The sequence below is a fragment of the Paroedura picta genome, chromosome 10 (assembly GCF_049243985.1).
Source record: "Paroedura picta isolate Pp20150507F chromosome 10, Ppicta_v3.0, whole genome shotgun sequence".
Taxonomy (NCBI): domain Eukaryota; kingdom Metazoa; phylum Chordata; class Lepidosauria; order Squamata; family Gekkonidae; genus Paroedura; species Paroedura picta.
In genome coordinates, this window is record NC_135378.1 from 37,227,320 (window position 1) to 37,356,807 (window position 129,488).

The 129,488-nt window shown below is 42.2% G+C and overlaps 5 protein-coding genes across 9 annotated transcripts; 2 read left to right on the forward strand and 3 right to left on the reverse strand.

Annotated features, from left to right (window-relative positions):
• Positions 1–1,417: 1,417 nt before the first annotated feature.
• TRAPPC11 (trafficking protein particle complex subunit 11) lies at positions 1,418–31,904 on the reverse strand. Of its 2 annotated transcripts, none has more exons than XM_077302305.1 (30): positions 31,724–31,904; positions 30,556–30,768; positions 29,629–29,798; positions 29,375–29,445; positions 27,768–27,882; positions 26,655–26,754; positions 25,799–25,872; positions 24,954–25,050; positions 24,084–24,217; positions 23,100–23,247; positions 22,333–22,426; positions 21,115–21,194; positions 20,945–21,023; positions 20,806–20,860; positions 20,393–20,538; positions 18,017–18,078; positions 17,786–17,918; positions 16,898–17,028; positions 15,993–16,139; positions 14,789–14,976; positions 14,330–14,478; positions 13,513–13,634; positions 12,962–13,081; positions 11,238–11,303; positions 10,987–11,143; positions 10,611–10,722; positions 8,820–8,911; positions 6,983–7,116; positions 4,996–5,163; positions 1,418–2,640 (listed from the first exon to the last, which is right to left on the reverse strand). In XM_077302305.1, the coding sequence occupies exons 2-30, from the start codon at positions 30,757–30,759 to the stop codon at positions 2,596–2,598; spliced, it is 3,393 nt and encodes a 1,130-aa protein (XP_077158420.1). In that variant the 5' UTR covers positions 30,760–30,768; positions 31,724–31,904; the 3' UTR covers positions 1,418–2,595. The 2 variants fall into 2 exon arrangements, with proteins under 2 accessions (XP_077158420.1, XP_077158419.1); XM_077302304.1 differs by having other exon boundaries at positions 31,620–31,904.
• A 274-nt stretch (positions 31,905–32,178) lies between these two features.
• RWDD4 (RWD domain containing 4) lies at positions 32,179–40,665 on the forward strand. Its single transcript, XM_077302306.1, has 7 exons — positions 32,179–32,334; positions 33,779–33,859; positions 34,765–34,874; positions 34,966–35,110; positions 36,259–36,376; positions 36,513–36,726; positions 37,722–40,665. Exons 1-6 carry the CDS (start codon positions 32,311–32,313, stop codon positions 36,569–36,571), a joined length of 537 nt encoding a protein of 178 aa, XP_077158421.1. The 5' UTR covers positions 32,179–32,310; the 3' UTR covers positions 36,572–36,726; positions 37,722–40,665.
• A 2,379-nt stretch (positions 40,666–43,044) lies between these two features.
• LOC143819984 (uncharacterized) lies at positions 43,045–93,641 on the forward strand. Of its 3 annotated transcripts, XM_077302307.1 has the most exons (32): positions 43,045–43,084; positions 47,459–48,032; positions 48,402–48,464; positions 50,383–50,460; positions 50,542–50,637; positions 51,627–52,146; positions 54,809–55,008; positions 55,454–55,869; positions 57,117–57,271; positions 57,579–57,787; positions 59,382–59,521; positions 60,117–60,224; positions 61,700–61,858; positions 62,613–62,736; positions 63,312–63,521; positions 64,916–65,796; positions 67,065–67,204; positions 68,471–68,599; positions 70,090–70,421; positions 71,712–71,845; positions 74,578–74,706; positions 76,903–77,150; positions 78,365–78,533; positions 80,033–80,234; positions 80,365–80,495; positions 82,613–82,773; positions 84,392–84,546; positions 85,442–85,648; positions 86,212–86,306; positions 87,489–87,610; positions 90,727–90,998; positions 91,205–93,641. In XM_077302307.1, exons 2-31 carry the CDS (start codon positions 47,982–47,984, stop codon positions 90,963–90,965), a joined length of 6,003 nt encoding a protein of 2,000 aa, XP_077158422.1. In that variant the 5' UTR covers positions 43,045–43,084; positions 47,459–47,981; the 3' UTR covers positions 90,966–90,998; positions 91,205–93,641. The 3 variants fall into 3 exon arrangements, with proteins under 3 accessions (XP_077158422.1, XP_077158423.1, XP_077158424.1); XM_077302308.1 differs by having other exon boundaries at positions 43,046–43,084; positions 50,542–50,622; positions 90,727–93,640; XM_077302309.1 differs by lacking the exons at positions 43,045–43,084; positions 47,459–48,032; positions 48,402–48,464 and having other exon boundaries at positions 49,825–50,460; positions 90,727–93,640.
• Positions 93,642–94,725: 1,084 nt separating this feature from the next.
• On the reverse strand, positions 94,726–99,091 carry ING2 (inhibitor of growth family member 2). Of its 2 annotated transcripts, none has more exons than XM_077302312.1 (2): positions 98,677–99,091; positions 94,726–97,560 (listed from the first exon to the last, which is right to left on the reverse strand). In XM_077302312.1, the coding sequence occupies exons 1-2, from the start codon at positions 98,912–98,914 to the stop codon at positions 96,893–96,895; spliced, it is 906 nt and encodes a 301-aa protein (XP_077158427.1). In that variant the 5' UTR covers positions 98,915–99,091; the 3' UTR covers positions 94,726–96,892. The 2 variants fall into 2 exon arrangements, with proteins under 2 accessions (XP_077158427.1, XP_077158426.1); XM_077302311.1 differs by having other exon boundaries at positions 94,726–97,563; positions 98,677–99,087.
• Positions 99,092–106,217: 7,126 nt separating this feature from the next.
• CDKN2AIP (CDKN2A interacting protein) lies at positions 106,218–112,077 on the reverse strand. Its single transcript, XM_077302313.1, has 3 exons — positions 111,386–112,077; positions 109,739–109,866; positions 106,218–109,387 (listed from the first exon to the last, which is right to left on the reverse strand). The coding sequence occupies exons 1-3, from the start codon at positions 112,021–112,023 to the stop codon at positions 108,171–108,173; spliced, it is 1,983 nt and encodes a 660-aa protein (XP_077158428.1). The 5' UTR covers positions 112,024–112,077; the 3' UTR covers positions 106,218–108,170.
• Between the last annotated feature and the right edge of the window lie 17,411 nt (positions 112,078–129,488).

The following is a 129,488-nucleotide window of genomic DNA, read 5'->3' on the forward strand; positions in this document are numbered from 1 at the left end:
GCTCCAGCATCCAATCACCTTTCATAATGGGATGGGGATGTTAGAGGAAGTGCAGCAGTTTAGTTCACGTCTGCTTCAAGGAGAGTGCAGAGATCTGTTCAGGTCTGGTTCAGCAACACAGCAGACTGAGTGAAGGATTGCTCTGCTTGGCAGTGTGGCAGAGTGATTTGGCTCTACCTCCAAGTGCCTGAGTTTCCCCACTGATCTTTCTCCATAGGTGATGCTTCCTGTTCTTGCAGTTTGTCCTCCTACCCTGTGAAGTAGGTGGGGCTGACAGAGCTCTGAAAGAACTGCTCTGCAAGAACAGCCCTAAGAGAACTGAGACTAGCCCAATGTCACTCAGCTGGCTGCACACCGCCGCTCTTAACCACTGCCCCACACTGGCTCGCTTTTATAGGTAAATCACGTGATAAAATCAAGATCTGATCACAGATCCATAGTGCCAGTGTAGCTTTGCTCCTAAAGCAGATGACCTGACTTGCAAGTTTGTACAGGAACTCTGTGGCTCCTGCAAACCTGACTGGCCTGCTCACAAAGCTCTCCCTAGCCAGAGCACAGGCCAAGTCTCTGCTTGACATCTGTCAAGTTTCATATTGCAAAAAAGGCTTTGCTTTTGCCATAGATAGGGGTGGGTTGAGGTGGCTGACTCTGTTTGGGCAAGGATATATTGAGCCTTTTGAGGCGCAGGGTGGTAAGGCAGCCGACATGCTGACTGAAGCTCTGCCCATGAGGCTGGGAGTTCAATCCCAGCAGCCGGCTCAAGGTTGACTCAGCCTTCCATCCTTCCGAGGTTGGTAAAATGAGTACCCAGCTTGCTGGGGGGTAAAATGGTAATGACTGGGGAAGGCACTGGCAAACCACCCCATATTGAGTCTGCCATGAAAACGCTAGAGGGCATCTGACCCGGTGCTTGCACAGGGGATACCTTTACCTTTTATTGTCAAAAAAATATTTAAGCTTGCCTTTTACTGCTCCCCCCCTTTAATACTGGTTGTTAATTTATCTCCCTGTACTATTTGCTGAAACCTCCATTTACAGAATTTATAGAGCCACCTTCCCCGAGTTCTTCTGGAGGCAGCTGACAAGTAAAACAACAAAAAACAAAACCATAAAAACATAAATTATTACTATAAGGCAAACTATTAATAAAGCCAGGGGCATGAAAACAAAACCACCTCTGAACATCCTAAAAGAATATCCATAAAGCAGACATCAGACCCAAAACTTTAAAAAAAATCAACTATTTATTTAAAAGCTGAGCTCTGAGCTGAAAAGAGATCTGAAGCAGGTACTTACTTATTCACAGGACACAGCTACTGTGGTACTTTGGCTCTAACACTTTCAACCTCAAAAAGAGATACCCCTTGAGAATAGGAAACTGCAGGATAATTTATTTTTTAAAAATCTCACGAAACAGTTTTTACTTACATGATTTTATTTGCAAATATTCACATAGACGTTGATAGGATTGATTTCTCTAGATTGACTTCGATGATATGCAGTCATCATGAAAAACTTTATTTAAAAAACAAACCCAACCACTTTTGTTTAAGAGTGGCTATTGCAGGGTAAGTGGCCCTTTCCCCCATTATTTCCAGGTAAAGTTCAGAACTGCGGCTTACGGTAGCAAGTATTATCGGAGCGAGTCACTGAGCTGCAAGTATGCAGTTCCACACATGTGATGATTAACCACCTTATCTTAAAGACCTACCCATTCTGTGGGAGCGGAATCTAATAGTATCCAATGACAATGGGAATATTTACGATGCACAAGGGGACCAGCAGACAAATAGTGCCTTGACAACATAACCTGTGCCACACTACCAACTAAGCATTATAAGCAGGAATCTCCCAGGTCAAGGAAACTACAACTATTAAGAACTGGTGAGCCCAAGCAAGTCCGGATTTGCCTCTTGGGATGTGCCATTATAAAGTATCATTATTATGGGATTCCCCCCACTCCAGTATCGTTGCCTCTTTCTGCTGTAGGGTGGAGAGGGGTGTGTGTGTGTGGACACCTTGGGAAATAGCTTAACAATAACTAGTACAGCGATACTAGTAGCCCGTAACTCCCTAAGCACCATCAGATCATTGATTACAATTGTTCATTCAAAACATCAATGGAATTGGGGCTACCCAAAGTCAATAGGGATTTGACTGTGTCTTGTTCCTTATGCAGAATGGCACTAAACTGAAGTTCTACAAGTAACAGTAATTTTACAACAAAGAAACACAAACCATTATATCACAGGACAATACAAATGAACAAAATGAGATTTTTTTTTCTTTTTGGCCAAGTTATCCATACTGTCAAAATATTCCATATATCCATAATAAATAATACTTCCATTTAACCTTCAGGAAAGGCAAAAGAAAACATTTAATTCTTTTAAACTGAGCACTGACTTCTTGCCTGCATATTTATTAGCATCACAATTAAGACTTACGCTCCATCAGTTCTCCAATAATAGCTGTTTCCAATGTTAAAATAAAAGCCCTTTTAAATTTATACCTAGAGCAAAGCTAGAATTTGAAAAAAGCAGAGTTCTATATATTCTGTGCAAAATTCTGTTTTCCTGAAGTGTGCCTCCTCAGCTACGCAGCTGCAATTGAAGCGTCATCTACTTGGCGACCTTGTGGCTTTAGAAAAAGGGGAGGAAAAAATTAAACAATTTAAGGTTTAAGTAGCTTCAGCTATTTTATAATTCACCTAAGCCTGCAGCTGAAAATCCAATGTAGACTCTTGTTTGAATATTCTATCTCTTTAATATATTTTAATGGAAGTAATCCCCCACCACTCTCAAGCATAAACAAATATTATTAAGTTCAGGAGACAATGAAGAAGCAATTCAGACTATCATACTAATCCTGTAAAATAAACCAGATAGTTTCAAAGGGTAGCCGTGTTGGTATGTTGGCCTGCAGTAGATCAGCTAAATTCAAATCCAGTTGCACACTGGAGACAGTCATGCCTGCATCCGCCAGCAGGTTTTCTGGTGCCAGACCCACCCAGGGAATCTGGGATCACTCCACTGGCCCAGCCACATGGGGTGTGGAGCCAGGGGCAGAGGCACGGGCAGATGATTGGGGGCAATTGGCCCCATGGGATGATGCACTCCCAGGTCTGAGTCAGGAGCAGGCTGTTTGAGTTCTTCCCTGATGGTCCCATATAGTTCAGAGGGGTCGCTGGAGTGGTGCAGACGGCAAGCTGATTTGACAGTGGCAGCTCACTGTCAGGTGAGAGGTTCCCTGACAGTCCACCCAGACTTCTGCTGCCTGTGACACTTCAGTGATGCTCTGCTGGACTGAACTCTTGGGCCTCGACCTCAGACTGCTCCTTGGATTCTCATCTCCTCTCTCCAACCTGTTGGTTCTTGAACCCTTGGCTCCACGACCCATCTCAGCACAGCTCCAGATGTAGCCTGCCTTCCCTCCTCCAGAACACTCACTCAGTAACAACTTCTGGCTTGCTACTTGGATTCTGGCAGTGTTTACTGGCTTTACTTGCTAGCTCTTGGCTCACCTGTGTAGAGTGTGGCCCAGCAAGGAAACACAAAGGCTAACAACAAGCGGATGTGATGATCAAAAGCTTATTTGAGGTGTTACCAGACTGAAACATAATTATAATAAATCTTTGAGTTAGAACAGACTGAGAAATTCTGACGAAGTTCATGGCTTCACAGCAAAAGTGTCACCAGCTTGGTAAAAGGTAAAGGTATCCCCTGTGCAAGCACGGGGTCATGTCTGACCCTTGGGGTGATGCCCTCATGGCAGACTCAATACGGGGTGGTTTGCCAGTGCCTTCCCCAGTCACTCTCGTTTACCCCCCAGCAAGCTGGGTCCTCATTTTAAAGACCTCGGCTGAGTTCAATCCCAGCAGCCAGCTCAAGGTTGACTCAGCCTTCCATCCTTCCGAGGTCGGTCTAATGAGTACCCAGCTTGCTGGGGGGGGGGGGGGTGTAAATGGTAATGACTGGGGAAAGCACTGGCAAACCACCCCGTATTGAGTCTGCCATGAAAACGCTAGAGGGCATCACCCCAAGGGTCAGACATGACCCCGTGCTTGCACAGGGGATACCTTTACCTATGATTCTGAGGAAGTGTTCCTTCACACAAAAGCTCATGCCTTGAATAAATCTTTGTTGGTCTTAAAGGTGCTATTGGACTCAACTTTGGCTTTTTCTCTGATTGTAGTTCTCTGAACTTCATTTCCTTTACAGCCAAAGAATGAATGGAATAGGGTCCCTGACAGAAAAGGGCTTGTTTTTTGTTCTGTAAAGAAATTTAGGCTGCATATAGCCACTGAGGGATTAGGATTTAATTGCTAGGTAAACTCATAGTTTCTTTCCCCTAGAGGCAGCAGGATTATGCCTCTCTCTGGTAGCAAGTGTAGCTGACAAGCTGAATAAAATGTATATTAATTGTCAAAAGTTTATGAGCAACACCCACCCATGTTGGCTGTGCTGCAATTAAGTACAATGCAAATGCTTCCAATGAAGGGAGGATTAGTTTGGTTTTTACTACATAGTTCACAAAAGAAACATCACATTTTTCAGGACTTAAGTAACACTGTCTGGACAGATCTCTTCTGAGGCCACTGACATGCCCCTTCTTCACCAGTAAAGGCATGCACGAAGGTTTAAAATAAAAGGGAATTCCTTTCTTGCCATAAAATCAAGGATAGGGGGGAAAAGATATTGATTCACTAATTCCGTTGTCCAAGATCGAATGCATGTTGAGTCTTCCAGCAAAACAACAATTTTACCCTTAATACAACGAGTTGCCTTAGAAACCAAAGTTTAAAATGCTCCTGTCAACAAAATCTCCATCTAATGGAATGCTTAGACAAGTTGTCAGTTTGGCTGTTAAATTCCATAACTCTCAGCTAGCTGTTTCACTGTCTTTTAAAAATCTAAATTAGACGTTTTCAGTATTTAAGACTGATGCATAGCTGGAAGAGCTTTGAATGGTCTTGCCGTCATTATTACGCCTTACCTTCACAAAAATGTGTGTCGGGATAAATCGTCTAAGCAGCTGGTTAGTGAAGTGTGGAAACCGTAACAGGTTGATGTTGAGTGATGGTAATTGCTGATAACCAGCCATGAGAGGGTAAAAGTTGTACAACATTTCTTGTTCAGTGCCAGGAAGTATTCGCAACCTTATCTAAAAATGCCAAAAACAGAAGATCAAGGGCTTTGATTAGAGTTATTTCTTAGCATGAATATAAGACATGAATCCAGAAAGCCCATTTTATACATTTTAGTATAAGCATAATCAAAGTGTGCGTGAAGTGTGGTTACTATGGGAGATACGTAATTTACACTCGCAGTTCCCTATCCTCTCCCCCATCTATTCAATATTGTTGTCACAATATCAACCTTATAACTAGGTGGAAAATTAATGTGTGAAGGCTTATATGTATCCAGGGAATAACTAATGAACTATTAACAGCCACCTATACAGAACTCAAAATTGCTTTTTTATACTGTAGCACACATATACGATTTTGGTTTTCTGAGTATCTTCCTTTCCTTTGGCATCCCAAATTTAATCAGGAGCAGCCAAAATTCCAGTTCCCTCAAGGTGGTCAGATACATACATAGAACACAACATGGTTAGTGCTGCAGATGCACATTTTATCCTCTAACTTTTCAATCTGGTATACACTCTCACAATGCTCTAAACATCTTTTTGCAAACCATAAATGCATAGCTGGGTTCATGATGTATGTCGGAAAAAGAGCCTGGCAAACTGCAAGCTCCTTTGCCCACATATTACACACATAACTGATGGTGCACAAGAATTTTAAACTCAATTTTTAAAAAGATGTTTTTTTATCTCCTGCTTTTCACTATTGGAAGCAGCTTATTATCGCCTTCCCTTCCTCTCCCCACAACCGATACCCTCTGACGTAGGTGGGGCTGAGAGAGCACGAAGAGAATTGTTATATGAGAACAGCTCTATGAGCACTGTGATGGGCCTGAGGTCATGCTGGGCCCGAGGCTGAATGAACTGCTCTTGTAGCCCTTTCTTGCATGCCCAGGAAAATGCCAATTGCCACTCTGGGAGTTGGAGGTGAATTTCTTTCCAGGTCAGACTGGCCAGGGATTCTGGTTTTGGGGGAGGGGGTATGGAGTTAGGGTCACTGTGGGTGGGTAGATAGCTGTGAATATCCTGCATTCTGCAGGGGGCTGGACTAGATTTATTTATTTACATTTATATACCGCCCTCCCTTGTGGCTCATGGCAATTTATAGGGAAATTCATGGTGCAATACAGGGAACAATTGAAAACATATTTCTAACAGTGGAAACTCATAACAATAAATTGTTGAACATTTAATTATAACATTATAATTTTATAATTCACAATTTCGTATTTCAGTGCTGTAGTTTGCTTTTAAGGTATAGTTGGTGATAAGAGAAGTCTCTAGGCTCTGACTGATGCCGTTGTTTCACTAGCCTCAACCGAAGGCCTGGTGGAAGAGTTCCATTTTGTAGGCCTTGTGGAATTGTTTGAGAACCGACAGGCCCCTGATCTCTTCTGGGAACTCATTCCACCAGGTGGGGGTCAAGACAGAGAAGGCCCTGGCCCTGGTCGAGGCCAAACAAACGTCCCTTCCAATTCTATGGCTCTATCATTCTTTGAATGTGGAGGAGTGTGGAATCAAACCCAATTCTCCAGGGTAGAGTATGCTGCTCTTTAACCACTACACTACACTGGCTCCCAGCTTTTGCGGCCAATGTCAATTACAGCCATACAATTATGTTGCCTTAATGCGTTGGACTAACAAAAAAGACTCCATGGATTTCGAACAGGGAGTGTTTCTTGCAGTTTTTCATAGTGTTTCACAGGGAATGCAGACGCAGATTTGTTAAGACACATGAATTAGCAACACGATTCTTTTTACACTGTCCATATGCACTAGTCACAACATCCAAAAATTTCTAATGCAGGCTTTCAACGTTCTACATTAATCCTACCTGCTTAAGACCCGAAAACATGAAGGCATCGCTGGGCTCCACTGAGACTTCCAAGTCCTGGACTATATTGGTCTTATTCTGCAGGTGATATTTTACAGGTAAGGATTCTCTGACTCGACCAAACGAGGGCAGATCTTTGGGAAAGGAGGCACACAGAGAGTTCACACTACTGTTTCAGTTGTTTGGAGCTCAAGTTAGCAAGAATCTATTAACACTGTCTGTCTTGCAAACCAAGTAAATGGCGTTAATGTTTTTAAAACAACACTGGAGGAAAAATAATGAAAACAGAAGTAACCATGCAAGCACTGTGCTTTAAGGTGGGGATGAAGAAAAACACAAATCAGTTCTCTCCTCCAACAGAGACTTGCTGAAGTGCTGCAAGGCAAATTCTGCCTGTCATTCATGTGTCACCTACTAGCATTAAGATTTTTTAAAAGCATCACAGTGTGGATTAGAGAAAATGGGACAGCTGAATTCAGCATTCTGTTCTCTTAAATGTAAGGAGCACTTTAGACACTTCACTGCAGCAGGTCAATGGACACGAGGAGCCAGGCTGATCAACCTACCCGTCACTGTGACACCATCAAGCTTAACTGCGCTGTGTTACACTTACACAGGCATCCTTATATACACAACTTCCTTTAAAAAACCACACAATGGTTGATATACAAGGCTAGAAGTAGAACCATGAACTGTCCCAAGATCAGCAAGTTCCACTTTTCCACCTCTGCTTATCTGCCAAATCTCCATGCCATTTAAAAATATGCCTTCTGAAGCCATTTGAAACAACGTGGATATCTCAGACCCCTTCCTTGCCACGGGTAAAAAAAAAGAGACGCAAACTTCAATGACTTGCCAGAAGCATATACTGGCAGTAATACAAGGCCTTTGTTTTGGGGCTGCTGTTCAGACTTAAAATAGTAAGGGCTGACTTGCAAAAAGCAGGGATGGTGTGTAATGGATAGCGTGCAAAGCCCTTGCTAAGGCATCAAAGCTTGCTGGGTAATTTCTCCCTTTTTGCCATCAAGTTGCAGCTAACTTACGGTGACCCCAGGCACAGCAACCCCGGACTTCCCTGGTGGTCTTCTGTCCAAGTACTAACTGAGGCTGGCCCTGCTTAGCTTCTGAGATACAAAGAGATCAGGCTAGCCTCCCCTTGCTGCAATCCAAATAGCTCCTACTGCCTGCCCCCATAAGAATAACTATAATGGGGACGTCACCAACTGCTTGGTCAATTGTTTGGTTTTAAATTATTTTAGTGATTTTAATTGTGATTTTATCTATTAATGTAAACTGCCCCGAGACAACAGGCCAATAGAGTCAGTCTAAAAATCTGATAATAAATACAATAATCTTGGACCAATCGTTTTCACTCAGTCTATCATTAGCTCCTGGGACAAAGGTTATGTTTTCTTTTTTAAAAGAAAGGAAATACTCCAGAAAGTTCTTGTGCATTTTATTCCTGTGAGAGTCACTGCAACTGAACAATTGGGGTGTCTATTTGTGAAAATGCTAAATATGGTGGGAGCACAATGCGCAAGGCAGAATCATCGTCCATTTAAGAGGAGTGTAAATTGTGGAGTAAAAGTACCTGGTTCATCTCCTCCTATTACTTTTGAGACAAGGGAGTGACAGGTGAGAGTACTTCAGAGCCTTTAAGAGTATAATGGGAAATGTTGTGGGAAGGGCAAAGGGAGAAAGCTTTGTGCTTTGTCCCCAAGCTGTGGTAATAAAGAATGTATTCATGAGGCCTTCTGAGAATCGAAGTGTTACCCTGCTATGACCTTTCAGGGACTCCGTCTCATAAACAGAGTAAAACATTACACATTTACATTACCTGCATTAACATGGAGTGGGATGCTTTCTGCAATCACGTGGGGGAGTGTGATCACAGTCCTAACAACAGGTATGCTCTTCACAGCTGAGCTCCTTAAAAAAATAATAAAGTACAAAAAATATGTAAGAAATCTAAGTATCAGCTGTAGGTAGACAGCAAGCTCATTCTAGCAGCTTAAATGAAAATCAGCGTGTGAGGTGAAACGAGTGAGGCAGAAAACGCACACAGAGCCAAGCCTAGAGGACAGACAGGACTGGATCGACAACCCTATAAACATTTAATCTAAAAGAGATCAAGGAGACAAAAATAAATAGGGGCGGGGGGTGGTTGTCAGGGAACACTGCTCTTTCTTTTTCTTCAGCTTTAATATTCAAAATAACTTTTTCCTACTCTGTTCCGATGACACATTATTTGCCTGGAACATGGGCTTAGTGGAAGTCAGAAGGTCCCTGGACGCTCCACCAGATTTTCCCCACAAATTCTGAATAAATGCATCAGTGTGCCTCACTCTGACTGTAGTCTCCTCATGGCCCTTAAGGAGACCTTACACTATGTTCAGGCAACAATAGGCATGTATAGTCACATACCAGTGTCTGAAATATATCTGTGAGAAAGTCTGCACTTCTGGGTAGATGGCTCCTATGACAGATCTCCAGATACTATCTGTGGCTTCTAGCCATGGTGACTCAAGCGAGCCTCCACATTCAGCAGCAGTAAACTTCTGAATACCAGTGCCAGGAGGCAATACTGGGGGGGAGGCCTCAGCCTCCACACCCTCCTATTAGCCTACTAGAGGTTTGCCACTGTGTGAGGCAGAATGCTGGACTAGATGGACCACTAGATGGACCAGATGACCCAGTAGGGCTCTTATGTTCTCACCACTTCTGCTCGAATGTGAAGGCTGGGCACAAAAGGGAAATTTCCAAGCTATATTGCACAGACTGAAACGTTGCCCCTGGGCAAAAGTGACCCCCCTTAGAAGCCACACACAACCTCGTGAAGAACTTGATGGGTCTCTTTCCCTGCCCATATAATTACACACTGTGAATTCTGTCAAAATCCAGTCAGAATTCCACCCAATGGCAATTCTACTCTTCAGCAGTATGTGATATATATTATTGACATTATTCCTACTGCCTTCTGCTAAGACCATCTTTTTCAAAGGGCATTGCTGTGCCTTCTAAGAAAAAGCAGTTGCACATATTCCTTGGTCAAATATGAGCATGACTTGGACAAAGATGGCCCCCTAACCTGCCTAGTCTGAACACCAGTTTGGTGTAGTGGTTAGGAGTGCAGACTTCTAATCTGGCATGCCAGGTTCGATTCTGCGCTCCCCCCACATGCATCCAGCTGGGTGACCTTGGGCTCGCCACGGCACTGATAAAATTGTTCTGACCGGGCAGTGATATCAGCGCTCTCTCAGCCTCACCCACCCCACAGGGTGTCTGTTGTGGGGAGAGGAAAGGGAAGGCGAATGTAAGCCGCTTTGAGCCTCCTTCGGGTAGGGAAAAGCGGCATATAAGAACCAACTCTTCTTCTTCTTCTTCTTCATCTGGAAATTACCTACAAATTATCTTGTAATGACTGTGACAGGAAAGTATAGTAGCTTCCCTGATTGGGCTGTTTGTGTGACTGGGAGGAAAAGTACACATAACGGGAGATCTAGTTGAAAGTCTAAGGCCACAAGGCCAAGCCTTCCTTGTTTTGAGTAAACGGGCAGATGAATTCTAGGATGCTTCTGTACTGCTCAATAATGAAAAAAATTCATGATCACCCACAGAGAATATTTACCTCTTCCAGGAGATTACGTAACTTCCAGTAGCCACTCCACTCTGTCCACTGGTGACCGGTGGACATCGAAGGCAGAAACATTCACTAGCACTCTCTCCGGTCTGTAAAACAACTAACAGAAACATCAGTTCAGACAAAAGTTAAAGAAATTTGCTCAGACAACTCCATTTCATACGCACATATTGGCTTGGGCCCAGTGCAAAATTTCTGCTTGTGCCAGAGCTCTTGGGCAAGCAGAAACACAAGAAAATACTGCAATGGCCACTAGTACTAAGTCAATCTTATTGTGCTTTGCTCTGTTGAATGCCTTAATATAAAATGAGTTTCTTTCCAGTGCCACCTGAGAAGTGTGTTCTTTACGCAGTTTGCTCCTCACCATTCTCCACATAAGATTCCAGCTGGTCCACTGCCATCATAGAAGGAGAAAGCTGCAGTTGGCTGGTTACAATCATAAGGGCCCAAGGCGAAGCACTGAGGATGTCGGTCATCAATAAAAATGGTATGTCTGAAAAGACTTTATCTAAATGTTCAAACTACCAAGAGGAGAAACAAAGGTGAGGTTATTATCTTAGCTGCTCTGACGCTGACTTCTAGAGCTATGTTTTCAAGCAGGTTTCTATTCCATACCTTAGTCGAGACGAACTTAACAGCAACATCAAATGGAAACACGGTCTCTATGGTAACAGTCTCATCCTGCACGGAGAAGAATACAATTATGCTCCGTTCCTTGCTTTATAGCCCAATACTGAGCATACAAAAACATCCTTCTCCAGAACTCCTCCCTCTTCCTAAAAGTCACATAGAGATGACAAGAAGTTTCACAGACAAATGCTCATCTACCTCTTTCCCATTTAAAGCTTACATCAGAGTAAGACTCGCCCTTGGGGTTACCTGATCAAAACTGCTATTCAATTTACTCCATTCCCCAAAGCAAATTTTCTTTCTCAATGGAGAACATGACTCGTAAACCCTGATCAGCCATAATCACGATAACAATAACAAGAGCCAGTGTGGTGCAGAGGTTAGAGTGCTGGATTAGGATCTGGGAAACCCAAGTTTGAATCCTCACTCTGCCATGGAAGCTTGCTGGGTGACTTTGGACCAGCCATACACACTCTCAGTCTAAGCGGCTTCACTGGGTTGAGAGGATAAAACGGAGAAGACCACAGTAAGCTGCCTTAAAAGGTCCCCCACTGGAGAGAAGGGTAAGGTATAAATGAAGTAAGTAAATAAATAATTCACTTCATCCACCTGCCCCAGCTTGGACCACTCCGGTTTTCCAGAATCAGGTCCAACGCTGCAGGTGGTTTGTCAGACTTGTACAACTCATGCCCCCTTCAACTGAACTTGCTTAACCAGCAACTGATGGCAATGCAACCCATCCCTTGCTTTGCTGGCTGCCAGACGGTAAACACAGAAGGGCAACTGAATAAGAATGAGCACGAACCAGAAAAATCCGTTTTGGGGTGTTCTCTAATCAAACACCAGATCGAATCTAGCCCAAAGCCCTGAAACAAACCAGCCGGTTCAAGCCGATCCATTTTGCTCTCCGTCTTCCAGTCAAGAGGAAGTAAAAGGAATCACTTTCCTTGGGAAAATCCGGCTCATTCCCATCCCTCCTGCTGGACAGCTGCTAGGCTGCATTCAGGTAGATGGATCACAAATTCTGAAGATCAGGGGTAGTCAAAACTGCGGCCCTCCAGATGTCCATGGACTACAATTCCCAGGAGCTCATGGGAATTGTAGTCCATGGACATCTGGAAGGCTGCAGTTTGACTACCCCTGATATAGACACACACTTCCAGGAACTGGAATCTCCATTTGTAAATGCTCAGAAACATCATCTATCCTAGATACTTTCGGTGCTTTTTAAACTTTGTCAGTGTACCATATTTATTTTATTTTTATTTATTATTTGGATTTATTGGCTGCCCCTATCTGAGAACAGGTTTGGGGCAGCTAACAAATGTATCAATTCATCAATCAATCTAGAGGGCAAAGAGGAAGATACTTAGCCCTATAGAAATGTTTTTGCCTCATTAAGAGCAATTAGAGAGGGTGATAATTGCCTAAAAGTCTTCAAATGAAAATCACTCTTGTCGTGTAAGAATTCCTTCCTTGGTATTCTAAGCTAAGCCACCCATTTTTACCCAGCATCCAGATCTGAACCCATTGACAGCCCCGGACATCAACAGGAGTCACATATACATGCCTGGGAACTGATTATGTTTATTAGATCCTGATGAAGGATTATCAAACACTGTATTATTAGCTTACTTAAGCTCACCATACTCATTAGTACATTCTGAGAGCCCTCTTAAACACATGTGGTCCCAATGAATCTGACATACCCTATGACACTTGCAGAGGATCTCTTTTCCTTCAATGTTCGTACTCACTAAATAGGAAACGTACACAAGAAACATTCGGGTGCCGACTGTTCCACAGTGAATGTACACAGTCTTTTCCAGCTTCAAAAGAAAGAGAAAAGCAGCAATGGTGAGGCCACAATGCAAAAAAAATGCCTTTAAACAGCAAGAACTTAAAACCAGAAACATTTGTGGGTCTTTCTAGACTCCTTACACAAACTAACCCGTTTTCTATAGCGGTTTTTGAAGGGAAAAAAATGAAACAAAACTGATATCTCAGCCACTGACAAATATAATTGTGGAGAAAAATATTGTAGAACAGTTCTGTATTTTGTTGCCCTTGATTATTCTTGCCACAATTAAGAAAATGCTAGTTGTGTTAGGTGCCCTCAAATCTTAAAATAATTTATATGCAGTCAAGTAGAGTATTAAAATAAACACATGCTGAGTAGTTCTGTTACTATATTTCTATACATGTTAAGCAAAACATCATAGACAGGCTGTTACATTAACAACAAACAAGGTTAGCTGACCTTTTCGCCTGGCTGCAAGTCTCCTACAGGGATATCAGGAAGTAAAGCAGGAAATGTATCATCACAGATTTCTGTTCCATTTAGTGTCACATGAGTTTTTTGAGTTAGATTTGCATCTTGGCCTAGAATGAAGAACTTTCTAATTATTTTTTTCGGTGGTCACCAGTAATATTTATGAAGCATTTATACTTGACACTAGGAAATATTTCATGCAGTCTGCATTACCCAAATGCAGTTTCCAAGCATCAACACAGGTAACATGTCCAACTTGAAATATGGCTTATATGAGCTTAAGTTCTGCAAAATTACATTGCTGTACAGAGTTCTCCTTCCTTTGCTGCCTGTCTAAAATGAACATATTTATTGCTTATTTTATGTATACCAAACCTTCCCCCCCTCCACAGGCTGACGCCACTCTCCTCCCCTCCATTTTATCTTTGCAACAGCCCTATGAGACAGGTTAGGCTGAGTATGTGTGACTGTCACAAGGTCACCCAGGAGGCTTCCATGGCAGAGTGGGGATTCAAACCTTTGAATTATACATACCTTGCTTCTCCATATAAATACCCAAGAGTCAGCTAGGAAGTCAGCACTACTGAGTTAACAATAATGCCAGTGGTAAACCAAGTGGGACACAATTTTTACCATCCTTGGATGCATTTTATTTCTTCTTCAATGGCTAGTCCTGTCTAATTGTCATGCCTTAAAATATAGAGAAGGGAGTAGCTTCCTCCACCACCACCCCCTTCTCCTTTACACAATAAGACCTTTTATCCTTATGCAGATTCTGAGCCAACAGCACATCAATAACAAATACCTGGTTTTAAGCCAGCTGTGAGCTTCACATCTTTGGCAACGGTCTTCTCATGTGACTGAATTGTGACAATCAAACAGTACATTTCATTCATAAGGGCAGGAGGCTCATGTCTGAGCTGAACAGAAACATTTGGAACTCTGGGAATGACCCTTCAATAAAAAAAGAGAGAGAGGTCAACTACTGGCTACTGCTTAATACTCTTACATCCTGGTCCTATCTGCTGCTGTGGCTCTTGCAGCACCTGTCTCTGCTTGCGTGACACGGCGTGGGACAGACACTTTTTCTCCCATAGGCCTTTCAGGATCCCTCCTTCCACGCCTTTGCAGTGATAAAAACTGCAGTACTGCTAGGTAGATCACATGACGCCATGGACCTCAGGATGCTGACCGCTGGACTGCAGGATGCCATGCCACTTTGTTCCCACTCTCTGCTCACTCCACAATGGTGGCTTCCACTTACATAGTGCTCGTCTGAACAGTTAGACTTTCCCAATGCGTATCCCCCTCTGGGAATCTGGGCCGCCGTTTGAAGGATCGAGCTGCCAGCAGGGCCTCTTGAGAAGAAGCCGCATCCCCTCCTCCTCCACGCCAGTTCAAGATCACACACCTGCCAGTCTCACTACCCAGAATCAAATCCACTGAGGTGATCTGAAAGACAGACATGTATTAGCTGGGATTTTCTCCTGCAAGTCATTTCAACATAGGCATCCCAGAGACACACAGAATCTCCTCCTACATCGGGATTTGTTTAAGAGAGAGGCCACTATCCTGCATCTGAAGTTCTTTTGAAACACAGCTGAAGTGTGTGCATGAGAGCCTCGTCTGGATCTCAGAAATAAAAATCCAGGTGTTTCAGAGTTTAAGGAATAAACTTTAAAAACCATTCCAAACTTTCAGTATCTTTTGCTTAAGGAACTTTGATAGAAGACTCTCAAATAGACACAGAGAGGTGGCGCTCTCTGTCTCTCTCTGTCTCTCTCTCTATGAGTGTGTGAGTGCATGAGCGTGTGTGTGTAGATGCTCAGAACCCGTTTTTTTCTGTTTCCTATCGACAGCGAATAGACACAAATCCTTGTACTAGTTCAATTACACGTTGTATTTTGCTATACTGGTACAGTATTGCCATGATGCAAAGGCCCTCCATACCTGACCTTATCTGTTCCACTTAATATTTCTGGTAAGGCCTTAGAGGAGGAGTTGGTCTCATGGCTTAAATCCCACTCAGCACTTAGCACCCACTCAGGGCAGTTGTCCCACCCGAGTGCCTCCTCCTCCAACCAGCTTGACTGTCTGTCCTGTGGCCAGCCAATCGCCCTTTGTCCCCCACCCAACCACCCCCTCCTCTTTCCACTTCCCTCTGAGGCTTGGAGGCTGCAGGTCCCTGCTGCGTGAGAGCTGCTCCTGCTGGTGAGTTCCCTAACAGCTGCCTGCAGCCTTTCCAGGTCCTGGGGGGATGCGGAGGCCATCCGCAGAGCTCTTCCACTCCACCCCCCTAATCTAGCGCCCACTGTATTCCTGAATACAACTGGCTTGGTCCCTAGTCTACCTTATAATACAGGGAATATATCATCTGATCAGTCTGTCAGGATTAACTCATTCCTGAATGATCATAATCATCTAAGTACTTTTTAAAGATAAATTTCAAACAGTGGTTAGGAGCTTACCTCAATTTTCTTTCCTACATCTTCAGTTTTAGCCACAAATTTGAAAACAAACTTCTTAGTTTTACCAGGGGTAAGACACAGCATCCCCTGTGTAAATAGTTCATTTTTTTGATACACTTCTTCCACCGTACAATACTGATTGTATTCCTACAGCAAGACAGAAGGTGGAAAATTATACATTACTTTCCCCGGAAATCTGGTATTAGTACAGCAAAATCTGCATCACTATATATACTGTGAAAACTGATCATGCTATCTAGGAATTATGTTATTCAGAATACAAATTTTAAAACAGAAGTTTTGCTAAATAGATAAATTATACAGAACAAGCTTTCTTCTAAGTGTATATAGCCTACAATTCATTAGAACCATAAACAAACCTCAAATAGGAAACACATGAACAGTTTACAAATTAAGAAGTGGCTTATAGGAAGTTACAATATATGCATACAATAACAAGCTTTGTGAAAATGTACTGAAAATATGTCTGTGCTTAGTGATACAGTTGCTAAACACTAAAATGGAAATAAACTGAAAATCATTCAAATGTTCAAAGCAATGAACTTTCTTGATTCCATATCAGGCAAGGACCAGTTTGTTGTCTAAGGAAAGATAGAAGGAAGAAACCTCTCTTCCACTCTGGCTCCAGAGCTCCACCCACCCTTTCAAGGAGCAAAAAGCATCAAAATAGGCTCCTGAGGGAAGGGCTATGGGTCCAGGTGACCCCCATCGGTTCCACTCTCTCTATACAAGACATCACAAAACACACCCACTTTATAGAGGGATGCTGGCTTCTGACACGTGGCAGTATTAAAATGGTTGGGAATATGCAATGAACTCATCAGTCTTACTGAAGAGGTGACTATCCCTTAAAGAAATAAAGTATCTTTTAAAAATAAATTTACCTGATTGTTGAAACCAACACATAGTTTAGAAAACCGGAGAGGATGAGGACAATCAGCTTTCAAGAATATGTCAAACTGAACTGGGGTGTCAACGTGGAAACTTGGAGCAAGGAACCTCGCTTTGCACTGTACTAAAATTTGGAACAGAAACATGCCATGTTATTGAACTTAACTAAAACCACCATGTTTCACACTAGGTCCCTTATATCAATTAGTAAATATGTCAGTTCTAGACATACCAAATACAACACATTACATTTGTGCAAAGTCAGGTAAGCTTTGCACAGATATACAATTAAGAAGAGATTATGGGCTGTTTTGTCATTTCTTCCTAGCTGAGGATGCAGACCATGTAAAATGTGATCTGATTCCTGTAACCCAATTCTTGATCTTTTCATATAGACTGGAGAGGGGCTGTGGCTCAGTGGAAGAATACCTGCTCTCCTTGCAAAAGTTCTCAGGTTCAGTCCCCAGCATTTCCAAATACGTCAGGTAGGAGGGGATGTGGAACACCTCACCCTGAGAACCTGGAGAGCAGCTGCCAGCCAAAACCTAAATTTAGATGCAATTTCATTATGTATTTTAAACCTTTCTATAAGCCTTTGGGAAAGGGTGGGATATAATTTCAAAAATACATAAAATAAATACAGTAGACAGCACTAACAAAATGGCCGCACACAAAGTATAGTAGCTTCATGCATTCAAAAATGCCAGTATACTGTATAAAGTTAAATCTATCAGGACTTGCACCACTTTTGCTTTAATTATCCCTCAAAAATTTAACTAATATTTTAATTCTATAGCAATCCAGCTATGTAATTCTGCATTTTGCCATTCACTATGGAAACAGTGCATTTAGGGAAGAATAAAAAAAACTTTGATACATACCAAATGGAACAAAGTCCTGCACTTCTATTGTAAAGATATTATTGCCAGCCAGAGAAACTCTGTCCGCCCACAACTTCTGTGAACTTTTCACAGAAGCAGCATCACAGTCTGGTTCTGGATCTGGGTTCTCATTCTGGATTTAAAAGAATAAGATTTTACTCAACTGTTTTAGCTGAAAAACTTGTAGGTCATTGAGAATTATGGGAAAGAAGGTAAAATTTGCCTACTTACCATAAGAACTTTAATCAAATTCTTTTCTATGCGAGATTTTTGGTCCTCTTTCAAATTAGATGCTAAAAAATCAAGAACAGAGAAAGCAAGCTAGAAAAAACATGGTCATCTTCTAATCTTATCCCTTTATAATGTACATTAGCTGCCACTAACCAGGTTCAAATAATCTGCAGATTATCTAACAATTTCTACTACATTCTCAGCTGAAACCCTGCTCTGGTTCCCACATAAAGCACATGTGGTAGCACTGACAGTACTGATGAGTTCTATTAGTTCAAAAAATCCTATATGCCGAATGCCAAAAAAGGCTAAATCCTTGTTGGAATATGCAAAATCTGTAGTGTGCAAGATTCAAGAACATATGAAGGTTATCCTATCAAGGACATTGGGGGAGATGTACAGTTTGCATATTTTGTTCAGGAACTTCTTGACATTTTTCAAATAATCTCCTCCAGCATCCCGATTGGTTCAGCCGGAGACCTCATGCTCCTTTTGAGTACACTTCCTCCCTTCTTGCCTCCACAACAGACAGAATGAACAGGACAGAGAGACAGTAGAACTTTCTCTCCTCTCTCTTTTTATACAAAGTTGTTTCTCTTTTTTAAATAAAATTATTTTATTCTCTTAAGCAGCTTTGTGCTCGACTCCTCTCTAGCATATTTAAACTTGGCCAGCAGTCCTGACATGCTAGCTTTCTTCAGAAATTGCCTCACAGGGACCGTTTATGCACTGGGCACTTCACTGCCCTGGTTCTCGTGCAGGAGCACAAATCGTGGGCAGATGAGGTGTACTGGGCCAAATGCTCCCCCATGTGGGTACAGGAAGAGGTGGGGCAACCTGCCATGACTAAAACTCCAGCCTGCAGCCCAGCATGAAACCTCCAGTGCATAAACGGTCAGGGTGACTCAGTCCATCACTTGACCCTCTGCTAGCTGTGGTACTGAGACAATGCATGCTTACTTTCTCAACTGCAGTTTAAGAACTAGGCTAAAAGGAAGTAGTCCACGCATCAGTGAAAACTGGCATCTAATTACTTCCAGGAATAGTTTTATGGAACAAGAATCTTCAATTAAAGTATGAAACAATCCAAGATTTCAAAGCTACAATCCAGGGGGAGTTTTTGAACAACTATAAGTGAAGCAAAGAAAAGGCCAAGTCATACAAGGAACAAATTAAAGTGCCTGAATACCTACTGTGAATTTCACTTAATGTGTATATTCCGGCTCTATAAATTACCATAAATAAGGAACCAAACCTGCTTTCTTACAGAACAAGCTCCCAAAAGGAGGCCTGGTTTAAAAAAATAATTCCCTGCATTTTTATTCCATGCTGCCTCCAACTCAGGATACTACATATGTTCTTCTACCTCTCTTTTCTACTCACAGCGCATCCCCTCTTGGGAAGCAAGTGAAACTAAGAGGAAATGAAAGGCCCACAAGGGAGTATCATGGGCAAGTGGCAACTGGAGCCCAGGAATTCTCAGTTCTAATCCAGCATTTGGCTTGATATACCACTTCATGCCCTATATCGGTATAGCTCAGTTCTCTGCTTTGACTGGCTTAGACCTTGAAGGTCCCAGGCAGAGACCCTCCCAGCACCTTCAACCCAAGAGCTTTTAACTGGCAGATGATCTTCTGGAATGTTTATTAATAGACCCAATACCTTTATAGTGCTGTATTAGGAGGAGGGAAAGGTACCAGGTTACTGCACTGAAAGGGGCATTGCTTTTACTACTTATACTAAAGTATTATGAGCTTATATACCTGTGATGCACACATCAGCAGTTTTCTCTCTGCATTTTGCCCATTGGCAGAGGGGCTCACATTTAGGAAATCAGATAGTCCACTGACTAGAAGCCTATTGATCAAATAAGGATGTGCCCTTTACCTCATGATTTAGGCAACATTTTAAAAAAACATGTTACATAAATGCATAAATTGCTGATAGTCACAGGGCAACTTTCCCACTCACTGGAAAGACCACCTCTAAAATGATCCATTATCACAAAATCTATGACCTTTTCTTCAAAATGTTTATTCATATGCAATGCAGCTGATAAAATCAACTCAATAATAAATGATTAATCAATTTGGATTTATTTATGCAGATGACAGCAGTATCTGCAGAGTTCTTCAAGCTTTGCAAAGTGCATATGAATGCCGTTATCGTCTTCTTCAGCCTCACACTTTAAGACACCATTTAAGAGATTGGGAACCTTCATATATTGGATATATGGGACTAACTTCAGATAAAGTGCAGGACTCTCATCTGTTTCAAGATACCCTCCTTTGCATAAAGAAGAATCCTACCCAGATGATGCCTCTCAGAAGAAAGACGTGAACCAACTTAACAGCAAACTGAAATGAACTTCCTCACCTCTTCCCAACAGTTCCAAGGAGTATGTAATGTAATCTTTTATCTGAGCCATGAGATAGGAACATTTTAGGGCTGTGGTCAGTATAGACGTAAGAAGAGTCCACCATCCTTCACTGCGGTAATCACACAAGACATAATCTAGGAGCCTGGAAGAAGATTGAGGAAAAGAGAGAGTTTGTTAAAATAAGCCAAATAGATCAAACAGCTATTATAGCGAAACCAAATAAAAAGTCCCATGATGAGTTAGTGTCTCCTTCAGAGTCCAAAACAAAACAGGTTTAAGAACAAAAATATGTAGCTCATCTGCATAATGTCTGAAGCAAAGCAAACTGCAAAGAGACACTATTCTTGACTATTCACCTACTTGCCAAAGTGTCCGAATTCAATTTTAAAAATGCAGAAATGATACTCACTTCAAAGCTTTGGTGTAATCTTTGGCATAGTAATACTCTTCACCCATCTGCACCACTGCAAGAACAATGGCAGATTATTTCCAATAGTAAAAATAAATTACTAATGTATATAATTAACAATCTGACATTTTCAGCTTACTTAAGTGGCTTTTCATTCGTGGACATTTGTACTTCTTGAACTGGGCTACTGCATTACTCAGCAAGGTGATGATTAATTCCTAATAAATAAAAAGCATTGAAAATATTTTGCAGTTTCAGTGCAGATTTGTACTTTTGGTGAAACAACATTATTGCTTAAGTCTGGCTTACAGAGTGAAGAACCTTCTTTTCCTTCAGCTGCAGGGCCAAAATCCCCACTTTCTCCTTTTCAGGGTCATTTGGATCAAAACCTGCAAATGACAATGAAAAATCCATTCTAAGGAGTTTTGCCTGATCCCTGAATAAACTGTACTCATCCTGTTCATGGAAACACACTAGAACTAAGTCTACTTTAAAACTTCTAAGGATTCTAAACAATGCTGTCTCTTAGGTGAAAGAATGTTTTAGAATTCAGTCAACATTCTTTGTTCTTGTAAGAGGATTGCTTTTTAAAAGGCAGGGGGGGCTCCTTTAAATAACCACACTAGAATTTGAAATCCCATCTGAAGTCTGGGCATTAGGCAAGCTTACTAGGAAAGTTACTGCTCTTAGCAACAAAGACAAAGCTCCACAGTTCAGCGTTTCCATAACTGCAGTCGTTTCAGAAAGGCATCCATTTGTTCAGTTTTTGCAACAATAAAGGTTACCAACAAAAGTGTTACCCACTGGCAATGTTTGGAATGCAGGTACCCAGTAAATGAGACCTAAAATTCCACTTTTGTGAATTTTAACAATTCAATCACTCCAGTCTAGATCCCCGCAAGTAGTCCAAAACATAAATGGAGCTTCTTCAATACAGCTGTCCTATTCTTCTCAACAGGGGGGACAGAACTCCATGTGCAAAAGCATAAACACGTGGATCTCTTTCCATCATCAAAATGAACAGGGCGAGGAATTAGAGGCATAGGACCTGCATATAAAAGATGGAAGCCCTTCACTTGTATAAAGTAAGTTTACTGGAACCAGAAGGATTAATTCAACCGGGATTTCATCAGTTAGAATAGTGGTGTTTACACTAAGGGAATATTGAGAGACGTAGCTGCTGATAAACACCAGCATGTTTTGCATCACAGAAGATGCCGGGTCATATTCTAGCACACTGTCTACCTACAGCACTGGTCAGGTCTTTTAGGCCTCGCTAAACTATGCATGAGAGTGCACTCAAGAACACACTAATAGTCCCTTACAGCAGAATATCAGAAGCAATGTGCAAGCTGTCTTCAGAAAAAATTCTCCACCATTACCAATCTTCTCAATGAGGTAGTCCTGATCAATCTTGGGAGATTATATCAGGATTCCTTGGACTGTTCACTGCAACTCAATTTGACAATATAGGCATAATCTGATTTTGTTTCTAATGTTTACATAGAAAACCAAAAGGTACTTTACTTAGTATGCCTTGCCGCCACGGTCTTTGTCCATAGAAGTCAAGCATTCCAGTTTGTGTTTCTATTGGATCAGGATTCGGATACATCACAGAAGGCTGTGAAATGAGCAAATTTATTCATCCGTTAAAATAAAAGGAGGGCCCAAGACAGCTTACATAATGGAAACACCGAAGAAATATGAATGTGCTGAAGAACAATTAAAAACAACTAAATAGATCTCAACTTCCTATATATCCTTAGCCACCTCCAAATGCCACCCTAAGTAGCACAGCTTTACAAAGCTTGCTAAAAATTAATAAAATGGCTGTTTTCCCAGTGTTCTCAGAAAGGCTACTCCACATAATCAGGGCCACAGCTGAAAGAGCTGTGACCAGACAGAGGCAGATTGACTCAGTCTTGTTGAATCAAGAAATTGCTGAGAAAAGCAATGTTTCAGTGCAGGTTTATACAGAAGAGAAATGCCTTAAATATTTGGGATCCAAAAATGAAGGGCTTTAAAAGTTAACCAGCACCTTGAACTGAATCCAGAAACAAGTAACCAAAGATGTTTAAAAACACCTATACTATGATCATACCATCTAACTGTTTGTTTTGGGGGGCAAACAATTGATAATTGAAACAAGTATTCATGGTGAAAGGAAAACTGATCAATGCTGCATTAAGGCATGGCACCTGCATTTGCTCCACCAGCAGCACAAGAAATCAGCATAGGCAGGGTGAAAATTGCCATTGCATGGTGCAGAAGGCCTTGTAAAAACAAGTACTCACCTCATGATTACAGAGCACGTTTGCCAGTTGCTTCCTTTCTTGGGCATAGTACGCTGCTTGCTGATAATAGAACCCTGGGTTCTGAGTTTGAATAGCTGTCAGTCCTAATTTGATAGCTTCATCAAACAAGTCCCCAAAAGCCTGAAATCTGTATTTTAAACAAGAATATATTTAAATCATTTGTTTATTATCTGTCGCTTTCTCCAAGGATCTCAAAGCCAAACACTACTTTGCTCTAACAAAACTGCAATGCAAATGAGAAATACTGGCCCAAGGTCACCTTGTGAGCTTTATGACAGAGGGGAGATTGAACCCTGAATGTCTCCCTGCTTCTCATTCTATTCTCTAGCAACTGCATCACACCATCATATAGTTAAATTCCCAGACTTTGTATTCCACTGATCTTTCTGGAAAATCTCCAATTTAAAGCAACTATAACTTGCAGAAACTGACAGCACACACAGTGACCCTTTGCCAGAATCCCAAATTTAATGGGGGCATGGGAAGCTTTCACTTCTTATGGTTATGGGAGTAAGGATCAAACTAGATGAGATATCTGGCCATGAATCAGGTCAGAACAAAATTTAATGCTATACAAAGACTTATTTCAGCTTGGGACTGTGGCATAGTGAGAACAGTCTCTACTTCCCACCCCTGGCACCATTTTTCCAGAGCCAAAACAAACCCTGGCATACTTGCAAACTTTATTTCCCTTACCTGACATCTGGTGGTATAAGAAGAATCAACTCTCCCCTGCCCGCCCCTCCAAGTCCTAAAATTTGTTTTGCCCCATAAGCTTGGATTTACTTTGATTTTACATCCTAATTAATTCACTGTCTTTAGGTGTATTAGTTCACTGCATAACTACATCTGCGCCTAATGCTGGAAGCAATACAGATTATACAATACACTGCCAACAAATAATTTCAGCTGGAATCAGCATACTCATTCACTAATCACAGTATTATTTGTAAAACAACGTACTGTTTGGACATCCAGGCAGCGTGCTCAAAAGCCAGCTCTGCGCTGCCAATTTTTTTCTTGCACACATCAATGTGTTTTCTAAACTGTGCAATTGCATCCAGCGGTGTGTTATGCTGAAAACACAGTCGGCAAATCTGAAACGATTCAAGGTCAGAACACTTGGATTAAAACCGCATTGAAGAAATTGTGAGAACACAATTGGGGTAGGCAGAAGAACAAAACACAGAAGAATGTAAAGTTAGTTTGGTGTTTTCTGTTTCTTTCTATCACTCCTCCCTCCATAATTTAAAAGCATTAAACAGGAACAGGACTGGACTCAGTTTTTTTTCCTGCATATAGTAAAAATGTTTATACTTCCCAAGTCAAAGCTCCCTTACCCTCAAAATCTACAGTCCGGATCTATGCTACAAAACATCATAACAAGTGTTAGAAGGCACCCAAATGCTCAGGTGGTGGTATTATCAGCAGTCCTCCAATAGAATGTCTGTCATATTTTTGACCATTCTGTCCTTCATGGGGTTGCATGTGGTTCTTCAGCCTCTATTTCATCCCTCCAGATTAAAAGAGGTAGGTTAGGCTTTGAGAGGGACTGACTATACTCATCAGTTTCATGGTTGAGTGGGAATTTGAAACTGGTCTTCCCAGTCCTGTCCATGGAGGGCTCTTCAAAGAACACAGATCTACAGAAAATATCTTTTTAATTCTACAGAAACGCAGTTTATCAAATGTAACGTCACTCTGCAGGAAAACCCAACAGGGCAACCTACTAAATTAGCAGTACTCAACACATCCACAAGTGTAGTCCTCAAGTTTTTCTTCTCTAGTTTCGAATATTATTATGAATAAAGATCAAAAGTCAAACTTGGTTACCTTGTAATTTATAAATCCTGCAATGGTCTTGATTTCTAGCATATTTGTTTCATGAGCTCTCAATTCATGTACCAGATTGTATGCAGTTCTGTAGTTTCTGAACAAGACAGGTTGCTGATTTTAGTTTGCCCATTCATTGTAGAAAAATAAATCCACTGAGACAAACACCACAAATTAAAAGAGTCCAAAATTGATGTACCAAATGCTAGTACCACCCTTTTTACTCCTCAGCACAAATAATTTATCCCTTAACACACAGGCACCTCCTATGGCAGCAAGCCAATGCCTCACTTGGACCTTTCAGTTTGTTCACTGCTGAGGCTCCTTTCAAGTAATGACACAAGGAAAGAAGCAACAGTATTTCAACAGGAGACATATGGATCCATCTACCATGCTGGAATTAGCAGATACAGTGCAATTCCTCCACCAGTTACTAGGGTAACGGCCACCATGGGCTATTATGGTACTTAAATCTAGTGTTGCAGTCCATACTTCTCCCATAACCAGTTCCTTTGAGAAACTCAACAGTCACCATTTAAGGAACTGCCATGGACAGGTGCTCTCCCATCCCACCCTTCCCACACATGGAGGACCCCCTCCCCTTTCCTTTGTTGGGAAGGAACACAGTGAAATCTCCTGTGCAAGAGAACAAATGAAGCCATCTCATACTGAATACTGATCTATCATAGTCAGTATTGTCTATCCTGCTTGGCTGCTATTCTCCAGGGTCTCAAACTAAGGTTCTTCACCTGATTTTGATGCTCCTGTATAGAGATGCTAAGGATTGAACCAGGGACCTTCTTAATGCAAAGCAGATGCTCTTTCACTGTGCCAAGAGTACTTACTTCAGTGCATTCTGCGTATCCTGCTTTAGCTCACTGAAGAACGCTATTTTGAACTGATGTCTGACAAACAGAAGCTGTAACACAACCAGTGGGTAAGATTTCAGAATTGCAATCACCAGTCTTAACATGAAGATGTACTTATGCAAATATTACTAAAGGTCAGACACATGGCATTGTTAAGCATCATGGGTGCTTTCATTCCCTCCCACCTTCTAAATATAATGGTTTTCAGTACTCGCAGAATAACAGAAAACTTCAGCATCAGATGCCTAGACCAGCCTTTCTCAACATTTTTACCCTTGAGAAACCCCTAAAACATTCTGCAGGCTTTGAGAAACCCCAGGAGTGGTGTGATCTTGTAGAACATGATTGGAAAGCACAGCTGTGTCCATGCCCACCCAGGGCCCTTCCCACCCCTCCAGGCCCATTGTTGGCCATTTTGGAAGGGAGAGGAACAAGTCAACATGACCATATATGGCCATATAACCCAATCAATGTTTAACAAATTCAAAAATATATTTATAATGTATTAACTCCCACCCATTTGGGAAACCCTCACAGGGCCATCAAGGAACTCCAAGGTTTCATGAAACCATGGTTGAGAAAGCATGGCCCAGACTGAGGCAATATCATCTAATCTTATCAGAAATTAATAAACTTCTGAGCTGAAACAATACCAAAAAGACTCAATGTGTAGGAGTTTCCCATTTCATGCTTAAAGTTGATTAATATACAGATTTAGCCTTGAAATATGAATGATGGGGAGGTTATTCTTAGCTTAAACTCATTCTATCATGATCAGAAACATAATACAGTGAGAGGTATGGAGAGTTTTGTTCTAATATCACAATCATACCTGATGTGTTGTTTTGTTGAGGAACTCTTTATGGGATTTCACCCTTCGTATTTCTGTATAGTAATAGGTCTGTGCATGTTCATAAAAAGCATTCTCTAACCTGTAAGAGATTTGCAAAAGTAAATGAAGAAATGGTGCTTTCAGCACAAACATTTTCAGAGTACGACTTGGAATATGGTTTGAATCCTGTCATCTGACTATAAATCTGGCAAAATAATAAATTAAGCAACTGGAATGGAGCATTGGTGAGGGAACAGGATTTGTCACACTACAACTCACAATAATATCTTTAACTTCTGTATAAAGTCCTCCAAGTTGCTTGCATGATCATATGCCCCCCCCCCCCCCGAACCCTCTCCCACCAGATATGCCCAGTGGATACATCACAAGGCAATCTCCAGCTGGGCCAATCTGTTAAATCATGGTTATATTTTAAATAGCTAAGCGGAATGGGAGAAAGGAGCAAAACATGGTTGTCAGATAAATGGGATGGGAGAAAGGGGGGATAGGGGGAAGTTGATTGACAGAAAGGATGGAGGCAAAGGAGATGGGGATAAGTTGACAGATAAAGGGAAGGAATGAAAGAGGGGGATATTGTTAGAGATGAAGGAAACAAAGAGGGGGAAGGGATGCATCCTGTCTGCAAGTTTCTTGCAGGCCCTCCTTGTATTTTCTTATTTCTTAAACACATCTGTTTTCTCTCCAAATACCCATAATTCTTCTCTTAAAGCAATATTTATATTCAGTTCATTCAGAAGAAAATCTGGCTTCAATGGGGCTTACTCTCATATAGTATGATTCAAGTGGATAGCCGTCTTGGTCTGAAGTAGTAAACAAAATTTGAGTTCAATGGCACCTTTAAGACCAACAAATATTTATTCATGGCATGAGCATTAGTGTATATGCACACTGCAACAGAAATCTTAAGAGCACAGATCCCTGTTCCATTGTCTGAGGAAATGTGCACACACATGAAAGCTCATGCCTTGAATAAATCTTTGTCTTAAAGGTGCCACTGGATTAAAATATTGTTGTTTTTCTCATATAGAATGCATAGGATTGCAGTTTGGGTGGAGAACCATCACAGAAATACCTCTTGCTCGCATAATTTACCTTATAATGTAGCCTACAAGGTGGTCAGTGTGTGGTAAAACAAACAAGGATTTTCCTGAGAGGTCACACGCATTACACAAAGCTGCTGCCCTTTCTGAAGCAATAACATCTTCCCCTATGGAAACAAAGAATATAAATACCTCGAACTTGTGGCTGCCTTAAATTTTATTCAGATATACCAACAATGGATTACCACCTATTTGGTATCAAACGTTAAGCTGCTGTTGACTAATACTACAGAAAGACTATTGTTGTTGTTGTTGTTAGGTGCGAAGTCATGTCCGACCCATCGCGACCCCATGGACAATGATCCTCCAGGCCTTTCTGTCCTCTACCATTCCCCGGAGTGCATTTAAGTTTGCAACAGAAAGACTATAGAAAGCAGCAAACTCCAATCCTTGCATAATTTACTACCACTGTATCAGCTTCAGTGCTTCATTCTCTTTGGAATGACTTTAGAAATGTCAAATTGATGGAAAAGGAGTATAGATACTTCAAAAATAAATACTGAAGAAGAAGAAGAGTTGGTTCTTATATGCCGCTTTTCCAAAGGAGGCTCAAAGCGGCTTACAGTCGCCTTCCCTTTCCTCTCCCCACAACAGACACCCTCTAAGGTAGGTGAGGCTGAGAGAGCGCTGATATCACTGCTCGGTCAGAACAATTTTATCAGTGCCGTGGCGAGCCCAAGGTCACCAAGCTGGCTGCATGTGGGGGAGTGCAGAATCGAACCTGGCATGCCGGATTAGAAGTCCGCACCCCTAACCACAACAAACTTCCAGCACTACTGGAATCACTTGGAGCAAGGCATAGACAGCAAGGAGGGTTGTAACTTTTCTCTCAATGCACTCTGCATCAGTAGCTTGATGTTTTTATCCAGACTGCAGTATATAACCTGTACTGATAGCAGCACTTCTGTTCCCAAATAAAGTGTGTGTTTCTGATAAGGGAGGGATGATGTCTCATGGCCCTCCAACTGCAGAACCCAACTCAGTCCATATCCTTCATATATCACTTTGAACATGTTTCTTTGTCAAAACGAAAATAATAAATGAACCACAGAGGGAAATATATGCCTTTTCAACTGAAGCACTAAATAAATATGGCACAAAAGGTCAAGGAAGGTATTCACTGTGGCAAATATTTACAATTACCAACTTGAATGGGTGGACAGTATCTTTTGCTGATGGAAAGCAACATTGCTTTGCCAAAAATTACTAGTCCTTGCTTACAGAAAGTTCTTAGGCCACAAACCAGCAAAGATGTCAACAAATATAAACTACTGATTTCAATCAATGAACAATTCTTTACTGGATTTGTTACTGCACTTATTTGAGATTAGATGGCTTCATCTTTAAAATCAACTTCAAACAAAGCAAAGCTCCTTCACACTGTCAAAATGTTTGTTCTTATGTTACCTTTATGGAACAGTAGCCCCCCCCCACACCCCGGTAGTACAAAAAACTTAAGTTGCTTATGCCTTATTCTGTCAAGGTTTGAAGCAAAAGTGATCTTGTCCTTTAAAAGTTTTTCTTTAATAGCCTCTTTTGTTGACTGTCAGCGGGTAAATGTCAAAATCATAAATAAAAAGTTAAATATATATGAAGTACCTGGAGGCAGTGGTGTTTTCTTTTGGATCAAAACTACAGCAACTTTTGTGTTTCTTCCTTGCAAACTCTGCCTGCAAGAATAATGTGTAATACCAAGCAAGATGAAATTTACTAAAATATTATGCAACATAAGAAGCTAATCAATTAGATGTGTTTTTTTTAAATAAACAAATATTGGAATTGTGACTTCGTCCTCCACGTACAAGGTTGTGTCAAGCAGTGAAAAACTGAGGACTCCTCAGCAGAAAGCATACCTGACAATTTCAACTCTAGTAGCACACTCTGACTGTTTTTCTTTCCACTGCGGTTCATCCCAGTCCAGCTCATAGAACACGACAACAAGCGCAGGCACCAAATTCAGATGCTTGTTCATCCAGCCAGTCTTCAAAATACCTTTTGGAATGTGCCATTCATACGATGTTCTCTATAACCATTGACAAATGAGGTAAGCAGTTCATTCTTGAATATTCACTGCTTTGTCTTTTTTGAATCATGGCTACTCCCTTTGACTTCCCTTATCAAAACTAGGAAAGAGCAATCTAAACACATGTAAGAGATAGAGGGTATTACTGAACTCAGTGGAGTATGCCTGATGCCATATCTACTCTGCATCTCATTTCTTTCCTAAGTGTGCACAACTCTCTAACACAAGCAGTCTGCCTGAAAATCATAGCCTGGAGCAACTTTATTGAGGGAAGTTTCCAGCTCTTGAAATAACTTGTTTTTTTAGACTCAAGGCACATTTTAACATTTGTTTTTGAAAGTTACGCCAATGTTTAAATAACCTTCAAGTGGAAAACCAATTAATCAAATGCTGCAAACAATGAACACTACAAGCAATAGATTGGATCCAGCCAGCTTTTTCACTGTCTCACCCAATTCCGTTCTTTAATACAGCCCTCACCTTGTATGGCTTTTGAATATTCTAGTTCCATGATACCCACACCATAGCCTCCCTGGTGGCCATCTTCCCCTTGTTAACATGGAATAGCTGGTTAGATCCAATCCGATAAGTAATTTCCATTCATGGGGACATTCTATGGGCAGCTACACTCTTCTGAACCCATTTAATTTAATGGATTTAGACACATGCAACAATTGCTTCAGTTGGCACTGGAATGTAATACGTTTTACAACTAGAACACATCCTTTGAACTTCTCAAAAAGATTTAGAATAATACCTTATTTCTACATTTAGGATACTCATGATCACCAGGGAGTACTTTAAAGGAAATTGGTACTCGATCTGCTCTCCTGTTTGCACAAAAGGCATCCCATACTGCCCGATGAACAGCATTGTAGATCACATCCAAGCCAGTGAGGGCTACAAAGGCCATAGGTCGACAACATAATTCCACTGGAAAGTCCCACTGTGAAGGGCTCATCTTGACAAACTGTGAAACATAAAATATGTAAAGTAATTTTCCAACAAATGGTTCATTTTTTTTCAAATACAGTAAGCCGAAAACAATCCTGAATAAGGTTCAGTACAGTGTCTGCCATCTCTCATGGAAAGAAGCACAACTGGCAACATATGCTTTTCTGCAGAATTATTTGGAAACAGTTTAGCTTCAACTGGAAGAATATTAAAATATTATTCCATTTATGCATCAAGTCACCCAAGTAAGCTGTGAAGTTGTGAACTAGAACTGCAAGGATCTTGTCAAGAGTTGATCCTTATTGCCAGGAGACCAGGTTGCCTACCTTACCACAATGGTTGACCCCAACCCATTAGTCATTGCTTAAATGATTCACCTGTCATGCATAGATCTAATACGTGCTGACAGTTGCTTGGTAAGACCTTTCCAAGGAAGGAAGGTGTACAAGCACAGACATTGATGTCTATACCTGGCAGACAACCTGCTTTGATGAATGTGCTACAAACCCAAACACTTTCCAGGGGAGGAAGGTGCACAACCATGGAAAAGGGCTCCTTCATTCTAGCAGATAGTGCAACACATTTAATGTGGATATGCCTCTTATCAGCCACACAGAGCAGTGTGCCCTCTACCCAGGAGACCAACTTCACCCCCAAGACAAACAAAACTTTCTTCAAACAGCATTGCCCCGTGATAAACAGCAACATTCAGGACTCCTAGTTTACCCTGCTATTACTACAGACTAACACAGCTCCCCCTCTGTCCTTAAGACCCTGAGAATGGTGCCCGAACAAAACTGGGCCTGGCAACCGCGCCGGGGCTTACTCACGGGCTGCCCGGGGCGCATTTCCACCTGAAGCACTGACCTGGGCGCCCCTTCACACGGCCCACAATAAGGGTTTTCGGCTCCAGGGCTCAGAGTGCGGCTGCCAGCCCTTCCCGCATAAGAACCTCCGCCCCGCCCAGTCACCTGAGCAGCCAGCGCCCGAGACAGCAGGGGAGAAGGCAGCCCGCTCAGTTCCCAGGGCCGCAGCCCGTGCACAGGCCAAGCGGGCCGAAGGAAGGGAAGGGAAGCAAGCAGCAGCAGCAGCAGCCCAGGAATTCTGCCAAGGCCTGGCCCGGCCTGACTCAGGAGGCCTCCGGGAAGTGTCAGCGCCGGCTGACCAATCACTTCCGAGCCTGCTCGGAAACCGAACGTTGGTAGGCGGAGTAGCCGAAGAAACCCGAGTCTAGGGGGACACAGGGGCCAATAGGAGCGTGAAGAAGCGGGACTAGGCACGCATCGCTTTGGGGAAGCCTAGGGTTGACCGTAGCAGGGCGGAGCCTGACATGGAAAAAAACACTGAGGGCCAATAGGAAGCAGTAGGGGGAGGAACGAGTGGTGGGCGCCTTGTCCAATAGGAAGGGGGCAGCAGACGCATCCCGGGGCCTGTCACTTTTGGCGCCTGCGCTCAGGGTCAGCGGCGCGAGGGTCTGTCTTCGTACCGGCCCCGCGATTCCTTCAGAGGGCGGCGGGAGGGCGGCAGGGAGGGGGTGCTTTTGTGGCGGTGACGCGCCATGACGGCGAACGAGGACCAAGAGGTGAGGCGCTCCCAGGCGGGGCTGCAGGGGAATGGGGCATGCCGGCAGCTCGAAGAGTGGAGGGTTTTCGGAAGGGGAGGGCGTAGAGAAGAAATCGGGCGGCCTTCCAGTATGATCTAGGCATGTGGCTGTCCCAGAAAGAGTGTGGGGCTGGGGTAAAGCTGTTTCTTAAATGGCGGGGACAGGGGCAGCCGCTTTACATAGGGAAGAAGTTGAGAAGTTAGTCTGCTGCCTGCACGAGGACCATGTGCTTCACCTGTTGAATTACTGCGTGCCCTGTCGCTCTTGCAAGCACGACCCGTCAAGGGGCGAAAGAAAGACAAGGAAGTGCTGCTGATATTGATTAAGTCGCTATAAAGTATACACTTCAGTTGGGTTTTAGTCCGGGAAGATTATGTTGGGATAGAAACTTGGCCACAAGATTTTAGTTGATTTTTCAGGCTACTTTCTGGGTCTGTATGAATTAAAGCTGCATCCAGGATAGAACTACAGATTATGACAAAGCTCAATATTATTGCATTGAGGGAACAAAGTTTAGCCTAATTTTATTTTGTTGATTTTCCATAAGAGTATACGAGTATTGTGAGAACAACAGCCTTGATATTATTACTTTTGTTGTGTAAGAGATGGTTCTAAAATTACATATTGAATATATGTTCAGTTATAGCAAGAAGAGAACTTCTGTTATGTCTTCTGCTCCCAATAAGATGCCTAAGGGAGAATTATTTTCTTGTTAGTTTTTACTTTCTACATGTGCTAAACAACAATGATGGGGACTTAAAGGGGCATTGAACTTCTGTTTCTTTGAATGGTGATTCTCCATGTTGGATAGTAAATAGTTTCTGAAATGAGAAGGGTGTAGGACTCTGACACTGTGGCATAGCATTGGAGCATATGCTGTAAAAAGTTTTAAAAGGCAACTGTGATCTGTTATGGGGAGAAGCAAGTATACATCCATGGCAGCTTATATGTGTACAATAAGACCTAGTATGACTTAGACTGAAAATGATACTCTTTAGCATAACTGGATTTTAAAATACATCTTTGAAAAAAGCAGCAACATTATCATACAACCTAGGGTCTCTCACTGCAGGGGTATGTGGATTACTTCCCTAAATGATAATAACCAGTGTGTTGTTTGCTTGTAGTAGTTATAATTTTATGTGTAATGTACTACTACTCGTTGCCTTGTTTGCTTATATACTTCAATATTCTCTATAGAGAGATTCACAAACACCTTAAATATGAATGTGAAAAAGAGGAAACTAATACATATGAACAGTGAAATGGATGGCCAAAGTACCAGCTGCCTAAGGGACTGCCATCACTGACTGGCTATCCCTGAATTTCTAGTATTTTTATGCCCGCTTCTTGGCCTTAAAAGAAGGTATGAAGTTTTAGTTTAGATTAAAAATATTAACAACTTTATTGTTCTTTCTTTCAGATGGAGCTAGAAGCATTACGTTCTATTTATGAAGGCGATGTGTGTTTTAAGGAACTTAGCCCTGTTTCCTTTCAATATAGGGTGAGATTGCATGAAGACCTGTTCACAAAAGAATAATGTATATTAACTTGAAATATTAGATCTTGATTTTTACCAAGTAGTATGTATGGTTTAATTAAGAGTATTTTTCAGTTTATTTCTATAAGATGATAATATTTGTAATGGGCAAAGTTTATGGGGAAAGGTTATCATAACTTTGAGAGAAATATAGCAGCTGTAAATTGATGAGTAGGAGTACAGACCTCAGTTTGGCACTGCTATTATAGTAGCTGTGTCCAACAAAAAATATTGTGAGTACGAGGAGCCGTCATGTTTGCTTTTGTTGCCACTGTGCTGGCTTATAAAATAATTTCTGAACATGAAGTAATTTCTGATCCAGCACAGTACAATTCATCTATACATGGGAATGTAGAGCAAGCTAGGAGTGATCCTGGGTTATTGTGCTACGTTGTTGTTTTTTCTAACAGACATGGGGGGGTACAAGAGTCTCTGTGAACTTGAGAACTTCATGAAATCTCTTAATTGGTTCAGAAATTAGTTATACTGGGTCTTCAGCATGGTGTTCTAATACTATTGTGTAAATGCTGAGTACATGAGAAGTGTGTTTAGATTTAGGCCCTGATTCTCAAAATTTTTGAAACTGGCCCCTTCTGTTTTCATAGAACTGGCTGTGAAATACAGCATGTGGGCCCTAGAGGTATATTCTAGGGTAATGATGTACCCAGAATTAAGCAACCACATCTTTAAACTGGTATGAAAAGTTGCCTACAGTATGCCCTTTTGTAATTTTATGGATTACTGTAAATAAATAGTAGATTTTTACGGATGAAACAATCTCTGATTACAAAAGCTTTCAGCATTTGTCCTATTGATAACAGAAATCTATTGAGATTCCTATACAATCATGATTATTAAATGTTCTTTAGATAGGTGATAATGGAGATCCAAAAGCCTTCTTAATAGAAATATCATGGCCAGAAGCATACCCACAGACAGCTCCAGTCATATCTATGGATGCATTCTTTAACAATGCCATGTAAGTATTCCAGTATTTCACAGATGATATTCTTTTTGATTAACACTGTTTTCTACTTCACCCTATAAGGGAGTTCTGTATTCTTTCCTAGATCCTCAGTCGTAAAACAAAGTATATTGAATAAATTAATGAAAGAAGTTGAAGTTAACCTTGGAACCTCAATGACCTATACAATTTTTGAATATGCCAAAGATAACAGAGAGTTGTTAATGGAAGATCAACCTATTAATAATGTGGTAAGCTTACAGCTTTTTTCAATCTGTCTCAAAATGCTAATAATCTGAAGAAGTACAAATAATCTGAAGAAGTACATTGCAAGAAGTACAGATACTGACAAATACTTCATATTCTTTTGATAAATTAGATATAAACAGAGTACTCTTGAATCATGTTGCCAAAAACTGCTGAATAATCATATCTGCAATTAAATGGCATATTGATCTCTGATTAGGATAGTTTGGCAGCTTCATGCAGAAACAGTTTAAAACTTAGATCAATGATGAACATTAGTTAAAATACTACTTAGCCACATATGTAAGTTGTTAACAAGCATGTCAGTATAATACAAATGAGTTTATTCAGTAACTTTTACTCAGTAAATGGAGAGTTTCCAAAACACATATCACTAAGAATGGTTTGATTAAAAATCTAAAGGAGAAAAGAAAATAGGGCTACTCCTAGCAACATGCCAGCAAGCTGAATAAGGAAGAGATGCCAGGTGATAACTTTATTATTATGAAAAGCCTCTAAGCATTTAATTGTAAAAGCTTTGTCTGGACATCCTTATCCATTGTTCCTCTTTATATATTTGTGAAACAGGCCTGGGAATGGAGACTGTCCTGGCAGTCTGAGATGCAATAGGGCCAATCAGGGTGCGGCCAGAAGCTGGCCGCACCCTGGTTGGCCCTCCCTCTCCACCTGCCAGCCTCCCTCCTTGCCCGCTCACAGGGGGGAAGATTCCCTTCCCTGTGGCCCACAAAGCACTGTCTGTGAGGTGGCAAGAGCACTTTGCGGGCCCCAGGTAAGCGCCCGCAGTGCCGGGGTGCTGAGGGGGCCTTTCAAGGCCTGTTCTCATGAATGGGCTTTGCAGCTAGTCTATAAAATAATTCACATTAGAGACAAATAATAGAAGGATCCTGCAATAAATTTATCTTGTTTTTTAAATTCCAAAGTAATTTTAATAGTGTGTAATACATTTTATTGTAGGGTCCTTCTATTATTTGTCTGAAATGTAAAATTCTGTTTTACATTACCTTGTTGGCTTGATTGAAACTCTGAAACAGATCTTTACTTACCTGAAAAAAGGGAAAACTAAGAATAAAAGAGAAATTCATTTAAATGCCAATAAATGACAGTATCAACCTGCTAGCAATTACTTTTTTAGACAATATTAAACAACTGCATCTCAGCTGGACATCCTGATACAGCCCAACCAAGTAAGAAAAAAGAGAAAAAGGAACAATTGTCCAAAACACAAAAACGGAAGCTAGCAGACAAAACAGGTTTGTATAATACCCATCATGTTTTCTTTCAGATTTTTAAATAAAATATATATTGATATTTCAAGTCTTATATAACTTGCAGATAGACTTTAAATTGAAAGTGAGCAACTTCTGGATGCTGTTTTGTCTTGGATAGATCACAAAGGAGAACTGCCTCGAGGTTGGAATTGGGTTGATGTAATCAAGGTAACATGACTGGGAGTTAAATATGTTTGAATGTTTCAGCATCTGATGACTTTGGCAGTAGCTGACTTTCTCTTTCTCTCTTTTTCCATCTTCCCCCTCTGATCCTTTGTAACCATTTTGGACGTGAATGATGTTTGGATTCACTTTTTGTCTTTGACTAGCATGTAAGTATTTCAGTCTTTCTGAAATGTTTTTGTGCCAATGGTGAAAGCTTTTTGATTCCAACCCAGGATGTTTTTTCTTTGACCAGTTTTTAAGGCATCTTACACCCTATTCCAAAACCTATTTGCTTTAAACCTATCCTATTGATTATAGCCAAATGGGCTTAACAAGTTGTGGTCACCCTGGCAGCCTTCCACACACTGCCCTGAATTTCAAGGAGTGTAATAGAGCTATTGTGAACTAAATCTGCTAGCCTTGTGCCCTGGATTCATCAACCTACATAGTCAACAAAGTGGCTTCCATAGTCCTGTCCCCTAAGACAGGCCAACACAGTCCTCCCAATCTCATGGGCAGAGGCAATAGGGAGAAATTGACATGATAAACATAATTGGCATATGTAATAGAGGACTCTGTATGTTTGGGGGAGGGGGAAGAAATCTGTTTCTGTTTTGGGGGAGTTTTGGGGGAGGGGGAAAGGCGCAATAGTCTTTGCAGTGTTGTCCCACCCTCGCACCTGCCCTCCCTCTCCATTTCCTCCTCCAAGTAATTTTTTTAATGGTGTAGTCTGCATTGCAGCGTGGCTGCAATATGACATTGTCAAAGGTAAAACAAAATCTTCTGCAAAGTATTCACGGTCTTTTTGGGATCAGGCAGGCAAAACACAGCCCTGTTTGTGTTTTCTGGAGGTGGGAAATGAGTTGGGAAAGTGGACAAGCCAAGTAAGTGACAAGCCAAGGAGCAGGGAGAGAAGTTCGGCTTGTTTTCCCTTGCAGCCTCGTTGGGATGCAAAAAGCCACGATGGAGCAGAGGGAAAACACGGGAGGGGTCTCCTGTGAGGAGGTCTGCAAATATGAGGTTGACCATCCCATGTTTGAAAGCAGGAGGCCATGCGTGTTTTACCCCTCCATGCAGAAACAGTCTCAATATCCCTGGACTGAAACCTACACGACTAATAAACACAAAACATTTGTTTGTTTGTTTGTTTGTTTTCTTACAGCTCAGCAAAACAGGCTTTAAGGATGATGAATAAGAAGACTCTGGTATTGGAAATTATCAAGTTTATGACAGCATGAACTGGAGACTATTTCCCTAATTGTTTTCCCTACTGGTATTTTATAAAACGACAGTTTGTTCCAGAATTTAAATATGCTAAGGCGTGCTCAGCCAGAAGGACATTTTTTTCTGGTATTCATCACTTTCTTCACATCACAGTTTGCCTTTAAAGAGGATACACTGAAGCTGGTGTAGTTCTCTTTTTGGTTAGAACTATCATGACTTTAAACCTAACAATATTTAATTCATACTGTTTCATGCTGTACTAAAAGAATCATGAAAACGTCTGGTACTTATGTGCTAGCTAGATCGTTAGATGATTCTAAGAGGATAGTTTGTGTAGAACTCCTAGCTGCTTAAAATAAATCAGACTTTTTAACATAAGTTTTATTTTTATTAACTCCTAGGGTTTGTCTGAAGGGGGACTGACAGCTTTGTTTTACTTGATAATTAATTCCTGCACAGTTACTTTAACACAGTGGCAGCTGCCAGATATGCTGGTCCAGAACTAGGACTAAAATGTACAAATGTGGGAGTTATTATGCTTAGGAAAAATTACAACAGAAAGAAATTTTAGATATATATTTTTGAATGTTTGTAGCCCTATTGCAGGGTACTGTTGGCAAAGGTCTTGCTATCACCCTTGCTGGTGCTCCTCTGGCATGATTTGGGCCCTCAGTTGTTGCGGGGAAACCCCTCATCCTCTCCATCATGAAAATAGCTGAGAAGGATAACTGAGGATTATAGGGGGAACTTAAGCATAGACACAGCTCAGCCCATCTCAGCTTTTATCAAAGAGCATCACAAAAGAATAAGACTACCAACATTTTGGGTTTACGCAAGATTCCTGAGCCTTTGAAACTTCAATGATAGAGAACAGCAGCACCTATTATGCTACTATCTGTCCAGCTCTCTTCCGGGACATCAGAGACATGATGGAACATAAAAGGGTGCCAACGTCACAAGGAGGCAATTGGACATTTGCTACGATTTGGTGCTGCTTATGGGTTGGTAAGCAAGTGATTTGAGAGTACATGGAGGTGGCCGTCCATTTCTCATGGGCCAGTCACACCCTCCAGGATAACCCTGATGGCCACGTTTGGTGGCCAGCCTGTTGGTGGTGGATAACTATAGCCATTCAGAATAGTATTCACCCTTCTCTTTTAGGACGTTTCAGTGGAATTGTGTGTCCAGCTACAGTATTTCCCTGGTTTTCAGTCCTGAAAGAAAGAATATCTCACAACTGTTTGTTTGGCCAGCAGTACAAATGGCTGGTACATAGTGGACTTCTCTGAGCCATCATTTGTATGTGGTCAGAATTTGAACATCCGCTCCCATCAGTCCAATGCAAGTTTGCTCTGTAAAAGACACTACTATAACCTGTCGAATGAGGGGGGATAGTTAAATGTTAAATTACCACATATTACAGGATGTGGGAGGCATCCTGAGGCTAGTGTTGGTCGAGTGCTATGCATGCCTCTTGATAGGCTGTTCAGAGCAGGGAGATGTTTGGAATTCATAAACTTGTGGGATGCAGTTCCCATAAATTCCTTATTGCTACAAAGAATTTGATATGCCTCGTGGTGTTCCCTTGGGGCCTTTTGTGACATTGCCAGGGCTACAATCACCAGGTTCCCATTTTTATGTCCATGGTTTTCTGCATGCAGAGGCAAAATGATACTATGTGTCAGGATAGACAAGATCTGTGTTTTCTGGCTGGGGCTTTTATATTAATTCATAGTATACTCTAATCAGCTATAGAAAAAGTGGAAATCCTGTTCTCTAATCTAATGTAGCTGTAGGGGCAGGGGACACGTATGTGTGTGCTGGATGGTTCTTAGGGATTTTCTATTGACTCCAGAGTAAGAGTTTTATATCTATTCCACCTCTTTTGCTGAAGTAAAGTTATGCTTATTTCTATGACCATATCAGTCAGACTGCGAAAGATTCCTACTAAGGCCTGTGCCTCCCTTGCCATCCTGCCATCTCCTTCCATATTTACCCCGTATTGTTGGTCAATGTGCCACCATAATTCCACTATATTAGTGTATCTTTGAGTCTTGCTGGCAGAAATGGATTAATACCCCACGAAGCAATCATATTTGGTTATTAGATTGCTCCATTAATGGTCCTTAAAAAAAACCTATCCTTTTATTCTTGAGTCTTTCAGCATCCCTCCACAGATTTGTGAGTATATAGCTGTTACCTTTTGACAATGGTTAGGTGCAGACTTTGCATTTCACTCTATATAGTATTGAAAGGGTGGGGCTCTTGTAGGACACGGGATCATACCTCTAGTGTAAGACACAGCTAGTACAAGGCTAAGGAGGGGATCCATGTGGTCTGGATGCCCTTGTAGGTTGCGTTTACTAATGTACATCTGCATCCACCCTGTATGATGTTAGATGACAATGAATAGTCCAACCAGTATCTCAGAAAGGGTGGTAATCTGCACACTATAGGGTATTTGCTCATTCACAAAATCTAGTCTTAAATGTACACTTGCCTGAACTGTCACATAACAGTAAATTGTGAAACTCTGAAGAAAAACAATTAGTAGGAATAAGTTTTCAGTTGAGAAAATGTAAAGCTGAAGTTCCTGTCAGGGGCACTGCACCAAATCCTAAGTGATCTCCTGACATTTCCTGAACATCCTGCTTGTTTGTTTTTTTTCCCCCTTGGGAAAATAGGACTGGACACTGGCTTTCTTTTAATTGTCAATGAGTAAGCAATCACAGTACCGCACAGGTGGATTGGGTATAGATGTGCTGTATTGATTCTGAAAGTTCTCTATTGTACAAATAGTATCAGAGCACAAGATGCCTTAATGCCATCTGTTTTTACTGTGTGTATGGAGGAGGGTATTAAATAAATATATATTTACCAGCTGTGTTGGTATTTATTTGCATTGAGGGCTTACATACAAACTGAGAATGCAATCAATCCAACAGAATAGCTAAGCATGCATTTAAAACAGGGCTCAACAATTCTCAGATACCAAATTGCCCCGGTGTCTAGAAATGTCATTGTTATATCTAGTATTCTCAGTGATGATTTTATCATAGTACCTCTTGAATGTATTTTATCTTTTTCACACTGTACTCAAGATGGATCAGTGGTAGAAAGTGCTGTCAAGTCGCAGCTGGCTTACCTGTGGGCTTTTCAAGACAGATGTTCTGAGGTGGTTTGCCATTGCTTGCCTCTGTGTAGTGACTGACCCTGGGCTTCCTTGTGGGTCTCCCATCCAAATACTAACCAGAGTTGACCCTGCTTATCTTCTGAGATCTTACAAGATCAGGCTTGCCTGGTCCCAAGGTAGATAACAAGTTTGATCAAAGTTTTGAGTTGGTCTGAAAGTAGCCTACAAAATATGGTCACATCGGGCAATCAGTGAGCAGATTACAAGGCATGATAACATTCGAATCTAACTAAGATTCCCAATAAGACAAATGTGTGTAGTTGTGCTGACCTTGAACTGTGGATAGAAGGTGACACAATGACTGCTGAGTTCTCTGTTTAAGGTAATGAAAACAATCAGTATAAGAAAGACTGTTCCTTATAAAAGTCACATCCTGGGCCATGCCACAGCTTTGCTCTTTCTACAAGAAAGCCCTCCTGAATGAGGCAGAGTCAAAATAAGCAATAATCTTGTAACTTTGTTTATATGTAAACTTAATCGTCTAATGATCTGCTTTCTGCACTAGCTCCAGTATTCAAATAAATGTAGCTTTTTAAAACAGTAATGAAATTATGAAAAACAGGAAGGAGGGATGGAGTAAGAAGTTAGCTTTTTGTTGAGGTGATATCAACCAGGGATATGCCATATTATACATGACAACATTTTTGTCATCATAGTTTAATAAAATTACAACCAACTCTGAAGAGCTTGGGAATTAGGCTTTGTGGCATCGATAATTAGAGTCTGTGGTCATTGCAATATGAAACACTGAAGTTTGGTTCCTAAATTTTTGGGATGGCTACTAGCGTCAAAGCAAAATTTAAAACCACACCTATTAAAATAAATCATAATTTTAAATGCTGATGTGTCTGTCTTGTGTTAAATATGGACATATCAATATAATAGACACAAACTTTTAATATTTTTGATAATTAAAAGAGTTAGCAATGACAGTTGTGATATAGTTTGTGTAAACAATACAAAAGGGTAGATTATGGGGGTTAGAGGGAAGGATTGGGTTTAAGTTTCCTGAAGAGATCATTAGAGGAGACCTGGGAGTGTGAATAAATAAGTTTTTTAAAAGTAGCTTTTTATTTATACAGAAGAGAAGGAGGAGAAAGTTTGGCAGTGCTGCTCCAGCCGTAAGTAGCAATGTACCAGAAGTCACCAATTGGAAAACGGATGAAGAAGAGGAAACAGTATCAGCAGATGGACTGCCATGTAGTAGAAAGAATAAGAAAGAAACAGAGACTGTAGGGGAGGTGTTAAAGCTGTTATGGAGGACAACAGGAAATCCTTGAAAAGATTTTCAAGGGAGTAATTTATCAAGTGGTAGGGCAGGAAGAAGCCTACAGCTTAACTCCTGTTCTTAAAAATCTGGAAGCTGCCACACTATAGTTGGTCCTGTGACTAGCTGTGTGATCTTAAGAACTCTCTTAGAGTTCCCATTGAGTAGACCAGTAGGATTCTAAGCAGACATACTTGAGATTGCACTGTAAATCAATTGTACACTTGGTTTTTCTGGAAAACCAGGAGACAGAATTGTATTCATTTTGTTCCTGTATTGAACCACCATAAACAGATGGAGAATGGGTTACAATATTTGTGGACCAACTTGTGTTGGAATTTAAGTGGAAAGTATCTCTACAGGAAATGTAAGTTGAAGGCTATTTTTAAAGGCACCTGCAAGTTTAAGATGTGAGCCATATCAGTACCATTTTCTCTTCTAAACTGGAAAAATCCATTATGTCAAAAAAACCTAGTAATAGTTCCATGAGTCCATAAACATTGTGCTTTTTAAAAACTAAAATAAGTCCATACCTACACTGCAATAATATCTTCAGAAACATATCTCGGATGTGTTGCTGTACTTTGCAAACAGTCTCATGAGAAGCTCTAATGTCTACCAACAACAGAGGAAATTTTGTGCTTTCATTCAGTGGCCTCCCAAGCGAGAGGAAGCTTGTTACTCGCTTCTGTCGAGTATAAGTTTAGTTACCATGACAATTTATCTGAATAGGCCAATTGTGGAAGAAAAAACAAACAGGGCTTGTCCCCCCCCCCCCCCTTTCTTGATACAGCTTCACGTGAAGTTGAATTTACTAAGCTCTTGCAGGACTGCTTGAAAGGTAAGTGACCTGCAGCATGTAGCAGCTTATAGATAGTAAACTGCTCTTACACAATGTCGGTTTTATCTGGATGTGGTTTTATAGCACAGCCTTCTATCTTCCAGCTGTGTTCCTTTTGTTTAATAAAGAAGTAATCTCAAAATGTCAGTTTCAATGCAGGTGCCTGAATTGAATCATATTTTTATCTCAGGGAAGGAAGCAGAGATAGTCACTCCACAGCTCATGGAGAGACCCATTCAAAATTAAAATCAACCACAAGAGCACTTTTACTTCCTGGCATGAGGCTTGTAAATTGCTCATTCCCCTGGAGGCAGCAGTTTCAAGCTGGGAAACACTTGCCAACTACAAGCCCCAGCAGGCAAGGGCCGTGCCCACCCCCCTGAAATGTGGGCCAGTTGCCACATTGGGGAATAGTGTTCAGAGTATTGCTGATATATGAGGGTTCCCACTTCACCACTTTATCTTAACAACTTTGTGGTGAGGATTAGGGTAAGAAGTAATGACTGATGCAAGGTTACTGGGTGAGCTTTGTAGTTGAGCATATATTTGAACTCAGGTCTCTCCAATCCAAGGTGTATCACTCTTAACCAGCCTTTCTTTTTTACCATTGAGAACCCCCTGAAACATTCCTCAGTGTTCGAGAAACCCCAGAAGTGGCACAATCATGCAGAGAATATGGCTGGAAAGCACAATACATGCCCATCCAGGGCCCCTCCCCAGACCAGCCTAACCCATCATTGGCCATTGGGGGGGGAACAGGTTGGCACGACCATGTATGGTCATATCATCAGATAAATCTTGAACAAATGTTTAAAATATTTTTTTAATTAATTAACTCCCATCTATTTGGGAAACCCCTCTAGGGCTCTCAAGAAGGCTCAGGGTTTCATGAAACCCCGGCTGAAAAAGCCAGTTCTAACCATTATACTATTCTGTTGTGGTTCTAGCCCTGTGAGAAGTAGGTTAGTGATTCAGACTGCAGTTCTAAGCACACTTCCCCAGGACTAAGTCCCATTTTATTAATTTTAGGCCAACTATATTGCACACATCTGCATGGTTAGCTCCTGATTGTACCAATGTCACCTATAGAGAGGTACTTTGTGCAATAGATTAATACTTCCTACGACAATCTTCTCTTTGAGGACTGGAAGTTCTGAAATGAGAAATAACCACATCATAACGTGTTCCAAATTGTTTTTCTATGCAAATATTACTATTGTCCTGAGGCTATCAACAGCACTAAAGCAGTAAATATCCTTTGAAAAAGTCTCTAGGTGGGGATGGCTTCATGACCAGAGAATGCTGGTGAATGACCACCTCTCAGAGGTGTTAAAGGTAAAGGTATCCCCTGTGCAAGCACTGGGTCATGTCTGACCCTTGGGGTGATGCCCTCTAGCGTTTTTATGGCAGACTCAGTACGGGGTGGTTTGCCAATGCCTTCCCCAGTCATTACCGTTTACCTCCCAGCAATCTGGGTACTCGTTTTATCGACCTCGGAAGGATGGAAGGCTGAGTCAATCTTGAGCCAGCTGCTGGGATTGAACTCCCAGCCTCATGGGCAGAGCTTTCAGACTGCATGTCTGCTGCCTTACCACTCTGCGCCACAAGAGCCTCTCTCAGAGCTGTTACTATGATCTTATTTTCAAAAAAGTGATCTTCACAAAGCAAATAGTTGCCTGAATACATTTTGGGGCTTAGACCATAGTAGATTGTTGAATCACTAACAGCTAAACTTCATGACAGCACTGAGGGTCTTTCAGGCAAGAGAGGGAATTGAACTTGTATTCATTTGGGAGAAGGTTTGAATACTCTTATAAATATTTCTATTATTATAATAGTGACAAGAAAATTAAGACTTGTGACATTTTTCAAAGAGGAAAATCCGGGTAAATATGACATCAGGACAGTTTTATAGCTGTGGAGACACTAGGGGGCTTTCCGCACCGGGATCTTTGTAGCAAATTGGTTGCTGAATGAAAAATCGCCATTTAAAATAGTGGAATTCGTCGTTATGCATACCTGCCTTTGTAGTGGAATCCAGTTGCGTTTTGTAGCGTTTCCCACAGACTTCCGGTCTCGGCAAAAATCGCTAGAAAGGAAGCGCTCTTGCCAAGCTCGTCCCGCCCCTGGCCGTCAAGCAGCCAATGGGCAGCCGTTAGCATGCTCCCAAACAGCCCCTTTCCCTTTAGGAAAGTTTAAAAAAAAAAAAAACACCCATTGCAACGAATCTGTGTTGATTCGTTGCAACAGAGACCCATCAGCTGGCAGGTGTGTTTGAGCTGTCGTTTGATCGTTGCCACACTCCCTCCAAGTGAAAAAAAAAATCCCCCCCCCTCTCACGGGCCCGATTTTCGTGTAAAAAATAAAGGGAAAATACATCAGCAAACGGGCTTCTCTGTTGTTTGTGTCCAAAGTGTTGTTTGTGCTTAGTGACTCTGGGGAGGGACTGAAGCCGGGGAAGCCTCTAAACAGAAAGAGGCTCGCTGGTGCGTTTATCCCCGCTTGCTCGGAGAAAAAAAAAATGGCGATCGCTTCGCCGGAAGATCAGAGGAGAGAGCCAGGGGGAGGGACTTTGTAGAAACCGCAACAATGTTAACGCACAGGTCTTTTTCGCTACTGTTGCAGATTGGTTGCAGGAGTGTATCGCTTTCCGGAGGGTGAATCCACTTTTGGGGATTTCCCTGAAAGCGCTACAAGGAAGCGCTTTTTGCGGATCGGTTTCAGGTGTGTGGCAGATTGTCAACGACGTTGTGCATAACGGCAAATCAATAGCGTTTTCAATTGGCAACCATTGTGCGATTTTGAAGGCGTGCGAAAAGCCCCTAGGAATGGGTATGACTCACCTTATTTAGATTGTCATTTTGACCCCACAGAACCATTTAGACTTTCAATGGAAAGGCTATTGTTCAATTCAGTTTTCTGATATTAATTTATTGGTGAAAATGACCATTTAAAATTCAAATAGCAGCTTCTTTTTAAATATCACCCTATATGTTCAGTTCACCCTATATGATCCTGGGGAGGAAAGCTATGGCAAATCTAGATAGCATCCTAAAAAGCAGAGACATCACCCTGCCAACAAAAGTGCGTTTAGTCAGGGCTATGGTATTTCCAGTTGCAATGTATGGCTGCGAAAGTTGGACCATAAGGAAGGCCGAGTGTCAAAGAACTGAGGCTTTTGAACTCCGGTGCTGGAGAAGACTCTTGCGAGTACCTTGGACTGCAAGGCGAACAAACTGGTCAGTCCTAGAGGAGATCAGCCCTGACTGCTCCTTAGAAGGCCTGATCCTGAAGATGAAACTCAAATACTTTGGCCATGAGAAGGAAGGACTCCCTGGAGAAGAGCCTAATGCTGGGAGCGGTCGAGGGCAAAAGAAGAAGGGGATGACAGAGAGTGGCTGGATGGAGTCACTGAAGCAGTAGGTGCAAACTTAAATGGAATCCGGGGAATGGTAGAGGACAGGAAGGCCTGGAGGATCATTGTCCATGGGGTCGCGATGGGTTGGACCCAACTTCGCACCTAACAACAGCAAATATGTCCAGTTAAACCTTTCATGATTATGGCTTGGATTCAGTCAACTTGAACACCCAATCTGTCCTAAACCGCTCCTCACTGCACCCCACATTTAGGGTTGCCAACTCCATGGGAAATTCTTGGTCATTTGGGAACAGTGCTCGGGAAAGGCAGAGTTTGAGGAGGAAACAGAGCTCACTTGGGATAAGATGCCATAGAGTCCACCAAAGCTGCCATTTCTTCCAAGTGAACTGATCTCTGTAATTTGGAGATCCATTATAATTCCAGGAGAACTTCAGGCCCTGCTTGGAAGTTGAAAGTCTTACTTCATTTCACATGGCTTTTGTAGATCCAGGTTCCATGATTCCTAGCCAAATGTTCTTTGGTGCAATGGTTAGGAGTGCGGACTTCTAATCTGGCAAGCTGGGTTTGATCCTCTGCTCCCCCATATGTAGCTAGGTGAGTGACCTTGGGCTCACTACAGCACTGAGAAAGCTGTTCTTACCGAGCAGTAAGATCAGGGCTCTCTCAGCTTCACCTACCTCACAGGGTGTCTGTTGTGGGGAGAGGAAAGGGAAGGCGACTGTAAGCCACTTTGAGACTCCTTTGGGTAGAGAAAAGTGGCATATAAGAACCAACCAAAATGGACCTGTCCTCCTTTTGTTACCAACAAAAGAGCTGGTTAGTTCCAATCCTATAATTTGAAGGCTAATTTCTGCCCCAACTGGCAAAAGGGGATAAATATTGCACCTCTTATCAGAATTTATTTTCTAATATTGTGAACATCTTACTGTGGGACCAAACAGCTAGTGAAATCCATAGTTATATATGACTAACTCTCTGTTCATTTGCTTCTTCAGCATTTGCTTCTTCAGTTCATTTGCTTCTTCTTCTACAGACTGAGGCTGTAGTCAACAACTCTTCAAACAAGGCTAAAACTTGTATAGCAATCCAAACAGGTTTTACTACTGGACGTTGCTATGGGTTAATGCTGCCTGGGAGTCAGTAAACTCATCACTTCTATAAGGCAAGAGGAGGTGAAGAAGGAAAAGAGAAAGGAAGAAAAGATAACTTGGGTAGGGGAGTTATGATGTGGAAGTATCTGAGATACTTCAAGGTTATCATGTGACTATGTCAGGGCTGAAGGCAAACCTTATGCAAATATAAATAACAGATGCCTGTGATCTGCTGGTAAGTTATTTAAGTAAGAATACTGGTAACAAAGATTGGTGATCATCGTCTGAGCATGTTCTTATTATGAAAGCTGTTCTCTTGGAAGAAATTGTATGAAGATGTTCTGAAAAGCAAAAATAATTCCAGCAGTACTGAAGAAACCAGACACAAAATTATTGGGTTTGTGTATTAGATTGTTATGTGAAAACCATGTGGACAGCTAATACAAAAAGGAATTTGCCACAGAAGACTTTGCATACAGTAAGTGCATATTGAGACTTTTAACCTATTAAAACAGAATTTAAGATTTTGTTTCTACATCATTGTTTAATAATATGTATTATTAGAAGGAATTGGTGATAGTGGGAGGAATGATCCAAAATTTATGCATGATAATCATGAAGGAAACCAGTCAGCCTGAGTGAGAAAATTGGCAGGATCCAACCTGATATCACAATGTAAAGTAGATGAAGACCGAATGCAACAAAATCAAAGAAGAAAGATTATATCTTCAGGAATATGTTAATTTATGCATTCTCTACCACTATAAAAATGGAGGAAATTATTACCTTTATTGATCTCAGGTGAATGTAAAATTGCAAACCTTTTACACTGTATTTTTTTCTGCAGGATTATAAAGGAACAAGTGCTTTACCACCAATACACAACCTGTCATTGAATAATAGGATGTCTGTATGTATTTGAATAATAACATTACTAATTATACTGCATGATTTCATTATAGTACACTGAAAAGAACGTAGATAATTATGAGGATACTGAAGTAGTTAATACGAGACTTTAAGTTGACAATAAGCCCATGGGATACAAAGGTGAGCTCATGCTCCTCTTTTAAAAAGAAGAGGAATTGAGTTACTTGGACACTAGTCAGAGTGGTAGCAGAGAAGGGATGGAAGATGTGTGTAGTAGGAATTGCTACTAGAAGAAGGCTCCACTGCTAAAAGGATGGGTAAGATACAACCTAAGAGCAATAACGCCCAGTTTAGACAACTAAACAGGTTTTTTGATTTAATCTCTGAGTGTTATAAAAGTGATAGTTCCTTTAATGGCATAATATTACATAATGTGATCATTTAGGTTTCGGATGAGGGGATTTATTTTTCTACCACACATTTCTCTTTGTTGTTAGCCATTCAGTTACTTAAACAGGTAAAAGATTTAAAAACCTTTTCAGTGATATTTTTTTAACTTTCCAAGCCTCCCTTTTTCATCCTAATAACAATAACATCACCATTTAGCAATCTGTATTTATCTAAGTAGTGATGTTTTGAACAGCAAACCAAGAGCAAGCTTGGTGTAGCAGTTAAGATTGGCAACCTCTGATTTAGAGAACTGGGCTTGATTCCTCACTCCTCCACATACAGACAGCTGGGTGACATTGGGCCAGTCACAGTTCTCTCAGAGCTTTCTCAGCTTCACCTACCTCACAGGGTGTCTGTGGTGAGGAGAGAAAGGGTAGGTGAAGTCACTTTGAGATGCCTTTGGTTAGTAAAAAGTGGAGTACAAAAAAAACAGTTTTTCTTCTGAGTGAGGGCAATCAGACAATATTCCTCTTGCTGTGAACAAATTTTCCTCAGTGTTCTTGTCACATAGTCACATCTTGAATGAGTATGTAATTACTTCACTGTTGCTAGGAAGTAGGAGGACAAAGTGAAAGGGGAAAAAACCCAGAAGTTGATTGATTGATTAGACCAGTGGTCCCCAACCTGCGGGCCGCGGCCCAGCGCCGGGCCGCAAAGGCCATGGCGCCGGGCCGTGGCTCCCTCTCCCCGCCCCCCCGCAGTAAAAAACTTCCCAGGCCGCAAGCTTGCGGCCCGGGAAGCTTCTTACTGCGGGGAGGGCGGGGAGAGGGAATCAGGGCCGGGCCGCGCCCGCGCGGCCTGATCCACAGGTGCGGCCCGTGGGCGCCGCCGGGCGCAGCTCGCGGGCGCGGCCCGATTCGCGGGTGCGGCCCGCAAGCGCGGCCGGGCGCGGCTCGCGGGCGCGGCTCGCGGGTGCGGCCCGCGCAGTCCCTGCGGGCGCGGCCCGATGCCCTGCCGGTCCCCAGCCTAATAAAGGTTGGGGACCACTGGATTAGACCTCTTATCCGCCACTCCCAAGCAGCTCGTGGCGGGTTACAAATGTCTGTATAAAACCCCCAATAAAATACCCCTTAAAACCACAGACAAAAAATACATCAGATAAGAACAACAAGATGCGGCAAAACCATTGAATTCCCAATTCTGTCCCCATAGAGAGGGCAGCATTATGAGCTTTTTGAGCCACTTTTTAAATGCCAGGTTTGGGCAGAGACCTGGCCAGTCTGAGGGCTGGATCCAAACAGCTTTCTGACAGGTGAAAAAGGGAGGACCAAGTCCTCCTAGACCACAGAGGATGCTGTTCTCTGGACCATGGGATGGACAACAGCCATGTGGGATGAGGGCTGTCATAAGAGGAAGAACTGGGTGAGCTTGAACAAAAGAAGGTGGTTGGATCCAGTTCCAGGTATGCACCAAGGAAACTTTCTCTTCACAGCAGCCAATTACAATTTATTTAAAAATAGCTTACTGATGAAGAGTTGCTTTTAATTCATTTATCCAATTACCTCTAGAAACAAAGATGTCATTGGCAGATACCACATATGAATGTAAGTGAAGAGACAGACTTGCAAGTGAAGACACACTTAAAAGTAGGTGATTCTTTGTCTTTCCTCGTTTTCAGAAGGGTTGGAAAACACTGCTCCTAACCACCTGCCTTGCTTTGCCCATAGCGCCACATGCACCTTCACCTCACAAAGAGTTTCAACCATGAATCAGACGGGAACAGTCAATCGCATCTGAGAAATTCAGAGGTATGTCATCTAAAGGTAAGATACAAAGAAAGCAGTCTTCTATAGACTGATGCTTGATCCCCTGCAGACCTGTGCCTTGACTGTACAACATCATAAGGCAGGTGAGAGCTTCCATGATTATATGTTTCTTCCCCCAAAAAAACATGACTCTCACAGTGAGAAAACAAGCACACCCAGGAAAGATCTGGATTAGAACTCTTCTCCCTGACTGCCTGTTTTTGTGTTCAGGGTTTTTTTCTGAATATATTTTGGAATATATTTAGTCATGTGAATCCCCATCTACAGTGCAAAGATACAGGTTTATCACCTCATTTGTAAGAAATGGCCAGAGAAACTGGGATACAAGGGTTGTGATTTTAATTCACAAGGCATGTTCTGTTCCAAGATGCTTTCTAGACAAGGGTTGAAGCATCATCTCAGTGCTCTGTATACCATCTAGCAATGTCTTGGTAGAGTAAGGGCAAGATCTATCTACCCATGTTTCATATTTTGGCTTGGATCCAGGCCAGCAGTAATTTCTGCTGACGGAAGGGAATTTCATCAGTAGAATGGAGCTTTCTTGCTTCCCCTATTTTCTTGCAGCCAGAAATGCTCCCCCAAATGCACGTGATCGGGACACGTGTTCTCAAACTGATGAGAAATCAGGAATGCTTAAGAACAGGCATGGCTCTTGCAGCTGGATGATACAGAGTCATCAGATGCAAAGACCATACTTTGCACTATCAATACCTGTCATTATGCAGGGTTCCTGATCCTTGCCTTATGCAGATATTGCACTATTTGCGTTCCTTGCAGATGATGACTGTGCATCAAGAATTCACCAAAGTATGATTTAAGCCATCTTCTCTGATCTTGTCACCCTTATATTTGCTACATCTACTGGAAGCGATGGACAGTTGACATTGTTCAGGTTACGGGAATGCATGATCATCGGTTCCTATTAACAATTAATTTAATTAATTAGTTAATTTAGAAAGGGTATTGTGTTTTATTCTGTTATTTAGCCTGAAGTAAAAACTACAGAGCAGGTTGAACAACACTATGCAACCTACAGTGGCTACACAGATGAATCTCTGGGGAGGGATGAAGCTGCTGCATTGACCGAAAAAGAATTAATTTCCATACCCAAGATAGCAGAAAAACATAAACGGATGCTTGCAAACGGCAGGCTCCTCCAAGCACAAGCATGCGATGAAATCCATCACTTTGAAAAGGATGGGACTGCTGATGAAAAGAAAATCTACAGATTATCAGATGTAAATAACTCAACAGCTGGAGAAGATAATGCTGTTCATCACAGTCCTTCGTCTTTAACTACACCTCATCAGCAACCTCAGACTGAAAAACAAAACTCCTTCAGTGCTCCATGGCTGAAAAACCAAGAAATGTCTGATAATATGAGGTGTTATCCCCACCGCCCTCCGGACAGCAATACCAACCGAGCTGCAATTAGAGGATTAATCAATTTGCCATGTTTCTCCAAAAAGCAAATCTTTATGGTCTATATTTGCGGAGGATATCAAGGTACAAGTTCTGAAACCAAAACATTTGTGTATGGGGATTGCAATAAAATTTCAGTAGTACAAGAGAGTTATTTATGCAGTTATTTTATTTTATTCCAGTTGTTTTATCAATGACTTTAAAAACCAGGTAGAAATCCATGTAACTGGAGGCAGCAAGTTCAGGGGCTCAAATATTGAGTTTAAAGACACATTATTAGTTCTTAAAAGGTAAAGGTAAAGGTATCCCCTGTGCAAGCACTGGATCATGTCTGACCCTTGGGGTGACGCCCTCTAGCGTTTTCATGGCAGACTCAATACGGGGTGGCTTGCCAGTGCCTTCCCCAGTCATTACCGTTTACCCCCCAGCAAGCTGGGTACTCATTTTACCGACCTCGGAAGGATGGAAGGCTGAGTCAACCTTGAGCCAGCTGCTGGGATTGAACTCCCAGCCTCATGGGCAGAGCTTTCAGACAGCATTTCTGCTGCCTTACCACCCTGCACCACAAGAGGCTCCTATTAGTTCTTAAGAGAAGTGAAATTGGACTGTGAGAAGTCCAGGGATGGACTGGCCACTTAACTTACAGGGAAGGTTCCAGTAGCCCACTGCCCTGCATGGCTAGCACAGCCAAACTCCAGCAGTTGTTCTTCCAGCACCTCAGGAGCATCTCAGGTGCATCTCAGAATCCTCAGTTCCAAGAATGGTTGGTGTCAGTTGCCTCTGCCATTGTTGGATGTAATAATGAAGGTGCCATTCTGCTTGGCTTGTTTTTGAACTATGGTAACTTTCTAGTCCAGCCCAGTCCCCACACATGTAGCACATTTCTCATGTCTTCCTACTCACTTCTAGTTAAATAGATGCTTGCGAGCTTTGGTATAGTGTACAAAGTTTCCAAATGTTTTCCTCAGAGGAATTGTGAGAGCTCTTTCAAACAGGCTTTAACTAGGAAAACCTGAAAACCTCTTCTCTGGCATGTAAAATATTCTGACAGATTAAATATAGTACTGACTAGGAAGCCCCATTCCGAACCCCACTGGTTTGTGAAGTTCTACCTATATAAGCCCACTTGCCTAAAGGTTTCCACAAAGAGACAATAATGAGGATACTCGTTCTCACAACGTAATCAGTTTTCTGGGGTTCCATAGTGTCTACCAGCAGATTTTCTGAGATAGAGCCAGCCATTTTTGCCTTGCTGAAAAAGTAAGAACCGGATCTTTTTTGACTACCAAAAACATTATGCTGGAGATTCTGGGATATGTATAGACAAAAAGCCATGCAGGAATCCAGTGAGACTGAGTGTCAAACCCTTGATATATTATGTAAATCCAGAATATCTGCATGCATCTCTTGTTTACTTACGTTATTTGGCTCCTGTAGTATTGTTGTTCACCAGTTCCCCTTACAAGGTAGTGCTGAAGCCCTTTACATGGCAACAGATTGGCACTCAAAGCCCCTTCTACCTTCAGAGATTCCATGATACATTTCAGCCCTATTTTTGCAGCCTTAGTAGCTAGAAAATCAGGGTCTTTCGAAAAAGCAATCCAAGGTTCAGAGATAGTTGGCGGCAGGACTTACCCCAGCCGCCCGTTGGCCGGGAAAGGGTGGTGTGCAGGGAGCAACGCGCTCCTGCGGCCCCGGCGGCATGCTCGCGCTGTGTGCAGCAGCGCGAGCGGTGTGATGGGGTGGGCGGTTTGGCCTAATCAGGCACTGCCCTCCTGCTTCCCGCCACTCGCAGCTGGGCAGGCAAGCGTCCCACCCTCCCTCCCTGGTTTCTTATGTTTTAAGTTTTCTTGTGTTATTTCGTCATGGCGGGTATGCATACAGGAATGAGCCTGTTAAGGGGAGCCAGTGTGTGATCGGTCTCCCCGAGGGGTTCGGGGCCCCCATAAATGGGGGCGGTCAGTAACAAGCTAGGGCATGCCCAGCGGGGTAGGCCTCCATAGCTTGTTTAATGACCAGATGGTTCTGGGGGTACCCAAGGAGGTTCGTGTCCTTTGGCCCCCCATCCAGGCCATCTCCCTATTAAGAGTCCAATAAAAGGAGTTACGTAATCCCAGCGGGGAAGTGTTGGCGAACTCTGATGGGTGTGGACTCTGGGTAGGCAGTGCGTTCACTGCTTAGGTCAGACTCATCCTGATGCTGCACCAACCCTCCAGCGGGAGATGTTTGAATAAATGCCATGGCCTGTTATTTGCCAAAGCCACTGGAGTCGCGTATTATTCACGCCAATATAGCCTTATACCAGCCAATTACATTTGGACCCAAGTACAAAATACCATGCTTGGAAAGGCTACATGCAATGAATATATGCTGTTTGTATTTCAGTATTTGAGCTTATCCTTACATGACTAATAAATCCTATTTATACAGATATAGGAATTTATATTTTTGTGTATTAAATATGTATTCCCACAGCTATTTCCAGTGTTTCTAACACAGTTATAAATATATTTCTGCCAAAGTTGTGAAACTCAAATGGTCTTTGTTGTATTTCAGCTCATAATGGACGATTAAATGTTGTGATGCTCCTAAAAAATCTGGACAACATTGACATTTCATTCTCTTTCACCTAGATTTGAAGTCTAAAAACCATATAGTGAAAGTATACTAACCACACCTGTATCTATAGATGTTTCTGAGAATTTCTGTTAATAACGGTGTTGACATGCTTTGTTATTTGAACCAGATTCTGAGGTTGAGCGAAATGCATTATTGGAAAAGTCCTTTCCTGGATTGTATAGCTATTGTAAAAAGAGAGGTTATGAATTCCACATGCTAGACCTGAGGTGGGGAATAAAAGACGGAATCGCTAATGATCACCATGTTGCTTCCTTGCATATAAAGACATTGAGGAAGTGCCAGGAGTTAGGATGCCAAACTTTTGTGGTAAGTTGCAATTAGTTAATTTGTGTTGAAAAATAGAGTCTCGTTTTTCCTACTTGATGAGCCTACTTCACACTACAAATCAAGTGTATAGAAGATTAAGATGAAATTAGGTGACATGGCTGCTTCCACACAGAGGTTTTTTGGTGTACTTTCAGCACGAAGCTGGAGCACCTTTTTTTTGGGGGGTGGGAAGAACATTCTCAAAATGTCATGCTATAATTATGATGCAATTGCCCATTCCCCGGTATGCTGTTTTCCAAAGACCATAGGAAAGACCATAGAAAACTTGCAAAGTGGAAGCTGTATTGCCAATGCACATGTCTGGGCATTCACAACAAGAGTGAATGCCAAACAGAGCATCTTTAGCATGTAGATTCTCTGGTAACTGACTCAGTATGGAACATCACTGGCTTCATAGAACAACTTACGGCCTGTTGTGTTTTAGGTTTTCGTTGGGCAAAAACATGATGATCCCTGCCTCCCAGGAAGAATAAGCAAGGAGAATTTTGAGGCAGTCACAGACACTATTGAACGTATGAAGCTGAGTATGCAAAAAGCAAGCCAGCCCTTGTATGATAGTTTGAAGACAGATGTGCTTTTAGGAAGAATAGATGAAATCCAAGGTGAAGTTCGCCTAGACGTCCTGAGCCTTGACCGATCATCACCCACAGAGCTTGAAGCTGAGCGCCCCACCAAGGAGGAACATAAAGCAGTCAATTCAAATGGGCAGGATTTTGCTGCTGCTTCTCCAACCGCGGAGAAGACCGAAGCTGAATATGAGGAGGAACTTCAGCTTCTAAATAAGTGGTATCGTTTGGATGAAAACTGCATCCCTGCAAATTACAGGCTGCAGCCTATTAGGTTGGTTTGTTTTTCAAATTTACCCATTATACAGTTTCCTACCATTTATGAATCCTGATATTTAGATGCTCTCTTTCTCGATGCAAAATTTAATCGCACACAGTGAGATTAAAATTCTCTTTGTTCCAAAGAAGCTCCCAGTGCTTCTGAGAATGACCTCACTCCAGTGCATCACTACCAAGCAGCGGTCACAATGCATCCTGGTTAGGCAAAGGTTAGGTTAGATTATTATCTGGTAGTGGACCGGGAGCACCAATAGATTATTCCCATGATGCACAGAGAGGGACCTAGTCAAATGGGGGGGGGGTAGGTTTTTGCCACCGGGGTAGATTTTTAAAGGGGGATTGATGATATTTATATACTCTACTAGGGGCCAAGCCTGTTGCATTCAGGAATACAACAGGACCTAGATTGGGGTGGGCGGGTATGTGGAAGAACCCTGTGGATGGCCTCCCTCCCCCAGGAACTGGAAAGGCTGCAAGCTGGAGGCCTCCAGGAAGGGAACTCACCGGCAGGGGCAGCTCTCACACGGCAGGGATCTGCAGCCTCTGAGCCTCGGAGGAAAGTGGAAGATGGAGGGGGTGGAAGGTGATTGGTTGGTTGCTGGACAGACAGGCAAGCTGGTTGGAGGAGGAGGCACTCAGGGGTGGGACAGCTGCCCTGCGTGGGTGTTAAGCGCTGAGTGGCACTTAAGCCATGAGACACACTCCTGCTCCAAGGCCTTACCAGAAATACATTATGTGGAACAGATGTGGGGTTTTACTATTATGTAACCTGCTGCAAGATGTCTTTGCTGACAGCGGCAGGCAACAACAACAACAACAACAACAACAATAATAATTTTTGTGTTCTTGATCCAAAGCCTTACCTTCCTTCCATCTATTTACAAGTATTTGGGAGTGGGCCCTGTCTCAAACGTAATTTCACTGGGCCCAGTACAATTTTTTGTAACATTAACCCCCCATCCCATGCCACACATTACAATCTCATGAGTTATAAAAGAAAGCAACCCTATTTTATTGCTTAAATATATATTATGGTAATGGGGTTTGTGTGTGGGCCAAGTTTCCACAGACCCAAGAAAAACACTTCAGTTCTCCCCCACCATGCTTAGGCCCTCGTGGTAACACTGCCAAGAGCAGCCCCTCGGCATAACAAGGCATTGACTGAGGTGCACGTTTTGAGGTTAGTGGAGCATCTTTCTTGTCCATTTCTCACTTTTTGTGCATTTCATGTTGTCTACGCAGTGCAGTGTACACAGACCTCTTTAGCAAGGATTATCCTCGCAGGCAACAAGCTAAGAACAAGTGGCTGCTATCTTTTCAGAAACTATGTAAGATATTTCAGGACTATGTTCCAGGTGCTCTTGACCGCGAAGCTGCCACCACGCTGCTCAAAACAGGTGAAGAAGAAACATTTTCAAAATACTCCACCGTGAAATCTATTGACTTCTGTAGACCTTGTTGTCTAGGGTTGGGCGCTTCGGCATCCGAAGCGGCCATTTGTACCCGAAGCAGCCAGCACCGCACCGTGGGGGGGGAGGCAACCACGCTGGTGCCTGCACCACCTCTCCTACGCTGTGCTGTGGCATGAACAGCCGCTTCGGACACCGAAGTGCCCAACCCTAGAACTACCATATTGTTGGTGGGCTGGGCTGGGAGAATTGGTTTGTTCCTGGAGCTTAAGAAAACTTATTTCTGTTTTGCAAGTATTGCAACAAGAAGTGGACCAAGGATTCCAGATCCAAGGATCTTGCGAGGATCACTGCCACTGTTTCAAAAGAAACATCACCGACCTTGAGTGCAACCTGTCAAGCCGTCAGGCATTCAAATACATTGACATTCACCCACAGAAACCACAAATTGACAAAACAAAGCAGGATGCACATCAGGACTTTGTGGAAAGCATTCATTCCAGGGTAGGTCAGAGTAGAATTGGTTCTCTTCCAAGGAGCTCAGGATATAGCACATAGAGCATCCTTTCCAAAATGATAAAGGACGTGTCTTTTGGGACATATTTGGCTTGTATGGAATAGCTGCTTAGGGCAATGTTTCTTGGGCATTGTGTTGGAAGTATTCTTTACCTAATCTGCTCCAAACCACAACACATTTGTCACTGTGCTTTTAAATAATAGGCTTCCAGCATATAGAGAAATTCACTTTCTGATTGTAATCTGACAGTTGTTTTCCCCCAAAATATATTTTCAATGTGTTATTATATAGACCTGTTTCCCACCCCCTCATTTTCTGGCCTTCGTTTTAATTCTTTTAATTTCAGTGCTTTCAGTCTTGTTCTTTAAATCTGCATACTTTCACAAACAACCGATGGTATACTTTCTGTACTTTGAAAGCTAAGCAGAGTTGCACCTTTCTAAACCTACTGAGTTCAATGAACTTCAAAGATATAAATCTTTGGATTGTGCTGCTGGTCTTCTTATTCCCATCTTTACCACCACTTCTCTACCCTACTCAGACTTCCTTGAGCCATGTATAATTCTTGTCTTTTAGACTTAGAAATGAATAAAAAACCAATTAAAGCAAACTTTCAGGAAGATGTAATGAGTAGATAGCTCACAAAGTGTGTGTGTGTACGCGCGTGTATGCCTTCATCTCTTTATTCCTTCATCTCTTTTTCCGTTCAGCTATAAGCTAAACACTGGGGAAATATTCCTTTCCTTTCCTTCTGGTATCTTCCTCACAGTGTATCAGGGGATTCCAGCTATGCTAGAGACAGCCAAGGTATTTTTGTATTTTTTAAAAAGTTCCTCCATTTCTTTATTGCTGCAACATGTCTCTGTACGCTAGCAGAAATAATATCACGTAGCAAAATTATAACCTAAGTAAACTTGCAAGAAATAGCTCCATTTATTATTTTAGGTAGTCTACAATAAGGTCTCCCCCCAGCTCCCCGAACAAGATGGCAAAAGTGGAGGTTGATGCAATGCAAACATTAAAATACTGCATAGTAAATTCTGGGTGATCCTAATATGAGGATTTTAAAAGGAACTTATTTTTGAGGTGTGGGGGGGAGAAGTTTAGGAATATATCCTAAATGTCAGTGTGGTATAGTGGTTAAGAGCAATGGACTGTAATCTGGAGAACTGGGTTTGATTCCCCTCTCCTCCACATGCATCTGGCTGGGTGACCTTGGGCTCGTTACAGTTCTCCTAGAGCTGTTCTCACAAAGCAGTTCTTAGAGTTCTCTCTGCCCCACCTACCTTACAGGGTGTCTCTTGTGGGGAGAAGAAGGGAAATGTGTTCATAAGCCACTTTGGAACTCCTTTGAGTAGTGGAGTATGGCATAAAATAACAGCTCCTTTTCTTCTTCTAAAGATCTGGGGGATTTGAAAGTGCAGAACATCCAAAACGTGTAAGTCAGTTCTTGGTGGAACAACTCAGTCTGGTATACCAAATGTTTTTGAGGAGTATGGTTTTACTCAACAGGTAACCTGTTCAATGAACTGTCTGCTTGCTTTAGTGGTTGATGTGAATAGCAGGGTTTGTTCTCTACAGCTTCGTCACACAAATATCTATACAAAGAATGTTGGCTGGGGAAGAGATGGAATCAGTCCTGCCAGCAACAGAGCCCATGCTTACTACCTGGAGCGCCTCTGCAATGACTTTCAGAAAATTGTTATCAATCAGTTCAACAGGTCAGCCACATTAATTGTCCTTTGAGCAGATAATAAAGACATCCCAAATTCCAATAAATCTCTTTAAAAAGGAAGCCATTTCTACATTCTACATTCATTCTTGGCCATTTTGCAAGATGATGGAACTTGGCATAGCACTTCCCACGTTACTTTCCGTGTGTAGGGCACCACTGATGCTAAATCCTCAGACAGGCTCTACCCCAGGGCAGTTCTTCTGTAAAACTTTGACACGGAGAAGGAAGTGATGCATGTTAGTATCTTATTATATATTAAAGGTTAATAGAATATGAATGACAGGAATGTTGTGATTGCTGGCACTCCCACAGGGATGCTGACAATCTGAAACACTTTTTGTGAATGTTCTAAAATAATATTCATTTTCCCCATGTTTCGAAGATGTACTTGTGAATATTGTCAATCACAGTTGGGCAACGATCAATATATGCCTAGATAAACCTCCATTAAATGCATCTGATGTTGTCACCATGGTCATTTGGCTGTCAATCACGTAATTCCTCACATAGGAAAAACTACTGTAAGATGTTGGCAGATGTTGGTAACATTTCTTCTAATTCCTCTCCTCCTATTTCACCAGAATGAGTAGTTCAAAGGACTTTCAGAAAAGGTTACATACCAGAAGACAAGCATTTGGAGCTCACCATGATGATGAGATTTTGGAACATATCCAGCACTGTCAGGCCTTGTAAGTCTGATGATGTGCTGTGTTACTCAATTTGCATTAGTCATGCTTTGTCACCTCCTAGAACATGCTATAGAGGAAAGTTTTTCCCACCTGAGCACTGCAGACCTGCTCCTAAGACCCATAAAAAAAATTAAGTCTGTCCTTTCCTTTGCTGGGAGTAAGGACTAATGAGAAGAGTTTTATCTGATATTTGGCAGAAACATAAAGAAAATGTTAAAAAACAGCCTGATTGACTGAATAATAGCCTTATTATTCTAAGCAAGTGCAGGACAGACCTGCCTTTTCATTCAGGAAAGAACAAGCATATACTAAGGAGTATTTATATACCAGGAGATAGGCATATAAGGAGAGATTGTGTCCATTACACACAATTTCTTCAGTGCTGCCAGAATAATAGAATTAGGCACTATTTAGAGGATATTAAGCAAAACTCCCCAGTGTCGATTCTAAATTAGACATGGCCAGGCAAGCCACCTTAGGTGGCAGATTTTGGAAAACTATTAAAGGGCAGCCAATTGTCAATTAGTTATTGTTGTTGTTTATACCACCACAGGTTTGACATTCCTGCTTCAGGTACCAAATTGTGTTGGATGAGGTCTCCAGTCTTGCTAAGCCTATGGACACTTGGAATGTTGAGGGTGGCTGACCCCGGGGTGCTGGACCCAAGTAAAAATGTTAGGGAGTTGCAGACCAAGCATTCTCCTTTGAGACAGACCCCTGCAAGTTCTCTCATTCTATAGCATACTCATAGGATGTGCATATGGCTACCACTCACTACATTCATCTTGGCTTTCTGCACAAGGACCACTACCACAGCGTGCTGGTAGCCAACTGGGCTAAATGCAGCATGTCCTGGCAGCAGGCACTTGACTGCTTGGCCACTGGCTGGGAAATTCATGGGATGACTTAAAAACAGTGTTGAAATGCTAACGTGACTGCAACCTGTTGAGTTGCTAGCTCTATGGAGTTACAACGCAGTGATAGATCAGGCATATGGAGAAACAGACAACAAAATACAGCATTCTCCTGTATGCTCCAAAAGCAAGAATGTTGGGATTTCAGAGTGAACGTCTCTCCTCTGTTAGTATACCAGAGTCCTGTGAAATAGATCAGGTTGACAGACAGCCTAGACCAAGGGAGCTGCAAGACTGAGCAGGGACTGGGATTCGAAACTTCTCTGTCCACATGCGACATTGCATGGCAATGATTCTCAGAGGTCATATTTAAATATATTGTAGTGAGTCCTTTGAAAGGGTCTCTTCAGGAAGTCATGTGGTAGAAGACTTCTATCACAGATTTCTAATAACTGTACTTCTTCATAAACCTTCTGAATGAAACTTCATCTACTGATTAGTAGGGTTTGCATGCCGAAGATTTGGACCAGGCCCACTTTCTTAGTCAACTATGCTGCAATTTAAACTAATAACTAAAAGTTTACAACTTAGTACTTGTTTTGTTTTTCACGTCTCAAATAGGGTTAAATGTATGGTAGGTAGAGAAATGGTTTTGCGTGAGCTGAAGACTCTTGTTACATCTTCAAACAGAAGACTGACAGTAATCTGTGGAGAAGCTGGATGTGGGAAAAGCACCCTCACAGCAAAGACAGCTTCCTTAGCTTCTAATTGGATCTCTGGGTAAGGGTCACTCATGGTCATTGTCAGCAAACGGGAGGTGGAAATCAGACACAATGCTTAAAACGAACGGAGTCCCTGCCGTTGAAAGAATGCAGCAGCATCTTCTTATTTCCTAAGTTTGTGGTTTTCTAACTGTCAGGATCCGTGTTAGCATCAGAATCCTGCTATGGGTTTTTCTGTATGCATTTATTGCATACAGTAATATGCAATTACTGTAATATGCAGTATACTGTACAGTATACTGTACTGTAATATGCAATTACCCTTGCAATTACCCTCTCTGAGGGAGAGGGACGTAGTGAGACTGGGAATGTTTGAAATCTGGGGTTGTTTATAGTTTCACTTTGATCTCTGTGTTATGTGTTATGTGTTAACTTTATGTTGCTTTGGTGTTGTCTGCATTGCAATGTCCTTGCAGTTGGAATTCATACCTGGGTTTGACAAATGTGCCTGGGAAAGTTACTTTCTGATGCGGGGTGACCTGCTGTGATAGATCCAATAGGGAAAATATCTGTATGTATATTGCAAATCAGTCTTAGTAAGAAGTATCATGAACTTAGTTCATTTTCTTTTCAATAAATCGCTTTTCCTGAACATGCCAGGCCTATTTATTTGAGAAGCCAGCTGAGAAACTGACGCTAACAGCTAGTGAGGATTTCTTTAGCCATTACCAGGATCAAGAAAGCAGCAAGATGTATCTTCTGGTAGCTAAACAGACCTCTTCCAGAGTTTGTTTTCTCCCCCTTTTATGCAGGAACCTCAGAGTAGTAATTCGATTTATTGGTCTCACTGGAGAAAGCAGAAATATCCGACTAATTCTCTTGAGTCTTTGCTGTCAGATAGCAGATATTTACAGCATTTCTGTCACTTTATCCAAGGTAACCAGTTAAGCTTTGCTTCTTACTAAACCTCAGGAATATTACAATGCATTTTTACAGTGCTCTCCCCTTCCCATTGTATTTTTCTCCAGACATAGTTAATTAATAAAGTTTCTGTAAATTCAAAATAAGTTAAATACAGAACTAACCTTTCTGATCAAATAATGCTGGCACAGAATTCAGACATCACCTTTCTCTTGTTATGTCCTAGGAGGTGATTGGAGGAATTGGGGTGGGGGTGGTGAATCCCCAGGTGCATCATGATCATGATCAAGCAATTGCTAAAGACAGAGCAGGATATCTGTTTTTGAGCAATGAAATATAGCCCATCTTTGAAATGGTCAGGGAGATCTTAGAAAACTCTCATCTTCTCGAGTGCTTATGTATTGTTTTGTATATTCAGCAAGCCATTAGAAGTCCCCTGTTGTCTGCAGTTTCTGCTGAGCTGACATTCTGCATTTGTATCTTATCCCTAGATCATTTAATAATAGCTATTTATCACCCAGCATAAAGCCCACAATGCCTACTGGTTTGGCATTGGGTAAAAAGGTTTGCTGTGTTTTTTCTCAAAAAAGGATTTCAAAGGACTGGTGGAAGAGTTTGCTTCTTTACTGGAATTTGCCACACCAGACAAACCACTTCTAATATGCCTGGATGGGATAGATGAATTATTGGAGGAGAACAGTGCTGCTCTGTCTTGGATACCTACTGAACTACCAAAGAACGTGTATTTTATTGCTTCCACATGCACTCAATCAGGTTTTTCCTGTTTGCAGGAACTGGAGGTGAAACTATATTTTACTGGGTTTTTTTTTTGGGGGGGGGGGTGTTTATTCCACGTTTCCCAAAGAAGTAAAATAGTCCAGAGAAGTCTGATATGTTCAGGTCAGATTGCCATGTTCTCCAGATCAGAAGCTGCTGTTCATAACCACTACATCAAGCTAGCTCTCATTTGTCCTGAGATCTTTTTTACATAGAGTTGGAAAAGCACAAGGGATAGAATTGCACCCTGTGAAACTTCATAGGATAGGTCCCATACTGATGATAATATTGTTTCCAATAGCAACCTAAGTCCTATCACTCAAAGGTCATCAGGTAAAGCTAGCAGAGCTATCTCTGGTCTAAAGCCAGAATGAAAAAGCGTCAGGACAGATGAATTCTCAGGTGGTTTATTAGGCCTTTCTTCTGGTACACCTGTGTTAAATCTGACATCCCAATCAGCACATAGTCTTGATAATTTATCAGTAAAATACTTGGCAAAAGTATCTCAGATTTTCTGTTTCTGGAACAGTAAAGGTTCATATTTAGGTGTCAGCAGATGTTGAACAATTGGGATGGCTGTGAAGCAATAGTAGCAGAAAAGTAACCTTATTTACCACCATCACTGCCATTTTGTAGGACTTACAATGAGCTCTGTAGCACGATCTGTCTGATTCAGTAAGAGTTTTCTGCCAGTGCCTTTTCAGATGACCCAGTTCTGTGGTAAATGAGGGGGCTGGTTTTTGTCCCAAAGGTGGGAGAGGTCAAAGAGGAAAACCTTGTAGTTCAATGAGCTTCAAAATAACATATTTTTTGGAATCCTAAAATCTCTTATTCTGGGATCCAGTAGTGATCTTTAAGCAGCTGGACAGATACTTATCATGGATGCTTTAGGCTGATCCTGCGTTGAGCAGGAGGTTGGACTTAATGGCCTGTATGATCCCTTCCAACTCTATGATTCTATGAGTGAGGGTAGACCATTTTGACTAGGCACCCTATCATTTGTGGTCTTGAAGCCACATTCACATTGGCATTGAGTAGGTAGTAGTTATTAGTTAAGACTAATGGTGATTATTAAACCATCTTCAAACCACAGCTTTAGATCCCAGGGTAGATCCGGCCTGAAGTTTTGGCATGCAAAAGGTAAGGGGGAGAACTTCCATTCTCAGGCAGCAGATTTCCTGTCCCCCTGAAGCTATTCTTGGAGTAATGTTTCAGGAGGCCTTTAGGGCTACAACAGGAGGAGGCAGGAAAGTTGTTATTCCACAGACATGAATTCTTCTTTCCACAGAAATTTGAGGCAGAATTCAAGCCCATTAATAATTGTACCCAGAGTTAAATTCAATCATAATGTTGTGCAGTGTCTGAACTGAACTGATTTGGTTTTAAAGGCTAAATGAAATATGTTTCTTTTCTTCAGAAAATGACAATCAAAGAGAACATTCTACAAATACCACCTTTAACATCTGGAGAAATCAATGAGATAATAAATTCCCGGTTTGAACAGGATTGCCGAAGACTCTCTGGTCACCAACATGCTGTTTTAATTGAGGCATGTATAGCCTGCCCACTGCCACTTTATGTATCCTGTGCTTATAAGGAGTCCTGTGCATGGGCATCTTTCAGTCCAGAAACCGAGATGTGTCTTCCTCAAAATATACCTGACCTGTACACACGAATGCTGAGCAGAATGGAAAAATCCCATGGGGAACAAGTTATGAAAAAGATGGCTGCTTATGTGACACTTTCAAGAAATGGCATAACACAGGAAGAGCTGTTGGATCTTATGTCAATGGATGAGGCAGTAATTCAAGAAATAGCTAAATTCCAAAATGTGGCTGTTTCAGCATTCCCTCTTGTCCTGTGGATGAAGCTTTTGGATGATCTTGGAGAGCACCTAAAAGAGCAAAGAAGCGACAACACTTATGTTTTCAGCTGGGCCCATACATCTCTGAAATGGGTCTGCCTAGAAAGGTACCTCAAAACACAGGATGCCCAGATTTCACTACATGCTATCTTTGCAGACTACTACCTAGGCAGAATGTCACATGATCTCAGAAAACACTACGATGCGTCTACATTTCAGCCTTTAGCATGGGTTTTGAAAAAAGAATCCAAAATTAGCTATGTATTCAACATGAGGAAACTCCTTGGGACTCCATATCACCTCATCAAAGCAAAGAATATTACTGTTCTAATAAAAGAATGTCTGTTTAATTATGAGTTTCTTTTGCACAAATCCCAGGCTTTGTCGATTTTTAGCATAGAAGAGGATCTCAGAGCAGCCATCAGCACAGAAAGGTGGGTTCACAACAATAGAAGAAAGCCTTAATCTATGCATCATGGCATAGCAATTAGAGGGCTGGCCTACAACCAGGGAAACCCATGTTTTAATGCCCACTTTGCCATGGAATTTCACTGGGTAACCTAGGATCAGTCACTGTCTCAGTCTAACCTCATTCTCAGGGTGGTGGTGGTGAGGTTAAAATGAAGGAAAGGAAAATTATGTTATAAGACACTTTGGAGTCCTACTGGAGAGAAAAGTAGAATATAAATGTATTTCTTATCTACTCAGCTTCTAATTTAACATTCAACTGTGCTGTTTAACAATCCACTATAAACCAAAGTTACATTGAAACGAATCTCCCATTTACATTCCATTCAAGCAGCTCTGAATTTAATTTCCATCCTTTTCTTCATATTGCCTTTAAAAAAATTAATTAATTAAGCACCATATCTTTTCTATATGTAAGCACATGATACCCACCCTGGCAGGGGCGCAACTTACAACCATGCCCAAAGTCAGGAATCTGGGTGTGACCATCAGTGTCTCACTTACCATGGAGGCGCAGGTCAAGAAGGTAGCTGGCTAGGCGTTTTTGGCCACAGTGATCCATGTGACGGTCACCTCCAGAACAGATTTCTGTAACTCACTCTATGCGGGCCTGCCTTTGTCCTTGATCTGGAGACTTCAGCTGATGCAAAATGCAGCTGCTAGGGTCCTCACTGGTACACCTTGGAGGGCCCATATCCAGCCTGTGCTGAGGCAGCTGCATTGGTTGCCAATTGCTGACCGGGTATGGTTCAAGGTTCTGTTTTTGACCTTTAAGGTGTTATGCGGGTTGGGACCTACATACCTGCGGGTGAGCAATGGGCCCTGCGGGAGCTTATGGCATTACAGAGGGCCTGTAAAATGGAGCTCTTCTGCCAGGTTTACGGTTGAGGCTGGGATTGGGAAGGTAGATCTATGCCCCCCCTCCAGGTATGAGTATTGCACATACTTCCTTCCCCCCCTCTAATAGCGGGAGGTGGGGAAGAGCTTCCGCCATGTTGGGGATTATGTTTCAATTGGGGTTTTTAACGGGAGTTTTATGACTTTTAATCCGCCATGAGCCAGCTTGGGAGTGGCGGGAAATAAATCTAATAGTAATAGTAATAGTAATAGTAATAGTAATAGTAATAGTAATAGTAATAGTAATAGTAATAGTAATAGTAATAGTAATAGTAATAGTAATAGTAATAATATGAATATTTTTTTTAAAAAAGTATGATGAATCTTTCTTCGACAGAACTGTTCCTGATTTAACTTTATTAAGTGAAGTTCTAAATCTATCAAGGAAAGTTTTAGTTCAAGACCCATGTCAGATGGCTTCCCAGTTGATAGGTCGTCTCCATCAGATTGTGGCTGCAGATAAGCCAGTCGCCCCAGGTACTGCAAAATATGAAATTTGGATTTGTTGTGGTTTTGTTTTCTAAACTCCTGCCTTTACTGTTTTGATTCTTTTTTTTTTGTCACAGCTGCTGTTTGTTAGCACTGCAAAATGTTGTTTATAGGCTTGTAGGATTGTGGACCAGCAGTATCAAATCATAGAATGATAGAATTATAGAGTTGTATGTAAGGCGTCCTACAGGCCATCTGTTCACCCCACCCCCACCCCTCACCTCCTTCAATGCAGGATCAGCCTAAAGCATCCATGAAAAGTATCTATCCAGTTTCTGCTTAAAGACTGCCAGTGAAGGAGAACTCACCATCTCCTTAGGCAGCCTATTCCGCTTCTGAATTACTCTGACTGTAAAAAAATTTCCCCTGATATCTAGCCCGGTACCATTCTACATGTAGTTTAAACCCATTACTGCTGGTCCTATCCTCTGCCTCCAACAGGGATTGCTCTTTGCCCTCCTCCAAATGACAACCTTTCAAAGACAGCAATGATGTCCCCTCTCCACCTCCTCTTCTCCAGGCTGAACATTCCCAGGTCCCTCAGCCTTTCCTCATAGGGCTTGGTCCCCAGGATCATTCTCTTCACTCTCCTCTGAACCCTCTCAAATCTGTCCACATCCTTTCTGAAGTGAGACCTCCAGAACTGCACAAAGGTGTGGTCTGAGCAATGCAGTATACAGTGGGACTATGACATCTTGTGATCTTGATGTGTAGCCTCTGTGGATACAGCCCAAGAGTGCATTTGCCTCTTTACCATCACACTGTCTGCTCAAATTTTGCTTACGTCCAAAGAGTTCAAAACCCAAGGCATCAGGAACAGCAGAGAATCTGCTAGTACTCCACAATGTGGAAAATATGTCTTCACATTCCCCCCCCCCCCTTTGCCTGTGGTCCTTTCTGTTCCCTTTCATTCAGCTAACTAAAAATTCAATCACAACACCTGAACCACAAGGATTTAAATGGAAAGTGCTTGCTGGACACTACTGAGGCTAATCCAGCCTTGAGCAGAGGGTTGGACTAGATGGCCTATGATTCTGTGATTCTAGCTGTGATAGGGGAATTGCACATTTTTTTAAAACTTTGGGCACCGCCCTTCACATGTCACAAGTGACCTCCCATCCCAATTTAGCAAAGTGTTGTTGTTGTTGTTTTTTAATTGTAGCTGCAGAATAAATACACCAGAGGAAAAAAAACTGCATCATTTGACATTTCTCATCTGCTTAATAACTGGTACACCTTATTCTGTTGATTCAGGTGATCCCAAAAAATATCTTTACCTGCCAGCCCTTTTGTCTCAATGCCTGATGTCTTCCATTCCTGTCCTTGTACCTTCAACAACTTGTTTGATACCACCTGGTAGACTTCTTTGTGACCTTTTGACAGGTGAGAATGTTAAACTTTTAGGAGCCATTGATGGATACTCTTTGCAGTTCTTCTAAGCAGCCTGATTTTCCATAGGATTTAAAAGTTTAAAAGTTTCTGTTACCCTTTATGTTCATTCTGACAAGTATATAGTTTTATTATACTTCAATTTGAATCTTCACCATTTAAATTTCTTTTCTGTACTATTAGAAACCCAGCTGGTCATTTTTACACGGAGTGAAAATCTCCATATTTTTCCTACAATTCAATAAGAATGTCAATGTCCATGTCAATGAGTTGTTATGGGCACTGATATCTTATATTTTTAGATAGATCTAATATGTATATATCAGCATATATATGCTGACCTGGCAGTCTTTATGACTGGATCATAAACAATATAACCATCTGCATTTCACTTCTGAACATTTTCTTTATTGAAGCACATATTTTAAAAATATCACTACTCTTACATCTGTCAGTGACTGGTGTTAATGCCAGGTTAACACCATGCTGGGAGATGTACTGAAAAGTAACATGTACCATGCTGAGTACTAAAGAGCCATTTACAGAAGAAACTGTAGTATGGGATTCCATCTGGGGAAGTGGCACCCATGCTTGTCTTGAAGCATATGTGCTTATGTCCATTATAGAATGAGCCACTGAACATTAAAATAATGTATGTGCTGTATTGGAGCCATGCTTGAAGGCTGTCCAGATATGTCAGCTTCCTATCTATTCTTTGTTTATTATACCATTGCCCTGTGACCTGCATTATTACTTTTACCCATATGTTTCTCAGAACAATTCAAGGTGTTGGTTTTGACTTTTAAAGCTCAAGTTGTTTTGGTCCAATTTATCTAAGGATATGCCTTCTCCCTTATTAAGCTTCCTGTTCTTTTTGATCTGCCAGAGAGCCATGCTCAAGATTCTGTCTCAGATAGATACATAGTTGGCATCTACCAGAAGTAAGGCATTTTCAATACTAACCCCAGTGTTTTCAAATGCAATTAAAGTTTTACCCCCCGGATTAGAAATAGTTGCTCAAGGATCTAGGGCAAATCATCTCAAAGCACCCATTCTGTCAATTGAAAATAAAAGAACTGACAGCAATAAAGAAAATAAAGAAAATAAAAGAACTGACAGCACACCTTTAAAAGTGACCTTTTTATCTGTGCTAGAAGGAAGGTCAACAATAGGGGGGAGCAGGAGTGGTTCAAGGATCCATGGGACCTATAGCATCAGAGCCAGTTTAAGGATTTCCAGGGCAATTGCAGCAGGAGCAGTCAGACTGAGGGCGGGGGGCAAAGTGAAAAGAGGTCCTTAAAGAGGGAAAAGGGGATAGAAGAGGGGCTACGGTCCTTATCCATGGAGGAACGCATCATGCAGGGTCCCTGGAGGCACGGAGTCCATAGCACATGCTACATGTTCTACAGGTATAAACCGGCCAAGGGGAGGAGTAGCTCAACTAATGAGACTGTTTTGAACATTGTGCTGCCATGATTCTCTAGGTCACCTTGACAAGATTACAGCAGTTGGAGAAACCCAAAAAGAATTCATTGTTGCAACAGCTTCCTGTGATGGGACTTTGAAACTATGGGATTTGCGTCTTGGTAAAGCTACTTTCACTCTGCGTGGTGTTGGAAAGAATATCAGTGCTATTGTGGTGTGCTTGGAGAACAGGTTGGTGGCTGTATCTGACAAGACCACCATTAAAATCTGGGATCTTTCTTCAGAAAGAATAATATATGCAGCCGGTGAGTTTTTAGATACTCCAATATTAACATCTGCAATGAGTGGGCAGCTCCTGCTGGTTTTCTTTAATGGCAGCCACATGGTTCAGGTGAGTTATTTTCCCTTAATCATACAAATATTTGCATTTCAGCAATTGTTAGGCAATTAAGAGCCTTAAAATGTATAAAAATATTTTTTTATAAAATCTCAAATATTGTCAAGGATGGGGCAGCCAGCTGGGTTATCTTGGGCTCACTGCTGCACTGAAAAAGCTGTTCTGACCAAGCAGTAAGATCAGGGCTCTTTCAGTCTCGCCTATCTCACATAGTCTCTGTTCTGGGGAGAGGAAAGGGAAGGAGATTGTAAGCCGCTTTGAGACTCCTGGGCTGGTTCTGTACTCACTTCCCCCCCCCCCCATTGCTGTTCTTGCTGTATTCAGATTGACCTGAACCCAGATCTTCCACCTTCCTTTTTACTGAATTGAAACAGCCATTGCCTTTTACACTGAATTGTCTGGCTGCTCTGACCTTCCCACTTGATTGGGGAAGCTAAAAGGGGGGAGGGGAACGGTGGTTATGTGAAGCTCCAGCTGGCGTTGAAGGAGCACAAGACTGGAGAGGGGTTTGTTTCCTGCCTTTTGCCTCCTATACAACCAAAGCAAGTGGAGGGGGGGTGGAAATGAACCCGAGACTGCTTATTTTTATTTTCTTGAGTGAGTGAGGGGGAAGAACGAGGGGGGGAACAATCCAAAAGGCAAATCTTGGCACATGGGCTTTTGGAGCACAGGCGTTTAAAAAATGAGGGCAAAAATAAATCTTGTGAGGGAATGGGAACTAGGAACCAGTTTTCCTGCAGTCCTTGAATTGACACCCTGACCAATCAGTGACAGACTACCGAGCCAGTGTTGGAGGTGCAAAGAAGGGGAAGAAAGTTAATCCAGCAGAATGCTGACATCTACATTTGAAATACTGGGGCTTTCAGAGGGCTTTTCTCAGATGTAGTGAGTTATATCCTGGATATCGCAGGGAAAAATAGTGTCACCATGGATCAATCATAGATGTTGCACGGGGAAAATTTAAAGCGCTAAATATCAAAATGGAAAACAAATAAGGTGTAGATGAGTTTTATTAATATTTGGGGTCACAGGGGATAAAAAGCCCAGTGCAGAAAAGGCCCTGGTAGAGAAAAGCAGCATATAAGAACCAACTCTTCTTCTTCTATAGTTGAGGAGAGAAATCTCCGACACGTGGTGTATGTGTTTATGTTCCTTTGACTTCCCATCCATTCCTTCCATGATTTGGGCTGATAGTGTAAGGAAAAAGGGCACACACTATAACTTTGCGTATGAAATGGTGAGCAGCAAGTTGACTCAACTCATTTTCATTCCATATTATTAAAGGTTTTTGATCTAACACGTTCATGCCAACTGGTCCATCAAGGATTCCTTTCAACAGAAGAAGTACCTATGCACAAGAACCGTTCTATAGTGGTATCAAGGAATTCGGTGAAAGAATATGTTCTCTGTGCCTATAGGTTAGTAAGAAATTCACAGTATGAAAGGGAATTATTAAAATCCTCTGCACAGGAAAATCCTGTGGATTCAGGTGTGCTGAGCTACATAGTTCATTAAGAACAAATTTAGAGTCCAGGGTCACCTTTAAGACCCACAAAGTTTTATTCACACACACTTTCTTGTGCGTATACACAAAAGCTCATACCTTGAATAAAACTTTGTGGGTCTTAAAGGTGCCCCTGGAATCTAAATTTGTTCTGCAGTTTCAGACCAACACAACTTCTCACTTAATTCATTAAGAAAAGTTAGGCAATTGGGGCTAATCCATCTTTAGGACCACGCAGTTTACAGGCCTGACTGATCCTTCACTCTCTACAAGATTGTATTTTTTCTGTTTCTGCCTATCATTGACTCCATATTTTACAGTTTCAGTCTCGCCCCATCCATTTCTGGCCCGAAACAATCCCACATTGCAAATTACATAAGAAAACATAACTGCAGCCCCAAATCCAGTTAATGTAAAATATTCAGAAATTTGAAGAATGTGTTCTGAAATGTGGCATGTGGGAAATAAAATGCAAAACTCTTTGAGCCTTCCTATCAAGTGATACAGTTGGCAGCCTATCAAAGAAATATAGTTATCTGTGGGCAAGGGGAAAAAATCAATTTATGGAAAGCTTTCCCTTGGCAACATTCGTGCAGAAACACCAATGAACAGACCTTTTTAAAACTAACACTTTAAACAAATAGTTTCCTTAAAAATAAATAGTAGCCTGCCTCAGGGGTTATTTCTGCATGGATTTTCCCCTCCCACTTGGCTTCTTAACTATATCATTCGTCCCCCACATCTCTCAGTATTGTTTGTCAGCCATTGATCTACTGATTTCCTCCTAGCTTTTTTTTTCAGACCGCCTGTGCATCAATGTCTCTGGAAGGAATGCACCTGAAGCATTTTTTTTCTTTGAGTGCTGCACTTTTTAAAGTGTTGTTCACATCCACCATCTTCCTAGGACATAGTGATATATAGTTGTAGCAGATATAGAGATTTGGGTGGTGTAGGATGTTGTCTTCGTTCCGAAGTTTTTAATGTGCTAAAGATCAGCTCTCAACTGAACAAAGAAGGGAAACTCGTCTTCACACTTGTCTGTCTTTTTGAGAACTAGCATGATGTAGTGGTTAAGAGTGATGGATTCTAATATGGAGAGCAGGGTTTGATTCCCCACTCCTCCACATGCAGCCAGCTGGGTGACCTTGGGCTAGTCACAGTACTGATAGTTATGTTTGCACATAGATGTCTTAGAGCTCTCTCAGCTCCACCTACCTCGCAGAGTGTCTGTTGTGGAAAGAGGAAGGGAAAGGTGTTTGTTAGCTGCTTGAGGACACTTCAGGTAAACACCACCACCACCTGTACTCCTACTTTCACTCACCCATGAAAAAGTTTTCAGTTCTCTGTGATACCAGAGCTGGAAAGGAGTATGGAGTAACACAAGATCCCAGCTCCTGGAACACAGGGGGCCATTCCGCACTCGTTCAAAATTGCACAATGGTTGCAAATTGAAATCGCTACGAATTTGCGGTTATGCACAACGTCGTTGACAATCTGCAACACTCCTGAAACCGATCCGCAAAAAGCGCTTCGTTGTAGCGCTTTCAGGGGAATCAGCCCCATGGGCTAGGGAGAAGGGTTTTCCCCAGAACCAGGGTTTAAGGGCTTGGAAAGTGAGACAGCAGTGTGTATGGGGTGTAAGTGTGTGGAGCCAGGTCCCCGTCCTGTTTTAACAAGTCCTGCACAGATTTACTTGTTTCTTGGGGATGGGCTGTTTAAAAATGCAGCCACAGGTTTAGAAAAGGTGAAACTCTCTGTTGTCCTGGAGCACTATTTGGCATTATCCTGCTGTGTCAGTACAGAACATGTTCAAAAGAACACAAAAGAACACGTACAAAAGAAAAAAGATAAAAAAAGGAGTGGCATATCACTCAATGGGGATAAAGGCACAGATGGAGCTAAAATGTGATCCTTCATCATATCCAGTGTGAAGAGGAAAGTCCAGTTGGCTAGTGTAGAAACAATAGAGAAAAAGTGGAGGAAACCAACCAGGATAGAAGCAACTTTTGAAAGCTCTTCAGATGGATGCATAATAGCAACAGAAGAAAACCTAGAACAAGTATTTAGTGGGAGGTAGCCAGGACCCCTGTTCACATGATACCAAATAGTGGTTTGGTGCCACAAGAAACAATCCTTGTGACCAGGTGTGTCTGCCTTTCTTCTCCTCCTCTTATCTCCTCATCTACTCCCGTTCATTGAGTACCTGTTTAGAGGCAGTTATAGTTTTCTGTTTGATTCAAACCCAGTTCTGGTTTAGAGTCCTGCTTTGGAGAGCATGTGCAAACTGTAGTTACCCATGGCTGGTTGCAAAAGTAAATGGTGGAACATACTCATTAATTAAACATTTAATTCACTTGGAGCACAGGTGGAGAAGAGCAAAAGCACCAGACTTTTAGTGTAAGGACAAACTACGAACTGGTGTTACATAGCAACTAGCTCTCTAGGTCTTGCTCTGCTTCTTTTCTGCCATCTGATCTGCAGACTCAGACCAATACATTCTCATTTCCATTCCGCCCTGCACCATTTCTAGAAGCTTCCAGATTTGCAAGCAAAATGGAGCTTCGCTTGAAGCTTGCAAGCACTGTCTGTGCTCTTCTTTTGCAACACAATGGTGTCCATAAATATTTTCTCTGTTTTCTTTTATAGAAGTGGAAATGAAGCAATGGTCTTCAGTGGCAAAAAGGGGAAAGTAGTTGCTAAGTTGAAAAGCCAAGAGCCAATGGCAGCTGTCGAGGATGTGGCTGTAACGAAGGAATACTTCCTGGTAATATTCAGGTACTATTTGAAATAGTATCAGAATAAGGAGGCAGCATAGTTTCAAACAGGTGCACCGTTCAATAAGTCAGCCTTTTTTCTCTGTGTGCAGCCTCAGTGACAACTTTCAGTGAACTCCAGCAGTCAAAAACGCTGGCCCAGATTAAAGGAACAAAATTTTCAAATGCACATCAGCACTCATATGTGAGAAGACAACTCTTGCCTTTTGTATTCTCTTCCAATTAGATCTCTACATGTTGTGTTTATAAGAAGAGTTCTTTATTCCCTGGGGCCTGGAAATAGGTCACTGTGCTTGGACGGCAAAATAGGCCTTTAACAGAAAGTCCATTGACCAAAAAAAAAGAGTATGATGCTCTGAAACTTGACTGCCTAATTTTTACCTTCATCCCATAAGATACGCCCCCTGCATGTGCAGAGAGCTTTAAATGAGACCTTTTGTGTCTTGTGGTTGAGGCTGTTAATCTCTCAGTGTGTATTAGCCTCCCAGTTGGAAGCAACAAGGAAATCTAGTTTTGAAGCTATTAGTGTCTCATGGGTGATGGCAACACCGAACAGCCTACAAGTTACATTTTCTAATGAGCTGGGTCTGGATTCTCTGATTCCCAAGCACATCTTGGCTTGGGATCATAGTATGGTAGGAAAGCAGCAGGATCCCCATATCATAATTCTGAACCAAATTGGGCCCCTATGAACCTTCAAAATGTAGTCCCATGCTTTGTGGTTGCAAGGAAAATAAGGTGGATCTGAGAAAATGCAATGCATAGTTTTACCCTGTAGGAAGAACTGAAAAAGAATAGGAAAACTCACTGGTATTCATTATGGTATGTTGAACAGCATTAGTTTCAAGTACTGAAGTAAAAATAACAAGTGAATGAAGGGTTAAAAATCTTCACTAGGCAGAGATAGCCAGAATGAGGCTGCTCTGAATGCTCTACCTTGCCAGCAACATCTGAGAGGGAGCTGATCAGACTCTGATTCTGATGCTGATTCAGAGAGCAGTCTGATAGATTCTTAGTTGACCACCCACTTTGAAGAGAAACTTTAGTTAGAGGACTGAGTTTTTACTGATAACTAATCCACACAGAACCTAGACAGGCGGGGCAGATATTTGGCAGTGGGAATTTGGTCAGCAAGGTGATACTACCAATTCAGACCAAATTAGAAGGAGAATTCTTCTAAGGAGAAAAGGAGGATCACTGCCCAATTAAAAGGAGGAAATTAGATGTTGGGATTTCCTCAGACTCATGTATAAGAAAGTGCTTCAGACTCTTCAGTAAACAGTGGGATACATGTTCTTCTATCAAGGGAGAAAGTGGTGGTACTAGCCAAGAGTACCCACCTTATAGAAGCCAAGGAAGTTCAATGGAACTCACAAAGATCAAAGAAAAAAAGATTTTAGGATGAACACAGGAACAAAACTTCTCAGTTTAAGAGAAAATGTAAAATTTAAGAATAAGCCTATGAACTAATTTAAAGTTTGTAACTAAGACCTTTTAAATAATATCTGATTTATATAGAAAAGCTTGATTCCTCTTTCCAACTACTATTCCTCTTTGTAAAATAAAATCCTTCGTTTGTTGTTAAAGGAGCCTCAGTGCCATTTCTGACAAATGAACCATCCTGCTGACCTAAATAAGGACATGGTGGTGAAGGGGAGGAATCAGAGGCTGAGGAGAATACTAGCCAGGAGTTAGATGCAATGAGGATGAAAAGTGAACTGGCATAAATATTAGCAGAACAGGAGAAAGAAAAAGTCAGAATATGGAAAATGTTGAGAAAGCTCAAATTGAAGCGGAAAACAACAAAACAACAAATACAGTTAGCCAGAATTCAGGGAGATAAAGAAAGGGCTGATATTGGAAAAGAACAATTAGAATTAGCTAGACTTGAGAAAGAAAAGACTATTATGGCAGAACAATAGAGAGAAGCAGAGAGGGAACACAAAAAGTTAATGTATAATAGGAAGATGCAGGATATTCAGCCACAGGCAGAATATCCATAGAGATATTTGCATAGAGAGGTGGGGAAATTACCAGTGGAAAAACAATTTTTACTATATGCCTTTCCCCTGAACCGAAATTGAACACTACAGATGTACCTTTTCAAGGCTACCTTTGACTAGCCTTGAAAAGTTTTTTCTTGACTCAGGCATGGCGATTCTAATGTCTATTCACATAACATCTGCTGTCATTACAGGTGTCCCTTTATGCGACAGCATGAGATTGTGCATATAGAACTCTACAGTGTCCACAACTTTGCGTATGCTCACAGTCTGAAGGGCTGTTGCAATGATTACATTCACATTTTTGCTGTAACTCATCTGGGCTCTCACCTGGTAGCATTCAGCCCCATCCCAAACACCAATACCACTGAGATATTAACGTGGAATCTGGAGTCTGAAGACCATAAACATTTGGCTACATTTCCTTCACTCCCAGCTGGTGGTGAGTAGTTTTTCCTTACAAGGTTTACAAAATATATGTTTATAGGTATTCAGAAGCTGGAATCAACAAAGAAAATGAGAAAAAATATTTTAAGATAGATCACTATGGGTTTCCAGAAGTTATTCAAATTAGATCACTGGGAAATGAAATGATAATATGAAAGTTACATATTCATAGTTGCACATTCAAATTAATATAAAATGTATGTAATATTGACAGATTAATTCAAACATTAATGTGATTCAAATATAGGACAGTTGTTTCAATGAGAGATGAATGAGACAAGGAACAAAAGATGTGAAGATGGTTATTCAAACAGCCAGTAGTTATACATTTTAGATTATTTATTTAATTACCTAATTAATACTCTGCCTTTCTCCCCAGTAAGAGGACCCAAAGCAACTTAGGTTATTCTCCTTTCCTCCGTTTTAACCTCACAACAATCCCGTGATGTGGGCTAGATTGAGATTGTGTGACTGAACCATGGTCACCCAATAGCCTTCCCTGGTAGACTGTGGGATTTCAACCTGAGTCTCTGAAATACTAGTCTGATACTCTAACCTCTACACCACACTGGCTCTCAATTAGTATGGCTACTAGGCTTGTCAGGTCCCTCCTGGCAACCAGTGGGTAATGGGGAGACTTATGAGGAGAAAGAGAAAGACCTTGGCCTCCTTGCCAGTACCACACAGGAAATTGATATCATCATGCCAGTGACATCCAGGAGACGCTTTGGGCAAAACTTCTGTGGTAAAACTGACTTCTAACAGAATTTTTGCCCAAATACTCTTGTTGTTGTTGTTGTTAGTTACAAAGTCATGTCTGACCCATTGTTACCCCATGGACAATGATCCTCCAGGCCTTCCTGTCCTCTACCATTCCCCGGAGTCCATTTAAGTTCGCACCTACTGCTTCAGTGACTCCATCCAGCCACCTTCTTCTTCTTCTTCATTCTCTCTCTCTCTCTCACACACACACACACACACACATGCGCGCGCGCGCGCGCACGGACGCACACCTACCTCTTTGGAAAAAGCAGTAGATTCTGTTATACTCACGTGAAAGGCAGCTATTCAAATAAATAAATAGATATTCAAAAAACAGACAACCCCACTGATTTATAAAATTGATCAACACTGTTCAATGCAGTGTTGGGATATGATGAATAAGAGCACAAACTGTTAATTGTTTTAAAATTTGTCACCCACATGCAGGTGTATGTTCTGATCTTCGATATTGTTTAGCATTTTGTGATGGAGAAAATTATCTTCAGTTATGGAACTTGGCTTCAAAGCTCAATGACCCCTCCTTGGCAGTCACAGCAAGCAAAGGAAAGAAATCAAATGGCATCCAGAATATCGTGACCATGGAGAACTATTCGAGGTAAGAAAAAACAAAAAGACCCTCTATTTTAAGTAATGAAGGCAAGAAATAACATTTAAGAAATCCTGGTTCTACACTTCTTAAAGCAGATTCTACTACATTCCATACAGTCTGAATAATTCAGAGGACAGCTTGACATCATGGATTGGAATGGCAATGTTTCCTTGAGAACAAACATCTAATTCCTTCCTGGATCTATCAACTGCCCTCCCATCCCTTGCTGGTAGTTTGGGGGGACTTGGCGACCCTACACCTGAGCTTTACCCCCATGACATAGGGCCAAGGAACTCTGTGCTGCTTCTCACTACTCTCTGGACTCCTGCCACCCCTGCCTGTTTGGTTATTTACTGAATTACACTTCCCCTTTCAGACTGGATCATATCTTCAAGGCAGCATTATAGAAGAAGTTCTCATTTCCAGTAATATTTCTACAAACATTTTTCTGGGGTAAAGTAACTGCCCTTGGGGGTTATAGTGACCACAAAGGGAGCACAGAAGGAGTGAGCACTCCAACTTTTGTAGCTCCTCTCTCTCATGACCGCCCAAGTTCCCATCCCCAAACCTCTTTCTTGGGGGTTGCTTCTCACGATTTCAGGCAGCTATGGTTGGGGCAGGCCACAGAAGTTGTCTTTCATTGGAGGAAGTCCTTCCATGCATATAGAGACTTTGCTCTGGATCCTTTGGGGCAGGGGTAGTCAACCTGTGGTCCTCCAGATGTTCATGGACTACAATTCCCAGCAAATGCTGGCAGGGGCTCATGGGAATTGTAGTCCATGAACATCTGGAGGACCACAGGTTGACTACCCCTACTTTGGAGGGTTTCTCAGGCTTCACTGTGGTCTCTGATATTTCACCAGACATGGGCCAAACAATTTCCAGCCTGTCACTATCAGGCCTAGACGTCTCATTGTTAAACTTGAAGTCAGCCTGCTGAATCCTGTGCAATGACACACTTTGCTCTCCTAATACTCAGGTATTTCACATGGTGCCATTCCACAGAGTTAATGTATATTGACACTGCAGGTCGCTGAGTTTTCCACGAAGAGGTGTTGTGGCTCAGAGCAGGTGCAGTGCAGTGGAGCAGTGGGCTGATGGTGACATCTGTGATCACACTACTGGCTTCTCACTGAAGGAAGAACAATTTTAGCCTAGGCTGAAATAGTCTCTTCTCATTCATCTGCAGGACTGAGTGAGCACTGCTAGACAGGCAGAGAATGCCTACAAAAGGATAGGTGCAATTTACAAGTGCACGGAGAGGCGAGTGTAAGGCATCAACGAACTGCAGAGATTTATTTTGCAATTCTAAACTTAATTTAAACTCACAGCACAATGTATCTTTGTCGAACTGACACCCATCTTGTATTATCAAAATTAACAGAAACTTGTCTGGAAGCAGTGGGCGACTGAGTGCTAGAAATTCTTCTCCCAAACCACCCATTAGTTCAGAAATAATGTTTGCAGAACCTTTGCCGTTTCTGTTCATTTAAATCTTTTCTAAGGTATGCTGTGTGCCAAAATATGAGTCCAGGAGCCATAACAGTGTGGAACATTGTGAAATCAAAATGTAAACACAACGCTGTCAGAGTGGAGAGAGGGCTGGTAGAGAACACAGACGTCGTGCTGGTGAGAGACATGAAACTTTTTGTCCTGACAGACAAAGGAATGGCCTCCTTTGCAGACCCACCAAGGCCCATTTTCCAGGTACCAAATATAGTTCAACAAATACTGTCTGCTTTTCAATTTTTGGCATCGAACCTTAGGCTGGTTAAGAAAAAGTCAATATTTGCTTTATTTCTTACTAAAAGCAGAAATATGTTTTATGGCTTTCTAGACCCTGTTAGTTTATGATCTCCTGAAAAAGAAGTTTATAAAGAAGCAGACAGGCCTTTACATCATTCCTTGCCAAAACAATGAATACAGAATCCTTGAAGGAGGCCTTCTTCTTGGTCTCTCAGAGAACAGGTAATGTCTCTGCAGTAATGAGATTCTTATTTCCCCATTGATACCAGTGTGCACTATTGATATGTGTTAACGTAACTTGATTGGCTCTAAGATTCAAAGATCAGGTGAATCATCCTTACCATAGTTCCTCTATATATTATGGAAATGGCCATCTGGGCAGTCCTGTCCGGGCGCTATCTGAGACAGGAACCTCCTGTCTTCCCGTCCAGTGGGCCACTGGTCACATCCGGATTGGGCCGACCCCTAGAGCGCCCGCCTTTTTCAGCCATGTGCCCAGCCTCACTGCCAGAAGCTTCCTGGCTGGTGAGGAGGGCACATCCATGGCTCCCAGGTACCTCTGTCCTGGGGGGGGGGAGCTTTCCCTAGCTGCTTGCCCAGTGAAGGCCTCTCGGGAATGGTGGCTTGCCACGGGGAGGGCCTTTCTGTTTTCCCTTGCTTGGCCTGTGAGCTGCCAGGGAGGGCCGCGGAAAGCCCTTCCCAGAGCCCATTTTTTAAAATGGGCTTTCCTCCTAGTTATTTTTTAAAAAATAACATTTAAGAAGTATTCATCCCATGTTGTCCTCTAAGCTTTCTTCTTCCTTGGTATGGGCTGGATCCAGACTAAGTTTTCCAGTGGCACAATGGAACTTTTCTGCCTCCCCACTCCCATCGCAGTCCATCTATCTCTGGAAATTGCTGTCCAGGGAAGATAGGGGAAGAAGAGTTAGTTCTTAATTGCTACTTTTCTCTACCCGAAGGAGTCTCAAAGTGGCTTACAGTCGCCTTCCCTTTCCTCTCCCCACAACAGACACCCTGTGAGGTGGGTGAGGCTGAGAGAGCCCTGATATCACTGCTCGGTCAGAACAGCTTTTTCAGTGTTGTGGCAAACCCAAGGTCACCCAGGTGAGGGAGTGCAGAATCAAACCTGGCTCAGCCAGGTTAGAAGTCCGCGTTCCTAACCATTACACCAAGCTGGACCCTAAGGAATGCCAAGAGGAGGGTTAGCATCAAGAAGGGGAAATTGATGCTCTCCTTACCTGAGCTCCCACAGCCACCGTTTGTCTCCCCCATGTCACTGGAACACTTTTTTCAGGCTTAAAAAAGCAAACAACCATAATTGCAGTTGCACAGTTAGCCACCATCGATTCTTCTGAAGCTCCCAGCTTTCATTCTCTAGTCTAGCCCTTTTCATTGACTGTTTGGGAAGGTGACAATGACCTGAACTCCTGGTGCTATCAGATTACTGGACTAATTCAGACTATCAAAAAGGACACCAGCCAGTTGCAAGATCAGAAATTGTGACGGCAGTTTGTGTTGTTCATGGCCATCCCATGTGATCAGAAGAGAAACCAGACTATACTGGACCAATTCAATGTTGGGATGAGGACAAAATTCAAAGCCAAACTAAGACACCAATTCCCAAATCGAGATATATAGTTGGTTCCTATATTAGCATCACAACAGAGCACATTTTTAAAAGCTATTTTCTGGACTGAACATCCTCAATATTATATAGGTCTTTTTTCTCTCTGAGATGCCAAGCCACCTCCAGGGATGGAACACACGTGAAGATTATCTGTCCATATATACTTCCACTGTGGAAATCTGTTAAGCTATTAGTAGTTCTACTGAACCAAGATTTAACATTTTCTGTAGTTGCAAGAAATTTAAAGCTAAGCATATTGAAATATGTATATATTTAAGAATTTGGAGCCTTTTAGTATCCCATCTACCTTGCTTTAATTTGGGTCACAGTTTTACTTTGTATTTTACTTATTGTACTCCGAAGAACCCTTTCCTGGGAAAAAGCCTTATTGAGTCAGCCTCAGTAGAATCCTGAGTAGGCTTATTTGGGATTGCACTGTGAATGTAGCAAACCGATCTTCCGTAATAACCTAACTGGTTGATTAATGGTGGCTTGACTAACTCAAAATTGTTTATAAATAAATAGAAGTACTTCTTTAGCCAAGGAGAGAGGCGGAGAGATTTCCAGTTACAGAGAAGGATTGACTAAAAGATTTTATTCCATCTCCTTCCACATCTTTAGGTGAAAACCAAGACTGACTGTTCTAGATTTAGGAAGTCATTTTGATTTTAAAAAACCTGTTTATCTTTTCTTATTTCTACTGTATTTTCAGAGACCATTTTATCACTTGGAATTTGGAAACTGGATTCATTAAAGATCGAGTAAGACCGGATTACAAAGACAAGTTCTCCTTCCAAGCTGCCCAACCTAACTATGCCTTGTCCAAAGAAAACATGAAACTGTACAAAGAAGGCTTGTCTAAAGGAACCGCAGGTTTCCTAGATTTCATTATAATTTAAGACTACTGTGCTTCAACTGAAAATGATCATTATCACAATGAACTATAGGAGTTAAATAACAGAGTATTAAAGTAATTCATGAGTACATGAAAGCTGGTGACCTTGAATTTATCCTGAACAGTCTAAGTTTAAATCACAAATTTAATAAAACTGGTTTTAAGTATGTAGCAGAGATGAGGATGTGAAAGAATGTACCAAAGTTTTAAACTAAAAGTGCCACTTTGTTCTTGAACTGGGTAATTTGAAAGTCTAGATGAATCTATTTCATACCTAGAAAATATATGTTCTCAAGACCATTGGAAAGCACTGCAAGCTTGGAGAAGTACAAAAGGTTGGCAGTGGAGGAAACAGAAGAGCGCTAAGCATAAGTAAGATAAATAATTTTTGTAGCCTTTCCCCTACAGCTCTAAGAGTGCCTGGCCACAGTGATCCATGAGATGGTCACCTCCAGGCTTGATCACTGTAACTTGCTCTACAAGGGCCTTCCCTTGTCCCTGCCCTGGAAACTGCAACTGGTCCAGAACATGGCGCCATGGGTCATCACTCAAACATCTTGGAGTGCCCACATAAGGCCAGTCCTCCTGCAGCTCCAGTTGAATTCCGGATCTGGTTCAAGATTTTGATATTAACCATCAAGGCCATAAGCCATCCAGGCCCTGTGTATCTGAGGGACCGACTATTGGAATACGTCCCTCAGAGAGCACTTCAATCAGAGAGTGCCAACTGGTTGGAAGTCCCTGGCCCCAGAGAAGTAAACTTGGCCTCAACCAGAGCCGAAAAGGCCCTGGCTCCCACTTGGTGGAATGAGCTCCCCAGGGAGATCAGGGTCCTAATGGAACTCACAAAGTTCCATAGTGCCTGCAAGATGGAGCTCTTCTACCAAGCCTATGGTTGAGACCAGTGGAAATACAGTCAGAACATCTGATCTGGCCCTCCCTTCCCCATTATGGAGCCAGTGCTTTTAAACTGTTTTATAGTGTTGAAATTTTAACTGTGCTTCTATTGGTTATTTATAGATTTTGCTTTTATACCATATGTTTTGTACTACATTTATAATGAGTAATGCTTTGAAATGACCTTGTCATGAGGGACAGTATAAAAGCTCTAAAATAAATTGAATAAAAACCTGCTTTATTTCAGAAGCCTTTCTTGATTTGACAGTAGAAGTGATCAGCTCCAAGGGATAAATTCTACTGAGTTCATGTAAGCCCTTGGTTGAACTCTGGATTCACCATAGACTGCTGCCCATGGATCCCCTCTTCCTTCCTGTTGCATCCCCAAATGCCCCGTGTAATATTGCTCCTAGAGGAGAGGTGGCCTCTCAGGAATGTCATTTTGGAGATCATTTTGGGCTGCAGCATGAGGAGAGAAGGGAGGAAATTGCACTGCACAAAAATACATCCTTCTACTTGTGAAAGTGCTCCAGTGAAACTAACCCTCTGGGTCCTCTCCTAATAACTCTGGACTCCGACTTTTGCTGATATCCAATCTTAACACAATACTCAGTGTGGCTTATAACTTCCACAGCTATCAACATCATCATGACTATTCTTTTTTTAATACACGCACATCTACTGTTGCTTACCTAATAGTGTTATATCCTCCATGGGAAAGGCGAAATGAAACAAAAAGTGGAAAGAGAAGGCGATGGGAAAAGGAAGTGAAAGTGGAGATGGAGAAGCTGCAGATGCTTGTGAATGAGAAGAGCAATGCTATTGACCAATATCTGCTGAGTGGAGACCAAAAGGTGAGACAAAATGTCCCCATGTATGGTTTAATGCCCCAACAGTAATAATCTGCTTTTAATGCTTTAGATCAGTGGTCCCCAACCCCCGGTCCAGGGACCGGTACCAGTCCATGGATCAGTCGGTACCAGGCCGCGGCTCCTTCTCGTCCTCCACCCCAGCTGCTGCCTTGGGGGCTGCCCTGCCATTCTGCTGCTGGCTCACCTTTGGTGCTCTTCAGTGGCCATCGTGGCTGGGGCTCCCCCTCAGTGTGGCACTGCGCACCTGCTGCTGGCAGCGCCCCCCAACGAGTGGCGGGAAGTCAGGGGTGCCAGCAAGAAAGCAAGTGGAGCAGGGGCTCAAGTGGCAGCAATGTCCCTCGGCAAAAAACTACCCCCCTCCTGGGCCTCAGTAAAATTGTCAAGCATTGACCGGTCCCCGGTGATAAAAAGGTTGGGGACCACTGCTTTAGATACATCGGCATACTTTAGCCCATTTTGGAGTGTACGCTTTTGGCAAACAGAACTGTGCAATTTCTGGCTTTTCAAACAGTTAAGAACAAAAACAAAAAAAAGTTTTCTCCTGTTTTTGGAATGTTAACCAAGAAGCCAATGCAACAACATCCCAAGGCTTCATGGTAGTGACTTCTAGTCTAAGGATTGTCATTCCAGTCGCAGAACATTTCTTCTACTTCCATGGGCTATAATTCAACTTGGGGGAACATCATTCCAGTCCTTCTGGTATGTGTGGGTACAGGTATCCAACAGCCGAGCCTGTTTTTTTCGCTTTTTGCTGATATACCCAGAGTACAAAAAGAAGATAACCAAATTAAAACTATATTTCATTTAAGAACTCACATTTGTGGCTCAAGATCTTGAGTAGATTGTACCCTCCATCTCGCTCTCTCTGTCTCCCTAGGTGGCTGTTTGTTCCTACTATGCACATCACCTGTCAGTGTTTAGCTTGGAAAACATGTCCCATCTCCACACTATTGAGAGTAGAGAATCCATGCTTTTCTTACACAGTGCTGCCTTAACCTATGATGGTCTTTACCTGGTACTCACCAATTACAATGAGGAAGAAAAAGTCAGCTATGTAACAATGTGGAATTTAAAGTCTGGAAAGGTATTATTTCTGAAACATTTTACAGGGGTTTTGCCTCTACCTTGCAGTTATAGAAAATAATCTATCCCCCTACCCCCACCCAGCAGAGCTTCTTTATAAAAGGTTTGGGAAGTAAATAATATGATTTGTTCTTTGAGCTACTATCTCCCATTCTGTTTTCGACCAGTTTAAAATTATTTATGGTAGAAAATATTCTCAGTTTTGGAACTTATGGACCTTCTTCTTTCTTTTCACTCATCCAATTTCCAAGGCCACGAAAAATATTCCTCTAGCTCTTGATTGCTCTCTGTTTCTAAAAATTAGATATCTGTTCCTTGGCTTCAGCTCTTCATTATTTTGCTTTTCCAAAGTTATAGATGAACAACGTGGAATTACTAGTAGAGTGGGACACCTTGTTCCATTAGCAATCCCAATGAAAGACTATGATGTACAGCCATCTTGGGCACCCTGTAGGAAGACTAGCCCTTTGTATTAGGATAAATGAGCTGTAAATTGCTTCCTAAAAGCAGAAGAAAGCAAGGAAATGTTTAAAACCAATTGTTTTCCTCCCCTGAAAACTTTAGGTTCAGAAAAGATTAAAAAATGAGCCAAATGTCTGTTGTATAGCTATTACTGACGACGCAAGTAGAATAATATTTGGAGTGATGACAGAAAACAGGTGAGGAAAATTCATTATGTATTCATTATGCCTATTTACCCATTAAGATTACTTACACAAAAATTCTGCTACTGTTTAGCAAATGAATACATTTGAAAGAATGGTTTGCTATCTTTAGACTTTTTGAACTGTTTAACACTTGTACAAAATAAAAACAAGACTTCTTACCGGCAATAAAGTGAATTTGTAAAGTTTTTTTTTTAATTTGGTTGGTGAAAGAGGCTGCAGACATCACTTGGGAAAAGGCTCAGTGGTAGATTCTTTGCCTGAAGATTCCAAGTTCAGTCCCTAGAACTTCCAGTTACAGAATCTCAGGGACTAGATGTTAAGAAAGGTCTTCTTTACCTGTGGTCCTGGAGAGCTCCAGTCAATCAAATACAATGACGCCCATAAAGTACTGGGAAACACTCATCAGTAGTCTGGTCTGGTTCAAGGCAAACTTCATCTGTTTTAGAAGCTCATTAGAAGCTTCACAGCAGTGACACTTTCTAGTATCTTTTTATTATTTATTTCTTAATTATTGGATTTTCATACTGCCCACTTCCATAAGGGCTTGGAGTGATTTACGACATAAAAGCAATTAGTTCCTAAATTAAATTTAAAAATTATTAAAAATAACATCAACTAACAATTGTAATTCTGACTGCGCTGCTTTCATCTGCTACATTCAGGAGGGTACTCTGTTCAGTTTTCATGCTCAAGAAACTGTTGACAGTCCATCGTGCAATTGCACAGCCCTTCTTATGTGGGCTGATAAACTTTTGGTCAAGTGTCCTATGTGACTTGCCTGTATAATCTCAAGTAACTAGTCAGTAAAATGACACAGCAATTCCTAAAGGAGCTGTTTCCTGTAGAAGATGTTTGAATTATGAAATTGTGGAGCGATAATTAAATATGGCAGGACCTACAGGAGTGGCTCAAAATGTCAAGATTTTAACAGAAGTATGAATTAGCAACAGTAGAATCTGGCAGAAGACCAACAGATGCATGTAGCATGAGTCTCTACATGATGTCTCCAATAGTAAAAGGTGTTCCATGGTACTCCCAAGGATTCACTAAGTGGGAGGAAGATTTGTACAACTGGCAAGTTTTGGTTGCCTTCTCTATAGAAAAGCAATTGCTGAATGCTTAAGTCACAATGAATATTATAGAACTGATACGAACTTTGTCACAATTTTCTAGGATTAAGATTTGGGATCCGTTTAAGCACAGACACAAGTTAATTCAAGGTTATGAAGGTCTTCATCTGACTGTGAACAGCAAACTACACATATTAGAAGGGACAAAGGCAGTCCTGCTTGCAGGTCAGTTGAACATTTATAAGTGGTACTCTGAGGGCTTGAAAACATACACCACTGAAAATATACTGAACACTGACGCTTTTTTGTGAACTCAATTCAGTTGGCACCCGCAGTTAGTAGCCTAGTATTGATGGTCAAAGGTAATCTATAAAATATTAAAGATACTTCTGGCTATATGAAGCATAAACATGAATGTTAAATCCTTTCAGTGTATATGTTGACATCATACTGTTCAACTGCTCACTTCACAGGTTTACACATTACTTTCTTACTGTTTTTTTTTTTACTTTCCAAATACAGCTTAACTGGTTTATGATAGTGTTCTATAGAATTTATGACCCCAAATATATTTTAGGAGTGCTAATTCATGTTGTACTTCTTTAAAAAGTATATCATTTAATATCTTTTATTTTCTGTTAAACAAATCCACACAACATTCACTGAATTGGCTGGTCAATTTGTGTGGGGATACAGCTCCTTTCTCCACTTTGTCTTGTTTGTTAATGTTTTAAATTTGAGAAATAACATGCAAGACATACTAAATCCACCTTTATAATATGGAGACAGTCCAATTTTCAGTTTTGTTCCATGCCAATTATAGAATCTTGGTATAATCCAAAAATAAACAGTTATAGGGAATATTAACTACTGCTAGTATATACATATCAGATTAAACAATTATTCAGATGTATTTTTAAATAAACACTTTTACCTGCTTGATTGGTTTGTTTTTATTCTAGTATAAGATAACAGGATACCATATTTTGTTTTATTATTATTATTTATTATTATTATAATTCATTGTATTTGTTACCTGCCCTTTTTTCAGACTCAGGCTGGGGTATATAATCATAAAACATACAAAATATAAAATACATATAAATGCAATGTACAATAAATAATTAAAAAATAAAACATCCAAAAACTGTTCCATCTTCAATTGCCTATTATGAAATTACAATGTGAAGAGAGGGGGAAGGGGGCAGAGAAGTTTCACCAGCCCCAAAATGGTTTGTAATTGGGACACTGTTAGGGAGGCCAGTTCAATTCAGCAGTTTTAAGGCTTCAACCACAGTCTTGGTGTAAGAGCTCCTTTTTACAAGTCCTGCAGAATGGTTCAAGGTCCCTCAGGGCTCTGATCTCATTTGGAAGAGCATTCCACCAGGCTGGGCCAGGGCTAAAAAGGCCCTGGCTCTGGTTGAGGCCAGTCTGATATTCTAGAAACCTACACAAATGTTGCTGGCTTCAATGCCACTTGGGAGCATAGAGGAAGAGATGGTCCTCAGGTACCATGGTTTAGAGCTTTAAAGTTCATAACCAGAATCTGATCTGATCTCCAATATGGAACCAGTGCAACTGGGAGAGCACAGATCATATATGTGCTCTCCACAGTGTCCTTATAAGGACTCGCGCAGCTGCATTCTGGACCAGTCACAGTTGCTGCAGCAGTTTCAAAAATACCCCTGCATAGAGCAATAATTTAGAACTGACCATTGCATAGACATCAAGAGGCTGGGTGCTGTTGTTCCTGGTGGAGATGGTAAAAGACCAGGCATGCAACATTTGTGACCTGGACCTCCACAGTCAAGAAGGTATCCAGAGTCACACCCAGACTCTTCTTATACATTGCATTTGTGTCTATGAATGCAATATGCCATATTCTGCAAATCCATGGTTTAGGTAAGACTGTCTTCTTCCAAGCTTGTGTTTATACTTGCCTGGCCACTGTCAAGAGACAGGGCATCTTATAATCAAAAGCTTTCATTTATCACCTGGAAGACATCTGTCCAGAATTTCTGACCCTGTAGGCATGACCACCAGCTATGTAATAGTTAAAAGAACCCACATCAGCCTGGGATCTTGCTCTCAGAATACAAGCATACAGTAATAACTGGAAATATTCTAGTGCTGTCCTTCACCAGTGTTGCTGCTCCCTCCTTTCTTCCACATTGCCTGAGCATGTAGAGATAGTAAAATATGTATTAGCAAAACTCTTGTAAATATTTCAGATGCTGAACATATGCAGGTGCCTCAAGACTGCCTGTTTTCACTACATGATCAAAGGCATATGGGCATCAGGCTAATAACATATGTAAGATGCAGAACACAGGAAGCAGCAGAGAGAACAATTATCCTATATATCTATTAGCTACAGCCATATATATTCTAACTACCCTCCAGCTGTAGAAGAAAAGAATTCAAGTGTTACTGTACAAAGGCCATGAAGCTGCTAAAATACAACTTTCATAGCACTCCAGCAACTAGGTTTGTGTTCACTACTACAGAAGTTACGTCAATGGGTCAAAAAACCACAAAGCAGAAATACCCATTTGTATGTATTTTAGATCTCTGAGCTGAAGTATTATGAGTCTGTTATTACAGCCAAGGAGGAAAGAAGTTCATAGTGCAGTATTTAAGCCAGGCTTTCTCAACCAGGGTTTCGTGAAACCCTGTGGTTTCTTCGTAGACCTGAGAGGGTTTCCTGAATGGGTGGAAGCTAATTACTTTAAAAAATATATATTTGTTAAACATTTCTCAGGTGATATGACCAAAGATGGTCATGTCAACCTGCCCCCCCCCCATGACCGTTGAGAAGGGGAGGGGCCCTGGGTGAGTGTGTACACAGTTATGCTCCCCAACTATATTCTGCATGATTGCACCACTTCTGGGTTTTTTTTAAATCCGAAGAATGCCTCAGGGATTCCCCAATGATAAAAACATTGAGGAAGGCTGGCTTAAGTACAATGTAATGGATTGGATTTATCAAGCTTTTTCAGCTAATCATACCCCAATTCCCCTTCTTACTACAGCTTCACCCCCCACATGGCTTTTGTCCCCATGCATTTCCCACGAGCCCCAGTGGTCCAAGGAGACCCCCCCTCCACCCTTTTTCAGCAACAAGAGATGCTGGCTATATCGTTTCATTTCATTTGATGTCATTTATGTATGGCCATTGACCAGCATCAAGAAAACACAGTAACAATTAAAGCACTTTAACCACCGAGTCACTCAACACCAATCAAGGCTTTTTGTACTCTACTGGCAATATAACAGAAATTTGCCATTGTGGCTGGCTATATCCAATCTAACATGACAGTATGTATATTTACTTCTATTAGGTGAAATCAGTCTCTGGGACTTGGAAAACGGCACACTTCTATCCATCTTTACTCCAGACAGCAAGATCTCCTGCTTAACTGTTGCCTTTGACAGACAGACAATACTTTTAGGATTGAGTGACAGCCCAACTCTCATCACCTTGAAAATGGTGAGCATCACCAGTGCTGGAAGTTCAACAGGAAAAGATTTATTTGGAGAAGAATCCACAAGCAGTGAAGAAGAGCCGGAAGTTAGTTAAGGAAACCATTCTGGACAGAACACAGCACACCAGGTAAATTAGCTGAAAACGCAAGTACTACATACTGTAAGGCTTTTAAAAGGAAATCACTCACTGATGTGACTAATAACAAGCGATCTAGAATCTACTAACTAGCTAAATTAAATAGAAATAAGCCCTTTCTGTTGCTTGAAATTCTGCCTCCTTCCATGTGTCCGAGGATGCAAGCTCTGACTCAAGAAAACTTGTTGTTTGAATAGATGCATCAGTATAAAGGCCAGCCTCCCAATCCCAAAGGGGGGAAGTTGTGCAGCCCAGTGAACATCTGTATGCAGCATGTATAACACAAAATATGAAAGACAAAGGCTACTAGAGATCAAGTGGTTCCGATTCTCTCTGAAGGACCCCATAAAAAAACTTACAATGAAATATGCAGAGATTCACTTGCCTCGTTTTCATTTCTGTATGATATGATGGAATGATATCTGTTTGAAATGCTAATTGTCTTGATTTCGCAGTCTGACAGTGAAATGAAATTGTACTATGTGGTAATTCAGCCCAGCGTTGCTCCTACCATGTTGTTATGTAAACTTTAATAAAATGGTTTTAATCAGTGTAACCTGGCATGGAATGCTTTCAGTATTTTAATTACATTTGTTGATAGAAAAAGGGTGGTGGTGAGGAGATAGTCGAGATGCAGCTGCTAACTTGAGAATTTCAACCCTTCCAAGCCCCACCTATAAATCTTGTGATTTGGCACACCACTCATTATCAAGTGTAGCAAAACCAGTATACCTGCATCCATTAGGATGGATAAAAATTAAATATCTTAACAAGTGTTTGTTGTTTCATCTACAGGTTACTTCTTTAGAAAAACTTGGCTTAGAAATCCAATATATGCATAAACAGGGAGGAAAAACAGAAAAGAGGCTTTCTAGCACTTCTTCTGCAAGAAACTTGTCTTAGTTGTAGGTTTAGGAACATTTCGAAGGAATCCTTTCGCTGCCTAAAAAAGAAAAAACATAGGAAACAACAAGGAACTGTATGTGTATGATTGAATTAAGTTGTAGACTTATCAGGAACCATTTAGTGGCTGATCTTAGTAACAATATGAAGAAGACAATGACAAAATCTAGATTCTGGCATGCTAATTATGTGACCCCTGAGCCCCTGGCCCCAGGGAAGCTCACTCGGCCTCAACAAGGGCCAGAGCTTTTTCCATCCTGGGTCTAACCTGGTGGAATGAGCTCCCAGAGGAGATCAGGGCCCTGATGGAGCTTAAACAGTTCCACAGGGCCTGCAAAAGGGAGTTCCTCCACCAGGGATTTGGTTGAGATCAATCCGTGCCATCACTTCCCAAGGGCCCTCCTCCTGAGCCTCCTTCCATGGGACCCACCATAACTCTGCCCAACCCACTGGGCTATTAAGTATGAGTTAATTTAATGTTTTCCACATTTTCCTACTGTTCCATGTTGCTTGTTGTTTCACTTCATTCATTATTGTTAACCTAAGTTATCTGTATGATTTCTGTTCTGTTTTATGTGAACCGCCCTGAGGCTTTAGGGAAGGGTGGTTTATAAATATAATAAATAAATAAATAAATAAAATAGAGTGAAGCAGCTTAATCAAAGATTAAATATTAGACTGAAGTGCTGAAGATCACATGTATACTTAAAATATTTCTATTGTCATTATAAACTGCACAGAGGTTACTAATGCAGGGCAGATACTGATGAAATTTTGAAAGAACTTGTGGAATTATTGACCATGGAAAGCCCTCCTAGATCAGGCCAATCCAGGTTAAAGAAACACTGCCAGAGTTATAGGCTGTAATTAAGGCAATTCCCGACTTAAATAGTTCAGGATAGCCTGATCTCAGCAGATCTTGGAAACTAAGTAGGGCTGGCCCTGGTTACTACTTTGATTGGAGAACGCCAAGGAATAGAAGGGTCATGATACGGATGGCAAACCACCTCTGAACCTCTCTTGCCTTGAAAACCCCTATGGGGTTGCCATAAATCAGCTGCAATTGATGGCAAAAAAGAGACAATGTCGTAAGCGCTAATTCCATCACACTTAAATCCAAACTACTAAAGGAAGATGGACCTATCATTAGCAGAGTAACTTTTAAAGATAGGCACATCACCCATCCATCATGCCAACCAGAATAAAGTTTCAGTGATGGAGACTTGGTTTTTGAAAACCATTTCCCATGGAATGGGCTGAAGTCAGTGGCTGAAGTACCTGGCACCAGCTTTCCTTCAGTGGCTAAACCAGTTCCTCACAGAAGTAGCCTATTCTACAGGCACACAGTCTCAGAATTGGAATTGGAAAAGTTGGCAAACCTATTTCTGTTGCGATCTATCAATATGAATAAAATGAGGAGGATGAAATTACTAGCTTTGGAAATCTGAAGAACTTCTTACATTGATACAAATATTTGAAGAGCTGAAACCTATAGCACTTATTTTGTAATTTGTTTAATGAAAATATAGATCCTGTACTGTGCAACATGAGTTATGCTAATGCAGATTGATCACATTTATTCTGTACAAAAAATGATGTATATTTTCCAAGCCAGCAACAAATATAAATATTTAAGAAACCACTAGAACCATCCTACTCTGGTCTGTGCTATGAGGTTTACTCCTGGAAAAGTGTTCTTCGAATTGCTTTCTTAGTCCACCTTCTGAAGGTACATATAGGCTTTTATTTTAAATCAATGTTTTAGGATTATAGCAACCATTAAGTAAACACTTTTAGTTAAGATGTTATTTAAATAAACAAAAACCAGATGATCTTTGCTAGAACTCATGTGCCTCAACAACCCGTTCACCTTTCTTGTCACATACAGAGATTTAATAATGTAAGAATATGTCCTTTTTAGTTTTTATTTTCTTAAGTAGTCTTTGAGCCTGTTTCAGCAATGTTCATTTTTTCTTTTTACAATAGTGGATAAATGGCATAAAAGAAACATACAACTGTTGCAAAAATGCTTAAAATTATGTAAATTTAGCAAATACACATAAAACAGAAAATGAGGTGAAAATTCAGATTTGTTAGTTCTATTTGCATAGGGTAGAAGCAAAAGAAAAGGGATTTGAATGAAACAGTGGGGCTGTAAAATTTGGTATAATCCCAAGAGGACACAGTTAATGTCTTAATGTCATGCTCTATGCACTGGGATTTTCTGGCTCCTCCCCAAAGCTATTCCTGTAGCTCAGCAGGTAATATGAATAGTAACTGATATGGACTAAGGGGGAAGACCTACAATGGGGAAAAACATCAGTAACTTCTTTGCACATGTTTTGTAGCCAGAATGTTGTAGTGGTTAAGAGTGGCATACTCTAATATGGAGAAGTGGGTTTTATTTATTTGACATATGCATATGCTGCCACTCCTAGAACCAGCCAGCCTGTGGCAGCTTTACAAGTCACAGCATACAACTTAAAATGACAATAAAAATCTCCTCCCACTCACCCTAACCACCCAACCCCTAGCCCTTCCTCGACCCGGATGGAACGGTGGAATAAGTACCAGATCACAGCTGGCACAAAGACACCTGAGGGGGGTAGATGTTCCTGGCCTAGCTCCATCTTGCAGGCCCTGTGGAACTGAAGAAGTCCCTGCAGGGCCTTCAGCTCTTCTGTAAGCTCATTCCACCAGATGATGGCCAGCTCCAGGTGAAGCTCACGGGTGCCAGGGACCTCCAATCTGTTTGTACCCACAAAGTGTAGAGCATGCAGGCCAATATAACACAGAAAAACTACTTGTGCACCAGTTCTAAAACCAAAAAGTTTTTTATTCATAAACCACAGCATGCGAAAGATTAGATCCAAGTAATCGGTACACTCGAGTAGCACAGTTCCCATTTGTATGTGCCCAGGTTTACAAATTTCAGAACTGAGAGATTGTCAAACCACAACAAGCATATCTTTTAAAGAACTCAAACTAGTACTTTATAGCAATGATGCTACTTCTTAAAAACAGGAAAAAAATTACCTTTTTGCTAAGGTAGGGCTAAGGACCAGGTATCCATCATAAGGAGAGACAATGAACTGCAGAAACAAGCCAGGGCATTCCCAGTTTAGAAGTTGTACAAATATTTGATGCACAATATTACTTGTTCGCAAAATTTTTGCGCCTAGAAACAATCTGAACTCTTATATAAACAGCATTCTAGAGATAACTAACAGTTTGTTTTGTATTTCATGGAAGGTGTTAAAGTGTGGTCTAATACATTAGCCATTAAATTAAAAGCATTTTAAAAAATTTCAGTCAGCTTGGACCAAACAATTGTGTATGTTTCAGGGAAGGGTGAGAAACAGCAGCCAATTGCAACAGTATAACAGTAGTTTAAACTGTTTTCTTGGCCAATGCATGATTTTCTTCAAGACAGGGAAATTACCTCAAAATAACAAAATTACAGCTACATTATGAATCTGCATTACGCCTCTGAACAAGAGAATACATTTATGAAAAGAGACGACTGCTATATGATGGGAAATAGTTCATGATCTGCCAGTTCACATAAAATTTACGAAATGCAATTTCAGGGTATGCTGAGATGAAATAAGCTTCTTATGCCTTTATGGAACAAATAGGTAATGAGTCCGCAAATTACTGATGTGTAACAAAAGCAGCCGTTAATATGGATTACATCTAAGTTTCCACAAATGCTGCTTCCCGGCCTTATAAAATGAAGCTGTCCATCTGAGTCGCAGGATGCAATCAATTTTTGTTTAAGTACTCAGAACTTCTAAAAGCTCAGTAAAACACGAGGCGATGCAATAAAGTATCAGTCACCACAGGAACATTATATTGCTGTTGTAAGAACAAGAATTCAAAGAATATGGAAAATTGTTCTTGGGCTGTTTTATCGATTTATTTTACATTGTTATTGCCTTGCACAGGCACAGTAACATCCTTCATGAAATGCAAGTGGCACCCTCTGACCTGCCAGACAGAAAACAGTACTTACTGTCTGGAAAAACCTACAGTGTTATGTTCAGATACTTAGAGTACAACTAAATCAAATACTCTGTTGACGAAAAAATGCCTGCTCTTGGAGCACCATCAGCTCTTGTGCTCCAAAGGTTGTTTATTTGTCAGGTTTTATGGAGCTTACTACAATTTTGAAAAGTGTAGGATCTTTTTAAACCATCACTGTTTTCCTTTTTTTACACAGTAGGTGTTTTCTGCTACTTACTGCATGTTCCTGTTTTCAAGACTCATATATCCAAACTCTTGCCACAGTCACAGGCTGATGCACACTGCTGTTCCTGCACATCCAAGGTATTTCTAAGTATTTCAACATTATGATGTGTTCCTGGCCACTGCAAGACTCAGAAGCAAGATGATACGGCTGGCGTTATGACAAGAGGCAGCATGGAAAAGACAATTAGCGTCTGTTCAGGATTGGCCTTATAATGCTGAGTGGAACTCTTCTAGCCATGAGTATTTCACCACTTAATATACTTTCTCTAAACATAGACATCTATACTCACCACCACAAGATTAACATAAATAAGTTAGAGACATATATGCAGATCACATGGAAGGCAATAAAGAAGCAGGCTGGCTTTCGCCTTGAAAGACTTAAAAAGTAACTAAAGTTGTGACTGCAACAGATGTTAACATACCAGTCTTAACATGATTATCCCTCCAGTTCTTCCTCATCAGGCATCAACATAATTCTACCATTATTAAGAAGACTGAGGGAAATGGAATTCCCTCTGTGCTACTTCTATGTGACCCTGTTCGAAGAATTTGGTTATTTAGTGCAGAATATTCAAAAGCACAATAGTACTAACATCTATTAATACTCCATTAGTACTGTGGGTTTTAAAAGTTATTGCATAGTTTTATGCATTTTTCTAAAATACTGGTCTGCTTATTAAACAGTTTTTTTTGTAATAAAAACCAAGCCGCTGTCAACAGAGCATCGACTACCTTGATCTTCTATCTTTTTTGGATTTGTCTGTACATTTATCCATAGTCTTCTCGTTGTCTCCTCTGCATTTGGGGCAATACCACTTCCCCTTTGGTTTATAGGTGAGTCCAACACATGAAAAGTGAAACCACTCAATAGGACACAGGTCATTGTCACATCCTATCATTTCTCCATAAGATACTTGGTCACAGAGACAGTAAGTTGGTTCATTAGGGTCTACTGCATAGTCTACTGGAGAAGCTTCCCTTTCTTGTTTAGCTTTCGAGCGTTTCTTTTTCTTGGCAGATTTGGATCTCTTTTCTTTAGGAGGCTGGTCATCATACTCATCGATTCCATTCGCTATATGACATATATCACGACTTTCACTGGTACGCTGCCGGCGGGGCCTTCGTGAAGATCTCTCTGGGAGACAAGGATCTACTTTAGACTTTTCAATGGGTTTTTCAGTATCTGAAAGATCTTGAAAACACTGAGAGTGCGAGTCTATTTGCCTGGCTCTGTTCTCTACTAACTCAAGCATCTGAGTAACTATTTGGATTTTCTCGTCTCCTAGCTCTTGACTGTGGATTAAGGCTCGCTGAAGGTGCTGCTGCAAACGCTTTTTCTGAACAGGATCATCCTCGCTCTTGTATTTCTCATAAACTTCATCAATTTCTTTCAATGCTTCTGTCAAAGGGGGGGAAAAACAGAATAAATATACTACACAAACAGGAATTCCTGAAGCAACTGTTTTCTAGTTATACATAACTAGGATTTGTCAAATACATTGCTTTTGGGAGGAAGATCTATACCTTAGTACCCCACAACTACTTAAGTCAGCAAGGTGGCAGACTGCAAATGGATGCTTCTACGTATGATTTCTTTGTAGTTTGCCCGAGCCAGGAGACCAACTAATTTTATGGACTGTATTGACTCACAACGGATAATCCATATTGAGCCCCTGTGAGAAAGGGAGACTATAAATAATGTAACCAAAGAAATACATTCCTCGAGATATGAAATCCAGAAAAGCTCCTACCCATGCATTCTCATTATGCAGAGAACTAAAATAGTTTACACCAGACACCAAAAAGAAACAGTAAAGATCTGCCATGCAACAAAGTGCTGGGTGGTGGGAAGAGCAGGCAAGCAACGTGTTGGGAAGGGAATAGGTGTCCCAGCCCTACGGGATTTATTGCCTACTGACTGTAAGCGAATTCGCATCCCGATCGCCGGCCCGGTCTCCCACCAGGCGGCCATCCTGACGGGGCTCCGGCTGTCACACTGAAGCACAGGGGCGGCTGGGCAGGGAGGCGAGCGGGCCGCGTTTAAAGAACTTGCTTTCCCACCAGCGGCACAAAAGAGAGCAAGCGAGCCCCATTCAAGCGAGCCACTCGGGGCTTGCAGGCGACGCGTGTCGCCAGTCCCGACGATGGGCTCCTAACACGCGACGAGGCATCAGGAAACGTGCCTTTGTGCCCACATGTCGGGGAAGGGGCCACACGCCCTGACCCCCCCCCCGGGAAGGAGGGGGCGGGCGAGCTCGAGAACCCCCCCTCAGGACCGCCCCCGGGTCACCCCCAATCCCCAGCCGGGTGTCATCCGCTTGGGTGTGCATGATGGGGGGGGGGGGAAGGTGGCCATTTTCTCCCCCCGAGCGTGCGTGTAGCGGGGGGAGGAGCGAACCGGCCGAGGCCCCCGCCCCCTCCGCGGGCGAAGGCTGAGAAGGGGATCCGCCGCCGCCCCCCCCCCGCCGCCTCCCTCCTGCCCGGCCCCTTCCCCTTCCCCTCCGCGGCTCACCCCGGCATCGCGTGTCCATTTCGCGGAGGAGCGAGGCCAGCCTCTGCATGTCGAGCGGCAAGGACTCGACGCACTCCAGGTAGTCCTGCACGTAGCGCGCCAGGAACCGCTCCGACACGCCGCCGCACGGGAAGCTCGCGACGACGCCCCCCGCCCCGCCGGCCGCAGTGGCGGCAGAGCCGGCCGCCGCCCCAGACCCCGCCCCCCCAGGCTGTTGCCCCGGCGACCCCAACATCATGACGCGGCGTGACAGCCCCCCCTGCCTCCGCCCGCAGGAGAGCCCGATCCCGCCGGGGACGCGGGAGGGGAGGGACGGGAGCCCCCGAGGCGGCTTCTCGGTCGGCGGCGGCGGCGGCGGCCGGGGCGAGAGGAAACCCTCCTCCCTCACTTAGAACTCCCCGCCTCCTCTCCCTTCCGCACCCCCCCTACTTTTCCCCCCTCGATCGCCGGACTGCGCGTGCGCGAGGCCTTCCCTTATAAGGCGCGGCCGGTTCGCATTCTCCCGCCTTCCCCTCGCGGCGGCTGCGATTGGCTCGAGCGGGCAGGACGTCAGAAGACAAACGTGGGCCGGGGAGGGGAAGGCGTGAGAGGCCGAACTCTTCTTAAAGGGGCCGCGCCGGCACCCTCCGGCGGGGGCTGTTCTCGGCTCCCTTTCCTGTCTCGTCCTGACGGATCGTTCGGCCGCTCGCTCTTTTTTAATCGTCGGCTCCAGCCAATCAGCGGGCGGGAGGGGCGGAAATGGAGCTGTTCGAAAAGGAGCCTCGCCGTCCCCCTGGGCGCTTCGTTACGGCCCCCCCTGCAGCGGGGGGAGGGGGCGAGGCTTTTTTTCATGGAGTCGGACCGGGTTGAAAATGCCATCCGGATTCCGGCTGCGCCCGGAGCCCGTGGCAGAATGCGTGGGGCCTTGGCAGGGGCCACTGGCGCCGCTCCTGGAGGGAAAGCTTCGCTTGGGCCGGCGCTCTCCGAACTTGGACTTCCTTCGCGCAAGCAAGAGGGCGACTCTTTCCAAACGTCTCGGAGTCGTTTCGTTGCCGCCACAGCGTGGAGCCCCCCGAGCCGTCCGGCGCCGCACGTGCTCCACGCGCTCCTCGGATCAGCGCTGCCGGGCGGGGGGGGGGGGAGGGAAAGCCGCGCGCGAACTGAAGTGACCTGAGCAAGGGGAGGCGGCCCAACTTCCCAGCCCCGGGAGCCCCTGAGGGCAGGAGGACTGGAGGGCGCTTCCGGGAGGCTGCCTCAGCCAGACGCAGCAGGAGTCTGGGGGCCGCTGTTTGCCTTTGGCGTTCTTGGCCCTTTTTCAAAAAGCATCTGATGTCCTTTCCCCGCTCCTTTGCCTAGTGTTTCTCAGCACTTCTTGGAGTCTGTGTGGATGATTGGTTGGTTGATTGATTGCTAAATAAATAGGTCAGAAAGTGTGTAAAGCCAAGCTGCGAGCTGAAAGCCCCTTTTAAGAGAAGGCAAAGGTGAATAGCTCCAGCCAGGTACTGCAGAGGTATTGGACTTATAAACGTCATGGGTTAAAGATTATTTGTAATGGATTATCATAAATCCATACAGTTTTGACACTGAAATAACACCAAACCACTAATGTGTCATTGTTCATGCCTTTGTGGACATTATTGTAAAAATAATAGGTCCAGTGATTTGTGTTATCACCAACCCCCACCCCCAAATGCTTCAAAAACAAACATCTCCAGAAATGGCTTCTTTATTGTAAAAAGGTGCTACCGAAATGCAGGTTCCAATCAAATATCTGTCCTGGGACCATGGACTGTAGAAGAACAAACAGAACAGATCTGTGCTTTGTAATGCAGTAGCACCGAAATGCATTTAAAAGTGGATCCTTTCATTGTGGATAAAATAATTTTATTTATAACCTAACCTGGACAGCCCAGGCTAGCCCGATCTCAGAACTTGGAAGCTAAGCAGGAAGACGTGGCTAGGAATATCAAGGAATACTAGGTCATGACAGTCAATGGCAAACCTGAATGCCTCTTGCCTTGAAAACTCTACAGTTGGCATAAGTCATCTGTGACTTGATGGCACTTCCCACCACATGTTATTTATAGGCTACGTTTCTCACAGCCTGAAGGCAGACTATACCACGAAAGTCAATACAATAATAGGATGAGAAACCTAATAAGCAATGTAATGGGGCTAGCAGAAATCTGAAACAAAGCACAAATATTCACTATGACAGAAAAGGGTATTATGTAAATAGAAATATAATGCAATGAATTAACAATACAGCAGACAAATACTATATGCAGTAAAACAGGGTTGCATTTACTTGTAACCATAGTTCATTGATATGTGCAGACACACATTAGACCTGCTCATGCGTAGTCCCAGTATGGGCCTGCATTATAAGACAGAAAATGAATATACTGTATAGTTCTTTCCGATTCATATAGCATCATGAACCACACTGTTATTATGTATCATCTTTATAAAAAATACCTTCTGGAACAATTCTTCCCCACTTCGGAGTGGGGGACATTGCAGAAAATGCACATGTATGAGCAGCTATTGATATTTGGCCATTTGACAAATGAAGAACATGGGGGCCATGGCAGAACACAGGAGAAGAGAAGTTCCTGCAGTTATGAAGGGCTTTGTGAACTGAACCTGGTTACTTATGGAGTGACTGCAGAATGGGTATAATAAGCATGCTCCCCCTAGCTCCTGATAATAACCAAGTTGCACCAGAGTCTCAGCAGACTTCAAGAGAAGGTGGAGAATATATGGAAGTCATATCGATCCATCTTTCTAAGTGCCCAGACCAGCTGATCCCATCAGATCTCCAAAGCTCAGCAAAGTTGAGCCTGATTAGTGTTTGGGTGGGAGACTACCCAGGATGTACAGGGTCCGAGGCAGACAATAGGATCCCACCTGAGTGATTCTTGCCATGAAACTCCTATGGGGCCACCATGAGTCAGCTGTGACCTGAGTGCGCTTTCCACCATGACTGGCACCATAGCAGGACCACAAATCCCTGATCCAAAGCCCATTTTATGATATGATCTGTAGTCAAAGGTATTATCAGCAAAACGGTCGTAGTTTCATGTTTCAGTGTAAAAAGCCTATAAATGATGGAGGATCTTTGTTCTGAACCCATGTTTTTGTGTTGTGGACACACACACATGTTTTTGTGTTGTGCACGCACACACACACAAAATAGACCTATGCTTTTTCTTGTTATTTGTGATTATGATGTATAATCTTGCAGTGTATTTGGTGGAAATCGTGAAGAGCCACGAGGATCTGTGCCTTTGTACTTTCGTACCAACCATAAATCTTTCTTTTCCTTCAAATACAATCTGTAAATATTGATGCAATTTGTGATTTAAAACTCATTATTTCAGGCAATTCCTTATAAACAACCATGAATTGTACCCTAGATTTTCTTTTGCATCAGATTTGTTCCGTGAAGCAATAGATCCATAATTTTTAAAGTATAGATGTGGACATGGATGGGATGCTATGGACTGGCAGTGGGTTCTGGAGGACTCTAAGTACAAATTATGATCTGTGGGTCGAATCTTTTTTCTGTGCCACAGCAGTACCATGAAATGTACAGTAACCCTGATCGTTAAGGGTAACAGACAACAATGTGTTACTGGTTGATGGTAGCTTGTGGAGATCTCTATGAAAACTCGTGTATTCATGAGAGGATTTCTCTCATGACCCCTACCCCATCCCCGCCCACCCCCGAAAATATTGTGGCGAGGGCAGAAACCTCAGTCTCCGCTCGAGGTGTGTCCCGTAATGCTTTGTGGGGAAAGCAAAAACACATAGCTCCAGTTTAACTTTGCAGAATGGGATCTCCCATCAACACGTGCAAAGCTGCCGGGCGACGATGAAGCTGCCTTCGTTTTAACTCGGTGATGTAAGCTGGAGAGTGAAACGTGCCCAAAAGGGAGCAGGCGGTCCGAGAATGAGCCCCGTTCTGTTGGTGCCAAGGAAGGCGGGTCCTTGCGCACTACCTGCGTAACTATGAGAGGGCTGACGAGAGGCCCCTCCCGCGCTCACCCGCTCGGCCCGGGGGGCTTCTTGGCGGGGTGTCGTGAGCAAGCGAGACAGGTTGTTGCGCACTGGGAAGCGCGCGGCACTCTCTGCCAAGGGTCCGGGGACTTTCCCCTAGGCGGGCCTTCGGGCCCGAGAGGAACCAGCGTCCTCCGCATGTAGCCTAGAGAGCAGGTCTTCGGCACGCCTTGCAAAAGACGGCGGATGAACTGATTTATAAACCCCGGCCGCTGGAGCGATTTTCCAGGATACGGTGAGCGGATCGGAGCGCGCATCGACTCGAAGGCAATCAGTCCATTTCGCCTAGTCACAAAGGCTTTCATGGCCTTGTCCAGAGTGGTTTAAAGGAACGTCTCTTTTGACAAAACAGCTTAAAGCAGCCTGCTGAAGTTGCTGGCATAAATTATGCAAACTTTCTTCGTCGCTCCGCCCCCGCGTCGAGCAGACGCACCATAACAGCAGCCAGGAAATCGCAAGAGGATTTGCAAGAGAATGCGATGATTTGCAATTGTTTACAGACAAGACCGTCCGCCGCCCCCCCCCTCCCCCGAAGCGTCTGGGGAGCTCGGAAACGGCAAGAGTTGAGTTCACGAAACCGGTCGCCGAACTGTCCAAAAAGGGTGACTCCGCGCAAGAGCAGAGTGAGGCTCGAAGGGGAGAAAAGGAGCCCTGCTGTTAATGCCCTGAATAAATGCTGGCAAAGGAGAAGGTGCTGAAGTAACTTCTTTGTTTTTCGGTACGGTTCTTGCAGTTTGTCATATTGTGGAACCCAAGCGGGGTCGACCTTGGCTAGTATTTGGGTGGGAGACCTCCAAGAAATAGAGGCACCCAGGTCAGGGATGGTCAAACTACAATTACCATGAGGCTCATGTATATAGATTCTCTATGGACATCTGGAGAACCACAGATATTCAGCCACCCCTCACCTAGATGGAGGTGAGCAAATGGCAAATCTACTTCTGAGGGTCTCTGGCCTTTAAACCCCTCAGTTGTGACTTGACAGCACTTTCCAGCAACACCAGTTGCGTGCTAACAGGAAGTCCTACAGCTGTAGAACATTGAAACCTTTGTTACATCTCTCATGTTCAGTTCCCCCATCATAAGGAAGACATTACTGCTGGAAATACTTGAGCAATGATATCTAACTTTAGACATTAATGTTTATATTTTTTGTAATTAATTATTCTGTATTGTCAGAGATCTCCATGTCTGGAATCAACTGGGTTGTGTAGTTTCTCTCAGGTTGTGGGAACTGTGTTCTGGTAGTTTTTGCTCTTAACTTTTTGCCTGTCTTCAGAGGCCAGTCGCAGCAAGACTTCTGAAGATGCCAGCCACGGATGCAACCTGAGAAAGCTAGAAAAGTCCATATTTTTACCCTGCCTTTCTTCCTAGTGGGCACCCAAAACACCTCAAATAATTTGCCTCTCCTCTATTTTATTCCCATAACAACCCTGTAAGGTAGGTTAGGTCGAGAGTGTTGCTCCAAATGGACAGTACTTTGTCTCTCCAAAGGAATGGCTCCTTTGTAAAGCAGAATTTGGAACAGTGTCTTCTACGGCTAATTGTTTTAGCCATACAAGCAACTGGCTTGTGCAGTAACAATTTTTTTAATTTAACTCTGTTGTCAAAGATTTGCATCGCCATTTGCCAGCCATAAAATGGCGTTGACACATGCTTCTCCGGAGAAACCAAGTTAACGTTTCTTCAAAAAAAGGCTTATATAATCTTTCAGTTATTTTTCCTAAACAAATTATGTAGTCTTCAAATTGGGGAAGTGTGTGGGGGGTTTCCCTGCCTCATGTTGTTTCTCCTTGAGAGCCAGTGTGGTGTAATGAGAGCAGCCAACTCTAATCTGGAGAACTGGGTACAATTCCACATTCCTCAGATATAGCCAGCTGGATAACATTGGGTTAGTCACAGTCCTGTTTAGAGCTGTTCTCCAGAGAAGCTGTCAGAGCTTTCCCTGCCCCACCTATGTCACAGGGTGCCTTTTGTGGGAAGAGGCAGGGAAAAGTTTGTAAGCCACTTTGGGATTCTTTTTGGTAATGAAAAGCAGGGTATAAAAACCCAACTCTTCTTAACTATTGTTTCTGGGGGCTCCAGTATAGTATGATTTGCTCACACCTTCTCTCTTTTCGAGGTCCAATGACTGGGTATCTGACTGAGGTGGCTAGCCTGATTACATTCCTTTGTTTATTCAATCCACCTCATTGCTCCTACTGGCAATATACTACATGTCCATAATAATCATGGTTCTAAATGTTATAAACCGGCACATGAAGACTGTATTAGACATTAGCATCTCTATAACACACACCCTTTCCCAGAGAAGCAGTGTGCAAGCAAGGCAGATCTGTGCAAGCAGCTACGGCTTTGCATCGTTTTGGTAGTGCCTAAAAGCCGGCTTGTCTTTTTGACAGTAGACTGGTGTGGCTGAACATCAAAATTTTCATTTCACATGCAGTTCTGTCCCCCAGGAATATTTCTATTTTCATTTGCTGGTAAATCAGGAAACACTATGGGTCACACACAGCTCACAATGACCCACAACTTGTACTAGATAATGACACTTGCCTCACACAAGCCCTTGAAGGCCAACCTTTTGTTGTTTATAGGCAGCCTTAATTATACAACTTCTCACCCACAATGATAAACTACTTAACAGTACCTGTCTCAGGTTCCAAGGCCTGCAACAAACCAAGATGTCAACTTTGTTCTCCACCAGTGAACCCAGAACCATCTCAGGTTCATACTGCTGCTCATCCTTTGTGTGATTTATGCCTTCCTGTTTCAGCAGTGCCCTTCCACCCTCCACACTAGACAAACAAGTGTGTCCCTATGTCAAAACATAGACACAGCATTCAAAAACCAGTGGGGGGGGAACATTTTAACCTTTCAGGGCATTCAGTTGCTGACCTAAAAAAAGCAGTTCCTGGACTGAATCAAGATCTTGGTTCCCTGTCTCATTACTGATTCTGATTTCTCCATGCCTACTATCCCTTGCCATTTGTGCCTGTTATTGTCATTCAGCTGATGTTTTCATTTGGCATCTGAAGTCGGTCCACATTCTAGCTACAACTGAAGAAGTGAGCAGTGACTCATGAAAGTTTGTTAGTCTTTAAGGTGCTACTGAACTCTTTTCTACTGCAGGAAGCAAAAACATTCTGATTCACAATTAAAGCATGCATGGGGGAAAAACACTATTTGCTACAGAGGGGGATTAGCATGCTTTGGGTTGGACTCAAAAGTACCATGACCAGCAAAGCTGCTAGAGTGGCTTTCCCACCTCCCCTATAACTCTTCTGAGTGAGGAGTGACCCACAGTATGGACGTAAAGCAAGATTCTGAAGTAAAATGGGAAACTGGCAGAAATAGCTTTCTCTCTGCACAGCAATGCTTTTCTGCTAATACCAACACCACTGCAGTGGTATTTTGGATCTGTGATGTGTTGTATAATAAAATGTTTTCTTTCAGGTTCTGAATGCAATAATGATAACTCATTTAAGTCTGAAAAGGAATCAAATAAGTGAAAATGCCTTTATTTTAATGAATTATTTATATACAGGATGCCACTCTTCCTTAATAACCAATTGCCAAACGCATTATTTTCTGAATTACTCATTTTATCTACCATTCTTACACAAGAGAGTCATTTCAAAAGTATTTACTAAAGATCTCAATACTGCATTTTCTACAAGACTTCTGGCAAACTATGCATATTGCTTAAGCAGCTGCAAAAATGTCCATTTTACTGTTATCATCTACTACCTGTACACCAGTTGAACTAAGAAATGCCTTCTTATTTAGAGAGTAATACCTTTGGTCCTAAATGTTAGAATCAGCGCAGCTAGCTATTGCTGTATTTATTGCACAGAAAAAAAAACTACAACTCTGTGGCATAGGGGAAAAACTGCGGATGGAAGACGCTTTTGTTCAACTGTCAAAATACATTTCAGAACAACTTAGTATGAACCAGAGTTCAAAACAAGAGTATTGCAGTGAGTGGTTCAAAATATAGTTTTAGTATTTATTCAAACGATACAGAACTCAACTATAGCTATGATCCAGAGAGCCACTTTAGATATCAAACAAAAGCTAATGCTTTACAGACTCCACCGCACCCTGTACCTGCTAGTAGCAGCTATCATACTGCAAGCTACTTTTAGTTTAGCAAGATGAATAATCCCTAAGGGGGGGAGGGGAATCATAAATCCCATTCTGCTTGGAAATTACCACATTCCTATGGATTACAGGTTTTATGTGGTAAGGAGGATGTCTCATGGAAACATGCCCGAAAGATAATTCAGTACATGCCAACTTTATTTAATGCGCTGCCTGCTGAAACATGCACCTAGCCACTGTCCTGCAAGTTGAGGAATGTTCTACTGATGCAGGAAGAATTTCCCAATGCTGTAAGCATTTCCTAGCACAGATAGGATGATGTTAAAGATGCCTGTACACTCAGAAAATGATTTGGGTATCACAGCACTGCGGCACATTAAGTTCAGCATAGTAACTTATCTCCTGAGAATATAAGAAAACCGAATTAAATATGGTAATACGTACAGGTATGGTAATACATACAGGTATTCCAAACCAATCATTGTATGCAAATAGAATAAGGACTTCGTATTATTTTTGGGAGCTGCAAATTAACAACAGTGTTTATGACTAATATTTAACTTTGCGGTTATAAAAATGGTCTGTTATTTGAAAATGCTTAATGAAAGCCAAAGATTACATAAGAACTTCTCAAAAATCTCACATCCCAATTACAGTAGACATAAAATAAGCTTAACATAGAAAACCATTATTTGTTTCGAAAAGTAAGTAAAAGTGGTATTTCTCCCAAAATATGTTGCTTCTGGATAACCAGGTTCAGTGATAAGTATCCTGGTGACTGTTTACTGACAATTTGAAGGGCAATATTAAAACAGGACCAACTTTTTAAATTCAGATTTAAAAGATTACGTTAAAATAATCTGCATCAGCTTTTTAAAAATATAAACATTATAAGTAACATCTTAAGCATGTCATTAAATGTTTGTAAATTTTTAGACAACCTCCTGTCATCCAGGTACAGTGGTTCTTGGTACATATTCCTTTGCCCCTAAAAAGATATGGGTTCTAAAGTGAAAAATCACTGCTACCAAATCACTGGGTACAAAATTAGACCATTCTGAACAGCAAACTATACTTTGTTTCATTAAAACAGAAGATTTAGGTAGACTATTTAACAAATAAAAAAGCACACTAGTGTGCTATGTATGTTAAGGCATACCTCTGCACACTTTACATCTATATCAAATTATTTATATTTGCTAGTAAGTGAAAGTCACAGGAGTCGTATTTGTCCTGAAAAGCTGAGAACAAATACAAAGTATCTGGGTGTCTACTTCAGTATACAAAAGTAATTCAGCTTTTGTGATAAAACATTATTTTCTAATATAAACAGCAGCTACTATACTGGTTTATAATATCTCTTGAGGATTTTTTAAAGCTGGAGGTAAATTTAATGGTTTTGATTCTTCATCAAGAAGCACCAAATCTTCAACTTCCTTTCCTTTGTACTTTCTTTTACATAATTTCACAATAACCTTCTTCTTGAGAAACAGTTTCAGTGCTTCTCTTGAAGCTACTGCTTTGGCATTTTCCTTACTTTTCCCACAACCAGTCCCCAAATACACAGATTTGCATCTCAGTTCGCAAACCACACTTTCCTGAGAGCTTTTATTCTGAGGTAAATCGGTGAGTTCTTTCAGTGGAACAAAATCGACATCTAATGTTGCCTTTACAGACTGAATAGATGAGTTTAGAAGCTCTACATGATTGACAGTGGGACTGAAGCCTCCGACAGCAACAAGCTTCCAAGCAACAGCTTTGTATAGTCTATTGAAGAATGGCTGCCTCTCTTTTGCATCTTCACTTGTTAATAATTTCAGTGGCATTTTGGCAGGAACTGCAGTCACCTGTAAACTGCTTTTTGAAGCTAACACCGTGGCACTTTCCAAACTGTCTTTCTTTTCAGATGGTAACACATTTTCAGATTTGGATTCTGAAGATTTGGTTAAACAATAATTTATTTTTGATTCAGAACCAGATACAGAAGAAGCCAGAAGTGATTTGTGCCTGGTGACTGCTGTGGATTCATAATTAGGAAGTCTGGATTCTACTTTTATTCCAGCTGAAGGTGTCACAGATGCTGCCTTCTGTACCACGGTTGGCGCCGCCGCAGACACCATCTTCTGAGTCACGGCTGGTGCAGGCGCTGCCTTCTGAGCCACAGCTGGTGCAGGTGCTGCCTTCTGAGCCACAGCTGGTGCAGGCGCTGCCTTCTGAGCCACAGCTGGTGCAGGCGCTGCCTTCTGAGCCACAGCTGCCGCAGACTCTGCCTTCTGAGCCATGGCTGGTGCCGCCACAGACACCACCTTCTGAGCCACGGCTGGTGGCACTGTTGATGCTGCCTTCTGAGCCATGGCTGGTACTGCTGTGGACACCGCCTTCTGAGCCACAGTGGAAGACAGTGGCTTCTCTGGATCTTTTGCGCTCTCCTTTTCTACGTTTTTCATAGATTCAGTGCCTGTTTCCATGGGCACTTCTGCCTTGGTAGGCTTTGCATCGCTTCTGCTATCTTCAGAAGCTTTGTCTGTGCCAACAGCTCGCTTCTTGCAAGGCTCTTCTAGCCCTTCTAAAAAGAAACACAAAATTAATTAAGAGTGTCCTAATAACACCAGTGTCCTAATAACACAGATACAAAAAAGCCAGAACAGAGAAATCCTGGTTAACATTAATGCCCAGATTCATTTAATAAAAGATTCAGCAATAATTATAGATATATATGGAAGATTAACATAAGACAAATTTAGCTCACTGTCCTTCAGAAATTAAGTTTTATCAACACAAAAAACTCAAGCCAACAGTCACAATATCAGAATAGTGACAATTTAAAAACTAAATTCAACTGCTATATTTGAGATGCTATTCATATATTAATTTACTATGCTCCTTTTTGTAGTTGCACAGCTATGATCTTGCTAACCATTGCTACTTGATATGCCTCGTTTCACCTTGGCAACCAGTTCGTCTCTCAAAGTGTGGGTTGGCGCATTGGTGACTGTGATGCCTGCAGCCATGTCCAGCACTTTTTCCATCACTTGTTGAGGATACCTGAGCAAGGAAAGAAGGTGGCAAATAGCAACATGAGGACAAATTTGATGTTCAAAAATATCTAGTCATGTCTGAATTTTACAATACAAAAAAAAATCCCAAATCCACTAAAATATTATTGTGCATAAGTTACCCAAAAAGGGAAACCGAGTGCTTCACCAGCTACACAAAATGTTAATGCCTGCACCAGGAAATAATGTCTTTCCCAGCCCTAGATATCTAAGCTATATAAAAGGATCAAAGCTTCTAACACAATATAGTAGTGTAAAGTTGAGGGAATGGGAGAGATGAGGGAAGCTCAGATTTAGTATAATGATCTGAGACTCCCTCATGGTTCAAGTTGTAGTGTGCTGAACCCTCAGTGTGGCCTGTGAAGTATTCTGGTAACACAATCTACCTTTTAGCATCCCTGGCTGCATGCACAATCAGAAATATCACAGCTACACTTACAAATTAGAACAAGTGCAAACATCACATCACAACAGCTAATAAGCACCAACATCACAACAGCTAATAAGGTCTCGCGAGGGGAACAGGATCAGCGTAACAGAACAAGCTGCAATAAGTGTTTCCACAGATAAGAAAAGGGCTGAACTCTCAAATTGGATATTACATGCTCTGGTAACGATTCACATTGGGATTTTCCTGTGTGGACAGGACAATCCATGATAATAACAAAGAACAAAGATAGCACTTTTCCCAGCAACATGCAGATCTAACCAGCATACTGCTACTGCTGGAAGCGCAGAAAGAAACAGTGCTGCATTTCCCCGCCACAAACTGCCCACAAGATAAGGACTGTTGAACAGATAACTGTTGCAGAAATGTTTCCCCCAGTTGACAGAGACTCAGAGCTACCAAAACAGTCAAAATTATTTCCCTTATTTTTAAAGTTTTCATAAATTTTATACTACAGATATTTAGTGGAGGATGTTTGAGGGGTGGAGAAAGGAGGGACTAATTTTAATATGTGTTTGGAACTGCCTATCCTGTGACCAGCGTTTTAAATTGCTCATCATTGTGTTTTATTTTTTTTTATGTTGTGAACCGCCCTGAGCCTACTTGGGATAATACTAATCTGTAGCAATAATAGAAAGATTTTATTGTATTGGCAAAAGGTCTTCACAATGAAGTTAAAATGTACATACATGTATATATAATTCAGCTAAAACACAACAACAAATAAAATTCCATTCATGATTTCAGTACAGCGTTTATAGTTTAAAATATCATATTTTCCCTTACTCTTATTTTCCTAGCTGCAGAGGCATAAACAACTAGCCTGCTGGAAATGTATGGATCAGTGTTGGAGAATAAAAACATCAATTCCTCCTTGTGAGCACGTCGGGAATTAACCTTAAAACGAACTTCTTCCTTGGCTCATCGTATAGGCGACAAGATGCAATGAGAGATTTTCCCAACTTCCAGCGACACACAAAAGCCTTACAAATGCTCTCGACAACACAGTTGTTGCTGTTTTAAATCCATATAGCATCCCCCGGCCCCTTCGGTGACTCACCTGCATCCCAGGAAGACATGGTTGGCCCACACCATGGAGAAGGAGACGAGGCGCCGCACTTCCGCCTGGTCCCCGCCGTCTTCCTCGCCCGGCGGCCGCGCCAAGGCCTCGGCGTTGCGGAGCAGGAACTCGCGGCGGTACCTCCAGTGGTGCTCGGGCTCGCAGTCCCCGCGCAGCGCCTCCACCCAACCCAGGCGCGCGTCCCCGGCCTCCTCCCGCGCTTTCCCCGCGCCTCCGTCAGCCGTGGAGCCAGGCCCCGCCGCTGGGGCGGCCTCCCCGCCGGCCATGACCCTCGCCCCGAAAACCGCAGCCCAAGACGCCACCCACGGAGATGAGCGGCTGAGAAACGGCCCGCCTCCGCACTTCACTTCCGGCTCAGGCTGCCGCTTCCGGCTGAGGGGAAGCGCAGCCCGCGTTTCCTGTGCGTCTTCGCGTCGGCGCATTCGAGGGCGGGGCGTCGTCGGGACTTGATTTCCGCGTTCCATCTTGAGTGCGCCTGTGCGGGGCCAGAGGCTTCGCGAGGGGACCAGGATTTTCGCCGTGTTGCCGAAATCGCGCAAAAGTCCGGCGGCACCAGCCCTAGAGGCGGTCCACGTTCCTTTCCCTAGGCGCTGCGGGGAACTACAGCCCAGTGACATGCCCCTTTCCCCTCATGGTTCATTGGGAGCCGGAGGTGTCTCTCAGTTGGGGTTCGCTCCACCCCCTACGTCGGAAGGTCTGGACGTGGATTTCATTGGAGCGTTTTCAACCAATAAGAAACTCCTCTTTCGTAGCGGGGTTCCAATGAACGGGTCGCGGCGGCAGGGGCCGCAGCCTTATTTCCCTCCCTTTTCAGCGTGTCGGGCTTTCTGTTCCGCAGAGCTGGGCGGGGGCCGTGTGCCGGTGTCCGCCTGTGAAAAGGGGCCGGGCTGTCTAATATTCACAGCGGACGTGCTATGCGCCTAAGTGGGGCTCGGGGAGGCACGCCCCCTGCTCAAAGCAATTCCGAATGTAGGGTTGCCAGCTCCCGGCTGGGAAATACCTGGAGACTTTGGGAATGGGGCAGGGAGTAGAGGGGACTTGGGGAAGGGAATATAATGCTATGGTGCCACCCTCCAAAGCAGCCATTTCCATCCCCAGTTAGTCTGCAGATGAGTTATAATTCTAGGGGGTCCCCAGGACCCATCTGGGGACTGGCAGGGGAGAGGATAGATTCAGCTGAGTAACTGCTTTGATCTGAAGCTGCAGAACGGTCCAGTGGCACCTTGAAGACCAACAAAGTTGTATTCAAGGCGTAAGCTTTTGTGTGCAAGCACATTTCTTCAGAGTTTGAGTTCTAGGGAGCCTGGAAGTGGGGTTTTCTGGCCACCTGGCAACTTTATTGGGATGCATTAGTCAGTGCATTATTCAGTGAGGAGAGGGAAGAGAATTCTGCAGGTACTGAAAAGAACTTGCATCTTAGAATTGCAAACTGCAGGCTGGGAAATTCCTGGAGATTTGGGGTTGAGCCTGCAGAAGGCAGAGAAGAGACTTCAGTGAGATATAGATACCAAAGCAGCCTTTTCCTCCAGGGGAACTGAGAGTGCCCTAGCCTGGAGATCAGTTGTCATTCTGGGAGATTCCCCTTTGTGCTATGTGGACTGAGGAGAAATGCCACTGTGAATTCCTTTTCTGTTACTGTTATTAGGATTCTTTCCGGGTTTAGAGTACACTGTAGTACAGCTGGCCTCAGCAACAAGATATTAGAAGATTTGCAGGCCGCCATTCTTGGCCCGGCCAGCTCACGGTGGCTAGCAGCATAAAAATACAATATTTAAAACATAACAGCAGTAATAAAATCGAACACCCCCACTATTGAAGCATTTTAGAGAAGGGGCTCAGGATCATCCTCCCAACCCAGCCTCAACTAAATATAAAAAGAACTTTGCTGGATCAGACAAGTAGCCCATCTAGTCCAGGACCTGGTCACCCACATCAGTTTTCCAGATGTCTAACAATGGCATAGAGATTGAGACCTTCTAAAGTTGCCTCCTGGCATTCAGAGGTTGGCTGCTTCTGAATATGGAGGCTCCCTTTAGTCAGCAGCCACTGATATATTCATGCATTTTTTCTATCCTCTTCTAAAGCCATCTATGCCTGTGGCCATTGTGATATCCTCTGGAAGAAAATTCCATATTAATCTCTGACTGAGTAAAGGAAGTTTTTTTTTCTTTTGTCCATCTTGAAGATTATATAGCACCTTTAAGACCAGCAAAGATTTATTCAAAAATCAAAATGTGAAGGTATTATTGACATATCCTAGATCTATACATTTCTGATGGCGGTGTGTCTATCTCTCTAACCTTTCCCCAAAGTATTCTGCATATTTTTATGTATATCATAACAAAATGGCAGTTTTGGCATCCCTGAGGGATTCAAATTGTGTCCTTTTAAGTTTTTAAAAAAGTTTTTGGGAACAAAAAGAAGCATGAAGGGACAAGATCAGGGCTATAATGTGGATGGGGGTAAGGTTTTCCACTAAAATTCTTGTAGTATAGCCCTGGCTACCCTCAAAGAATGAGCAGGTGCTTTTTCGTGATGGAAAAAAATTCCTCTGTGCAACTTTCCTGGCCTCTTTCTTACCAATGCAGTTTTCAGTTTTCTTACAATTTCTTCATAATAAGCCCTTGTGATCCTCTTGTGTCCTTTGAGATAATCATTCAGAATAAACATTTTGTTTGGAATAAACCCATGAATATATGAACTGGAACCCTAGTTGCAATACGTTTTGAATTATTCTTGTACAGAAAGTGGAATTACAGGGTATAAGACAATGTCCGAAAGCTGGGCAATATCAAAATTGATCACAGTAGAGTTCAGCCCTATTCCATTTTAATGTGCCTTCCTGGATTTCTCCAATTTACTACAGTTCTAGTCCCTTTATAAAAATGGCCTCCTGAACATTTATATTTGAACATTCTGCAGAATAACATTCTGAGACCCTTCCTCAGGTAATATACATTGAATGCCAAAGCAGTTTAAAATGCTATGCTCTGTAAGCTGCCAGTCAGCTCATTGACCTATTAAGAGTGTTTCTATATTTATCAACAATGGCTCTCTGTGATCTCAGGCAGAGATCTGCCATGTCACTTGCTACTTCATTTTATCTGAAGATACTGGGGATTTAATCTGGAACCTTCTGCATGAAAATCAGATGCTTGTCACAATCCCGCCGCCAAACATAAGGAAGTACCTCATGTCATCTTCCCAACTTTGGCCATAGCAATAGTCCATATAACTCAGTGCTGTGTAAGCTGCCTATTCTGTAATAATTACACTCCCCTTATTAATTCACAGCATCTGGTAGATTAAGCCATGTTTTAAAATGAAGATTGTATGACTAGTTACTTCTGAAAGATCTACAATGTATGCTACTATTGCTGATCTTTTAGGTTCGTTTTGATGCCAAAGAGCATCCCAGCAAACTGAATACATGCAGGAGGGTCTCACCCATACAAAAATGGCCTTCGCTGTAAGAAAATATACTCCAAACAAAACCCTGGAGTAGCTACAAAAGTAGCCTTAGCACAGGGCAAGCAACTGACAGAATAACATCCTGGTCTGATTCTGGTGTTTCTTGCATGTGTCTATTTATTGTATTTATTTATTTGTTAGATTTTCAAAATGCCACTCCTGACAAGGCCTTTGCTGGGTGTCTTTGGACTGTAGCCACAGCCAAAGTTTGCTAACACCTGCCAAGAATGATACAGAATCTTGGTTTTGCTCCTTCCATTTTCAACTGTCCCTTTTCCCCCACAGTGTCATTGGCATAAGACACCATTGCAACTGGAAAAGTAGCAGCCATCCCAGCATCTGGGTTAAGGATCTTAAGTGTAGCACAGCTGCCGCTTTACCGTGCTGACAAAGCAGCTTTCTAGAATGACCCTGCTTCCATTTGTATTTCAGACTGAAATCCAGCTTATCTTTTTCTTTCATTCAGATTCGCTACCTCCATTTTAAGTGTGTATCATTATGACAAAGTATTTGACATCATTTCTGTGAAGTATCAAAGCCTGCCTTTACACTGCTAGACTGACATGATTGCCACTGACAAAGGTGCTGGTTCCCAGAAAGAGTGTTATTGACTCTGTGAGCCAGTTTATCAGCCTGGGGAGACCTGGGACAAATCTTCACTGTATTATAAAATTCACTGGGTGACCTTGGCCCAGTCACCTGAGGTGGTTGTAAACATCAGATAGGCCATGTGTACCATCCTGAGCTCCAAAGAGGAAGGGAAGGAATTTGTTTGTTTATTTAATAGCCCACCGTTCCTGGTGACATTCAGGGCCGATTATCCTGTGTAAAACAATGCAGTCAAATAGCATTAGACATTTAACAAACAATAGGATCACAAACATTTTAAAAAGATTATCAGACATCTATATATATTAAGAGTGACTGGAATTTCTCATGATGTGCTGAACATTCGAAAGGTTACAGGGCAAGCCATTCTTCCAGGAGCCTTCCCAATGTTTGGTGCTTCAGGAGAAGTCCTCCACCCCCGTGGGGTGCAGAGAGAAGCCTCTCTGTGCCCCGTGCTGGCAGCGCCAGGGCCAGGGAGCCGGCCACAACTCTCCTGATGGGAAGAAACGCTTCCAAGGTCCTTGAGTCTCCTGCCGCTGCTGGGTGCAGAGAGAAGCCTACCTACCTAGATCCTACCTAGCACCCGGTGCATTCCTGGATGCACCATGCTTTCCTTCTAGTACAGCGGTTCTCAACCTTTTTACTGCTGTAACCCCAACTTTGGTGGGGGCAGCATGCGTGCGGGAGCATGTGCGCAGGCACACACACACAGACAGATACAACAATCAAGGCGGCATGGAGGCGGCCAGTGCCATGGCTCCTCCGCCTCCCTTTGTCCGCCGCTGGCCACTGCCACCAATGGAGCAACGGGCAGAGGCAGCTTCCCGCAATCCTGGATGGCTCGCCTCTCCTGCAGTCCCCACCACCTCCAAGTGGTTAGCGCTGTGAGCTCAGTTGTTGTGCAGCTGTGGCATGCAGCACGAGATTCTGTGGCGCTCACCTAGCAGGGAGGTGGTTGAGGGGGGAGGCAGTGATGCAGCAATGCGGGGAGTTGGCTGGTGCTGCCATGGGGAACCTCCCATTGCAGGGCAGGGGCTGGGAGCACGGCTGGGGGTCGGGGCTGGCGAGCCCCTTGGCAGCTGGTGTGGAAGGGGGAATAACCTGGGCACTCCAACAGGTCAAGGTGTCTCGGCACGTGGGCGGAGGCAGCCCCCCGCAACCCTGGGTGGTTTGCTTCTCCTACAGTCCCCACTACCTCCAAGAAGTTCGTGCTCTGAGCTCTGTTGTTGTGCAGCTGTGGTAGCAGATGCACAACAATCGAGGCAACGTGAAGTCGGCCAGTGCCATGGCTCCGCCACCTCTCCTCCACCGGTCACCGCCATCACCTGCCTCCGCCGGCCACTGGCTACCACCACCACCCACCTCTGCCAGCTGCTACTGCTGCCTGACACCACCGGCCGCTGCCGCCTCTGGCCACGTCAGCCAGCAACCTGGCAACCCCAGACAAGGGGCCAAGCGACCTCAAATGGGGTCAGGACCCCAAGGTTTCAGAACCATTATATGAAACAGGGCAAAAATGAAATTACAATAGTAGAAAACAATGCAGTCAGAACAAGATGCATACAGTAATGCATACAATATACAATGGAATAGGCTACAATTATCTTCCTTTTATAAAAGCACTTCCATTTTATTACAGCCTCTTCTAGAAATACCATTATGATAGAGACTCAATTGACACCAACCGTTTTAGGGCCTGCAGGCCCTGTTTTGGAATTTTAATAGGGGTGGTAAGTGTAACTCCAAAAAGCCTCGAGTAGAAAATGGAGCCATACCCAAAATGGCTGCCATCAGAGGTGGCATGAACTGCAATATCTTCCTCTTTGTTTTGCAAAAGAATCACAGAAACAGAATAAAAAAGAAATGAAGGGAAGTCTGAGAGAGAAAGAGGGAATAGAAAGAAGGAAAGCCTGAAGGGGAAATGGAACCACATACAGTCTACAGAAGCCTGGCTGCTTATCAGTCTTGGTTGCTTGTAGCTGCAGCTGTGGAAAACCCTTTCCTTTGAATGAAGGCATCCAGTGACAAGCCCTGCCTTGCAGTGGTCCCCCCTCCTTTCTGAAAAGCTTGGTGGTCACCAGACAGATACTGCAGAAGGTATATAGGGGAACCCTGACAGATAGCAATAACATTTATGTAGTTTGTGGGGGGTTGTTTCCCCAGGGGTTCTCCAGGACATGTTGCTGTAGTAGAACGGAGGCAGTTGCCGTGCTGCTCTGGTGATGTAAGAATTTGCTACAATGCTCCGAGTAAAACAAAAAAAAAAAACTCTGGTTAAGGCTGTATATAATGTTTTGCTGCCATTGATTGATAGGTACTTTACAAAAATTAATGGCATTAAACCTGTTTTTGTCACCCTGCTCTATCATAAATTTTGCGCGTACTATATATTTTACCGACACACATTTGGAAAGCTTTGTTTGTACCTCAGGGAAGATTTTCATATATACGAAGCATCTCCTATGAATTTATTGCTGTAGAAAACAATAGTTTTTCAGTTTTGCTTTGGCCGTCACACCGACAATTTTTTATTTACACTGACATCATACAAATAATTTAAAAAGATGTTTTCTGCTCTATGTAGTTTTTATCTTCGTCTCGTACAGCTGTGATATTCACGTGAAATCCACTGGATGGCACCGTAGGAGATGAGATCTCATGGAAACGGCTGTACAAGTCTAGCGTAACTTTAAAAGAGAATTCAGAGGTTATACTTCATTTGCATCTCGGCTTGGGTATCAGACAAACATGGCCTGATTTGTAATTCTGTTAGATTTGTAATCATAAACATCACTGATGCTGTATTACAGAGCATTATGTGACCATGTGCCTCCAATATATCACAGTATGTGTAGTGTGGAGTTTGGGGATTTAGTTTTGGCAGCATGCCTAGAGTCATGTTTAAAGATTAGCAAAGCATTGCCTGATGTTGTTTGGTAATTCCAGACTCCAGTGAAAGATCAGATGTCTTTCAGAACCCTTTCCTCAGAGCCAGGCTACATATTACTTTTACCACAGGAATGCCCCTGAAAATGGTGCCCAGATTTCTGTCTCTCTGCTACAACATCTAAGAGCATTTCCCACAAGTTGCAGAAACAGAAGACAAGTGAGGTTTCACTCCAACCAATTCCCTGTGTCCCAGCTAGTTTTCCCACTAGATCCCAAATGTCCAAAAATAGAAGTTTCCATTTCTGCTTTAATTCACATTTAATTAATCACACCTTAATTCACATTTACAAGCACAAAATTACCTATATTGACAAATTGGGTAACAGTAGCATAGCATTTAGCACAATTAGGCCTTCCTCAAAGGAGCTCATAGTGACATATGTGCTTCTCCACCTCAATGTTTATTCCAAAAACAATACTGTGAAGTAGGTTAGGCTGAGAGTAAGTGGCTGGTCCAAAGTCATTCAGAAAGCTGCTTGGAAAAATAGGATATACACCAAATTCTGCTTGGTGCTACTCTAGCTCAGGCTTTCTCAACTGGGGTTTTGTGAAACCCCTGGGTTTCTTGACGGCCTGAGAAGGGTTTCCTGAATGAGTGAGACTTAATTAATTTTCAATATTTATTTATTTTATTAGGTTTTAAAATTTGTTAAACATTTATTGGGTGATATGAACATAAATAGTCATCAGCCTGTCCCTTCTCCAAAAATAGCCAATGACGGTCCTGGAGGGATGGGATGGGGAGGGGCCCTGTGTGGGCATGTACACAGCTATGCTTCCCAACCATATTCTGCACGATCGCACCACTTCTGGGGTTTCTTGAAGCCTGAGGAATGTTTCAGGGGTTTCTCAATGGTAAAAAGTTGAGAGAGGCTGGTATAGCTACCATCCTAACTGAAGCGCCCTACAATTTGTCAGCAAACTTCTACCAACCTCGTTCAAATTTTGAGAGGTAGCTGGGACTGCTGGGAAATATGAGAAAGATCCATATCCATGAGCACCTTCCACTGGCAGTTTGTAGGGTTAAATTCATTGTATTTAATACCATGTGAGGTAATATGACAGGTCTATTTTTGATGGAGCATTCAGGCAAGCCACTGATGCATATGCATATGTGAACTGGCCCAGTCCATCTCAACCTCTTTATCACACAATAGAGCATTACTTCTTACTGAGCACTGAGTAGAAAACTGCCTTCATGTTTCCTTGTAACAAAGAGTACTGGAGGATTGGCTTTTCAAAATAATAAAGGTTGAACTGCACAGAATACAACAAAAAGAAATGGACTGTTTAACAGTGTTCCCTTGGCATGTCTACTGAGTCCTCATAATCAATGTGACATTTATACAGTTTAGCACAGTTACTCCAGAGAAAATTTCCCACACTAATAAACAGAGGAAGCGAACAGGAAATATGCTGAAAGCAGAAACTGTGTTGAAGGAATTAATATTTCTGAAAGGAACTCAAGTAGCCCTTCTGGCAGCTTCTCCTCAGCCCTTCACTTCTGTTTGATAGACACATGAGATAGAAATTTTATTAGAATGAAGTGAACCGTCAATAATGAGCTCGTGGCAGGACCGTGTGGAGCTGTGCAGCATAATATGCCCAGGCATTGCAGATTAAGGCTTGACACCTGTGAAATTATGAAAATAATTAAAATTAATAGCTTCCTGGTATGGGGATGGTAATTCTTCATGTTCTGTAAATTGTCTGCCCTGTGTAAGACAGAAATGGTACACAAGAGCAGGGTGTTCCTTTTCTGAAAGGAAAAAATGCTCAGCAAAGGATGTTTGATGTTTTTGGTTTGCACCCATTTTCTTCAGTCCTTCCTGATAGTATCTTCGGTTACTTATTTTCCACTCTATCTGCCAGGAAAAATTATGTATGCCAAAGTCATGGCTGTTAGAAAAGGGGATTTTGAAAGGAGAGCTGTGAACATGCTGCATTGTATGCATGTCTTCTAAAGATTTCACAATGAACATAACAGAGAATGTACAAAGAACGTGCTATGAAGTTTAAAGAGATGCATTTAGGATGGATTTAAAACATTTGATACATGGCAAAGGGTGTGCCTTTAGCGTGATAAAACTGGATATGGAGGCAGGCACAGGTTTCACTTGATGTAGAGAATGGCAAGTGATTGGAGGAGATTTTGGATTTACATTTGTGGAATGGAGTCTACTCTCTCTAGTCAAACAAGATTTTGCAAGGCTTTTAGTACCTAGAAAGCCACCAGAACCTGTTGGTACCATGAATTAGTTTGTTAGCTTATTTGAGGACCTATGTTGTGGGAGGGAATATGCATAACCTTGCTGCATTTATGTTTGTGGTGGCATGCTAGTAGGTGGTGGTATTCCAGTATACCATGTGTTAAATCTGTGGGTTCAGAGATCAGGACGCTGGGAATTCATTTCAGTTCTTTATTGACTCCAGCTCTAGGGTACAGAGGACGAAAACTGAACTGAGAAATCCTCTAAAAACACCAACATTTTTTTGTTTACTGCCCTCTTCTCATGGCTCATATACATATATACAGAGTAGAACAAGAGGAACTTCCCACCAGTGTACACTATTGGTCATTTTCAGTACATACTCATTGGATCTCGCAGTCAGGTTCCAGCTGCGCGTTGGCCAGTCACAATAGCAGGATTGCAATCCTGCCACGGACCTCAACTTCAGGTCCTTGGCAGGTCTACAAACACAACACCATGCTAGGAGTCTTCATGTACGCATTTCCGTTTCAAGTTATTATTCCTGTATACTCTAGAGTTTGGCTTCTTTTCTGTGGAGCACAAGGAGGAACAGTCTTGTAGCAGTTTCTATGCCACCAAAGTAACAGAAGTCCAGGGTCTCACTTGGTAAGGTACTTGTCATGCCAGTAGTATCAATTTGATTATACCACCTGAGGGCCAATCTCCATATCACAAGGGTGTTTTTGGTGGTTGCTCTGTAATTGTAAAACTTCTTTAGCCCTGGAAGTTCAGAAAGGTTTGATCATGTGACAGAGGCATCACTCTTCTGTTTGCACTGCCTTTTAATATCTAGGATTAAATACATTTTCACATTTGAGGATTACGAAGATTTGTGCTTAAATTGGTCTAGAATTATGAATGTTAATATCTACCTTGTCTGAGATATCACTGGATTTCTTTCCACATTCATCCCTACAATAACATTTACACATCTCTGAGCACAAGTGGGATAGAAACAGCCTGATTTGAGAATGTTGTGGGTTAGGTATGGATTTTACAGTGCAATCCTAAACAGAATTACACCTGAGAAGTCAATGGGTTTAGAAAAGTGTAATTTTGTTTAGGACTTTACTGTTGTAAGAATTACACTAGGCTTTTGAGTGATTTGAAAAGTTTCTATACCTGCAGCTTTTTCCATCATTGGCTTTGGATTCACTGCAACCCATCAAGACTCTACCTGTTTGGGGAGGTAAATGTGGCTTATAGAAGAAATTGATGACCAGATTTCATCACTATCAATCTTTTTCTTTTGCTAGAACTCTTTTCAACATTTTACACAAAACGAGTGGTAGCTTTTCTAATCTCTTAAAAAGGAGTCGATCCATGTTAGACATTTTCACATTAACTGCACAGCTTTCCTGCTATCCTCATAGCATCTAATTTGCCTTGATCGTCCACTCAACCAGGCTTTGGGTCTTATTTAGACTTGAGATGAGATTTGTCCTAGTGAGGGGCCAGCCAGCTATTGGCATGGCAGAATGCATGCAGGCAAGCCAATTATTTAAACCCTTGTTTTAGAGAAGAATAAATGCTATGGGTAAAGCTGCTTTGTCCAAACAAGCCAGGAATTTGACATTTCAGCTTCTCCAGTGCTGACTGCCAGAAGCTGGATTCCAAGCAAATCCCCAGGGCACAAAAAACCTTTGTCATCAGCTCGCTAAACCGTCAAATATATAAACTCTTTCTGCCTTATTTTGTTGAAATAATTAAAAACTCAAAAATGATGGAATAAACAGTGGTGTTTTACTAGATTAGAAAGATTCCAATGTAAAATTGATGCTCTATCACACCAGATTAGGTGTGCCAATGTACACCTTAAAAGTATTTTTATAAAGTTGGTTTCATTCAAAATTCCACCAAGTAGAGAAAGTGAGAAATACTTCCATGAATTTGCTGCCTGGTTGGGATATAGGAAGCCCTCTCCTCTGCAAAAATACAAAAGTATTTGCAAGTTTGGAGTACCATGTGATATAAATAGATCTCCATCTTCCTCTTGTTTGGGGAGCAAAATGTGGCATTTAATGGTAACAATGGCATTCAGTTTTCAGGAACACAATGCCACTGTGCAGACTCTGGGACAGCTCTTTGAGAGCCAGTTTGGTGTAGTGGTTAGAAGTGTGGATTTCTAATCTGGCATGCCAGGTTCAATTCTGCACTCCCCCACATGCAGCCAGCTGGATGACCTTAGGCTCGCCACGGCATTGATAAAGCTGTTCTGACTGAGCAGTGATATCAGGGCTCCCTCAGCCTCACCCACCTCACAGGGTATCTGTTCTGGGGAGAGGAAAGGGAAGGTGACTGTAAGCTGCTTTGAGCCTCCTTCGAGTAGAGAAAAGCAGCATATAAGAACCAACTCTTCTTCTAAATGCCTGAATGTATATATATATATTTAAGGAAAATGGAATGCTTAGAGACCAAACCAATTAATTTAGCTGTTAACTCTCCCCTTAGCAAGGTATCCCAAAAGCAAGTCACTTCTGACTAACAATCTCTCCTGTCTGAAGAATAGCGCTAAGGGCAGACTTTGTGTGAGATGGATGGAAATAAATGAAATAAGATTTAATATAGATAAATGTAAGTTAATACACCTGGGAAAAAATAATCATCCCCCCATACAAAAATGGGAGGTTAGTGTTTAGAAAACAGTAATACAGGAAAGCCCCAGAAGACATGCAGATAATTAATTATTGCAGATATGAACCCAAAATGTAACACTGCTGCAGAAATGGAATCGTATCCAGAGGCCTAGAGAGGAGGTCTGGCTTTTCTGCATTAATAGAATTTTTAGGAAAAGACAATAAAATTTTTAATGTCATTGGTACCGCAGGGCAGCATACTGAAAAGAATTATAAGGGCACAGCCAGATCTGTCCCTCTTCCACAGTTTATGCATTTGAAATTGCTACTGGTTTATAAGAAGCACTTGTTTATGCCTTCCTGATAGCTTACTCACGCCAGCCTGCAGAACGTTATCATGCTGGACTGCCTATTCAACAGAAAATCCAAGACATATCCCAAGATAGGATATATCTGAGCAACGATGTATAAGGCTAAAGGCTGCTAAAAGCAATTCCAATCCCTTGCAATATATAAAAATGATTTGATTTAGCACAAGGACTTCCTTTGACTGAACAATTAACAGTGCTTTTTTTTAAGCCTCTTAAATTGGTAAAAAGAAACACCTGTCCACTAAAGCAAGCGTGTTGCACTGCAAATAAAGGAGTACAAACATGACTTCAAAGACCTTTCAGTGGACCTTGTGAGAAGCTGAAAGAGGAAAGGTGAGCTTCTTCGTAGATGGATGCAAGAATGATCAGCAATGAATTAAAACAGAAATCCAAGACATGATCAGATGTCTAGACATGCAACTTCGGTCTACAACAGAAGAGAGATCAAAGGGGTAGTTCTGGCGCAGGAAGTAAAAGATTTATATTGTTTCACTGAGATCTTTGCTGCACGTTGTTTTAGATAACTCTAGTAGGATAGGCTCTAGTGTCAGTCCATTACAACCCCTCACAAAAGGCAGGGTGGGGGAGTTTGAGGGCACCTTAAAGACTACCTTGGTTATTGTAGCAAATGCTTTTGTGGACTAGAGTCCATTTCATCAGTGGCATTATGTTCAGTTAGCATATGGTTAGATAGAAAGATCCAAACCCAGGGAGGGAGACGGGGCGGTTTGCAAAGAGCTGAGGGAGCAATGGCTAGTGGGGCCAATGAAAAATTGTGGTGGAAATACAGCTACAAATACAAACTGTGGTGTGTTTTGAAGGGGGCATGCTGCATTGTGAAAATTGGGCACTTTATTCTTGTCCAGAACAGGAATGTGTGTGCAGGGAGAGAATAAAGTGGGAATCAAATCGGCAACTTTTGCCCAGGGTCCTAGAATCCCTAAGACCACTTAACCCCCAATGTTAAAACAGTATTGGGGGGGAGGAATGTAAACAGCAGGGCTTAAAATACCCTGAAATGGAAAAGGGCTGCTGTATGCAAGATAAGCAGTTCCATTCACAATGGCCATAATGGTTGGTAATACCATCTTCTTTCTTGTCAAATCCTAGTAAATAGAAGCAGGGGGTGAGAACTAAGACTGAAAGGGCTATAATCAAGCTTTCTTTGTAGAGTTCTAAAGGGGGGTTTCAGCATGAGATGCTTGACCTTAAATTCACCTGGAAGTTTACAGTTGCTGTGAATGGTCATTGTGCTGAATACATTTCTGTTGTTCTGTGTCTGTTGTCCTTGCATTTCATGTCGATTTGGCCCTACTGTTTTTTTACCTCTCCCCACAAAGATTTGGGATTTCTTATTCATTGCAGGGATTCCTTATTACTTAGCAAAATCTAATTCCCCACCCAATATAGGTGTTTGCCTAGATTGGTAATTATTTTTAAGTTACATCTGAATTTTACGTACGTACCTTTTCCCCTGGGTTTCTTTTATTTCATGGCCCCTTGGTACTGCTGAGTTGTAGGGTTTTTTAAACACCTGCATAAAATAACTACACTCAATATTTGCATAAGTGGGCTCTAGTCCATGTGCGCTTACACTGGGATAAAGTTTTGTTAGTCTTTAAGGTGCTACAAGACTCCTGTTTATTTTTGCTGAGACAACAGCTGCCCCTCTGGAATTATCTACAGAATTTTGTTAATCAACAGAGAGCTCCATATGGCAGAAATGTGTGTCCCAGGAAAGGATGCTCTGAAGCACAGAAGCCATGCATTTGTACATAAATGCTAATAATGTACTTCAGAGGGCAACACTCAACATTATTTTGTGCTGTTGAATATTAAAATGCCACCAAATAATCTCCTTGTTTTCCATGGATTCATTTTGTTTTCAGCTTCTGAAAAATGGAACATATGAATTTATGCATCCCAACCAAGTGATATAATGTTTGCCACAAACTACTTCTCACAGCTAAGATATATCCATCAGGGTAGTATGAAAACATGCAGGCATTTCAAACTCTCTCTTTCTTGCTTTGTGTGAAACATCTAATAATAGATCTGAGATCTCAATTACGCTAAAATAAACATGCACAAATGCTGCTTTTCTGTATAACAAATGCATCTCAAGCACTTTGCTGTTGATACAAATAGCGTATGTTGCTTCTGTTGTGTGCCACCATTGGTCCCTTGAAGGATCTTTTGTCAGTGCATGAATCTCTTGAATGCAAACAAGGGCTGCTGCTGGCATCCTCAGTCCCCTGCTGCTACTTGGTAGGGTGATGGGGAGAAGCTGGGCCAATTGCTGGTGTTCTGATGGTGTGATGTCACTTCCGGGTGACGCTGTCCTGAGCCAGCTTGCAGGGAGGGCAGTCCAAAAATCTAATAAACATAAACAGAGTGTTGCCACAATGCAATGATGTCAGTTCTGTGGTTGGGCCAAAAGTGACATGATGATATGAATTCTTCTGTTGCCACCCACCTCCTGCCTCCTTCTGGATGCGCTGGTCCTGGGACCAAGTAAGGTCCTTTGCCTAGTGTGAGTTAGCCAAAAACTGGAAAACTTTTAAATCAATCAACATTTAATGGCATGAAACATCCTTTTAATTTTTTTAATTCTAGCTGCAGCAGAAATAAGACAGTCAGCAGGACTCATGTCCACCAAAACCTGTGCAAAGAACAGAAGGTTGCAGAGAATTTTATACCTCTACCTCATAGAGTAGGCTCCATGGGCTGGCTGTATCCCTGGTCCAATGCAAGAATGCCACTGCCTCAGAGTCATATCCGGGTCCACTTTGGTCTTCCCCCAAAGTCTCCAGGCTAGCCCTTGAACCCTGATCTCATACCTCAGATGTGGCAGGATCACCAGGTCAGGACTCATCCTTCAAACATATGCTAAACAGAGCATAGTTCTAAACAACTCTCTACTTCTGGCACCAGCTTGTATCAAGCTCAGCTCTTTGTGCAGTGGACCCTTACTCTTGGTCTAAATGTTTTAATAAGCTTCCAACCTAATTCTTTAACTTATCTGAAGAACACTGCATAAGACACAGCCTTGCACATCCATGCTGTAGATGGAAAGTTAGGAGCAGGCAGGAGGATTCCTCCATACAGAGAACAAAAGAACTAATATTCAATCTATGTAAAACTAGAACCAATTTCTAATAATAGATCAATAACTGAATGATCAATTCAGAAATCCGTTATCACCACTCTGTCAGAATCCAGTGTTTGACTGGCAGCCCTAATCAAACACATAGCAATCGCTTAACATAAAGATGAGAGAGATGGTGTAGTGTAGTGATGAGAGAGTTGGAGTGCAACAGTAAACCCCAGGTTCAAATCCCTTCTTGCTATTAATCTCTGAGTGATCTTGACCCATGACTTTCTCTTAGCCTAACCTACCTCACAGGATTATTTTTTTCATTTTAAATCTGACCCCACAAATATATTAAGAATTCAGCAAGAAGAGAAAACATAACACACAGTTAACACATAAGAATTAGAAAAGCCCGGATTTATCTTGTTCAGCATTCTGTCATACAGTGGCCAACCAATTCCTCTGGATGCCCAAAAACTGGGCATAGAAATGGAGGCCTTCCCCTGATGTTGCCTCTTGGTACTGGTATTCAGAGATTGACTGCATCTGAATGCGGAGGTTCCCTTTAGCCACCAGGGCTAGGAGCCTCCTCTAGATTTATCTTCCTTGTGTTTGTCTAATCCCCTTTTAAAGCCTACAGCTTTGTGAGTGAAGTCCACATTTTAATAACTCGTTGTGTAAAGAAATATTACCTTTGTCCATCCAGAATCTTCAGCTCATCTATATCATCGGATGTCATCCAGTTCTAGTATTTTAGAAAAGGGAGGAAAAGTTCTCTCTGGCCACTCTCCATATCTCATATGTATTTAAAAATGCATAGTAAAAAACGCAGACGAATCTACCAGAATAGTTTACGTTCCACCAAAAACATCATCTGAAATGAAACCATATTACCCACATTCCTCCACGCAGCAAGTGAAGGTGCCTAATTGCACCCACTCTGATAAGCCATTCCAGAGGAACAGCTCTACCACAGAAAATGTCCTAAGTAACCACATGTTGCACCATCCAAACCATCCTACAAGAGGGAACCATGCTGTCTTCTAAACATAACTGGCACATGGGAGTATAGCAGGATATATGCTGTAAAAATGAAATAGAGGAGGAAGAACGTATGGCAAAGGATGATAAGGTATGGTGCTCTCAAACTGTAAAAGGCTTTAAAGGTCAATGTAAGTACCTTGACTTGGTCCTGGAAACCAATGGGGAGCCAATGAAGATGGACCCAAAGTGGAATGATATGGCTCCAACGATGCACTCCAGTCAGCATCCTGGCTGCCATGTTCTGTACCAACTGAAGCCTCTGAACAGTTTTCAAGGGCAGATGTTTATAAAATACATTGCAGTAATCTAATATAGATGTTACCTGGGCATGTACCAGGTCTTTACATCCAGGAAAGGCTGCAGTTGGTCAACCAGCTGACACCAGTAAAAGGCCAATGGTGCCACCTGCTTATCTAATAGGATGACTAGGTCCAGCAGTACACCCCACCTGTAGACCTTCTCCCTCAGGGGAAGTGTACCCCCTCCAGAATCTTACCACTCATCAGTAGCATTTCTGTCTTGTCATCAGAATTCAGTTTATTGGCCTGTGCCACCTACCAAACTGTTCCCAGGTACTGGTTTAGGGTTTCTACAACTTCCTTATCTGCTGGAAACATGAGACAGAGCTGAATGTCATTCACATGTTGATGACAACCCAGGCCAAATCTCCGGATCACCTTCCCTGAAGGTTTCATGTAGGTCCTTAAAAACGTGAGGGAACAAGATGGAACCCTGCAAGATTCTATAGCCAAGTAGCCCAACAACACACTCCAGACACTATCTTCTAAAACCGTCCTCCAACATAAGATTGGGACCTGCAAAATCATACCTTCCATTTCCAAATCCTATTGGCATTTGGGAAGGTTACCATGATTTATGGTACTGAAAAGCCACAAAGTCCAAGATAATCAGTATGGGTGCATTTCCCCCTCCATCTCAAGATCCTCAGACTGGATTAAAGCCTTAACCATTAATCACACATGTCTAAAATCTAAATGAGTTAATTTTTTCATCATTAAATGTAAAAGAAAAAAAACCCACACAATGCAGAACTATTTTCTATGTTGGTTAAGGAGTGGCCAGTTGATTATAAGTACCTAAACACTCATTCTGTTTTGTCCTGGCTGGTTAAATTATGGTTGTCAACCACAGACCTCAGATTTAATAAAGTCAGAAGAAAGGGTGGTTCTGTCTCACCCCTGTTCATTTTCTGAGAGAGTCAAAACAGACTTTAAAGAAAATGAAATGTTCTGGCAGATGACTATCGGACAGATTTTATGCAAAGTCATTTGCATACTGTCTGATCTTTCCCTCCTAGATGTAACAGGCAATTAGGAAGGGCATCTAAGAACAAATGTGGAGGTTTCGAAATGGTAAACCCAGTGACTCTCCAGTATGAGGAAATTGTATTGTCATATAGTCAGGCTATTTTGTGCTTGGATTATTCCTTAGGTATGCTTGGCTATCTAGACAACTCAAATCAGAATTCCATTAATGATGCAGGGATTATATGTGTCAGAACAATATTCCCAAACAAACAACCCTGGTTCACCTTAACAGGGGTACTGCCAGATAATGATGAAAGCGTTGGATTAAGAGCCAGTTTGGTGTAGTGGTTAGGAGTGTGGACTTCTAATCTGGCATGCCAGGTTTGATTCTGCGCTCCCCCACATGCAACCAGCTGAGTGACCTTGGGCTCGCCACGGCACTGATAAA

Excerpts from the sequence above, each read along its gene's own strand:
- TRAPPC11 (XM_077302305.1), bottom strand. The coding sequence starts at position 30,759 with ATGAGCCCTTCACAGTGGGACTTTCCAGTGGAATTATGTTGTCGACCT. Across the intron at positions 25,873-26,654 it reads TCAACAAAACAACACATCAG|CTTCTGTTTGTCAGACATCA; the intron begins GTATGATTGTGA and ends GTTGTGTTACAG. Across the intron at positions 13,082-13,512 it reads ACTTGCAGCCAGGCGAAAAG|CTGGAAAAGACTGTGTACAT; the intron begins GTCAGCTAACCT and ends TTTCTTTTGAAG.
- LOC143819984 (XM_077302307.1), top strand. The coding sequence starts at position 47,982 with ATGTGGACAGCTAATACAAAAAGGAATTTGCCACAGAAGACTTTGCAT. Across the intron at positions 50,461-50,541 it reads AAGTGAAGACACACTTAAAA|CGCCACATGCACCTTCACCT; the intron begins GTAGGTGATTCT and ends CTTTGCCCATAG. Across the intron at positions 77,151-78,364 it reads TCCTTCACTCCCAGCTGGTG|GTGTATGTTCTGATCTTCGA; the intron begins GTGAGTAGTTTT and ends ACCCACATGCAG.
- CDKN2AIP (XM_077302313.1), bottom strand. The coding sequence starts at position 112,023 with ATGTCACTGGGCTGTAGTTCCCCGCAGCGCCTAGGGAAAGGAACGTGG. Across the intron at positions 109,867-111,385 it reads CATGTCTTCCTGGGATGCAG|GTATCCTCAACAAGTGATGG; the intron begins GTGAGTCACCGA and ends TTCCTTGCTCAG. Across the intron at positions 109,388-109,738 it reads AGGCATATCAAGTAGCAATG|AAGGGCTAGAAGAGCCTTGC; the intron begins GTTAGCAAGATC and ends GTTTCTTTTTAG.
- RWDD4 (XM_077302306.1), top strand. The coding sequence starts at position 32,311 with ATGACGGCGAACGAGGACCAAGAG. Across the intron at positions 35,111-36,258 it reads ATCAACCTATTAATAATGTG|ACAATATTAAACAACTGCAT; the intron begins GTAAGCTTACAG and ends TTACTTTTTTAG. Across the intron at positions 36,377-36,512 it reads GAAGCTAGCAGACAAAACAG|ATCACAAAGGAGAACTGCCT; the intron begins GTTTGTATAATA and ends TGTCTTGGATAG.
- ING2 (XM_077302311.1), bottom strand. The coding sequence starts at position 98,914 with ATGATGTTGGGGTCGCCGGGGCAACAGCCTGGGGGGGCGGGGTCTGGG. Across the intron at positions 97,564-98,676 it reads AATGGACACGCGATGCCGGG|AAGCATTGAAAGAAATTGAT; the intron begins GTGAGCCGCGGA and ends CCCCTTTGACAG.